Source organism: Prunus avium, chromosome 6 (assembly GCF_965620075.1).
Source record: "Prunus avium chromosome 6, drPruAviu1.hap1.1, whole genome shotgun sequence".
Classification (NCBI taxonomy): Eukaryota; Viridiplantae; Streptophyta; class Magnoliopsida; order Rosales; family Rosaceae; genus Prunus; species Prunus avium.
This window is the reverse complement of record NC_142289.1, coordinates 2357499-2496494: the sequence shown is the minus strand read 5'-3', so window position 1 is coordinate 2496494 and position 138996 is coordinate 2357499. Positions and strand designations below refer to the sequence as shown.

The following is a 138996-nucleotide window of genomic DNA, read 5'->3' as shown; positions in this document are numbered from 1 at the left end:
AATATGTGAGAACAAGAAAATGTAATTACAACCATGTAAATTCAAGTATACAGAACATCAAGTTCGAATATAAACTTATAACAATACAAAGGAAGCACCACAACCATAGAGCCTACAATCATTAAGAACACTTATATATCCAATGACACTTTCTTCACAAATGAAGAATGAATATTACAAGAGTGCCACGTGGAACCCACCTACACAAGCTATATAATCCAACTCAGAAAATTGTTCTCTTTTTCTTCTTCAGATGCGTAATGTATCATTCAGTGTACCAATATATAAGAATCATAGCAAAGACACCCCAAAAAATTTACACCACTATTATAGTAAGACTTGGAAAACTGTCCAACGTAGAATACTTATGATTTTCAAATGTTTATAGGCGTGTACATGCAAATAAGTTGCTTACATGGAGATCATTTAGGTAGCGACCATTGTGGTTTCCACCATATATGTACATCTTGTCTTGAATAACGGCTGCTCCATGCTGAAATCGTGAGAACACATTGCTCAAAAAGAAGGCAGCAGAGAAGATAAAGAAAATGAAAATACAGAAATCCAAATACCTCATATCGGGATTTCGGACGATGGCCAGATATTGGAGGTGCAATCCATTGATCATAAACACCAATTGAACCAAAGCCTTCGGAGACAACATCTTTATCCTGAGCTTCCACTATGCTCCCATTTTCAGTGGAGATTGTCTTGGTCTCAGGGAAAGAGTTCCCATTCTCGACAACTGGGTGAACATTTGAACTTTGCTATAACCAACCAAAAATCGCACATACGCACAGAGAAAATCACTAGGTAAGAACAAAAGAATGAGGAAGAGTCCCATGCTCATTGTAAGGCCAAAGAATAAAGTCTCTAAAAGATTTGCAGAATTAAGTTATCGATATCAGACTCTACACCATTACTGATCTTTTCAGATGTTAAAAAAGGAACTTATGTGGGATTCCTACCAACAGTCATAACTTATTAAATTAAGTAATGTGAGCATAGTGCAACAAACATGGAGACAGAAGTTATGGTGGTGATGTATTATAGGGCAGATATACATTGGCGTGATGTAGGAGTGGACCAAGTGGTGATAATGATTAGTAGGGTGTACTACAAGCACCTCTCTTGTGTCTAATTCCTGATCAGTTGGCAATAGACAGGGAAAGAAAATACAAAATTATAGAAACAACTTCCAGATTACTCACATTCATTTGTACATCTACCACAGGATCTGAAACAAAGTTTGATGCTCTTGAATACCAACCTGGATCTTCTTCCTACTCAAAAAATAATGCAAACCAAGATAAATTAGTGAAGGTTCTTGGTCACATGACAAAAACATGGACCTGGAAATCTTATTGCGCACACCTCTAATATTTTCACAAAAAGACGCATTGCTTCAGTGGAAGCCATGTCTGCAAGCTTCTTCCAGCTGCAAATCATATATGTAGAACGCCGTTAAATTTTTAGGAAAAAAAAAGCTCAATATAGTACGAATAAGTGCATGATGGTGCATATACACACACACCCCCAGACGCACAAACACTGGCACATGTATGCCTATCATAAAATGAGTGAACGAGAGAAAGTTGTAAATATAAGCATACCTGCTCCATTTGCTTTTCTCAACAGCATTCCAAGCACTAGGTTCAGGTGCGTTGCAAGGCCCTACTGTAGCCTGGAATTGCAATCGTAAAAACAATTAGACAAGTACAATAGCACATATTAGATTGACATGAAAATTTACATGCATCCATCATTACACATACATACAGATATGATTGCATATAAACAGACATTTCAATTTAAGTTTTAGATCAACATCCTAAATGTACAAATCTGGATTTCGATATGCCAGATCTACCTAATTCAATCTAAGTTGCATATAATTACACAACGTAAACACGAAAGAATCAACGCAAAATCGAACACACTACTGAACAAGCAAAATCAACAACCACATCACTAATCAAAACCACGTCAAACCGCAAATCAACCACACCGGTGCACCGAAATCCAATCAAAAATTACAAAACAAAACGATTGCAAATAGAAAATACGAACATCGCAAATGTTGTTCCAGAGTGAAAAAAAAAAAAGACAATTAACCGCGGAATTGACATTTGTACTGGCAATGCGAACGAGAATCGAGGATTTATGATTGAGATCGATTTCCAGAGCAGAAATGAAGTAGAAAGAAAAAAGTGAGAGGAATGGGATCGAGGAGGCAGTGGATGGAGGTACCTGCTGGTACAAAGCATAGAGTATGAGAGCGGACTCGGAGTTGAACTTGGAGCGGACGGCTTTGGAGGAGGAACGAGGAGATCCGTCGAAGCCAGCGTAGGAGGCCGCCGCGTAAAACCGCTCGGGGTATTGGAGCCCCGAGCTCGCCCGAGCCATAGCCATTTTCTTCTCTCTTTCTCTTTCTCTCTGGTACGGGTCTATTTGCGCCTGTTTTGTAAAGAGAAAGAGAAACGTATTTCTGGGGGATTTCAATTTTTTGGGGGATTTTAATTATAGTTATGTGGGTTGGGATTTGAGAAGTACAAGTGAAGGAAGTGATTGTTTATGGTGTGATTTATAGAATGTGGGCTCAAATTTTATTTTTTTTTCCTTTTTCCTTTGTTCCCTTGGTTTTCTGGTAAGTTGGGCAGGGGTGCGACTTTGGGGTATAATGGTGGTGCTCATTTTACTACTTGGTGATGTTTGGGCAGTATTAATTAGCTTGTGACCAATTACTAATGGAAAATTTTCACCTAACCTGATTAAATAATGGTATCTCATAACTAGTACTAACTTGAATTTTTATCCACAAAAAAATTTTACAATCTTATTAACTGATCATCGTACTTAGACCATGTAAATATATGTTGAACGCTAAATTATAAATTAGATACATTAGGTCAACATGTTTAACTCAGTTAAAATAGGCTTTGACTTGCAAACCATTAATCTCATCTTCGAATTCCATGACACTTTGATAGTGTGTGTGAGAAACCCCCTTTCAATTGTAGTTTAGACTATCGTTTGTATTCAACAACAAAAGAGAGATACATTAGTCATACACTCTCGTAATTAAGACAAAAGTTTACATTTCTCTATACCAATAAATTTAAGGATGATCGACTTTAACCTAACCAATCGATTTTTGAGTATCTAAATTTTGTGAAAATTTTGTATGTCAACTCTATACTTTATGTAGCTCATTTATGATTGAATCGAATATAAGTAATGCAATTGTATTTGCATCTCAAGAGACAACATAACAATAAAAGCGCCAACATATAATTACTCTCGTAACATGCAAGCTTAAACAAAAATTCCGAGTTTTGTATGGTACGGAATTTCTTCCATATAAAGTAAATCATAAGTTTCAATTTGAGAGGATGGCACTGAAAAAACCTAAAATGATGAACGTGCATACTTAGCTTAGATAGTGCAATCACACAATCACAACTTTATTTAACGGTCACCTTGGCCACCTCTAAATGATACTGTTTGAGGGTGGTGAGAATTCACCAAACCTGGGTGCCTTTTGGAAATAGAGAATTGGTTGGGCATAAAAGAATAGAAGTCGGCCGGGGTGAGAGGCTTGAGATGCGGCCTGGGGTGTGGAAAAAATGCGGCCGATATTCTACTTGGTTGGGAGAGATCGGCCGGGTCTATCGCAAAATGCGGCCGGGTCTATTGTGAAATGCGGCGGGGTATTGTTAGAATAATGCTGGAAGGAAAATGGCGGCCGGGTATATTAAAAGGAATCGCGGCCGAGACTTAGAGAGCTGAAGGTGCGGCTGGGCAGATCTGGAAGGCCTTGGAAGTGGCGGGGCAGGTTTGGAAAAATGAGGCCGGGCTCGGAATGGATTCATGCGGCCAGACTTTTTGTTGCCCAAGGAAATGTGCCAAGCTTTTCTCGAATAGATGCGGCCGGATACTTTGCTATTGATGCCCAGTTTTTGGCGGCCGAAAGACCACAAGTTTTTGGGCAGGAGTCTTGGGGGTTTTCGTGGAAGCTAGAATTTGTAGGTATTTGTGCAAAGTCGGCCGAAGGTTTTGAAGGTTTAAATCTAATATCATCCATATATATATATGAATTTAAAAAGCCCAAGTGGCTAACCTGGGCCACATATATATATAAAAGGATTCATGTTTTGTGCATGTAAAATTGCATATGCTATGCGGCCAACTTCAATAACCGGGGTCCCACATGTGTAAATTAATATGTGAATATATATATATATATAAAGTGAATGAACGTGTGGAGGTGGGATAGTTCACCCAGGCACCTTGGAAAAATGCGGTCGAGTTCTTGGACAAAGGTGGGCGGAAATTAGTAAGACATATGTCCATCATGCGGCCGACAAGGTATGGCCATATAAACAAAAAAATAGAGAATTCCTTTGCCAACAGGTTCTCAACCAATGCTAGAATTTCCAAATATTTGGATAATTCATCATGCGGCCGATATCAAATATTTGGAGTTCACATGCCACTTCATGTTGGTGGGAGTCTTAATCAAGTCCAAAGCTCAGCCTACAAGTTCCAGCAGATGTTTTCCTACAAGTGGCGGAGTTTAAAGACAGGAAGACATAAATATTGGGAAGATTTCCAAGACATCGGGTAGTTCATGCATGGAGCTCCGGAAAGCATTAATATTGGGAAGATTTCCAAGACATCGGGTAGTTCGCGCCTAGAGCTCCGGAAGACATTAACATCAGGAGGATTTTCAAGACAAATGAGTTTGATGGCCAAACTCATGAGCTGAAGGATCTCTATAAATAGGTCATCAGAAGAAGATAGAAGGACCTCCGACTCAACACACAAAATCTATCTTTTTATCCTGTACTTTTCAATTCATAGTCTAGAATTTTATCTTTCAAGTTTTTCAGATTATCCAAGTTCTTCGTTTTCCTAGTGTAAGCTTACATTCTTGCAATTTAATTTCAATTGTCTTTACATTCAAGTTTAATTCAAGTCTTTATCGCTTTAATCTATTTTATCGCATTTACATTTCTGTCATTTCGTTTATCGCACTTACATTTCTGTCATTTCTTTTATTGCATTTACATTCATTACACTTACCACAAAAATCCTAAAAATAGTCATACAAAGCTCAATCATCCTTGACCTCAAGGAAGAAAAAGAACCTAGGCCAAGAGGAGGTTCCTTGCTCGGTCGATCAATCGTTTGATCAAGAAGTCAGAAGCGCAAACACACTCACACAATCTTTCCATCCAAGCCATCAAGTGGCTTGGTGGTGGCACGCCTACGCATCTCAAGAGAAGAAGGACCAAAAACTCCTTCCGTCGGCCTACCCGGCCGAAAAGAGGGAAACATAATTTGGCACGCCCGGTGGGATTAACTATATGAGCGACCGAAAGGAATGGCAACATTCCTACCAGCCGATGAACTACAACGGCTATGATTCTTATGGCTCGAGTAGCCAATCCATCGGCCAACATGGTGACTACAACCACTATGGCCAATATAATTTTACCCATCAAGGTGGGCCTAACATCCAATATGACTCAAGTAGTCAATTTGGTAGCCAATATGACAGACACAACTACGTTGGCGGATTTGGTGGCCAATATGGTGGGCACAACTATGTTGGCGGATATGATGCTATGAACCAAAATAGTTTGAATGATCAAAATGGCTTTGGTGGCCAAACTAATCAAGTGGCATGGGGGCAATACACTTACCTAGGTGGCCAAAATAATCCGGCCAATATCTATGATCAGCCTAATTATTATTCCCACCAAGCAGATCATCCAATTGGCTTTGGTGGCCAACATAATCTCAAGGTGGGTGAGATGCCATCTAGCGACCATACCTACATGGGGGAAGAATGTATAAATGAGATGACATCTAAGATGGAAGTTGTATTAAAAGAGTTTGTACAAACTTCCAATGAACTTCTCATTCAAGGTTTGCATAGGATTTCATCTCGACTTAGCCAACTAGCCGAGGGGCAAACCCTCAACCCTAACCTTATTTCTCAATCACAAGAGGAAATTCCTGATATGGTTGCAATTAGACCACCCGTTCCACCTACCCCTCTAGGGAAAAATGAGGTTGGTAGAGAACGTGAGGGTGAGAAAGAGGTGGGCGAGATGACTTTAAAATCGAATATTCAAGGCAACCTTCCTATTGAGAATCTGACATTGGTTGAGGAAAATGAGTCCACCCAAGGGGATGAGATCCAAAAGGTGGTCACCAATGATATGTGCGATATGGTCCAACCCAAGGCAACCATCTTAGGATGTAATGGCCTGCGATCTAGTGAAGAAGAAGGTCGGAGCATGACTCAAGATGCAAAAATAATAGACATGATTGTAGGAGAAAAACCCGACATTGCGATACCACAATTGCAAGTGGTCAAGTTTATTGAGCCCCAGCCAAAGGCCAAGATTGGCCGACCAAATGGACTTGGGGGGCATGAAGAGTCGGCCAGAGTGATGGCCAGAAGTCATCCGGGTAGTTCTAGTCATCCTAGTTTTTCAACCCATTGCCAACAAAATGGCAAGATCCTAGTCAAGAACAAGAAGGGCTCCAAGTTTGGAGTAAAACATGGTTGGCCACCGCCATGGTATCCGGAGCAGTTTGATCAAGAGGAATTTCCACGAGGATTCAAAGTTTTGGATTTTGCATTATTTTCAAGAGATGGACTCCAGTCGACCGTGGAGCATATTGGTCGATTCACTGCCCAATGTACCGAAATCGGACATCGCGAGGTCTTGAAATTAAGGCTATTCCTGAGCACCCTCACGGGGGCTGCTTTTCCATGGTATGTCAAACTTCCTCAGAACTCTGTTCCAAATTGGCAGATCATGGAGCAAATCTTTCTCGAACAATTTTATCGGCCGAAGCCAGATGTGTCAACGGCCGACTTGGCCAAGGTGCGCCAAGAACCAAACGAGTCAGTCCAAGAACACTTAGGGAAATTCAGAGAAGCAAGGGCTAGATGTACGGTCAACATGCCTGACCATGAATTTGCAAAGTTGGCTCAAGGTGGGTTATTGCTCGATCTTCGGAAGAAGTTCGAGGGTATTGAATTTCGCGATATTTATGACCTTCTACTTCAGGTGGATCGATATGAAGCTCTTTTAAAGGAGGAACTACAAAAGAATCAATCGACAAATCGACCGACTTTCTATAAAGATCTGCCAAAACCTTCCACATCTAGAATCATGGCTGTCCATGCGGTGGATGTCAAAGATGTGGATTCAAAGGAGGCAGATGAGGAAATCTTCCTAGAAGAGGAAGGAGAATCGGCGGGGATAAACTTGGCTAAAATCATGGTCAGCGAACCACGCGTATGCAAGGCTTTGTCCAAAGCCTCCAAGGATCAAAGGCCGACAACGGTCCAGATTTCAAAGTTTAGCGGAACTTCTCAAAAGGGAGTCGGAACCAAGTCCTATACCTTTGACATTTCGAAAGCCAAACTAATCTTTGACCAACTTTTAAAAGAAAAGATGATAAAATTGCCAAATGGTCATGATATTCCATCGGCTAATGAACTTAGAAACAAGATTTTTTGCAAATGGCATAATGTATGGTCTCACGCGACTAACAATTGCCTTGTTTTTCGGAATGTCGTGCAGGATCTCATTGATCGAAAGATCTTGAAATTTCCAGAGAAAGCGACAATGGGTGTTGATCAGAATCCATTCCCAAATGCTCAAGCCAATATGGTGAATGCCAACTTCCCAAGGCCAGATCAACCTCGACCAAGATTAGACTTGGGTGGCTCCGGAAAAGCAGCAGCTGAGAGAAGAGCAAGGGAGAACCTGATGGACCCTAAGGCGAAGGGTAAGGCCAAAATGTACCCAGAAGTGACAAAGGCTCTAGAAGAGAAAATCACAATTATGGAAGAACTTCCCAAGGCTATTGTGCTATGCAGCCGATGTCAATGTGAGGTCTCATTGGAGGTAGTTCTACCAAAACCCAAGGAGCCAGCTAGAGAATTGACTAAGGAGACAATCAAGGATCAAGCCCAGACAGGTAGAACAAAAAATGCAGGGAAAAATATAATTAAAAGTTCGGCCGGGAATTGCGGTCCATATAGCCCAAGGGGCATGATGGAGACTAGGCCGAACAAACGGCCATTACATGAGTACCAAGATAGGTACGAGAGGCCGCGATATCAGCCTAAGAGAAGAAATCATCAGATGCCACTCAAGTATGAAGATGTTGATCCACTGAACCCAAGCCAAGATAAAAATAGAAGCATGTGGGTTTCGGTGGGAGAAGGAAAGAATCGAGATGTGGCTTATGTGTCAAGACCTCGCCCATCTGATGGTAGTGGTGTCTGATCGGTTCATAATTGTATATCATTTTGTACCCTTCTAGCTTATGATTTGGTTATGTTTTTGAGTTAAACTTGTGCTTTTAATCCTTTTTGTGTTTATCTTTCAGTTCATTGAGCTTTAGGTAATAATGATGGCTTTAGAGAGCATAATTCATGCAATTCAAGCATGTTAAGGCCTAATTTGGATGAATAGATGAAGAGCTTAAAGACAAACTCATTTTGGCTACAGCCCCCTGCCAGTCCAGTTCCGTAGGTCATATTGCAAGCTTTGTTTCAACAATCTACATAGCTCGAATGAGGCCACATTGTTCATGAAAGTTGTTCCAATTGGTGTGTACTATAACATATCCAAGATTCAGCCCCATTGGATAAATCTGGAGTCCGTTACCTAGCAAACACAGAACCATGCTCAGGATGGATCTTATCAGCGCGGAAAATGAGTTAGCAATTTGTTTCGGCCTTAACTTCTTCCTCCGACCTTGGATTGGCCCAAATAACATATGGCTGGAAAGAAGACATTCTGAACTTCAATTTCGAGTGCTTAAAGTCCTAATTTGATTAAGATAAGCCCAAGTTGTAAGCCCTTGAAGTTGCTGGTCATGCTGACCTCAGCATGTGCTGGTTGGATGCTTGGTCATGGTGAGCTAGGTATGAGCTATCATTTCTGGTTGGAAGCTTGGTCATGGTGACATGAAGATGAGCTAGGGCTACTGGTGGGATCTATTGGTGAAGTGCATCAACCAATTCAAGATTTTCTAATACAAGTGCATCACCCAATTTAGATTTTCTAATACAAGTGCATCAACCATTTCAGATTTTATAAAACAAGTGTTGTATGCATTAGCCATATTGAATTCAGATTTTCACTTCCCCTAGGCCTATAAATAGGGAAGTTCTCTAAGCTTGTAAACACACCCCAAGGGGGGGAGCTCTCAAACACTTCTCTAGAGCTCCCTTCCCTTCTCTCCCTCAAATTCTCTTAGTTTTGCTTTCTAGTTCTCAATTCTAGCTTTCTTTAATGTTTTCTTAGTTGTAATTTATTTTTCTTGTAATGTACATTCTTTCTTAAGTATTCAAGTTTAATTAGTTTCCAAGTTTCAATTATGGTTTTTGTTCTTATTCATTATGCTTATAAGTTAATATGCTAGTTTGAATGATTGATCACCATTTAGGCTTGCATGTTAGCTATCTTGGTTTGAATTAAGAGTATACACCATGCTTTAATTCGAATTGAACTATGAATAGGAAGAGTATGTATGGACATTCGACAACAGGGATTACATACATACTTGGTTGTTTAAAATGTTCTTCTATGCTTAATGGGTTCCTAATGCTTAGTTTTAGGTTAGACAACAAATGATCAAATTAGGGAATTAGGAACACAAGGTTATGACCACACACCATGGCTTAATCATACTTTAGCTAGAATCAATCCATTAATCTAAATTGAACTTGGGAACTTATTTGCTTGAGTTACTTATTTCTTTCTTCCTTGTTTTATGTTCTTTGTTTTTGTTTCTATTTTGTGTAGGGAAACTAAATTGGATCATTCAATCACCAATCCTCGTGGGATCGACCTCGCACTTACATACGCTATACTACCGAACGGCTCGTGCACTTGCGAGTATCACAAGTTGAGGATGCAACTGAATCCATTTTGGTGCAGCTGTATCTACGCAACAGTGTCCCAACTTTCAAGATGCCAAACACAAAGGCAGGTCAATGGTATAGGAGTAGAGGTTCGAAGTTGCCTCCGATACCATTGAGCAAAACTCAAACAAGAAGGGCTCAGAGACAATATGCTGCCACTTGTAAAGCGGAGTTTGAGTGGGCGGACGAGAGGCAAGCCCAACTTAACCGATTGGTCGACCTTCGAGAGAAGCTTCGACTGGAAGAGTTGGAGTTCGCCAAAGCTGATGTCGTGGCTACGTTAGAGGCAGCAGCGGCCGAGGAGATGAAGATACATCGACAATGGGTGAATGGTCAAGTTGTGGTGACAGCCTTAAATGAGCCAATGTTGGAGTTGAAGGCTCATTTGACCGGAGCTTTTGAAGCAAGCAATCTCAAGGCGGAATCTAGCAAGCCAATGAAAGTGTTGGATGACGGACCATCAAAAGTTGAGAAGTTTAAAAAGATTCAACCCAAGGCTAATCCTTTGACCTCCAGGAAGCAAATACCAATTAAGGTGATATCACCACCCGTCGAGGAGAAAAAAGAAAATAACCATGAAATGGTCGAGGATGTCAGAGGAAAACCCCAGACGACAGAAGATAAGCTGACAGCAGAGGAGGACCAAGTCATGGTCGATGTCCAAACATCCGTAGTGGGAGAAAAGGCCGAACCAACGGCCGACGTAGAAACCGAAGAGACTTCAGAAAACCTAGGAGGCGCTTTGGCCAATGATGAAGAACTTTATGTGGAGAATGAAGAGTATGATGATGACGAGTATTTTGAAGACCTCCCAGAAGAAGCTATGGAGCAACTAGCTAATGAGTGTAGGGAAGAGATTACCAAGTTGGAAAGTGAATTGAAGACAAATAAGACCAAGGTGAGGTTTGGGGACTTCGACGAGGTCGATGCTATGGTGGTCACACTTCCACTATTTTTCGAAGCTCAGCCAGGTCAACCAAACTCCATGGAGGGAGATGTTTTTGATGAAGTCGAGTCCATGGTTCAGATGGGAGAACCAAAGGAAATCGAGGTAATTCGGGAGACTCCAAAGGCAGAGGTAGCTCAACCTCAAATTGTGATGCCAAGTGCGGAGAAGGAAATGCCAGAGAAAGTGTGCTTTGAAATGCCTACCAAGAAGATGTCCTCCCATCTTAAACCTTTATACGTAAATGCTCACTTTGATGGGGTTCCAGTGAGCAGAGTTCAAGTTGATACGGGAGCCACGGTGAATATCCTCCCAGCTTCAGTGATGAGGAAATTGAAGAAAAGCTCAGAAGAACTAATTCCGACTGAGACAACGGTTAGTGGTTTTGTGGGAGACACCACGATATCGAAAGGAATCATCCCACTCCAAGTCAGAGTAGGGGAAAAGGTCAGGGTGACAGCTTTCTTCGTGGTGGAAACAACGGCTCACTTTACCGCATTGTTAGGTCGAGATTGGATTCATGGAAATATGTGTGTCCCTTCCTCGCTCCATCAAACTCTACAATTTTGGCATGAGGATGGGAGCGTGGAATTGGTTCAGGCCGACTCACGGCCTTTCATGGTTTCAGCCAACGCGGTGGAGGCCAGGTTTTACGAGGATGATCTTGGTCCTCTTTATTTTACAGGGTCAGATATGAACGGCCGACCTACGGGAGTCTCGGCCAAGAAGTTGATAGACTTGGGGGCACACGATGCCCAAGCAGATGGGGAGCGCCCCACGTTGTCTGATTTTTTCTCTCTCAATGAGTGATACAACCACAAAGGAAGAGAATAGAGCCGCGGTGGAAGACACCTTGAGACGGCTATATGGTTTTTGGACCGAGAGAGCGGCCGAGCATGGGTCCACGACTCATTTGGTGGAATTCCTCCACGAAGGCCCTGAAGATGATGTACCTGAAATTGAGGAAGTGGAGTTGGCACCAACTCAGATGGATGATTCAAAGGCGGAAGTCCAAGACCCTTTGTTGGAAATCAACTTGGGGACCGAAGACAATCGTCGGCCAATCTACATCAGTGGTCTGATGGAGCCAGAACTTCGGGCCAAGATGGAAGAGCTTTTAAAAGAGTTCAAGGATTGCTTTGCTTGGGATTACACTGAGATGCCTGGACTGAGTCGTGACTTGGTCGAGCACCGTCTGCCAACAACGGAGGATTTCAAGCCCTTTAAGCAGCCACCTCGCCGAATGTCGGCGGAAGTAGAATTACAGGTCAAGGAAGAAATTGTAAGGCTTGTTAAAGCCAAATTTATTAGGCCAGCAAGATATGTGGAGTGGCTTTCTAATATTGTACCTGTAAAGAAGAAAACTGGAGCAATAAGAATTTGTGTTGATTTTCGTAACCTTAATCTCGCAACTCCCAAATATGAATATCTCATGCCTATGGCGGACCTCTTAGTTGATGAGGCGGCCAAGCATGAAATGTTATCCTTCATGGATGGACACTCTGGCTATAACCAAATTTTCATAGCCGAAGAAGATATTCACAAGACAGCCTTTAGATGTCCTGGTTCCATTGGAACCTTTGAGTATGTCGTGATGCCTTTCGGCCTAAAGAATGCCGAAGCCACATATCAACGGGCGATGAATGCCATCTTCCATGACATGATCGGTCGAAACTTAGAAGTTTATATCGACGATGTGGTTGTGAAGTCGGAATCGAGACCAGGTCATTTGGACGACCTTCGATTAGCCTTCGAGAGAATGCGAAAGCATCAATTGAAGATGAACCCAAAGAAATGTGCCTTTGGGGTTTCCGCCGGGAATTTCCTAGGATTTTTGGTACATCAAAGGGGGATCGAAATTGATAAAAATAAGGCTAAGGCCATCATTGAGGCGCCGCCCCCGAAAAACAAGAAAGGATTACAAAGTTTGCTAGGCCAAATAAACTTCCTTAGGAGGTTTATAGCTAATTCCACCGGGAAAGTCGAGCCTTTTTCATCTTTGCTAAAACTCAAGGATGAGGAGAAATTTCGATGGGAAGAAATTCACCAAAAGGCATTTGATTCCATTAAAGAGTATTTAACCAAGCCACCGGTGCTAATCCCGCTGAAGCGAGGTCGACCTTTGAAGTTATATATTTCGGCCGCAGAAAATTCCATCGGAAGTCTTTTGGCCCAAGACAACGATGAGAAAAAGGAGCAAGCAGTGTACTACCTAAGCCGAATTCTAACAGCCACCGAGAGAAAATATTCACCGGTGGAGAAACTTTGTTTAGCCTTATACTTCACGGCGACCAAGTTAAGGCACTATATGTTGCCTTCCGTGGTGCATATAATCGCCAAGACTGATTTGATCAAGTACATGCTCACTCGGCCAATCATTAGAGGGCGGATTGGAAAATGGACGATGGCATTGGCAGAATTCACCTTCCGATACGTACCTCAGCAGGCCGTCAAGGGGCAAGCTTTGGCCGATTTCTTGGCCTCTCACCCTTGTGTTGAAATAAAAGACATGGACTTATTCAAAGTCGACATGATAAGTTTATTCCCATGGCGTCTCTATTTCGACGGATCTCGAACATCAAATATGAGGGGAGCAGGTGTCATCATTGAATCACCCCAAGGATTCCGAACTCGTTATTCATTTCAATTAGACTTTGATTGTACCAACAATCAGGCCGAATATGAGGCCTTGATCATTGGGTTGGAAATTTTGAGGGAACTTGGAATAAATAATGTGTCAATCATGGAGGATTCGATGTTGGTTCTGAAACAACTATCCGGCGACTATAAGGTAACCAGCCAAGCATTGCTTAGCTATCATGCCTTGGCCAGCCAACTAATAGAAGGTTTTGATGAAGTGAGACTCACTCACCTACCAAGGGAGCACAACTCACAGGCCAATGCAATGGCCTAATTGGCCTCTGGAGTTCAGATCTCTGAAGGGCTTTCTGAAGAGTTATTCAAAGTTGAAAAACGATCGTTGCCCTCAGTTTTCGAAAGAGGAATACCAATGGAGGTGATGGCATTGACTGTAATTCCAGATGACTGGAGACACGACATCGTGGAGTATCTGAAATGTCCAAGTGGTCCGCATTGCCGGCAGGTTCGGCAAAGGGCCATAAGCTATGTGCTCAGGGATGAAGAGCTTTTTCGTATTGGCTCTGACGACTTACTCATGAAATGTCTAGGAAAGATTGATCAGATGGTGGTTATGACTGAGGTTCATGAAGGAATATGCGGAGCTCATCAAGCAGGCATCAAGATGAGATGGTTGCTAAGGAGGCATGGGTATTATTGGCCAACAATCCTGAAGGATTGCATTGATTACGCCAAAGGATGCCAAGGATGTCAAAGGCATGGCCCAGTTCAGCATGTTCCGGCCGGGCCCATGAATCCTATTGTGAAGGCTTGGCCTTTCAAGGGTTGGGCGATGGATGTGATTGGCCAGATCCACCCGAAATCATCCAAGGGTCACAAGTTCATTTTAGTGGCCACCGACTTCTTTACAAAATGGGTAGAGGCCGTACCACTCAAGCAAGTTACCCAAGCTGAGGTGATAGAGTTTATTGATAAATCCATCATCCATCGATTCGGATTACCAGAGTCTATCATGACTGACCGAGGAACGGCTTTTGTGGGAGAGGCTATCAAGGCAGCCGCAAAAAATTGGGGAGTTAGGATGGTTCAGTCTACCCCATACAATCCTCAATCAAATGGTCAAGCTGAGGCCAGCAACAAGGTGATAAAAGGTTTCCTTTCGGAAATTGAAAGGTCTTGGGTTTCAATTTGCTTACCTCTACACCAATTTCGAGCAAACCAAATCGAGGGGGCAATGTTTGAGGGTGGTGAGAATTCACCAAACCTGGGTGCCTTTTGGAAATAGAGAATTGGTTGGGCATAAAAGAATAGAAGTCGGCCGGGGTGAGAGGCTTGAGATGCGGCCTGGGGTGTGGAAAAAATGCAGCCAATATTCTACTTGGTTGGGAGAGATCGGCCGGGTCTATCGCAAAATGCGGCCGGGTCTATTGTGAAATGCGGCCGGGTGTTGTTAGAATAATGCTGGAAGGAAAATGGCGGCCGGGTATATTAAAAGGAATCGCGGCCGAGACTTAGAGAGCTGAAGGTGCGGCTGGGCAGATCTGGAAGGCCTTGGAAGTGGCGGGGCAGGTTTGGAAAAATGAGGCCGGGCTCGGAATGGATTCATGCGGCCAGACTTTTTGTTGCCCAAGGAAATGTGCCCAGCTTTTCTCGAATAGATGCGGCCGGATACTTTGCTATTGATGCCCAGTTTTTGGCGGCCGAAAGACCACAAGTTTTTGGGCAGGAGTCTTGGGGGTTTTCGTGGAAGCTAGAATTTGTAGGTATTTGTGCAAAGTCGGCCGAAGGTTTTGAAGGTTTAAATCTAATATCATCCATATATATATATGAATTTAAAAAGCCCAAGTGGCTAACCTGGGCCACATATATATATAAAAGGATTCATGTTTTGTGCATGTAAAATTGCATATGCTATGCGGCCAACTTCAATAACCGGGGTCCCACATGTGTAAATTAATATGTGAATATATATATATATAAAGTGAATGAACGTGTGGAGGTGGGATAGTTCACCCAGGCACCTTGGAAAAATGCGGTCGAGTTCTTGGACAAAGGTGGGCGGAAATTAGTAAGACATATGTCCATCATGCGGCCGACAAGGTATGGCCATATAAACAAAAAAATAGAGAATTCCTTTGCCAACAGGTTCTCAACCAATGCTAGAATTTCCAAATATTTGGATAATTCATCATGCGGCCGATATCAAATATTTGGAGTTCACATGCCACTTCATGTTGGTGGGAGTCTTAATCAAGTCCAAAGCTCAGCCTACAAGTTCCAGCAGATGTTTTCCTACAAGTGGCGGAGTTTAAAGACAGGAAGACATAAATATTGGGAAGATTTCCAAGACATCGGGTAGTTCATGCATGGAGCTCCGGAAAGCATTAATATTGGGAAGATTTCCAAGACATCGGGTAGTTCGCGCCTAGAGCTCCGGAAGACATTAACATCAGGAGGATTTTCAAGACAAATGAGTTTGATGGCCAAACTCATGAGCTGAAGGATCTCTATAAATAGGTCATCAGAAGAAGATAGAAGGACCTCCGACTCAACACACAAAATCTATCTTTTTATCCTGTACTTTTCAATTCATAGTCTAGAATTTTATCTTTCAAGTTTTTCAGATTATCCAAGTTCTTCGTTTTCCTAGTGTAAGCTTACATTCTTGCAATTTAATTTCAATTGTCTTTACATTCAAGTTTAATTCAAGTCTTTATCGCTTTAATCTATTTATCGCATTTACATTTCTGTCATTTCGTTTATCGCACTTACATTTCTGTCATTTCTTTTATTGCATTTACATTCATTACACTTACCACAAAAATCCTAAAAATAGTCATACAAAGCTCAATCATCCTTGACCTCAAGGAAGAAAAAGAACCTAGGCCAAGAGGAGGTTCCTTGCTCGGTCGATCAATCGTTTGATCAAGAAGTCAGAAGCGCAAACACACTCACACAATCTTTCCATCCAAGCCATCAAGTGGCTTGGTGGTGGCACGCCTACGCATCTCAAGAGAAGAAGGACCAAAAACTCCTTCCGTCGGCCTACCCGGCCGAAAAGAGGGAAACAGATACCTATCCATTCGAAATAACCTCTGAACTAATCCCACCTTTGCTCGATGTAAAACCAAAGCTACCCAACCAATGGCATTATCAAATCCTTAAATAAAAACTCATTAAAAATGCATGTGGTTGACTTTTCAGTATAAAATATATTAGTATTTACTTGTTATACAATGTAATTAGGTCATATTTGAACCGACTTAGTTTGTTTGACACACTTCTATAAATGTACTGTGTTTTGTTGTTATAATTAATAAAATTATTATTTTTTCTTTTTGGAGCTCGCTTTTTCTTTACCTTATTATGTAATTCATGATTATTTTCCATTGGGTTGTATTCCTACTTCGCTTCATAGCTTTGTGTTTCCTTAATTCTATCCACAAATTTCTAGATGTGGTCAGCATTGCAATGGTGCAAAACATTTACTAATAGGGAATTTGAATGTCCTCAAGCCACTTAATTGGGATCAGTCAAAATAGGCAAAGTGAAAAGGACAAATATCAAATACAGATAAGGCTTAGCGGCATCAGATTATTAAAAGATACCAAACTACTTAGTGGGGGCATGATGTCCTTGTGGGTCGTCTTCCTTCATATGTGCCTGCATCATTGAAGCAACTCCCTCATTTCCATGGCAAGATCATCTTCTTCCTCTTCCTTCTCGGACCATGGGAGACAATAGCTCCTCTTTGTCCCCTTCCTTCAACATCAATAGCTCCTGCAACTTCTCTCTACTAATTCCAAGAGCGCGTTGCATTCTCCTTGTCCGTGTTTCAAGTATTGGAAGCAGTTGTTTCTCCAACTCAAGCACAACTCGTGCTCGTATTTGCTCATTTGTTAGTTGAACATCATTTTTGATATACATATGAAAGTCCCAACCTATGGGTGCAAAAACCTTATTTTGCACATATATGTAAGATTCGGGACCCATCCCTTGTATGCTAATAAGCAGAACTCCCACTTGAAGAAGGCTCTGCTCCTTAAAGATCAGGTAGTCTCTGTCAAGTGGCCTATTAAGCACAAATTTACAGCCCAATTGTACATTTGGGGCTAAATGAGGGGATATCCTCAAAGGGTATTGTTGGTATATCAACACCTTTGAATGAACACACAAACAATAACAATTTTATATAATTAAGTTTGATTGATATAACATTATTCTTCATGCCACAATATAATTAAGTTTCTCCAAATCAAAGATGGCTACTTGGGTAGTTGGTTCATGATGATGGGGATTTTAAGTTTCTATATATGCTTTTGATTCGGTCAGTGATATTGTATTTAATTGGTAACGTTGCTGTTTAGTTCATCTCATGTTGTTTTTTGTTACAAAATACGCAATTCATTGTGCTTTACCTTTACATATATATGGTATGTGGGCTACAGATAGTTTTAGTTGTTTGTTCAAAATGGGTTATATATGAACTCTTACATGCCCTTGCCCTTGTCAAGTAGTGGTTGAAATGCATTCCTAATAGCAACAGCTGGTTGGTGTGGCCAAATTACTTTAAGTACTCATGCAACATGCTAATGCATCCATGTTTACGGATGTATGAGACAACTAATTATCCACCAAAGCGATCAAAAGATGTAATAAATATCCACTACAACATTGTTTGCAAATATGATATCTCTACAATTCCATACACTAAAGATTCATATGTTCTTTCTACATAACAGCTCAATAGTGTGCAACTATTTCATCGCTTTGAGAAAACCACCAAGATCCACATGGACATGGACATGAACACCACGATTTTGAAGCCAGAGCTTTCCCATAAGCTTTGTCGTTCAGCAGCCTGAAGCTCCATGATCACCCGCTGTAACTTATCTCTCAGCTCTTTCAAAGCTTTTATCTTTTCGCTCACCCCTTGTCACAATGAATATATCGTTGCAGTAAAAAATTGATTGATAAAGACCTAATTGAAACCACAGTAAGTCTATTGGCGACGGCCCGGATACTCTCACTAAAGCCTTATTGATATGCTGGCAAATTTAGAATGCTTAAAACAAATGTGTTTTCCAAAATGTTTCTCCACATCCCGTGAGGGTTCTAAATGTTGTTGGTCAAATTGGTATGGATTACTAGAAACTAAATTTCAAGTCTTCCTCTAGATTGCAGTACGTGAATGACATTAAATTGGAGCCTCCTCCCATGAACTGGGTTAAAATTACTTTTGATGGTTATGTTCGCTATAACAAGGCTGCTACTGGATTTATTGTTCGAGATTTGAATGGGGATGTGTTGCTAGTAGATGCTAAAAATGTTGGTCAAGCCTCTATAACTGTTGCGGAATGTCTTGCCTTGCGAGACATCCTTGCACATGCAGTCCATAATGGTTGGCTTAAGGTTTTTGTGGAAGGAGACTCTAAACTCGTTATTGACTGCATCAACAAGCACTATTCCTTGGGGTATTATGATGTTAGTTCAAGATATTTGGCTGCTAGCTTCGTCTTGTGAAGAAGTTTCTTTTAATCATGTCTTTAGAGAGACCAATTTTACTGAGGATGCTGTCGTTAATTTAGGCCATGACCTTTCCTCGTCCCATTTGTGGGAGCATGGTCTAACGCTGAACTGTTCATTTCCTTTTCATTTTGATTTGTTTAGACCTGCGCGCCATCGTGGTTTCTAGTTGTGATTGTTTTTATTTCTCTATAAAAAAAAATATGAGGATACCCAAATTTTAACATTCAAAATTGAGGGTTAGGAGAATGTTCTACTCCTACATGATCCACTTACTAAATTCACTACTCATATTTTGAAATATGCATATTTACATTGTTGAAAATTTTAATAAGGTGGTTATTGTTGTTAATATTATGTTAACTCGCAATTGTACGGGGCAATTAGTAGTATAGCAAGACAAGTACGAGGTCGTACCCACGAAGACTGAGAAGTTAAAACTAGTTATGTACTTAGATTACCAAATTCAAGAAAGTAGGAGGTTATGTCTAAAACAGAATTTAAAGTAAGAGTGGTTGTGATTGTTGAACAAAAGATGCAAAATGAAATTGCAAACAAAAACAAGTAAACAAATGTAACAAAGAGTGGTTTTAAGAGTTGGAAAATAGATTTGGAGACTAGGGCATTCGAATCACCATAACAATTCAATTCTGGGTTATAAGGAGTCAAGTAACAAGTCTAATTCATATTCAAAGATTGATTCTAGCTAAAGTATGATTAGGCCATGATGTCTAGTTCTAACCTTGTGTTCCTAATTCCCTAATTTGATCATTTGTTGTCTAACCTAAATTAAGCATTAGGAACCCATTAAGCATAGAAGAATAGTTTAAACAACCAAGCATGTATCTAATCCCTGTTGTCGAATGTCCATACATACTCTTCCTATTCATAGTTCAATTTGAATCAAAGCATGGTGTCTACTCTTGATTCAAACCAAGATAGCTAACATACAAGTTCTAATGGTGATCAATCATTCAAACAAGTATATTAAAGCATAATGAATAAAAAAAATATGAATCATGAATCGAACTTGAAACTCCAAACTTCAAACTTATAAACCCAGAATATTCATGTTAGGTTACATCGAAGCCCTAGTTATGAAATTAGCTGCTCATAATGGAAAAGAAACTTAGATAGAAATGAGAAAACATAAGGAATGCAATAAGAGTAGAAAAACCCCTTTTCTGAAGTTCTTGTGGTGTCCAAGACTTCTTCAAGTGCTTCTCCACGTCTAATGCTTATCCAAGAGTTTCCCCACGTCTAGAATGATGTATGATAGCTAGTAGATGATTTGGAATGAGGTTGGGTGAGTGGTGATGGCTAAGAAAGAGAAAATTCGTAGGGAAATGGAAGTGATGTTTTCTGGAGCTGTTTTGGTGATTTGGGGCAGTTTAGAGTATTGGGTTGATTGCTATAGTGTATGAGGTTGATGGGAGTGTATGATGATGATTTCTGGATGTGTTGATGGAATGATGGAAGTGTGGAGGATGGCTGAAGTGAATTTTGTAGCTTGAAGACTTCTCTATTTATAAGGCTAAGAGAGAGGAACATCATGATGAAATCCAACACCACAATTCCTCCTTTAATACAATCCATAACTCCCACTTTATCTTGTCTATGTTAGTGTGGTTGGAATCAATCACATCCCATACTTCTTTTGCTGCACCTCAAGCTTTCTTCACATGGGTGTTCAAAGGTGTTCAATTGTGGCTTCCTTTTGCTGCCAACTCATGTGGGTTTTCTTTTGGTTGCTGGAAATAAAAGATTCTTCTGAACCAGGCTTGGTGTAGGAATGCCTGAGATTTCAATATGTATCCAATGTGGCTCAAATTTGGATATGTCATAATAGACACCAATTGGAACAACTTGTATGAAGAATGCATTCCCATATGAGCAGTACAAGTGTACGTTTTGGGCCTTGCAAGTTGACTGCCGAAAAATAGACTGGAATGTATGGTGTGCATTTTGATGAGCCCACGGATTGGGCTTGACTTCATCAATTGATACGTTTTAGCAGTCCATCTTGTAGTTCAGAATCTCTTCTTTCCAACCACATATAAATTGGGCCAATAAAAGTTGGGAGGAGGAAGTTAAGGCCGAAACAAATTGCTAACTCAGTCTGCTCGTTTTTGCATCATTTTGCATCTTTTCCTATCCAAAGCCACCATTGCTACCTAAGGCCCAATGAACTGAATGATAAACAGAAAAGGGATTAAAAGCACAAGTTTAACTCAATAACATAACCAAATCATAAGCTAGAGGGGTGCAAACTGATATACAATTATGAACTGATCAGTTATATGCGCTTGCACACATGCAATGCCAAGCAAATAAGCAACACGCCACAATACAAGTTTAAGTGGGCCCAAGCCACACGAATAACTCGAGCCCATTTCTTTAGCCCAAATATGTGGGTAAGCATGAAATAGAGAAAAAGGTAGCCCTTTACCTTAGAAGATTGGCCCATCACCTTGGTAAAAAATAGTTCATCACTCTAAAAGGTTGGCTCATCCCCTTAGTGAAGTAGCCCATTACCTTAGGGAATGGGCCAAGTGACTTAGAAAAATTTGAAAGTCTCCAGCACATGGCTAGAGACAAAACCACGACAGAAAACCAAGGGATAGAGACTTGCACTGGCTGCCTGGTGTTGAGGCCCAAAAATCCAAGGACTAGGCCCATGCTTATCCTTGGACTAGCACAAATAATTAATCGCAAATAAAGCCCAATCGGGACATAAGAAAAATTGTAGGACTCACCTACACGAGCCGTGGGTCACATATCACGCCAAGCAAGCATGCCAAAAATGCGACGGCTTTATAAAATCACGCTCGTCAACCTATCTGATGTTATTCGATCCAAGCACGGCTTATCATGGCACAATAAAACTCAAGCCCAAGCACGATAAATAAGCACGCAATGCCGTCAAGCCATGCTACAAGCTCAAGTGGGCCCAAGCCACGTAATTACCCGGGGCTTGCTAAGAAGGTTGTGGCATGGATGGGTACGAGCACTCACAGGGCCCATTGAGGGACCAAGGAATGGAAGTTTTAGGCCACTTGAGAGCACTAAAACTCAAGCCCATTCCCTGGGCCCAAATACATGGGTTAGCATGAGAGAGAAAATGGGTCCAATGCCTTAGGAGAACATCCCATAGGCTGCTGTAGCACTTAGGCAAATCCATGATAGTTAGAATGCCCAAAAACAAATAAGCCACTTCCAGCAGCTTGACGAAAACATGCGGGCCGCTGAAAAAGAGAGCACCAATAACCCTAATACTATACACAAAGCCCAGCCCAACGTTTTATAAAAAATTCAGCCTCGAGCTCCACCCTTATCAGAACCCCAGGGTAGTCAACGAGGGACCATAGCCAGAACCAAAGGAAATTCATGTACGTAGAGGGAATACCCACCGGATAAAGGACTTCATCCATTCTCTCCTTTCCTTTGCGAGCTTCAGTTTGAAAACCAAGGGAAAAAGCAAGTGGCGCCTCACCCCCATGAAGAGACCTAGCTGTGCAGAAAACCTTGGAACTTAAAGGGGTTTGCGCTCCGGGGGAAGAAATTTCACCAAAAAGAGTGAATGGAGAGAAGTGAAGGAAAGTTGGGAATGGAAGATCGACCAAATTAGAGCCCTGAGCGCCTATAAAAGAGAGCTCCCTCTACCCAGGAACACACACCATTCCAGAGCAAGACCAAGCTTTGTCAAGCAAACTGGAATCTACCCCATCTTCTGCTCCCCTCGTTTCTCTCTGTTCTAAGATAGAAACCATCCTAATTCTCCCCTCTCCCGCTCTAAAACCTGTTTCTCTGAAAGAAATTCATGCTTCGATCTCTCTCTCTATCAAATTGCTAAACCTGTGAAAGCTTAGCTCCCATGCCACAAGCTCCTCACGCTAAGTCATCAACAAATTTAATACGTTTTTCTGGTCATTAGTGAAAAGAACCCAAACGTATTTTTCTAAGGCTTCGGCAAGTCTTTTAAAAATTCTTTTGGGAGTCTGGTACTTGAACTCAGGCTTCAGGAGGTTCTTTTTGTTCGTTTTCCTCTTACAGCACCCCAAGCCCATTCGTCAGGCTGCTGGAACAAAAAGACCCCTACACCTGGGAATCTCCAACATATGGCCAAAGACAAATCCTAACACAAGCCATCCAAAAAACCAAATGATACTTGAGCAAAACACCCTTTAGACCAGCGCTATTACCCACTCATTTCTCCCACCAGCTCTTGCAATAAAATGAAGGAGAAAAGAAGGAGAAAGAGTAGCCCAAAATAGGAGATGGTCGCAGGGACAACTACGAGAAGGCTCTAGAGCCTCCAAAAATCTTGTCTCTGTGTGTTTGGACTGAGAAGGATTTCCCAAAATAGGGATGAATCAAAGGAAGAGAAGAGAAGTGGAGGAGGAGACTTGGCTAATTTGGGAAGAACCAGCTACGGTTTCTTGAGAAGAAGGAGCTTCCAGCGCCTATAAAAGGAGGCACCTTCTACCCAGTAAAGCAACTCATCAAAGGCAAGCAAGAGCAAGCATCACCTCTCATCCTTGGAACCCTTCAATTTCGAGCTATATTCCTCCATCTCTTCCCATTTTTTCTTCCAACAAACCATTCCAAAGCCTGACGAAGCTTTCGTCAAGCTGCAGGAAAATTGCTCAAACCACCCACTTTTCTTCCCTCATCTCTTCCTCTCTTCCCTCAACAAATCCTCCCAAAAACTCTCTCTTCCCCTTACTTTGAGCCTCTGGTTCTCATAGAAAATCCAAGTCTTCTTTCTCTCATGCTAAACTCACGAATGCTCAGCTCTCATGCCACAAGCTTCACATGTCAAGCCATAATATTTATCTGTAAGCAACTGTTGGTTTTGTTGGTGAAGGAAGCCAAGGTGTTTCCTAAGGCTCCACGAACCTTTCTAATCACTCTTGGGGCTTGATTCTTGAACTCAGACACAGGGGCAATTCCAGTTATTTACTCTTTACAACAGCCCAGGCCCATCTATAACTGTCAGAACGAAAAAGCCCCTACAATCCTTAACTCGAAAAATCAATAATATCCTCAATATTTCATCGATATTATCGATATTTTAGACTATTTGTAAACGAGAGGAATTTCATTATAAAAATTGGGAACCAAACTTTAAAAAAAAAAAAAAGCAATTTAACAGACTTTGAACTTATTAGTAAAAATAATAATAATAATAATAAAGAGCTCTGAGTTTCTGGTTAAGTTTCGCAGATGTCGGAAAATAGCCGGAGGAGCAAAAAGAGAAAAGAGAAGATACAGGTTAAAAGGAAATTAGAGCCAAACAGAGATAGAGAGAGAGAGGGGTGCCCGCCTAATTGGTTTTCGACTATTTATACAGAGAGAGCGCGAGAGTCACTGTCTCCTCCCATTGAAATTCAATTTTTTTATTAATTATACACGCTGGTTTTTTCTGCTTCACTGCGTTCGTCTACTACCGTCTCAATGAAACCCTAGTTTCAGCCTCCAGGTACTTTCTCTCTCTATAAATACACATACAAGTGTATATAAACGTTCTTTATGCTGAAAATTCTCCTGCTATGGATCTGATTTTGCTTGGAATTTGAGCTCAAAGAATTCTGTCGTTCAAGTAAGAAGAAACTAGGTTGTTTTATTGATTTGCTCTGGCTATTTGTTTGATCACAGATTCCTACTTAGTTCTTCTTTTTTTGTTGTATTTTTATTTTATTGTTTGATAGCATCCGAATGGGTTTTAGAGTATCGTTGAGAACAAACGCACAATTCAACTTGCATGTGCTAATAGCTTATGGTGCTTTTTAAAATTGATCGAAAGCAAACTTCAAGGTAGAGAGCAGTGGCGGATCCAGGATTCGAGATCCGACTGGGCGAAATTTACATTAAAAACTGAATGTTATGAGTGAATCTCATTAATAAACATAAAAATATACACCTAGTAGGAGGACATAATAAGCCTTACCCTCAAATGCATCTCTATACATAAATAAAAGTTTAGCAAAAAAAAAAACTATTCTTTTTCTTTAAAAAAAAAAATTCCAACAAATTCTTTGTTTTCTTGGGGTTCGGATTGTGATCCGACATAACAAAAGATAACTTATTTAATCCAACATCCCAACAAAAAATCAAATAAATTCTCATAATAACATCAATGCCTTTGATCAAACTTAACATACCAACAAAAAATCAAACATCTCAACAATACCAATATCAAATCAAACATCTCAACAAAATTCCAAAAATCAAATACTTAATTAATTTCAACAAAGTTAGCAAATTATAATTCATTCTTAAGTAAACACTAGAATAGATTAGAACACATAATTCTAAACTATTTAAAATATATTAGATTCAATGTTGTTATATACAACATCTTAAAATTTGGGGTTAGATAATTAAAGAAGAGAGAAATTTTAGGTTATGCATACATGTGGGTTGCTTTTTGGGTGGGCATAGGTTTGTATGTTTCACATGAGTTGGCCTATTATATATGGGTATATTTTATTTTTGAAAATTTTGGGGTAGGCAGCTGCCTACCTTGCCCTAGGCGTAGGACCGCCCCTGGTAGAGAGGGAGATAGCCTTTTCCCCCTCTAATTATACTCTGGCATCAATTTTATTGCTTAGCCCTTAACTCAAACAGATGTACTATATTTCAATAGATTGTACTAGAATTCATGGAACCTATTGTTTTGGAGTTCTTAGGCACCATGGCTTCCACTACAGCAATGCTAATATCTCTGTTAGTTGACGAACCTTGTTGCGAGCTAGTCTGCCTCAAATGTTGGTGGTTGTTCATTGTTTATGGTTTTCTAATTCTTTGGAGTCTGAGTCACTCTTTTACGGCATTACATTGTTCTGTATTATGTTTGCCATTAAGTTTTAAGGGGCTTGTTTACAGGTGGATCTTCCTAGCATAGGAAGCAGTGTCAAATAAGTGTTAAGAGTTCACTATAATGGATCAACCACGTTCCGGTAATGGTGAGGAAAATGTTGGGATTCCGGATGATTTGCGATGCAAGAGATCAGATGGAAAACAGTGGAGGTGTACCGCCATGTCTATGCCAGATAAAACCGTGTGTGAAAAACATTATATCCAGGCAAAGAAGAGAGCAGCTAATTCTGCAATGCGAGCTAATTTGAAAAAAGCCAAGAGGAAATCGTTAGGTGAAACTGAAATTTACTTGGAGAGTAAGAGTGATGATTTTGATGTACCGCTTGCAAGCATGAAATCACAGGATAAAAAGTACATGGAGAAGGTATCAAAAAATCATTTTCGCTATTCACCTGAGTCACCACCTACGAGGGGTCTATCCATGCGGAATCCTCCAAAACCAAATGATGAGAGAGACTTGGAGCAGTATGAGGAAAGTTGGAGGTCTTATAAGTCACCACCTGTTTCTGCATTGGAATCATCCAGGAACAGACCACAGAGGAGTTTTGATGCTAATGCTATGACAGTATCGGTATGTTGGTTTTGCAATGTCTGAGCTGCATCTTTTAGTATTATGATTACTATTGCTGATGCGGCTGTCATTGTTGCTTTTGTTGATAAATAGAGCTTCTTCCTGTACAGGGTAATAACACTCTGTAAGAGAATTGTGCCTAAAAAGTCAACATACATTAACATCAAATGTAGGGATTCAAGAGCCAGGACTGAAGCATACCATTCACTCTGTGTGAAAGATATATTGCAATCTTGGGTCAAAAGCTGTAGTCCGTATATCTTTAGTGTAGCTGTATATTTAGAAAATAAAAGTTTGAAATTGGATAATCTCTACTCATATGTTTTCTCATACTGAGGCAAATGTGCAGGAAGGCTCAGAATCCTCAGAAGAAACTGGTGGCCAAACTTGCCATCAGTGTCGGAGGAATGATAGAGACACAGTCATTTGGTGCCTCAGGTGTGATAGAAGAGGATACTGTGACAGCTGTATATCAACATGGTGAGGTTGAGTCTCCTTAAAAAGACACATATGTTTAAGTAATTAAGTTTCATGGCCGTATTTTGTATTCATGTTTTCACTGTTAGGTACTCGGACATCCCTTTAGAAGATATTCAGAGGTCTTGTCCTGCATGTCGTGGTACTTGTAATTGCAGAGTGTGCCTGCGTAGAGATAATTTGGTAAAGGTAATTCATATAAAGAGTCTTCTACAAGTTACATCGTTAAGTTTAAATCTTTTGAGAAACTTATGGCTAATTTTCTAGCGTACAATCAGCTTATGGTGAATGAGTAAGTCTGATGTTTCTGTTATGCAGGTAAGGATAAGAGAGATCCCTGTTCTAGACAAGTTGCAATATCTCCACCGCCTGCTGTCTTCAGTACTTCCTATAGTTAAGCAAATCCATCAAGAACAGTGCTTTGAAGTAGAGCTGGAAAAAAAGCTTCGTGGTAAGATGCTCTAATATCTTCATGGTACTTTGAATACAATATATTTGCATGTCATTTGTACATTGTTTGACCATTTTGTTTGTATCTATATATATTTTGCAGGAACCGATATAGATCTTGTCCGGACAAAATTGAATGCAGATGAGCAGATGTGCTGGTATTTTAATTAGTTTACCCCTTCATATTGTATAGTAAAGTTCTTAATATCCAGAAAGTATAATAAACAAATAAATATTTTAAATTGTCCATGTCAAAATTCAGACAGGCCTACCCACATGTTGTCCTACAGAGTTCAGCCATGTTTGTCATAATTAAACTGATCCAAAAAGATTCTCCTGAAACTGAAGGAACTTTTGATGTTTCTGTAGATTCTTAGGTTATTACTTTTTTTGGGGACTTGTCTGCAATCTGAGGTCTGTTTATTGCAGATCTGTACTGTCACAAATATTTGCTGCCTGTTCTAAAGAACATTTCGTTTGACGTGTTTTCATGCAGCAATTTCTGTAGGATTCCCATTATTGATTATCATTGGCACTGTTCCAATTGTGCGTATGATGTATGCCTTAACTGTTGTCGAGATCTTCGAGAAGCATCTATGCCTGGCGTTGAAGGAGAAGTGGAAGATAACCAGATTAGTGAGAAAAGTCAAGAAAAAGAAACCAAGTTGGAGCAACCAAAACTGTCTAAAGTTAGACTAAATTTATCTGACAAGTTTTCTGACTGGAAAGCCAACAGTGACGGAAGTATTCCTTGCCCTCCAAAGGAGTTTGGTGGCTGTGGTTATTCATCGTTGAATTTAAGCCGCATCTTTAAGATGAACTGGGTTGCAAAACTTGTCAAAAATGCAGAGGAGATGGTCAGTGGCTGTAGGGTTAATGATGCTGTCAGCGTAGAGAATTTTGGGCATGATGATCCAAGAATTTTCCAGTTTGCTCATAGAGAGGACAACAATAATTTTTTGTACTGCCCTTCATCTGAAGATCTTAAATCTGATGGAATTGACCATTTTAAAAGGCATTGGCTCAGGGGTGAGCCCATCATTGTTAAGCAGGTGTTTGATAGCTCATCAATTTCAAGCTGGGATCCGATGGTTATATGGAGAGGGATTCGGGAGACAGCAGATGAGAAATTGAAGGATGAGGACAGAATGGTGAAGGCCATAGATTGCTTTGACTGGTCTGAGGTTCGCTCCAAGTCCTTCAATTATGTATCAGCATTTTATAACCAATTCTTGTTCTAATGAATGATTTAGTTCATTTGGATTGTATTTATAATAATCCTAAAATATACCTCTGTGGTTTGACATGATGGCAGGTCGATGTTGAACTTGGTCAGTTCATCAAAGGGTACTCCGGGGGACGAATTAATGAAAATGGTTGCCCAGAAATGTTGAAATTAAAGGACTGGCCTTCTCCCAGCGCATCTGAAGAGTTCTTATTATATCAAAGACCTGAATTTATCAGCAAACTGCCTTTACTTGAGTATATTCACTCCAAGTTTGGTCTTTTAAATGTTGCTGCAAAATTGCCACACTATTCTCTGCAAAATGATGTTGGACCTAAGATTTTTATGTCTTATGGGACCTATGAGGAACTTAGTGGAGGCAACTCCGTGACCAATCTCCATTTCAATATGCGTGACATGGTTAGTTGTTCTCTGTTCTTGTTGATTTCTGGTCATTGATGTTGATAGTTGAGAATTGCTTAGTCAATTGTAGTTACCCTCTTGTTTTTGCTTAGCAATCATGACTGGTTTGTAATCATTATTTTGATGTAAGACGATTTAATATGTCCAACACATAGAGTGAAATGCATTTTTTCTCTCTTATACTATGTGTATCCATGTCAGAACTTTTACCAAAATAGTATGCAATTTGTGGATAATTTTAGGTGCAACATTATATTAAGGATTAAACTTATCAATTTTGCATCTTTGGAGTTGGAACGTTTTGTTATGGAATCGTAGATGAATATTTGGTTTCCATGTTTCATGAACTAATATTTCATCTGTATCAAATAAATAGATCTTCACCTGTTGAGCTGCTATGGTCAGGTATATCTGCTGGTGCATGCATGTGAGGTGAAGCCAAAAGGTTTGCAGAAGACAAAGATTGAGAGCACACAAAAATCCTTGGAGGAATCTGAAGTTAAAGAATCACCTGGGGATCTGAAAATGGGTTTGGGAGAAGATATGAATCCTGATCTATCACTTCTTAGTCAGAGTGTTGAGAATGATTATGGGGCAAGGTCGGATACAGATAAAGATGAGAGTGTGGCAGATCATGGGCATGAAACTACTCCAACTGTTGAAGGGGACACCAGAAGTTGTGAACTGTCAGAAAGAGAGGGTGGAGATGTCTCTGAAAAAACTCATATGGGAGTTCTTTGGGATGTTTTCCGTCGAAAGGATGTTCCAAAGTTGACTGAGTATCTGAGAATGCATTGGAAAGAATTCGGGAAGCTCAACAGTGAAACAGATAATTTTGTAAGTTTATCTCATAAATATCATTACCTACCTTTCCTCAATTGAATCAACATAGTTGGCTCACATTTCATGCTCATAGCTGATCCTACATTTTGGATTTCAGGTAACGTGGCCCCTTTATGATGGAACATTGTTCCTGAATGGGTATCATAAAAGAAAACTGAAGGAAGAATTTGGTAAGGATGACTAACATTTTCCTCTTAATTATCTTGTGTGGAGAAAATGGTCTGAGTAGCCTGACTCCAATTCACATTCCTCTTTCCCCCCACCTCCTTATTTTCTAAGAAATTATTTTTGATCTTTAGAACTCCTACTCACATTTTCCACTGAGATGATCCCTAGGAAAAATGTTAGGGTGATAGTTATGCTAGTAGCTATCCACTGTGCCAATTTCTAGTGTACCATTTTGGTTTAATTAGCAGGACTCCTAAAATGTCTATAAGCAAAGTTGTAGTTGTGTATCGGGAATCTAGCTTTTTGAATAAACGATCTAGCCTCCATCTTCTGTACTACTCAGTTGAGACTTTTCAGCATTCAGGTTAAGTCTGAGCTTTTTTTTTTCTTTTTCTTTTTAATATCAGGAATTGAGCCATGGTCCTTTGAACAGCATTTGGGGCAAGCTGTTTTTATCCCTGCTGGATGCCCTTTTCAAGTCAGGAATCTTCAGGTAGTTTGCTTTGTGGCTAAATTAATATTTTTGAAGTGAAAATTTCGGAAATTCCAATGAAAATGTGAAGGGTTCAGATTAACTTGACAGAGTAATTTATTCAAATCTTGGGTTAGTATTATTTCTTGTGTGGGGGCTACCATTGTAATCTATAAAATTCATTTAATCTTTATGCATTTATCTTTTTCAGTCAACTGTTCAGCTGGGTCTTGATTTCTTATCTCCTGAAAGCCTCAGTGAGGCTGTAAGACTAGCTGATGAAATCCGCTGTCTTCCAAATGACCATGAAGCAAAGCTGCAAGTGTTGGAGGTTGGACAAGGGAAATTTTACTTAGAAGTATTCCGTGCCTTCCTTCTTTTTCTTTATTATATTCTATTAATTCTGGAAATGTTGTGCTCCCATCTTGTCTAATGGCCTAATCTAGGACTTCTTTAATTTGTTCGTATTATTCTGAATATTTGATTGGGTTCTAACGCAGGTAGGAAAGATATCACTTTATGCGGCAAGTTCAGCTATTAAGGAGATTCAGAAATTGGTACTTGATCCAAAGTAAGCAAATCAAACATCATATTCTTCTTATTGTTTGTATTTCAGCATTCTTGTTCCTTCAATTTCTATTAGGAAAAAGATAACTATAAAAAAGAACTTTGGCCACTTGCATTGTGTTCCAGTGGCATCAAGCTCTGTACATTCACCACTCCAACCTTCCAGTCTTTGTTTTTCCTTCTGTAAATATTTAAGGCCTTTTGGTTCTTCTGGTGCAGATTCGGCGCAGAGCTTGGATTTGAAGATCCAAATTTGACTGCAGCAGTTTCTGAGAATTTGGAGAAAATGACTAAGCGAAGACAGATCACTTGTACTTGAATCTATCTAAGTATCTCAGATTTAGAGAAAGGAAATCTCATTAGAGGGTTGACTAGATGCCTTGATGAGTTTTCAATGTATAAAATGTTCTAGGTTCAATATTGTAACTTCCTGCACAGACAAGTCACAATTTTAAAGCTGTCTGATTTTATTTGCTAATGCCTCATACCGTGAACAACATTGTAGCCTTTGTTCCATTAGTTAATGAAAAAATGATAGCAAATTATGCTATTAAGGCATTTGATTGGTTCCAGACGTTTCTTTTGTGTATTTTGATATTCCAATCGTCTCTGTATCATTGTACAAAACTAAAGTACACCCAGAACCAAAACCTTCTTATAGGCCGGCTTTTGATCTCAAGAGGTGAGACTAAACGATTCCGCAATTCTATGGAAGTCGGACTTCACCTCTGGCCATGCTGATTCCGGTGCCTGAGCATTAAGAGTAAATAACCGACCACCACGAGCACAGCATACGGCGATGTTATGCCGATGAAACAAGGGGCTCTCAACTCTGAATTCAAGCTCATAGTACTTAATATTTCTTAAACTATCTTCTCTCAAATTTGTTCTTATCAAAGTTCCCTTCACATCAGGGCGCTTGCCAGATCCCGTGACAGTCCTAACCACAGCTTCCCCTACCTCTTTTGGTCCTCCGAATGCTTCAATTCTACACAAACAAAGGTACTTGTTTACTTTAACATAACGAGACTTTTATGGTTTGCCATAAACTTTATTCACTTGCTTACTTGAAATCAAGAGGAACTGGGGACACAATGACACTAACGTTGAGTTCGCCAGTAGTGGCCGGCGGGCCGAATGCCACGACAGGTTCACTAACATTTCCACGGCGTCCAGTATCAGCCCTGGATTTGGTATTAATGTTTAAAGGAGGAGGGTCAAGTGATCTTTCAAATTCCTTTTTCTCAGCTGCTCGATATAATAATGTTTGATCTCCAACCCAACTTGCTGGGTATATAAATTCTGTCACGTCCAAAATATGCAACGAATAAGAATAAGTTCAGCAAATTTATCTAACACAAAATTATATCAAACATGATATAATAATAATAATAATAATAATAATAATAATAATAATAATAATAATAATAATAAGACAACACTAACCAAATCCTTCATTTGTGTCGATGCACCTGCTGTACCCTCCTATTGGATAAAGCACATCCAGCTTAAGACTCCTACTACTTTCTGGCGACAACCCCAGAAGAAAACTTGTGGTTCCTACAAAATTGGCACCAAGGACAACCAACGAAGCTGACCCTAAACCAACAAGAAGCCGCCGCCTAAAGCCGGACTCTAGCGGTGCAAATTGGTCTGCCAGAGGCCTTTCTTTCCAGTCGCCGCCGGAGGATTGTATGGTGATGCGTCTCTGGTTGAAGCATACATGTTTGCATGCATGAAAGTAGTGTGGCAATGCCGGCATTTTTTATCTTTTGTTGAAGCACTACTAGTTCAAGCCATATATATCCAACCAAACGAGTGGTGGTGGTAGCGAGTACTAGTACGACATGTCGTAAAAATAGTGGATTTCAGCACCGACTCTTCTTTTCAGTCAAACAGCACCTCGTTTTAAACACGCGTCTTCTCATGGTGAATAACACTTTTACCCACATGTCGCACGTTAAAAACTTTTACCCACATAGATGAAATGCTTTAGAAAGAAGATCAAAACAGTTCATTTCTGTTTGATGAAACTGAAAAATTACCACTGGATCTCATAACATCTGAAATTCTAGTACAAAATTTTAAAGCTAACACTATTCTTCACGCTGGCTTCTCAATTAAACCTTTGCATTCTTAGGTGATCATCATCAATTCCTCCGAACCCCAACTGGTCTTGCTGCTGCTGCTGCTGGTCATGTTGCTGTTTTTGTTGACCATGAAAATCTTCTGGTCTATTGACATTTGTTGACCCTCCGATCCCCAAAAAGTCAACCGTCAACGTATCCCCTCCACTCACATTAGTACCCCTCAACCCAAGTTTACTTGAATTTCCATTATTGTCCTGCTCCATGTTCTTCAACAAGCCATTGTTTTGATGAGGATCGAATAAAAGCCCGCCATACATTCCCATTTGGGCATAATTATTAGCACCAAAAAAGGAGTTCTCTAATTGTGGACCAACATTGACATTATGATGATCTCTGTGCTGCATGAAGGGGTTCACATTGTACCCACCGGTAGTAGTTGTACCATATGTTGAGGGTGCCATGCTTGTGATTGTTGTACCGCTAGGGCTAGGGCTAGTGCTGCTCATGGTTGCACCCATTTGCGCAGCTTTCTGGAGCAGCTCCGTGGCGGACAAATGGCCTGATGAGCTGGGGATCAGGCCATGCCCGCGACTTAATTCGAAGAGCAGTGGTGATGGTGATGATGAAGAAGTGTTGTTGTTGTTGTTTAGGCTTCTTGGTAACATGTTTAAGGGTTTTGAGGACATTGGCAAGGGTTGTTGGGGCACCAAGGATAAAGGGATTTTGGTATCAAAATTATGGTTGAATTGATCAGATGTTGTGCTTGATCTTGTTGATGGATTGTTGGTGGTTTTGTTGCTGTTGTTGATGGAGGAAGGGCTGATGAGGTCGCTGTTGGAAACTTGACCTTGTAAGATTGGTGCTCCCATGTTAATATTGTTGGACATTAACACTCCTTGGTTTGCTGTGTTATTTTCTTCAGCTATGGCATCACAGAAAGCTCTGTGGGTGATAAAACTATCTCTTCTGCACAATATAGAGAACACCAACAATTGTCAATTTGAGTTCAGAGACCTCCTCCAACAAAATAGAAACTTACGTTGAGTATTAATTAAAAATCCGCCAAAGCAAAAAAAAAAAATCTAAATGTTCATGCATGCACAACATGCATATGAGTACAATTAAAAAAACCTATTAGAGTTGTTCAAATTGTAACAATTAAAAAGACATATAGAATAATGTGGATATTAATTTTACCTGGAGAAGATTGTTCCACAGTCACATTTGTATTCTCTAGTACCACAGGTCTTTGAATGAGCTTTCCAGTCCGATTGCACCGCATACTTCTTGGAGCATTTGTCACATTTCCACTTTTTCTCACCATGCTTCCGGCAGAAGTGCTTCTTGATGCCGGTAAGATCCCCGAGTGCCCGGGACGGGTCGTGGTGGACGCAAGAGGGTTCGGGGCAGACATAGACCCGCTTTATGATTTCAGTGCTTGTTCTTTGCTTAAGCTTCCATGGCAAGTTGTGGCCTCTTCTGTGTAATTGCAGGTTTTGGTCCCTTTGGAACCCCTTCTTGCAAATTTCGCACACAAATCGGTTGGTGGCCATCAGGGTCTTTGGTGATAAAGCAACCACTTCAGCACTTGGGTCTGCATATTTATATAGAATTTGAATTTCAAATGCACCGAAAAATGTGGGACATTTGATTAATTATAGATTGTCACGAGGGAAATTGTATCTGCTGGAAAAGATATGTTTTACTTGAAACAGTTAAACACAGAAAGAAAAGAAAAGAAAGTCGGGGGAGACCAGTCAAGGCAAAGCTAGCTAATAGTACTTTTACTACAATAATTGTAAAACAGCAAGCCAATAATTGAACCCTTTCAACTACTTAGACATCAATAATGCATAGTTCATGTTTTCTGACCCCATCATTTTCTCTTTGTCTGGAAAATAAAGAATCTACGGCTCTCCTTCATGAAAATCCAATCTGTTTGAAGAACTAATAAATAATTTCAATAAAGATATATGCAAGCATGCATATGTTGACAAAAGGGCTGGTAGAAATTAATTCAAAATAATTACAAGATAAGATTAAATTAAGCATGTGAACAGAAAAGCTCAATTATGCCTAGAGTTCTTACTAGCTTCTCCCCAACTTTCATTTAATTCAAAGAAAAAATGACATGAAACTAAAAAAAAACATTCAAAATGAAAAAAGAAAGCTTGAATTATACCTGGAGTTCCTGGTAGGTTTCTTTTCCTCTTTGGTTGGGGAGGTTGCTTTGGTTGAGTACCATTGCTATTGATATTTGGTGGTGTTGTTGAAAGGAAGGAATTTGAGCCATGAAAGTTTGCATGATTTAAAAGCTCTTGTTGTTGTTGCTGTTGAACTTCTTCTCCACCAGTATTTCCTGAAGAGAGACTCCCAGCCGCACTACCTGTGATAATTGACATTGGAGGAAGATACAGATAAAAAGGAAGCTAGATTTTTATTTCACTTGTTTGTCTTACTTCCAAAACTATATATCTCTCCTTTGTTTTCTTTCCCCACTAATCTTGTTCTTGGTGCTCTCTCTCTCTCTCTCTCTCTCTCTCTAAAGCAGCAAGACTACTAGTAAGATAACACTTGAAAATTAATTAAACTAAAGAAGAAGAGAAAAAAGGAACAGAAAAGATGGGATTTTGTTGCAAGTGGAGGAAGACAAAACCCAGAAAATTCTCCTTCAATTGTGGTGGAGAGAGTTCTTGTTGGCATAATATGAACACAAGAACCAGGTCTTCTTTGGCCTTGTATTGTAGTAATCTTTATAATAATATTATTTTTAGCTCAACTCACTCTTCTCTCTTTGATGTAGAGATGCCCCTAACTTTTTTGGGTTATGAATTATGATGATTTTGCCCTTCTTTACCCTTCCCTTTCTGCTCATTTTCAGAATTATTTCAATTTTTAAAGCTAATTACCACCCTTATTATATTTTGAAATTAAAAACAAAATAGTTAAGGCCGTTTGTTTAATAAAATTATTAATTATTAATTTAATTGTTTTCTTTAATTTATCCAGCGATTCACTAAAATCATATGCATACTGTCATTTTTCAAGAAAAAATAATATTAAAAAAGAGTTCCAAAACCTGATTTTAGGCAATTTTGTTATTATTTTATGCAATTTTTTTTTAACAATTTGGTCTATTTTTCAAATAATGCTGGCAGTGGCAGACAAGGGATTCTGGCCGAGACTTTGTCCGTTTGTGAGGAGAAATATTAATAAAGGAATTTTTGTTCCCAAAAAGTCACTTTCAAAGAGACAAAATCACAAGATTGCCACTGTACATTTAGCCGCCCTTAAGTGTGAACTGACCAAATTACCCTAACGGTCACGGGCTGGCGCAGCTGACGTGTCCTCCTTGAAAAGGACCCGACATCAACACAAAAATTCTTATATTCACGTGCACATGGTATGGTGTGGATCACAAGGCCAATTCACCCGGGGGCAATTTCATATTTCCCAAACAATTGAAGGGTCATTTTGGTCATTAAACCCGGCCTGCTTTCAAAGAGGATAGGAGAATGACGTGTCGTCAATTAATAGAAGATGGGAAAAGAAAAAAAAAAGTTTATAATTTCTCTCTTTAGTTCAGTTAGTCGACCTATGTATCCGTCCTCTTATATCCGAGTTCGATCTTCTTATCACCATACATTAAAATAGTAGTCTCTCTAATAGATATGCTTATGGATTGTTCTTCTTTTTATCTGAAAAAGAAAATATTGGCAATGACGAACCAAATCATGTGTGTAGATGAGCTCCATTTTCTGATTGAATAGTGCTTCATCTTTAAGGTTAAAAGTTACTCAAAATGTCGACCCCATAAGGAACAAATGTAAAAAAATAAAAAAAAGGCAGCCCGTGCTGCTTATGGACAAATCACAACCGTACGTTAGGAAAGTGCAATTCGGGTGCTTGCTGATGATGCGACTTTTGCATGGATATTAAGTTATATCTTCAATTGAATTATTTGTTTTTTGTTTTGTATTTGTATTTTGAAATTTGAAAGTGCATGCAGCCAAGCCAAAGCCAAGCCAACCATGCACACAAATACATACATGTGAGTCTCTCTGTTGGTCTGTGTACGTACGTACAATCTGATACATCACATGAAGACTGCCTTTGGCTTTGTCTACATCATATACTGTACATGCATCTCTGTGTTGTACGTTCCATATACTTCCAGTTACAGCTTACGTACAAATACAGTATCATTGCAGTTAACTAACAGTGATAATATTTGTACGCAAGAGCCGTCAAAAAAAGAAAATCAACTAAACAGATGTATACTACTTATATTAATCAAGGTTTGCCTAATCTTCTAATTAATTCTATTTTAATGGGTGGTTGAGATTAGATTATGACATAGCTAGGGATGAAATGGCCCTAATCAACAATTATTGTCATTAAATCTACGCTGATTAATTAGCTAGCGGTTGTATCTAGCTACCAGCAAGCTTGTCTTACATATTTGTTGGTTAGTAGTTTAATTTGTTTTTAATTATTAATTCTACCAAAACAAATTTATGTGTGTTTAAAGCTACCTAGATTAGCCAAAATAAAAATTAAAAAAAATCAACGCAAAAGTCAAAACTATATGTATCATATAATTCATATTTTATGCGCAAAGGGTCTTTGTCCCAATTGGACACAAACAAAAATAGATAATTATAAGCTACGTAGACGATCCAATCAGCCGATGAGAAACAAATTAAAAGGACAGAAGCTACGATAATCAGGCATGGCTGAGGTTTAAAATATTGGTTAAGAAATAATTAATAAGATACAGCAATTACAAAACGTCATGTAGTTTGTTGTAGTCTTCTTGCTCTCCGCTACTATACCATATGCTTTACTTCTTCTGAGAAATCAAGAAATGATTGGGGATATCGTCAACTATTCATGACGTTAATCAATAAGATAAAGCAATATAAAGTTTGTAGATAGAAAGAAAACAAAGGCAATGACCCAAGAGGAATTAATACCTATATTTGTACGACTTATAAAAACAGTCTTAGGTTAGGTCAGTTGATCAAGATAGTGTTTCCGTCCCCTTGCATTTGAGTTCGATCCCTCTTCTTTTAACATTAGAGAATATCATTTTGGCAATGACCCAAGTGGAGGCAAGGCAAGATGCATTTACCTCAGTTAAACACATCCATCGCGCCTCTGTCAAGATTGATCCGCAATCATTTAGGGAAAAGGTAGAATAGTTGAATAGTATAGGTACGTAATTTACCAAAATCCAAAAGCAAAAAGGTCAATTGTTAATCATGATTAATGTCTAGCATATAGCTAGTAAAAAGTAAAAATAATTGAGAAAAGACTACTCCTAGCTATTAGATTAACAATGATTAACATTGCTTCATCTGGTAATTAAAGTGATTAATCATACTGATTTGTGCACTCACATAAGCATTTGAAATTGTCACCGCCATTTCTAATATAATTTGAAACCCCAGTTTTTCCGGAGCCCAGCAATAATTTGAAAAGCGAAAGAGGCTTTTTCTGCTATTGCGATCGAGACAATAGTTGGAAAGCTACTTTCAAAACAGAACCCAAGATTTTGTTGTCTCACTAAGGGATGAATTAGAAAGTGGCCTGTGTCATCAAAAGACCAAAAGGTTTTCATCTATAAATATAAATATATATATATATATATACAAGAATGGTTGGTATAAATAGAGACTTGATTTGTTAAGATAATCAGCTACATAGAGAATAATGCTTATTCTTACCAAACAACACTTTCATAGTTATATATGTTATCAAACTGTACGAGAGAGACTTACGTTGTCGAAAACAAAGCGGTCGACACTGGGAGAACCAAACGGACTATATTTGAGGGAAAATCAGAATCACGCAATTTATAATTAGAGTGGTAACAAAGACAATTGCAACTTATATAAAAAATACATTTTCTTGGACAAATGAATTGGTGACCGACAACTAATGGGAAAAAACAGGTCACGAGTCTATTTGCAAGATCTGAAACAAATACTAAACATTGACATATTTTCCAACAACAAACCTATGAACATTAATGCATGGTTGGATTATTATCATTATATAGTAACATCACATGGGCCCAAAGCGTGGTTACTTGCAGGAATTACAATGGATGTCATTTGTCAATCACTTTAATTCTCAATCTCAAGCCTAGTCCTCTTCCCCTCCTCCTTGATCTTTCGAGGAAAATGTTGACATTTTGTTCTTAGCTTGAGAAACGTCCAATTTTTACATGTCCCGGAAATTTCAGATTCCAAATCTTGATTGTGATTGATTTTTATTTTTATTTTTCAATTCCCTGTTCATGAATTAAACTGTTTTATCTTGTTTACTTCTCTTGGCGCCAAAGGTGTCCATTTGGCGCCAAAAGGTATGGGCAAAGATGAAGATGCCTCCTTTCCTTTCTAACCTTTTGGACGGGAAAAAACATCACGCATGATTATGGGAAAGTTCCCAGGAAAAAAGGGCAATTATGATCGTCAACGATGGTCTATGAGTCAACTCAAGAGGGCCCATATTTGAAAGCCTATCTAAAATATGAAGCCCTAAACATTCAAGGCCCGACAAGACAAAATCCTTTTTGACGCTCTAGCCAGGCCCATTTTTAAAAGCCTATCTAAATTTGAAGCCCTAAACATTAAAGTCCCAACAAGACCAAAGCCTTTTTGAAATCAAAGTCCAAAAAGACTACTCGTCAAAAACATCCTAGTAATGAAAGCAAATGCAAAACCAACTTGCAGTCACAAATCACAAATGTTCTGCAAGATAGTAGAAACCAAGTTATAAGGAATAACATAACATCACAGAACTTTCTATCAGCCAAAAAACATAGAGTCTGGCCATGCTTAAAAACACTTCTGAAATAAGCAGAACTTTCTATCATTTGTTCGAATTCATGTTCAAGCATCGAAGCAGAATGTCCACTGAGAAGATGATGAGCTTTTTAAGAGATCACAAGAAAGTAAAGATAAATTAATCATGTTAGACTTATATTAACCATATAAACTCACTACCTAAACAGTTTGTAAGAAACTTGAATATCAAGTGACCCATTGAAACAGTCATACATAGCCATCAAAAGTGCTGTCAAATTCCCCTACTTTAATAACTTATCCTTGGATTAATTCTTCAAAAATCCAGAACTACCAGTTGACAAGAGTCTTTTAAACATTCTTAGTAGCTAGTGAGCCACTTTTCTCCAATTTGATCAAGAGGTTTGCTAACCGTCTCTTTGTTAACATTAAAAGCTTCATTCACCTCTTTTTCTTCCTTTGAAGCCACAACTCCACTAACAGTATCAGCATGACTTGAAGTTACTTTGACTCCGCTGCGGACCTTGCGGGAAGGTCTTGAGGGTGGCTTTTCCCTTATGGGGACTTCTGTCCCTTTTTTTCTCCTTTTAACACTGAAGAAACCGTCTGCAAGAGCTTCCAATGCTCTGGTGGTTGGTGGTCGGTTTCTTGTGCTTTGCCTCCTAGAATTCATGTTAGAGGCACCCAAGGTGTCATCATCGACATGCTTCATTCCACTAGATGAAAGGCATGGACTGTCTGCATTTGTTTCCTGGCTGACCACAACAAAGTTTTCACTGTTTCTACTGTCCATCGAATCCTGAGGTAGGTTCAGGTTAGATGATTCCGGGGTTTGATGTTTCTCATTTTCCCCATGAGACATGCGCACACCAGAAGAATTCCCTCTGAGAGTTCCCAAACTGCTTTCCTTCATTGGAGCCAGAGAAGTAATTGATGATTCTTTTTGTTGAGGACCCACTAGAGAAACAACAAGCTCAACTCCATCTAGTGAATTCAATGTGCCATGGGATTCTGACTCCAAATCTTCTGAGCAATTTTTAATAAGGCAACTTGTCTCTGCCTTAACACAAGCAGTTAATCTTCGCCGTTTGAGAGGACCTATAGAATTTGAATGGCTATATTTCGCTCTCCGCTTGAATTGATGCAATGCAGTCTTCTTTGGCTGCTTGTTATCAGACATCCTAGTTTCCTTATCCAGTTGGCTCTCCAGTTTTTCTGCAGTATCTGTGTTATTTATGGTTGCCAATTGGTTTGTACCACCAATAACAGTTGTATCAGTACGGCAGTTGGAGCTTAAGTTATTCACTTCATCATTCAACGAAATATCAGTAGCATCAGGCATATGCTTGCCCAGTACATCCTTAGACGAGTTTCCTTCAGCTTCTCGCAAAAGACCAGTCGACTTAGAAACACTTGTAATTACAGCTGGTGAGCATCTCAGTTCTCTCACTTTTGATGATTTTCCACCATGGACTAGACTGGTGTCAACGACTGTGAACCTCCTCTGATTCAAGTGCTTGGCCATATTGGTTTTAGGGCTCAATCGCATTTCAGCAGTATCATTCTCATACTCATTCAGTTTGTTCTCACAAGCGTCCACTTCATTTTCACTTGAGCAATTGGTTTGTGTTGAATTAATTTCGAATTCAACTGGTGAGTATCTCAGTTGCACTATACCGCATGATTTGCCTCCATGGACCAAACTGGTATCGACAACAGTAAACTTCATATGGTTTGGATTGCTAGTAGCAACCCTGGGTTTGAGGTAGCAATGCCGTCGATAATTAGATTGATCATCCTGGTCTGATGTCGCCTCTGGAACCCACCCACCTTCTTCATTCCAGCTCCCAACAGGACCTTCTTCAGCTTCAAGCCGAAGAAGTTCAGGTTCAGATGCCACTTTGCTCAGAACATCACTAACAGAATCAAAATAGTGCTCTCCCTTTATCAATTTTTTTCTTGAGAACTTCTTTATGCCAGGCATAAGAAAAACCAGAGAATGTTTGAAACTGACATAACCGTGATTCTTAGGTTGCTCAGAGTGCCATCCATTTGCTAGCAAACGGGGCCAAACAGCCTCCCAAAAAATATCGTTACATCGAGCTTTGCTCAACCGAAAGCCTCCAGTCAAGCACTTCATTATTTCACTGAATGTAAGAGAACTAAAAGCTTTGCCAGTTGGTAATTTTGGACAAATTGGAAAATCTTGATTGTTCTTTACAGGTTCCATGGCAAAGCCTGTGAGATCTTCTTTACCTTTCCCAATTCCTATAGTTTCCACAAGTACATGAATGCCAACAGTAGACTTTAAAAGGGAGACATATTCTTCAAGTGAAGTTTTTCCCTCTGCAAATGACTTATAGCCCTGCTAACGGATCACATGGGAGAGGAGAAGTGAGAATCATAACATTTACCCATCAAATAGATAAAAGTATATTTAACAACATGCATACAAGCTTCTATAAGACAATCAGACTACAAAGAAATCCCTTTCTAAATCTGAGTTAAGAATATGGTATAGGTGAATCAACCTTTTCCCAACCAAGCTATGAAATACTATGCATCTGACTTGTAACAACAGAAATTCAACATTATTTTTAAAATTCAGCAATACGTCAACAGTTGATTCTTTTGCTATAAAACAACTCTCCTATATCGCCATTTAAAGAGCAAGACAAAGTGAATAAACAGTAAGCAAGAAGGGTCCAATGGAGTGGTGAACCCGTGGGAGTATAAAATGGTATTAACATGTATTAAGTTCACTGTCAAACAACATATATTTATTCTGGCATAAATTGCATGGTAACAAGGTTTCATTTTTGACGTCATTGCAAGATGGAAAAAGATATGGTGGAATAATTTCAGTGTGATACAACGAGTATACATACACTACATTTAATTACTGATCCAATAAGTTATATTCCAGGAAAAAAAAAAATGTCAGATAAGTGCTTAAACAGCAGTGAATTATAGTACCTCTGATAAAGCCTTTTGAAATTCCTCTGGGACATGAGGAACCAAACGAGATAACAATTCTCGTTGCCTCCACCCTGTAAAAATTTTCTCTCCGGTAATACATTTCTTTCTTCTAATTTTCCGACACTCTGACCATCTGCGGTGTGATTCAGACCTATAAAACTTCCCATAATAAAATGACAGTATTTCTCCCATGTCTTTGTGCTCCATGAATCTCTGCACCTGATAAAAATTCTTCCCAAAAATGTATAAGCCCAGAAGAAAACCATCCACTTCAGCATCACTCCAAGGGCTTCTTGATGAACCAGGAACTGGATAACAGCATTTGCTTCTAATCGACTGATTCGAATCCTCTTCAACCAACCTTGGTCCTAGATTTTCTGCTCTTGATTCTTCTCCCTGAACCAACCCAAATTCCAAGGGTTCAACTTTGAGTTCTGAACTTTTCTTCTTTATTCTAGTACGATTCTTTTTGCTGTTTCTAGTTTCCTGGGACCTCTTTGCATTAACTGCATCATCAGGGTTAGTTGGAGATTCCAGCCCCTTGTCTTCAATGTTCTTAACTTCATCAGACCATATAATTGGGACAGGTAAACCGACTAGAAAGTCATGGGAAACATCAACAACTTTTGAATCAGCAGGATTAGTCAAAAGCTTAAGCTTCTCAGCTTCTACATTCATGAGAGGAATTTCCACCTGGTACTCATTACCAACTCGGGGACTCGCTTGCTGTTCTCCAAACACATTGCTTATATCAGGAGTGCCTGGATAAAATAAATGCTTAATAGATGTCTCTTTGATGCAATCACCAACATGATCCGGCTGAGCTGATTCCATCTGCCAAAGTTTGAAGAAACATAAGAACAAACACTTGGGAATGGAAAAGAATTTAAACCTTCACCATATTGCGTGGGTTTCAATTGGCATTAGCGCCAAAGCAGTATAATGACAAACGAAACCCAGATATAGATATCTAGGACAAAGAAGAAACGACCCCCCAATGAAAAAAAACATATGAGAGCATAGAATTTCAAGATCACCAAACCAAAATCAGATAACCAACCTAGATCTATATTGATATAAGATACAACACCAAATGCTATCAACCATGTCAAAACAATAAACAGAACAGAACGCTGTGTCACAAAAACAAAAGCAAAAGAAATAGCTAACGCAATTACAACAAAACCAAGACAGAGAAGCTTATGCAATTACAACAAAACCAAGAGAATATGCAATTACAAAAATAAAGCCAAAGTAATAGCCAGACCAAACCTTTCAGAGCCCAAACTCCTATTCAAATTCTCAAACTAACCCATAAAATTTAGCTCGTATCAAACTTCAGAAAAAATGCAAACAATATAAGAACAATGCATAGAGTTGCCTCATAAGCGTTAAACATGGTATGCAAAAGAGTATTGAGAGAGAGAAAATTCAGACCTGACTAACCTCCATGGAAGAGCTTCAATGTCAAGAACCCACGTGAGAGAACCAAGCCTGGGCAAATGGGTTTTCGTGTTAAGCTTTGATTCACATCTATTACCAACCTTTACTATGTATGAAACACATCGAAACCAAGTAAAGCAATAAATAACAAGAACCAAACACAAACTGAGAGAAGGAAAGAGATAGAGAGAGAGAGAGTACCTGGTTCAAAAGAGTTAAACTTTCATATGGCTGTGCAAGGGTGAATTCACGGGCTCAAAGGGAAGGACAGAGAAGTAAGAATGAGAAAAAATCAAAGTGTCTTTGCATACAGAGGAAGGCTAGGAGAGGAAGAGAATATATTGTCTCGTGTCAACAGAGTTTAGTACAAGAGAAAAATGGCATCACATAGAAACTTTTCGTGAAAATAAAAAAAATAAAACTACTACAAACACAAACCACAATACATAGAGTTGAGTTGGATAGGTTTATTGCGAATGACCATTTCGTCTAGTGGCGTCTAACCTTTACAAAGTCATGAGAGATCTAAATTTAAATTCAATGGACAACATTTGCCGAATACAAAATTTAAATAAGTTGTTTGCGGATTATTGTAAATAAGAAAAACTTTACCAATGACTCGTTACTTTAACTTGAGTATTTAATGGGATTGATTTCGACTCATATGTAATGCGACCCGACATAATCAAATTGTGACTATTTTCTTATACAAAATTAAATAATTAGGACTGTTTTTTATCTTCATAAATACTCGAATCACATTAAACATGCTTGGTAGAAGAGGAGTATAAAGTACCTTTCAACGACCCTAGGTCAATCTTATGATAATACTCATTTAGCAAGTGGAAGTGTGAAATTAAGAGGGGATGGAGGTGCATGTTAATGAATATATTTGGATACTAGTAACAAAATTTTCACTTTAAATAGATTAGGGTAAAAATGGAGCAATGTTACATGCAAATAGTCTATCATGGACTATGATGTGTTGGCATTGCACGTTACTTTTTTATTGTGAAAAGTTGACACGTTCGTGGACCACATATACCATCTTAGCAACTATCCTCCCTAATAAATCATGTTCCCTCACTTCAACACAACATGGAGAAGGTTATCGAGATAATTCTCTTTGTTCTAAACAGTCACAAAAGTTTCATAGTTGATGTGACTATGACAAAGAGCAAAGAGATAGATAATATATTTAATCGCATAGAATAAGTTTGATATAGCATGAATAGGTAATCAATTCTTATCTATACACTATTCTAGCTAATTAATAGTGTGATATACAACTTTGTAGCATAATAAGTGACATTGTTTGCAAAGAGAATATTACATTGTTTTCAATCTATTTTCAAACAATGCATTTATCAAAAATAACCAAAAGAAGTATAGACGTAGATTAGTTAATTAGTCAAGACATATGTTTGCCTCTTTATATTTGAATTCGATCAATTTGTATATTTGAATTCGATCAATTTGTCGTACATTAGAATAGTTTAAAATATCATAATGAAAAGAAGTTATTGGTATCAAACTCTCAAAGATAACCCCACCCCTAATTGATTATAGATATATTACTATATATATATTATAAATTCTCCAATATCAACCCGTTGCGCTGTAACGGTGTCGTTTAGTTCACATAACACGATAACTTCGGCACCGGTGTTACAGTTTGGTCACACGACCGCTCCAATGATGCCGGTCTCAGTAAACGGCAATTTATGCGAGCAAACGACGTCTTCTCCCTCTCTTCTCCCTCATTTCGCGGCTCTTGTCCTCCTCCATGGAAATGGAACCGATCCTAATCTCCTTTTCCAAATGGATTATCGGGTTGACCCGACCCTCTAATTTTTGGTCGAATTCCACCATCCAACTGGTCTCCGCCGTGATTTGAGTTCTACAAAGTCAACGCCTTTGAAAATATTAAACAAACACTTGTGCAAAAGATTGATTATTTAATTGCATAATATTGATTTTCCATCTGGAGATTCGTGCTTCAGAGCCTATTGAGTAAGAAATGTGCTGCTTATTGAATTAAATAATCAAAAGTGGATGGATTTTGTGAACTTTTAGTAAGTTGGTAAGCTTAAGAAATACGAATTTACAGCCCTGGAAGCTCAAGTGGGAAGTGCATGAGAGAGAGAGAGTTCGGAGTATTTTTGAAGTATTACTGCAAGATTCAATCTTTCATTTATTTATTTATCTGGGACCCTGGGTTCTTTGTGGGAGAGAGTTTGGAATATATATATGTTAAGTTTGTGCAAAGGAAGATCGATTTGGCTTCAGTTTGATGCATGTTCCTGGAGCTTCTTCTTTATCCGGGTATGTTCAAACTTGGATTATTAACATTCAGTTCTGGTTGAATTAGCTTGTTTTCAGCTTCATTTCTGTATCTTTCTTTTGTTAGATGTTGTTTGGCAGCTGGAAAAATCTGAGGAAAAGAAATGAAATTCTGAGTCTTTTAAATTGTGTTTGATGTTTTGGTTTTTGCCAATGAAATGATAGAATTATAGCTATTCAAATGGTGGTAATGGCAATTGGTTCCCTCCTGCAGTTTTAGCAAGAGCTTTTATTTTCCTTGGTTTAAGATTTTTTGAGAGAGAATGTTAGGTATGCTTTTGTTGATTGTGAGAGAAAGTTATTAATTTTGCTGAAATCTAAGTTGCAAAAGCTTGACTCTGATTCATGTTGAATGATATATCATATACCCGTTTCTGCATTATTTGAGTTTCAGCTTCACCCTGAATTTTGGGTTTTCTATGTTCTGATTTTTAAATTTGTCAAGACAGAAATGCCTGACTTACTGAATCATGTATCCCTTTTGAGTGTGAACTGTATGATAACTTGGTGCGGAGGCTTGTGGTGAATTTTAGTTATTAAGTTCAGATCATTTCATTATCACCATGATTTGGTTTTTTCTTTTTGACTAGGTTGATGAACTGAGAAAAGAAAGGATCAGATTGGTGTTTGGTTAGAAGGAAAGCTGAAGTGCTGTATTTTAATTAGGATGGGGAGGTCATGCCATCTCAAATGTAGGCTGGGTAGATTAATGAGTTGGCTTCAGATTGTATTGGGAGGCCTTGTTATAATTTTCAGCATATGTAGTCTCTTCAAGTTCTACTCTGCAGGGTTTTTCTTGCACAATGAGGACATATGCCGACAATTTTACGGCGTCAAAGAGGCATACGAAGGGTTCGACCTAAAAGCTTTGTCTGATCGAGTAGGGGAAGTGCTAAATAGACTGGAAAGCTTACAAGAAAAGCTTGAATCAGCTGTGCAGCAAATGGAGAAGAACAAAGAGGACTTGCATACAACTAATATTACAAAATTGGAGTACAAGAAGTATCTGGAGGAGGAAGTAATCAGGCCTCTTTATAGTGCTCACATTTCTCTGAGACTGATTCGGTTACCTAAGCCCGAAGGTATTAGAAACTCTACAATGAAAGAGGAGCCTTTGATTAACACTTTTGTGATTGAAGAGATAAGGAAGTATATAACACCAAAGCAGAGTAGAGTTGGGAAGATTACGATATATGGTACAGAGAGGATATTCAATACAATTGGACATGCCTGTGTGTTATACAAGAAAGAGCTGGAAGAGTACATGAGCTATGACATTGGGTCTTATTGTAATGACGATTGGAACTTAGCACAGAAGCTGATGCTTAACGGTTGTGATCCTTTGCCCCGAAGGCGGTGCTTGACAAGGGCCTCCATGGTTTACCAGAAGCCTTACCCAATCAATGAGTCTCTGTGGAGATTGCCGGATGATAGAAATGTGAGGTGGAGCAATTATCTGTGCAGGAACTTTAAGTGCTTGATGGGCAATAACTCCAGGAGGGGTTATTCTAAGTGTGTCGGGTGTTTTGAAATGGAGAAGGAAAAACTTAAATGGGTTACAAACAGCTCCCTTCCCATTGATTTTCTGATCAATGATGTGTTGGCTATTAAGCCAGGGGAGATAAGGATTGGCCTTGACTTTGGTATTGGTACAGGAACCTTTGCTGCAAGGATGAGGGAACATAATGTTACAATAGTCTCTACTGCTCTTAACCTTGGAGCTCCTTTCAATGAAATGATTGCACTGAGAGGTTTGATCCCATTGCACCTAACATTGAATCAACGGCTACCATTCTTTGATAACATAATGGACATGATTCATACCACTGGGTTTCTGGATGGCTGGATTGACCTGCAATTGCTGGATTTTATCCTGTTCGATTGGGATCGAATTCTGAGGCCGGGGGGGTTGTTATGGATTGACCGGTTCTTCTGTAAAAGAAAGGATTTAGATGACTTCATGTACATGTTTCTGCAGCTGAGATACAAGAAGCACAAATGGGCTATTTCTCCTAAATCAAAGGAGGAGGTCTACTTTTCTGCACTGTTGGAGAAACCTCCAAGAGCAATATGATCATATTGTAAGGCACTTTCTTCTTCTTGGAATGTTACTTACCTATAGTTTACTAACATACATGTTTGGAAGGCCCCAAAGGCTCCAATCAAATTTGGTGGTACTGAGAATAGCTTTTCACTTAAATGTGACTGTCTGTGTTTTCCTGATCCACTTTTGGCTAAGAACTTAAATTATGATTTGATGAGATCTCCACCTAAATGGCCATATGCCCATAAACACATTTTCATTTAATTTTCATATTCTACTAACTACTTTATAAAGTTTGTTATTTTTAGAGATTTACAGGGGTGTCCTTGCAATTAATGTGTAAATCAGCTAGCTCCCTGCTAGCTCTCAATTGTTGAACTTGAGATGTTCATGAATAATTTCACATGTTATAATATGAGGATATTTATTGATACTATTCTCTAAAATGGGAAATATCAACTCTGTTGTCCACCAATATTATAATACGTGTACAAGCTATAGCACGTAAGCATCCCACAGGGTCTATCGATATCGGTCTTTGCTTTTTTGTTTTGGGCCATTGGAGTTGGTCTGTGTTAAGTTTGAGGCTTTCAACGAATTTTGTCCAAAAAAAAAAACACAAAGGATGAGGCTCCAATATGCTTGTGGACCTGTGGTACAAACTCTGTTATTTTGGAGCTATAAAGAAGAATGAGGCCCAAATACGACAGGGCTACAAACAAACCAAATTGCAACCATTCTCAATTCGATTTCAATCATTTCAATTTGGGTTTTGCTTACAAGTTAAAACAACCGAATCTCACATTCAACTTTCAAGCACAAATATCACCATATCAACCTGTCAATGAGAATTTTATTTTATTTTTCCAAACCAAAACTTGATTATATAGAGAATCAAAGGAATCAAAGCAAAGTTGGACATGGCCTACAAAAAGTGGGAAAAGTACACAATGTGTTTTGTTCTCTTAATTAAGGTCCTCAAAAGACTTCCAAGCATATAGGATTTTGCAAGATCAATCCTGTAAAAATGTATCATGGGTTTGTACCCATGAACCCATGTGCATTTGTTTATTACCATATCTTTTTTTGATACGGCCCAAAATGTTGATAGTGCACTATAGTTTAATAATGGAAGAACATTTGTACAACTAGGTTTATATTTTATTCAAGCAAATGTACTTTATATAGGCCTAAACCATGCTCTTATTTATACAAACAAAATGTTGAAAGCAAGCGACCATATCAATAAGGCCCAAAATTGTTATCTTACTAAAGATTAGGTTTGCACTATTAAATTATTCTCTTATTAATGGCTCGTTTTGGAGTGATTCTGGATAGGTCATAATCACTTCTGAAAAGAACCACCTCTTATGTGCTTCTCCATAAAATAATTTAAAACCACTTAAAATGATTGTATGGAGAAGTGATTCTCAGTAGAAGTGCTTTTTGGCCTAAATATCTAGAATCACTCCCAAACGAGCCATAAGGGTTAATCATCATATAATTGCATAAATTAAAAGTATGTCCTTCTCTTAAATAAGTCATATATTGGCCCTCATATGCTAAAATGGGGAAAAGAAAAATGAAATGTTGTCTTTTGCCCCCCATTATAGTGAAGTACAATACAAAATGTAAAAGTAAGCATGTTTATGGATGGTTTGCTAATAAATCCGTAATTGATATTGGGTTTTGAATTCAAACTTCCATATTAGCTACTACTTTTCTTTCACATTGGCTACTCCTTCACTGTCCTCACTACTATTTATGTCTACATATTAGTGCTGTGTGGTCCTTCATATTTCTTAGTGGTTTATAAATTAGAGTTCTATTTATACTTGAATTTTCTATAGGATCCGTCGTCCGAGCAAAGATTTTTTTAGTTGGTTGGTGGAAATGGAGTCTTTTTTTAGGAAGATTTTCGAGGAGTTTCGATCTGTAAATGATTCCAATGCTTCATTTAGCTTACAAAATTATTTGATTAATTATAATAAAATGAAACCTAAAGTAGCAATATGCAACAAGACCAAATACTTATCAATACATGCATATAATAATATTTGTAAGAATATATATTAAATTAATCTTTATATATAATTAAGGATTACTCCAAAACCAAAATGTTATTGGTCTGCTGATTAGAGATTAATTTAGGGCCTAGTTAGGTCTTATTAGCATCTTATCTTATCTATAAAGCAAGCTGACCAAAACCTAACATATACATCATTCACTTCACAGGTTAAAGGAAATGCTTTGCCTGTTTGTCACCAATTTGAGTAACAAACGCATAGTAATTAAACCTAATGAATGAGCTAATAAAACACTAAAAGGTTACTAATCAGTTCTTTTTAGGTAGTTTTTGGTTGGATCCATCCTTGAACATGAAACGTGCACAAATGTCATCCACTCATCTGAATACGGTACGAACTACGAGAACACTTTAGGCTTAATTAATCCAGATTATTGTTAAGAGGTTTCGTGGGGACCATTGTACTCTTCGTATGGCTTTAGCCTTTCTACTGTTTTCATTAAGTTATTGATCAATATCATCTAATACGTATTTCTTTTGAATGTAATTAATTGCTAATTAGGTCAATTTAACTACTTGAAAAGCTTTAGGCCATGTTAAGCTCTAATTTGACTATCATAATTTGTACCAGTTGGATTCGATATTGACTATTTTAATTCATATATATTGGCTGCATCGATTTTATTAGTGAAAATCCATAACATGTCACCATTTTATAAAATCACATTTCTATTCTTCTTATTTATTTATTTATAATATTAGTTAGGGTACAATCGAGACTAAATCACTTGACACAGTTAATCTATACTAAACATCATGACTTGTGACGTCCACCCATACGTATATGTACACACATACATAAGCATCTATAAAGACGCGCAAGTGTGCGTTCTGATTCAGAGCAACGTGTCGGTGTCAGAAAAGAGCAATCTTTACTCCAAAATCAAGTTGTGTGGATCGACCAATATGGTAGATGAACAAGATGGGTTGCTGCCAATTGCAAACGTGGGTCGAATCATGAAGCAAATTCTTCCCCAAAGAGCCAAAATTTCCAAGGAAGCCAAACAAACAATGCAAGAGTGTGCAACTGAGTTTCTAAGTTTTGTGACGGCTGAGGCGTCTGACAAGTGTCACAAGGAGAATCGCAAGACCGTGAATGGAGATGACATCTGTTGGGCTCTGAGTGCTCTAGGTTTTGATAACTATGCCCAGGCTACTATAAGGTACTTGCATAAATATAGGGAAGCTGAGAGAGACAAAGCTGCCGCAAATGCTAACAACAACAACCAAAACAAAGCAGCAGATATTATAATCATGAGCAGCGGCCAAGAGATGAACGATGTCGGAGATCGACCCGCAAGTATCTACATGGCAAGTCAACAAGGCCTGCAGGTAGGGGAGCAAACCCAAACTCCAGATTTGGAGTTTCGGATGCTTGAGAAAGGTGACGGCACCAAGCCATCTGTTGATCAAGAACATAATTAGTTATCAAATAATGTTGGATATGAACTGACTTAGTTACTAGTCTGAGGTGAAGTTGTTCTTTCTCCTCAATATTTCATGCTTTCTTTGATTTCCTTTTGTATTTTCCGTTTTATGAGATGAAACGTATATATAGTTGTGTTTTAATTAGCTGGTATTATGGGTTTATAATTAATTAACAGATCAGAATGTTTTATGTGATGGTTTTTACAGATCATAATGTTAAATCATAATGACATGCACAACCAATCTGAAGGAGATAATTCGAACTCTATTTTCTCTTCAGAGAGATTTCCCCAGATATAATTTAGAGAAAAAGCTCTTAAAATTTAAAGTAGTTGAAATCTTTTTTTTTTCTTTTTCCGGTTCTTGATCCGAGCATTAATATTCATCTCCCATATCTTTCTGGAGAAATTACAGAAGTGCAACAACAGAGAATATAGCCTTAGTCAGCAACTTTCCAACAGTTTTTAGCAACCATAATGCTGCTTGGACATTAATTTAAGACTCAAATACAAATGAATTTCCTTCATATAGTCATATAGTAGATTAATAATTAATGTACTAGGTTTAGGGTTGGCTTAACCCTAGAATTAGGGACCACTATAACATGAGTTACCGGGAAAGCCCAGTAGAATCTCAGGCATGCTTATAGTTTACTATAGTCTTATGGATTAGGGTAATCTTCCCGTTAAAGGTTAGTGACTAATAAAACTCGAAGTTGTCAGAGTTAGGGTTAAACATGCAACCTACGGTTTCTGTAATTAATTCTCTTCACTAGGGGACCACTTCTCAACCATCACAAACTCTCTCTCTCTCTCTCTCTCTCTCTCTCTCTCCATTCTAATTAAAGAAGTAAAGATCTTAATTACATAAGATTTGCAAAAGAAAAAAACAATTGTTTTCCCATTAAAGCAATGATCGATAGTCTTGTATTTGGGGAGGAGGGAGGAGGGGAGGGAGAATTGAGAAACAAAAGCTAATTAAACCATTACTATATAGTGCTATGTGTGATGATTTTTATTGATAGGATAATTTCAAAAACCTTAAACTTTAGGTCACCGATGCTCTACTTTACCATTTGAGGCTCTTTAATTATGGGATTGTTTTGAAATGCTCAAATATTTGGGAACAATTTTCCCAATTCAGTACTATGTATGGTTATTTATTTATTTATATAGAATATATAACATCGAAATCTTCAAAATTATGGCACCAACAATACTATGAGGAACACTATTTCATGGTTTTCTTCTTTGTATATAATAAATATTGGTGATTACAGATTAAAAAAGCTGCTTCCATGAACTCCGACCATGGAATCACGGCATCGAGCTTCATAATTAACCTTCTCAATCAATTACATGATCAGATGGCACTTTGGCAACAGTGTATTAACCTTCCAATTTATAATAATTAATTGATTGCTAATATAATAGCAAAGCAGCCATTCTTCTTCATTTGATGCACCCATTTTCAATGACAAAGGAATAACAAGAGATCATGGGGTTGTCTATGTGAATTGTGTGAGTTGAAGCCGCTCAATTACCTAAAAAACAAGTGATGAGATGTTAATGGTCCTTGTTTGGTAATCATTTCATTTTTAATTTTTAATTTTTAATTTTAATAAGGGTGGAGAAATGACGGTCGGAATGGAAGGTTGTGGTTGAAATGCACACAAAACAAAATTTTTTAAAATTCTTTTCTAGTATTTGTTTCATTCATTCCCCTTCACAGACAATTTGCACAATTTTAAGCATTTTCATGGCTTATCTCTAGCCTAATGGCTACACATAAAAAGTGTTTCTTGAATAGATCTGTGAAATCTCTCACAAAGTCCAAGAAATAATCGGAGACTGCCCCATTCAGACAAGATAATAGGCTCATTTCCTCATTTCTTCCGCATTTGATATCCATCCAGTATGGCCAAACAACAGAAGCATAAACGGTTGCCAAAAGGAGAGAAAAAAAAAAAAAAACTAATGGAATGGAGAAAAATGCTCAAGTAATTGGATTAACAAAAGCTTCCACATATCCCCAACCATCATCAATATCAGGTCCTACCCAATAACCAGATATGATCATGTAGCTACAAGAATCTACATTGATACAACAATACATTCTTTCAAAATGAGGTTTTGAGGGGGTTAAAAGATGATCTTGACAACTCCAATTCAAAGACGATATGCCCGTATTTGTCCTGCAGGAGGCAGAAGGCTTTGCAGCTGCAAATGTAATTCATACAGTTAGCTTAAACAGAGCAAGCAGGAACAATATGGTTGAGAGTTCCATGAAAATATGACTAAAGAATAGCATCTTGATAGGCCAAGGCTTATTCTGTTTACCATGAAAAATGGAATGCCTTTAAAGTATTAAAAGAAGAGACTTTAAGTTTAAGTTTTTTTCTTTTCTTTCATGATCTGTTATATTCAATTGAGATATATTATCCAAAGAAAAGGGAGTTTACTACTAGTACCTTGAAGAGATTCTAACTTCCTCAAAAATCAGCAAACTTGGGCTGAAGTTACCCTTCACACTGGACTCGTGTTGGAACACCCCAACCTGACATACGATTTCGAACCTTGAGAGGTTCTAGTAATTCAGATACATCCTCAGCCTAATGCTATTATGCAATTGATCTCTAATGCTCAAATTTTTGGTACTTTTTTCTACGCCTAACTAACCATGTGATTTGACTAGCGAAAAGTACAATTTTAAGATAACAATGAATACAAAATGAAGATCAACATATTGCATTCTCCTCCCGAAAAGTACTCAAGAACTGCATAGATTCAATAGAATATCAAGTTTTGGACTCTCTAGATTTGAGGAACAGTTAGAGGAATATTTAGGTTTCTTGTCTTGCAAAAAATTTGGTTTGCACATTGGTAGTCCTACAAGTTAATGATAGATTTTGGGTTTATTTGTTCCTTCCATCTCTTTCTCTATTATTTTTTCTTCTATCCATTCTCTCAAGCAACATAAAGACAAAAGGCTACACATTTTGGAAAAATACTTTCTTAACATCCTTTAACTTCTTACTTGCTCATTGGCTTAAGTCTCTTCCTCTGCTATTTATAAGGCAAAATAAATTGTACACACGTCTAATGAATGGAAATTATTATCCAATAATCAAAAGACGACCAATTCAGGGTATGCACAAAATCTTTCATGAATGGTTTCAAACTTGGGTTGAGTACCACAATTAGAAGGTAGGTCTGGTTTCTTGATTGGAAAAAAAAGGGTAGTTCTGGTTTCAGCTATAAGTAGACTGCTAGACCAAAGTTCATGAGAATATGCTGTCAGCCGGAATAAAATTACACTGAAACCCAATATGTAAGTAAGCTCAAGCATGGTTCAAGTTTTGCTAATTACTAGAGAGAGAGAGCGTTTTCTTTAAAGTCAGGAAAAAAAATATTTTAAAAGGACCCGACCCGCCCAGGCCTCCTAGGCGGGCGCCTAGCGCCTAGGCGGGCTCCTAACGCCTAGGCGGGCGCCTAGCTCCTTGGCGGGCGCCTAGCTCCTTGGCGGGCGATTCTTAATATCTTATGAAAACTAATCATATCCAAGTATAACAGTAAGCAAACTGGCAATTGAGAAAAGAGATTGAAGAAGAAAACCTGTTCCTGAAGTTGGTTGGCTTGAAAGTCCAACAAAAACTGATTTTCTCGGAGGTATTTCCTGGAGTTTAATAATAACAACAAAAAGCATCAATAAAAAAGATTGGAACACAAATTTTTTTCAAATCCCCAAAGCATTTTCCCTCTCCTGCTTTCAAATCCCAAGTTTTCTAAGATTGTTTCAGCAGCAGAAGGATAAAAGCTAGGGTTTTTTTGTTGACGACAAGTTTGGTAAATGTGAACTTACCTTTGTGAACCAAAGTGAAGCTGAGAGAGGTACAGAGAGGGTCATGGACACAAGGCACGCCATTGAAGCCTTCAACTTTGAGTCTCTTTCTTCCTACTTCCTTTCTTCAGCTCAGTGTTAGTACTGGGCAGTGATAAACGACTCTCAACGGTGTCGTTTCTTTTAAAGTTTCGCCCTAACATTTCCGGACTATAATTCCCAAAGCCAACCAGACCCAAATGCGCATCAAGCTCATTTGGAGGCCCATTCACAAGTAAAAGCCGGCAGCATGAATTCCAAGTCTAAAGAAGTATGGGCCTGAAGGTTCAACAATGAAATCCTTTGATATATATATATATATATATTTTTAATACAAGCGATATTGGTGGAGGGGGATTCGTACACATGACCTCGGCTGCAGGGATGCCAATATCTCACTTCGCATTCATCTTGTGTATCCAGTGGCATCACGCGCATTTTGTGTATGCATTAAGGGAAATGTAGGGAAGTTCTTGCAACATATCTTTTATTTTATTTTCTTGAGTGCATGCCACAGTGGAGGGAAGAATATAACATTTGCACACTCCATACTTTTCTCATGATTTATTTTCTCAGCCCTTTCCATTTTTAACGGGGAAACTAACATAAAAAGTAAGGGAGTTGGAGTCTTGACAATGGGCTAGACTGAAGTTTTCTTTTTGTGAGCTTTTAGAACGCATTTTATTTCTTGATATTATTTTAAGTGTGTAAGGAATTGTTGGCTTAATTTTCCATTTATTCTCTGGGGGGTTAATTGATTTTCTAAAATAAAATTAGAAAGATAGAGACCTTATTTCACCCACAATCCCCTCATTATTGCCTTTCCGCGAATAATAAACTAGAAATGATAAGAAGAAGAAATAAATACAAGGTCAAACTAATCCCCACCTCCAAAGAAAATTTAAAAAATAAAAAGTTTTACTTCTAAATCACAAGATCATTGTCAAGGCTCAGAAAAATTCTTCATCCACTCAAACTCAAAGTCTTAAATCGACTGATTTGACAACATAACAATAAAAATAAAAATATAAAAGCGAGGAGAAAGAATATATTAGTTAAAGGACAGGTAAAATTCTCTTATTCTACAATAATCCTACAGGATGATCGCTTGGAGTATCTTTTCGAAGCAAAACAAAAAACATCCAAGGGAAACACCGATATAAATTTACCTGAAACCAGATGAAGAGTGTCAGTACAACGACAAATTAAATTTGCGTATCTCCAACTGTTTAGACACCAGTTGCAGTGTATGAAACTAAATGTCCCTGACAAACCCTATGGGACAAGAACAAGAAATTGCCAAGAAACCCAGATATGACGGCGAATTTTATACATAATGGACATACATTTCAGTATGAGAAGGTACAGGTTGCACTTCATTTGAGCTCCTCTTCGACTTGTGCTTAGATTTCTTATCCCGCCTCTTACTTCTGAAAACCAGTCAAAGTTTGGCATTAATACAAAACAAAAGGGCACCAGATTAAATGTGACTATTTCTAGATAAGGAATAGCATACTCGTCATGTGAACTAAGACCCCAACAAGATTTCAGTTTTCGGTTAATGTGCTTGAGATCCTTGTCTGAAGGAAACTTGTATTTTCTTGCCTGCATATACATTAGCCAGGAAGAAAAGCAGATTGGAAAATGAAACCAAAAATTTATCAGATTAAAATTTTCGAAATCCTGAACTTAATCATCTAGCTTTATGATATATAATTTTCACAAATGTTTGTGCTGTATCGCAGAGTCAATGCAGTTTGCATCACACTTGTATGTAGAATGCAACGAATTTATACCCAAGAATCTATTGCATTAAGGAATTCAACTAGCTCTGAAACGGTATGTTCAGAACTCTGACGAGAGAGAATGCTACTCAGGTATCTGAAAATGAGCATACATGAAAGAAGGTTTATTAGCATTGTCCAACAACAAACACCCCCTCCCCATCCCAACAATTTAATGTCAATATGTAAACAATTCTACTTGAGCAGCCAATAGGGAACTTCGGGGGGAAGGCAGAAGTAGAACTATACAGGAAAAAGAAAAAAAAAACAATAAAAATGATAGGAAACCTAAAGTTCGAATCAGAACCTCTCAAAGTCAACAACTTTGTGCACCTGATTTGCACTCCGCAAAGCAGCCAATGCCAACTGCATCAAATTAAGATGGGCAAGTTAAAGATGATGTATATATTATCCATGTGTGTATGTGTGTGAGAGAGAGAGAGAGAGATCAAAAATCCAAAATCCAAACTCTACCTAGCATGGTGAACTTCAGTAAAGGCCATATTATTTTTCTTATCTTTCTGTTGGGCTCTATCTCACTAGATACTAAATGACCAACTTCTCTTCCAACTCATAAAATTCATTAAATGCTGCTCCTATAACACTAGCACTCTCCAACCAAATCCTAATACTCAAACCTAAAATGGGTAAAGTATTTCGATTCTTTAGCGAAACTTTCCACTTAAGTTGCAAAACTTATGTTTGATATTTAAAATTAATGACCAAATTCTGAGCTTGAACTGCTAGAAGCTCGAATGGCAAATCATACCTGCCCAGGAGGGAATAGAAGTGGTGCATCCGTGAGCATGATTTTATCCACTTCCATCTTTGCAGCATGAAGCAAATTCTACAAATCATTCCATCAAAAAAATATTTAGCTGGTTAAGCAAAAGCCAGATTATCCTCATCAAAAGAACTACATTTTCCACTAAATGGGAAATTCTTAATTTGCAACCATTATATTGCACCCCAAGGAAAAACGTTACACACAAAGCTGATTAGTGATATTTGGCTCATGTACAGGGGAGTGGGACTTTCGGAGTTCTTCCTTTGACAGAAGTGAACTGACATAGTACTACCAATCTCAATAAATTCCTTGGAAATTTTATTTTTTTCTGTTATGTACATATTGACACAAGAACCAAATGAAACAGAATTATTCATTTAATTAAAAGACTTCCTTAGTGAATTACTTACAGTTTAAATTTATTAAATCATGCAGAAAGATACATTGCTTGTGACTGGCTATTGGTTATTTAAAATGATTGCAGCAACTCAACAAAGAACGACTCTTAAAGATTCAGTCAAATAGATGCCATGTAATAGAGCAGAAACTGAACACACTATTCAGCCATATACAATTAAAACAACGCCAAACAATTACCTGCAGAATTTGGAGTCGATCATCGTTTATTCCACAGAATTCCTAGAAATGAACACTAATTGTCACCAAGTACGCGCAAGGAACTTCTTAAAAAAATTGAAGTGCATACGAAAATAAAATATTAAAGATGCGCTAGAGAAAACCAAAATAAATTTTAAGAAGTATCCCAAAAGAGTGGGAAATAGTAAAGTCAAAGCATCCTCGTAGAGCATTTTGTTGGGGAGGGAAGATATGCAGAAATTTTTACCTCCATATCATCGATAAAACCTTGAATTGAGCGATATGGTGCATAAACAATAAGATCAAATTCCAAACTCTGCACAATAAAGGTATAGTGTTATATTAAACAAATAAAACAGAAACGAAGTAGAAACAACAAAGAAATGTGTGGCACATCCATGCCTGATAAACTATCATCTCATTATTGAGTATCATTTGATGATCCTGTGAGATCCCCTTACCAAGCTCCTCTGCTGATACGTGGTTTTCTTCTATTTTACAAGCCGCATATATACAGGTTAACCTGTGTCAATTAATTCAATTTAAACATCCACAAACAATTAGGTAGATGAAATGAATTGTTGCAATCATATAAGCTTAGGTAAATAAATATGAGAATAATGACCCGATTTTCTAGTGTCTCAACATCTTAGTGAATTTCTACCTAGAAGAATCAAATTTCACATAGAATCACATATGCATTGACAACTGACAGATATGTTAAATAGATATAAGCCAACCTTACATTATATTTTTTGGATGATGTTGCATCACCGACCATTGTAGATAAAACCTTTTGAAATATATAAGAGCTGTTGCCTGCAAATGAAACCAATTAGACAAGGATAGTGCTCCAACTGATCAAGTTTTTGTAGTTCTCATGCTTCCTAAACTATTACCGCTTCTTTTCTTCTGTCAAAATGGGAAGCCACATACCTGAACTTTATGAGGGAAGTGAAAGTTTTTGCACACTTCTTGAAGTTTATTTTCATAAAATACTCGCATAAACTGCTCCTCTTCAATGCTAATGGGTTTTGGACGAGAATGCTTGTCAGCTGTATTTAAAGACCAAAAAATAAAACAATTGAAAACCAGTTAAAAATTCTGAAGCAGAAAAAAATAATTAACTAACCAAGAACTTGTGAGACACGCTGAAAAAAAAAAAAAACCTTTTACGTTTGTGCCTCATGTGTGTGTGTGTATGTGGTGATAGGGAGTGGGACCTCAAAAGAGCATTACCATTATCTTTTGCAATAACTTGAGGTTCAGGGTATGATATTGTGCCATCAACATCTACTTCCATTAGTGTTGCTCCATACTTCACAAGAAATTATTTGTTAGAAGTAATTGAAAACAATCCAAGCCGAATTTCAGAAAAAATAACTCATTTCCTATGGGACAAAACGCAAACATCTTCAACAACAAATACTAGAAATACAAAAACCTAAGAAGTAGTAGAAAAGGTATACTGTTAACCTTAAATAACCAATTAGAGACATTGCCCTAATTTCAACACATCATCTGCTAGTCTGCATAGCTAGATAACATGTCCTTAAATTATCTATGAAGGTATACTCGATGCACTGGTAAATATTTCCTCATTCCAGCAAATAAGCTCAATACGCTGAAGAATAAATATGCCAGAAAAAACAAATAAATATAAACAAAGCATAATGGGTGAGATGTTCACAAAGCGGATCAAACAACAATAAAACAAATTTGCATGAAGTTACTAATGACTAGTTTTAATTAAAGAACAACTAACTTGCAGTGACTAATGAAGCAAGACTCTGTACATACCTTCTCCAATGTTTGTATTGCTCTTTGATTAGCAGCCTTGAATTTACCGACCTATATCAGAGAAAATGAAACTAATAAGCACATACGAAATTTAACTTCAAAGTATTGCAAACATTAAAGTCCCAACTCAAATAAGCCTTAAACCAAAACAAAAAAAAACGCTTTTTCCTTTAATTTCATCTAAATTGCTCCATTTTATAAGTTGGAAACCACATTCATTGTTTCCCCGAGCAATCAAATAGAGCATGAGGCAAGAACACCTAATAACGAAGATTATAAATGCAATTTAATTAAAAAAATAAAACTTTTTAGTTTAGTTAAACTAAAAACAACTATAACAATGATAAAAGAAACTCTAGTTTCCTTCATTCCCTCAGCAGCCAAACAGGCCCTAACTGAACATAAAAATCAGAAGAGCAAAGACAATATGGAGGTGAAATTACCAGTTCTTCAGGTGTGAAGATCCACTTGGCTCGGTGCGTCGAGGTCTGGAAATCGGCCATGTCGACTCGTAAACCCTAGCCCAGGTGCTTGCAGAAACAGACCACACAAGAACTAAAATCAGTGTGAGCGTCTGCGGAAGGAAGGGGGTATAGGACTGCAGACGGTCTGCAGTCGTCTTCTTTCTTTTTTTGTTTTAATTTTGTTCTCAAGGGTAAAATTGAAACCTAATGTGCTGGAAAATAATTTAATTAGTCGAAGGTTAAAAAGACACATGTCAATATATGAATGGAAGTATCACCTGCTAACATGGTGATACCGTACCATTCTATAATTTCAGGTAATACCGTACCATTTTATAATTTCTCCTGTGGAATAAGCTTCGGGTTTTGTTTTATCCAAACAAAAAAGGCTTTAGGTTTTGGACCTCTTCCTTGTTTGCGTCCTAGGTAAGGTTTATGGATATATGCATATACCAACGACATATCGTTCTATGTTTGTTTTCCGTGGAGCACTTGTACAAAACGGGGCTCCACTTTTTTTCCCGCCTATATACATTTTCTCGCCGATTTATTTTTGTTTTACAATGTGATGCGGATTTCGAACACAAAAAAAAAAAACAATGTGACGCGGAGACTTGTAAAATATAAAAGGGAACCGCCTTAGGCAAAAGCCCAAAAATTGGGTTTTTGGGTTTTTTAGCTCCAAATTTTGAGACGCTGAGCATATTGGACGGAACCAGAGCAGGACTGCTTTCAAGTGGAGCCCAATTTTCGTAGCCCACTTGCCCATGTGTAGAGCCAAATTTGTGTGGAGCCCAGCCCACTGAAGTCATGCTAAGCTAACCACCAGTTAGGCGCCCAGCTTTCTCCCTTTTAAGGGTCCAGATCATTTTGGCTGTGAGTTCAAACCAACAGATTTCAATTTTCAAATTAAGCTGCAAAGGGGGTCCTTTTTAGATTTTTACAGATTACTCACCAGAGGAATTGTCGGTCGTGAAACTCGAACTTATGCCATAATGATCCTTACCAACTCAACCAACCCTTGTTGGCTTAACACTTCTTTAATTGATGGTAAAATAACTCTTTTAGAAAAATATACTTTAAAAAAAAACCAACAACTACTTATGAGATTGGTACATTTTGCCAGAGATCCTTACAGAAGCTTGTCTTTCCAAAGCTCCACCTTTCGCCAAAGACCTGCTTTTAGAAACCCATCTTTTCAAAAGATGTATACTTGTAACAGAATGCACCAAACAGACTTTTGTACAATCCACTTCCTACTTCTCTTGAACTGGAAATTGAGAACAAATTCCCAAAAATTTTAACCTTTTCTTCCACAATTACTTCGACAACTCTATGAATTGACTGCAATTGAGCTTGAGACCATGGCCATAATTAAATTCCATTTGGACGAGACACAATTTGGTAAAGTAAGGATCTTTGCTGAGAATCTCTTATAATCAGGGTCTCTTCTTGTCCTCTACCAACCTGACCAAATTACTTGAAGAAATTGACAAGTTGGTTGGTATGAAATTGAAATGTGACAATGATTTCAGAATCTGCTTACTCACTTTGATCTCATAGCTTTTGGCTTTAAAAACCAATTAGGTGCACTTCTTATGCACTACGCAATTCACATTTTCGTGAAAGGCTCTCAAAACTGGGACCTCACACTCACTGCATTCAGCAATTCACATGCCTTGCTGCAGTTGAGCTTTTCTCTTTTTCCTCCTTTCTTTCTGTGCACAAAGACCCAAGTGCCTCTGTGCCAATTTGATTCCATGGCTTTGTCTCCCCAATTTAAGCTCGACTGAGACATTGGGAAGCACCAAGCTTTTCAAAATGCATCATGCTTGCATCTGGTCCATTCCTTTTTTTCAGTGAGTGAATAATTTTTTGTTATACTTAGTCTTTGTCTTTTGAGTAATCCATTTACATAAAGTTTGTGGCACTTTTTTTATGTTATTGTGTGTTGAGAGAATTGATCGTCTTTTCGCCTTAATTAACAATCTATTAATATAGATTAGCATGTTTATTGATTCTTCGCATTATAGTGGGATTAAGTTAATATCGTTTTAACGATTGAATTTTATTGTTTTTTTTTATAATTGCCTTTCAAATGAACCAAAAATAATCTGAAAATAAATACAATGTTGAGAGAGTAAATAAGAATCCAATTCTCATCATAATTGTACAGAATAATAAAGCACATCATATTATGAATTGTAGCCTAGTGGGAAAAAAAAAGGACTTTTTTCTGCTATATAAAGAAGAGTGTGTATATAATAGATGAAATGAAAGCGTGTGTAAAAATACCCAAGGATAAAAGCGCATGGGTTAATCAGATTACCCAGTGGTAAAACTTTCTCTCTCTTCCCATGGTGGCGGAGGCTGACTGGGCATCAGGGCCAGTTGTGGGCCAGCTTTGATGTGCTGCGATTCCATGGGGCCCACTTACACATCACTTCATCGTCGTCAAATCCAGTTAACCCCAAACGGCAAAACCCAACGCAACCCATCACATCTTTTATATTTTTGGTCTGTCCTTTCTCCTTACTTTTGCTTTTTGATTTTCGGTCAGTCTCTTTACTCCTTAATTATTTTTAAAATCAAGGAAAATAAAAAGAATAATTTACAACCAAGTATGCTTTGCTTTGGTGCCCATGCCCACAACTCTCTCTCTCTCTCTCTCTCTCTCTCTCTCTAAATTATTATATATAGATACAGTTTTATAAATATAAAAATATAGAAAAAAATCCATTAAATACAAAACCCCTTTGAATTGAAGGGAAAAAAATCTACAGTAGAAAAAAAAAATGAAAAAAAAGTTTCCATATTGCCAATAAATAGCAGAAGTGTTTGTTTTGATGACAATCAATGTCCATGCTCAAATTATCTTTGAGTAGGTAGTAAGAATCTTTTGCCCAAAAGTTTATGGCCCTAATAATGTAACTTTTCCCGCCTTCTCTGTCCTATGTAAGTAACTTGTTAATTATTATTTTGTAAGCTTTTTACATTACTCCCACATATTATTATAAATGCAAATGTTATAAAATATATTAAAGAAAAGCAGATATTAGACAATGGCAACTTTATTTCTTATAGAAAAACACTTCAAATCTAATACTTTAGAACAAATATATATATATAGTCGGCTTTTTAAGGACCCAAATTTAATAAACGACACTCGAAATATGTCACAATTCATGCCACCGCCTTTTAGATAAAAATAAAAATAAAACCAAAAGCACGCGTGCTGAACCCTAAATTTCCTAACCGATCAAAACATGATAAATTCAAGTAACATCGAAACAAATGGCCAACAAAATTCTAAGAGCTCAACTCTACTTTTTCATTGTTTATCTACGTCATATAAGCCATGGAACATGAGATTTGTGTGTTGGGTTCATTGAAAGGAGGAAAGGAACAAGTTGTTTTTGAAAGTAGTGGTAAGAAGTGAAGAACGTGAATATGCATGTTAAAATAAAGCAAATCCAATTGAGTTTTGTATGATGAGAATGAGAAACCGGTGATAGTTCGTTCTCATGTATATGGTAAGTGAGAAGTTTGGGTTTATTTATTTATACAATTTAGTTCTTGAAGTGTTACATATATGTGGTAGTTCTCATGTAATTTTTATAGCATAGTGGTGTTAGAATTTTAGTAAATTTGATAAAAGTATATTTCTTTTTAAATTTTTTGTAAAAAGTCTTATTCTTTTGTCTTTTATTTTATTTTATGAAAAGGTAAGTAGAAAATGTAACTACTACCCTTTTAATAATTTTTTTAGTTCTGGAAATTTGCCATCACTATCATTAAAAAATAATTTACTGCCACTATAATAATTGCCCTCTCTATGTTTTCTTTTCTTTTACACTTGATTTCAATTGGGGTGTGTTTGGATGCTTTCCCATCAGATTCTTCACTCAGGGGACACACACAGCTTTTGAAGATCCAAACCATCCATCAATGCCACATACCCTGCTTAGCTCTCTCTCTCTCTCTTCAAAATTAGGGTTTTTTTTCCCCTATATATCTCTATTGTCACCCCCAAATTTTGCACTAAATTACATCACAACCACTTTTATAGTCGAATTCTCCCACCTAGTTTCTGAAACACAGAGCTTTGGGATTGGGTTTGGTGGGAAAGTCTCTGACTTGGGTTAGATCACATATCATCCTGTGGGAAATTCTCCTGTTTTTGCTGGTTTTTCTGAAGGTTTTATGGGTTTTCTTCGTGCCCATTTGATTTGTTGACTTTTAGACCGAGAATTTAATCAGAAGGCGCTGATATTGAAACATATCAAATTTTATGCGTAGTGCATGGAGTGGATTGTGGAGGCAGTGCGTAATTTTCAGAGATTTTTGTGTTGAAGGGTTGTGATTTGGGATTGGTGGTTGGTTCCATACAAATTTGAGGTTTTTGGGGAGTTTGGTTTTGATTTGGTGGCCCTGCATGTGTAAGCTTTAAGGGTCCTCTGCCCAGTTGTGGAGGATCCTATTACTAAGCCAAAAAAAAAAAAAAAAACAGAGTGGGGGTTTTGAAGTGTGATTTATACAGTGTTCGTAATTTGTGTGATAAATAGTACCGAGTTTTTGCGGCAAATAATCAAGTGGGAAGGTGTTGAATTTTGCAGCTTGTGGATTGGTTTTGGGCAAAAAATTTGCATTATATATATAGATAGATATATATACATACATATCTATCTATCTATCTAATTTGGTGGGAAATGTTTGGTTCTGGTCCGGGTACTGCACATGAAAGCAGAGGACTTTCGGGACCGGTTCTATTTCCAACGCGGTTTGTTTGGCCTTATGGCGGAAGGAGGGTGTTTCTCAGTGGTTCTTTCACAAGGTGTGGCATCGAGATGACCATTTTCACTTATAGTTCTTGTTATTTGAAAGATAATCGTTTGTCCTGTCAAAGGAGCTCAATGTATCGTTGAATATGTGATATGGATTTATATTTGATTTTCTGTATGTACAGGTGGTTAGAACATATACCTATGTCTCCAATGGAGGGCTGCCCAACTGTTTTTCAAGTTGTTTGGAACTTAACGCCAGGATATCACCAGGTTTATTTTACACACTAATTATCAACGCTATTTTACTCAGTTCAGCTTTCTGAAGTCTAAACTCTTACTTATTGTCCTCATCTCTAGTACTATAATGATTGGTAGGTATTGATATGGATCACTGTCATGTGCTCTGCTCTGCTCAATTGAGTTTGGTTGCATAAGGGATAAGCAATGCACTATTATGAAACAGGATTAGTGATTTATGCTGTATCATTGTCTCCTCCTTTGCTACATTATAAGTGAAGAAATATTTCTGTAGGAAACATTGTAAAACCATTGGTTCAGAAACAAAATTGGTTCAGCATGAGCAGCTATCAGGCTTCTCTTGTTCTGTAAATATCACCTTCCTAATTGTGGTAGAGCACTGGTTTAATAAGGATAAGCAACACTTTCCATTGTCTACTGAAGGACCATTTGACAGTACTCATCAATAAGCTCTATCAGGCCCTCTACTACCAAAGACATAAAAAATGTTGGCTGGACGAGTTCAAATTGGCGGAACACAAATGTGACTATTCCTCTCCTTTGGTTTGGAATGAGCCAACAAGGGTTAACTTTTCATCATCAAAATACATGAGCTCGGAACCCCTACAAATCATTGCATTGATATTGTGTTGTGAGAACTGCCCCTATATGCTTTAATGTATATAGAGGAAAGATAATATTACCGTTCACTATATGCTTGTTGTGCTCTATCTATAATGCTCCTAATATGCTGATATATCCTTGTTGCTACCTACTTGTGGTGGCCACACCAAGGGCTAGATATGCTTGCTCACTGGCACATTATACAATATGAATAAGTCTCATGCTGATATCAGATGTGTTGTTTCCATTAATTGCAGTACAAATTTTATGTTGACGGTGAATGGCGACATAATGAGCAGCAGCCTTTTGTTACTGGGAATTGTGGAACTGTAAATACCATCTTTTTAGCTGGGGAACCAGATATGGTTCCTACTAGTTTCAGTCCTGAAACTTCTGGCAGATCCAACATGGATGTAGATAATGATGTATTTACACATGTGGTAAGTTTTTTGCTTGTATTTATATTGAGGGCCTTCAAGTTGTCTTGCAATACAGAATGGGTCATGTTGTAAGGCGGTCTATTGCAGGAAGCAGTTCCTAGGTTCTCACAGGCTGATCTTGACATCTCTCGACATCGTATATCTATGTTCTTGTCCAGACATACTGCTTATGAGTTGCTTCCTGAGTCAGGCAAGGTTTGAATGCTCTACCCTTTTGCAGGTACTGTTTATAGTTAGTAGTTTATTTTGGCTGACCTCTGTAATCTAATAATTGTGTTAACATTGCAGGTCATTGCCTTGGATGTTAATTTACCTGTGAAGCAAGCATTCCATATCCTATATGAACAGGTAAATGTCTTTTCCACAAAAACATGTGCACGCCTCCACTTAATTCCCCAGCTTTCCTAATTTGATTGTCTTTGTTCAATATACATCAGTTCCTTGGACATCTATGCTGTTTAAACAATTCATGCTTGGTAATAATTTGCATTTTGTGCTTATCTTCATCCTTGGTTGCTAATATAAGTTCTGTTCAGGGAGTACCTGTGGCGCCACTCTGGGATTTTGGCAAGGGCCAATTTGTTGGAGTTCTTAGTGCGTTGGACTTCATCCTAATTTTGAAAGAGGTGTGCCATGTGTAAAATTTGTCATTCCTTATTGCTAGTATATGGTTATGCTAGTTTTGGATGAAACACAGTAAGATGGTTGAAAGTTTAAATTCTTTGAGGTGCACATGTAACTAAGATGCTTCTAAGCTTCAACTATACATTGCAAGGTACATAGTAAGCTTGTTCTTGTGAAGTTTCCCTTATTGAACGTTCATAATTTAGACATGTATCATCTTTCCTTCCTGGCACCACCAACCTAATGTTGCATGCCTATTTTTCCTTTTCCAAACCTTGCTGGAGATACATATTTCGTTTTCCAAATAACCTTTAAGTTCTTCATTCTCCTCACTGGGACAACTGTTTTATGCGGCTCATGAGTTTTCATGGATGGCAATCTCAGATTGTGGTTCTTAATATCATTAGCCGTTTTTCCTTTTTGGTGTGTGGACTGCATGCTTGATTCTGGAAACGTATCTTGCTTTATAGATGTTGGTGACCTTGGCATTTGTTTTGTTTTTTGAAATTCACTCTCACTTATACACAGACAAGCACTTCCTAGTTCATTTTCAGTTTATTAAAATGTATGGATTTTATGAAAGCTTGGGAATCATGGGTCCAACTTAACTGAGGAAGAGCTTGAGACTCATACTATAGCAGCATGGAAAGAAGCAAAATTACGTCTAAACAGACTACTTGATGGCAATGGGAGATGCTTTCCACAACGTTTGGTCTCTGTAAGTTCCTCCTGAGGCGCTAATTTATATTTTCTCTTGAAATGAAATGTTTCCCTTTGAAATTATATAATTCATAAATTTTTATACCTTTTTTGGCCTTTTGGTTAAGATCTAGTGTATTATAGTTCATAAATTTGTGTAATGTTCTCTTTTAAACAATTTGGAAAAGTTGGTACTTCATTCTGACTGCATTTATATGTGAAGCACATATATGCTCAAGAAAATTTTCAAATGTCGAAAAATGGGATTACATATGCACTAAGGGTAGCTAAAATCTGCATGTTCTTTCTTAAGGGTTCTGGTGCTGAATTATGGCAGAACATGGATTCACTGAAGGTTCTTGATTTCACAACATGATAATGCTTATTTGTATGTGTACTGTTTTGATATGCAGGCTGGGCCTTATGATTCTCTCAAAGAAGTTGCTTTGGGAATTTTGCAAAACAAGGTGGCTACGATTCCAATTGTCCATTCTTCTTCACAGGATGGTTCATTTCCACAGCTATTGCATCTTGCTTCTCTTTCTGGAATACTAAAATGTAAGTTTTTCTCCAGTATTTTGGTTAAGGTTAGGCATTTAGTTACTAATCTGTAACAAAACTTTCAGGCATGTGCAGGCATTTTAGACATTCTTCTAGCTCCTTGCCCATTCTCCAACATCCTATATCTGAGTTCCCTATAGGTACATGGGTTCCAAATATTGGGGAGCCAAATGGACGGCCGTTGGCAATGTTGAGACCAAATTCATCTCTTGCTGATGCTCTGTCTTTGTTGGTACAAGGTTATATATCTTTTTTCTAGCTATTTGCTTCACTACCCGTAGTGGGTGATAATTCATCTCTTGCTGATGCCCCGTCTTTTTTGCAGCTGAAGTTAGTTCAATACCCATAGTGGATGAGAATGATTCGTTGATGGATATTTATTCACGAAGGTGATATTTAAATTTTTTAAATTTATATGTGCATCAAGTTTTATGTATAACTAATCCGTTGTTTGTTAACCAATTGTGGAATGTGTCTGTTATATCTTCCCTAGTGATATTACCGCTTTGGCAAGAGATAAAGCTTATACACAGATTCACCTGGATGAATTGAGCATCCATCAGGTAAAATTTCACATTTGAAATGTTTGGTAATAAAAAAGCCAGGCACAACACTAAAAGTTCCTTGGACAATAACTGAACTGCTTGTTTGACTATGATGTTGCAACTTGCAAACTTGTATTCCACCGCTTTGAGAACTGAATGTGCTTGTCTGCATTGTGTATTGTTGTAGACATTGCAACTGGGACAAGATGCAAATTCTCCTTATGGCTTCCTCAGTGGACAGAGATGTCAGATGTGTTTGCGATCAGATCCTTTGCATAAAGTGATGGAGCGCTTGGCTAATCCTGGTACATTGCTTGCTCATCTGCATTAGTATTTTAGTATAATTAAAATAGCTTTCCTTTTATGTTCTTTGCGTTATATATATATTTCCTTCAGAAGTTGCTTCCTTTATTTATATTTTTAGGGGTTAGGAGGCTGGTGATTGTGGAGGCTGGCAGCAAACGTGTAGAAGGGATTATTTCATTGAGTGATGTATTCAGGTTCTTGCTAGGCTAGCTAGCATAAAGATGTTGGCTACGATATACCATGGCGTGGCTTGTGGCAGTGGCATTGGGGGCGATTTTCCTTTGGACACTTTTTTTGTCTTACACATGCTGAATGGCTTCATTTAATCACTCAGATCTTTTACGGGCCTCATGTTTCTGAGCCCCATCTTTTGCTAGAATAGAAATTTCAAAGAGAAAATCTGTAAATTGTGAGGATTCAAATTTTCCCTTTTTCATTGATATAAACCTATTTATCAACTCCACCTTGTCCGCGGTCTTTAATGTTAAAGCTAATAGAATGACTGCAAAAAGAATTTGGTAGTGTACATGGCACCTCTTGCGGTACCTTGCATTGCAAGAAACTGGCAATTTAGATGTTGGGTTTTATTTCTCTATTTGATTTTTTTGGGATGGCTTGTCAATATCTTACTGTGGTTGGTCAAAATACTTATCAAGTTTCCATGGGACTTTTTCTTCCTCTTATGGCCCATGGGTGTCCTGTCCAGTCTCACTAGCAGTGGCAAATAAGGTCAGCCGAGGTGTTGGCGCTGGATTTTGAATGATTAAGCTTGAATTGCTTGGAAAGTAAATTTTGTTTTAGGTAAGTTAATCCTAAAATTTTCACTGAAAAATGAGCGACAAGCATTTGATTAGATTCCGTTAAAAAAAAAGCTCCGTCAGGGTATGCACAGAAACCATTTTACAAGATGAAGATGGGGCGAGAGGAAAAGTTCGAATTATTCAATAATTAACATAAAATCATCGATAGAAAAAAATTATTCAAAAAGTTACCTATATTTTACATTTATGCCCATTTTATATTTATATACTCTCTTCCTAAGGGCGCCATCTGAAAATGAGAATTGGGGGTCGTTTGCGGTTGTTGGGTTGTTATTTTCCTAATTTTATTTGCAAGGGTAAAATTGACATTTAATGTGCAATAAAATGTTCAAATATCCAATTTCAAATTTCTGAAAGAAAATAGGCTCTACTTATCTCTTTAGACGAGTGGTTTCTTCAACCACGTTGGAAGCCATCACTTATTCAAAATCAGAAAATATAGATCACAACATAGCTGAGTTGCAGCTACAGGCACCAGTATGATTGAGAATCTGTCAAGCAGAAACATGTATTGGTCTTTTCTTTTGGCCAATGCGGGAGACATTAGTTGGTTACCACCAAAAAAGAACCAAAAAAAGAGAACAAACCCTAAACAACGCCTTATCAACTATATACACGGAGCTGCTGCTTCTAATTTACAGGCTTCTTGGCAAAAGCCATGCAACTCAATCTGACCCACGTAATCGTCAGTCAGTTGAGTTTGGTATAGAATAATTTTAGAAATCAAGATGAGATGACTCTAGGGACTGAATGGAAGCACCGGACTCAAGTTGGTACCAGTGCTAATATCTGGGTCTTGATTCTGCCCATGCACATTTGAATTTCTCTGTAAATTCCAACATTCTGTGGACACCGTGGATGCAGGCTTGTGACAGCATAATCTAAAACTTGGGCAACAACAGCCGGAGGATATTGTCGTTCGGTGCATGTCTGCACACCACAAGCGAAAAATATTCAGCATAATGCAGTTACAGGTAGGAAATGATTTAGGGAAAATAAACACCACCACCCCCCTCTCTAATGGATCAAGTAGGATAGAGCATACTCAGTTTACCTGTATCATGTGCACAGCCATTACACAAGCTGAGATAACGTCTGAAAGAACCTGTGCCTCAGTTTTTTCAGTATCAGTATTCGGCTTTGGACCAGGTGAATCGCTGGTAAAGTTGGGATCTGATGTACTGGAAATCAACTGATTGCGATGGCCCAAATTACCATTCACTTGCTCTTGAGACCTGTTTAGAGATAATCTAGAGTCTGATGGCAGATGCTGGTTATCAATGGAATCTAGAGCCTCTCTTATCCTTACATAAGCATCTTCCCCTCCCTTCCTTGATGACATTGCCTGCAATGACACAGAATCATTGTGTTATCACACTAACTGCCTTCTATCTTCATGCCAAAGAATAAGGAAAAAATAAAGATAAGAGCAACTTCTGGGATTTTCTTCAACAAAAGAACAAAGAAAAACAATGCTTGGATTTTCAACCATTTGATCTGTAAATTACTAAAGGATCACCCAAAGGGTAAGTTATGGCCTGAACAGGGAAGACCAGTATCCTACAAGCCAAAATTACAACACATCGACTTTTTACCGGGGAGAGACCCTCCATACCTGAATAGCAGCATTTACCATCATATGTGCTTTCGATCTTGAGACTTCAACAATTTCAGCCACACTAGATCCTGATTCTTGAGATATGGAACTGTCGAAGGAACTTGGGAGGCCACCATAGACGGTGGAATTGGCTGGCTGTTTCAGCCAAGGAGGCAGGGAATTTGCTGGATAAGTATTACGTTGCCTCAAATTAAGCAAAGCTGAAGAAACCTGCATGCGGAAACAAAAGTATTATAAGGCCGCTACAAGGTCAGAGCAGAATGTGGAACACCAAATACAGATATAAAGCATGATATAAATTCACGGAAGCCACATGCCTGGCCACTGGCTTCCTTTAGCTGTACAAGTACCGTGGCGTAATGCTTCTTAAAAGGCTCGCTATCTTTTAAAGAGCATTCTCCACTGTTCTGGTTTTCCAAGATGTTATTATTTGTGTTCCTAAGCTCCATCAACAATGCCTCCTAAAATTCCAAAAACAAAATGAACTCTTTCTGAGCATCATTACTAATTCAAGGAAGATTATCAAAGAAGCTTGATGCTGAAAGATTCATAGGGATAGACAACACTTAAGACAATTGATCAAGGTGGAAAAGGATAAGCAAAAGTACAGTGCTGATCGTTGGTTTCACCAAGTCCACTTGTAAGGAAAGCTGGATCTTTCAGCTGTTCCATACAGTTTACTTATCACCAACAACGATATTGAGGAAATTCTAGAAGACCTAAGGAGTCTAGGAGGAAGTGGCTTAAAAGTTGAAAGCACTGAACAAAAGATTTACACATGGAAGACAGCTTTCAAGCCAACTGAAATTACGAGAAGACAACTAAATGCATGGGTAGTTCGGCATCAGAATGTTCTCAAATGAATTATATACATCTATAATCAACTTCAAGGATAAAAAAGAAGAAGTTATAACCTTCTTATCAAGAGCACGAGTCAACTCAGAAAGAGCTCGTATGTCTGCGTCCCTTGCTTGATTATGTGCCACCACCATACCAGGTTGACTATATGTTGTCTGTTGTGCTTGTGCTCTACCAATATCAGCAGAAGCTGCCTTTGGTTGTGAAGTTGTATGGTTTGAATCCCCCTGTACAAAATTGTACAGAAAATTAAGTTTATTATATACGACAACTAGTATCCATACTTTTAAGACTGATCCATGTCACTGGAACACCCTCCCCCCCGACCCGACACCTATTTTTCTCTATAAAAAAACATTAATGCAGTTCACCCATTACGAAGACTAGGTTCAACTATGTAAGTCTCTCTTCTACTCTCTTTTTTCCCTAATCTCTCTTCTACTCTCAAATGTACATATGAACTGGGTTGGCCACTAAATGCCTGTTACCAGTAGAAAAGCGTGATTACCAGTGATTGTGAACCTAGGGGCATCTGGGAGTTTGGTGCTTCCCAAGTGAAATTATAGTAAAAAGCTTAGTCATTTGCAGCTCAAGCTACCTTGTATATTTGGTTGAAAAGGCAAGTGCCCATTTCTCAATTTTTTTTAACTGATCAACCACAGACCCTCTAGATTTAGAACATCCTCATACATTCATCAATAGATCTTTTACCCTCAATCAAGTCAGGTGACAACCATAATCATAAATTGTAAAATGTTAATGAAAATGCAAAGATTAAACTAAGGTCAAATGCAACATCTACAACACGAAAAGGACTTCCAGAATATGAGATAAGCAGTGGATTCTATGAACTGAGCAGATGTTATGCACAATTTTTGCTTAGTAGAAATTCTGACCTTTCCCTGCTTTACGGAAGTATTCACGGGGCTAGTTGCTTTCTCCAAATGCGGGCCTCCAAAATTTAGATTCCCATTCTTATTGGCCTCCATAGATGTAAGAGAGAATTTGTCAAAAGCAAAATTCTGTCTTCTAAGAGCTTCTGGCATATTATCCAATGGGTTCAACGGCATACAATCCACATCCTGCAATGAAAAATTCTCATGTCATATCTCAAAGAAAGAAATAGATTGTCCTGATGTAGCACATTCACTCACTCTCGATAGAACATAAGAAATAGGAACCAAAGAACCAAAATAATGAAATAATAAAATCTTCAAGCAGAAGACCAAAGAGCAACCTCAGGTGAAATCATCTGGGTTCATCTATCTTTTCATTAGTGTATAATTAGGCTGTAACCTTTGAATGTAACCTAAAGTTTTTATGGTTTGTGTAGTATAATTTTTATTGTAATTAATAGCCTCATAATTTTATATTCAATTTCAGATCGATAAAACAGTTCAGCAAAAGCTAAACAGAATATAGAAAATAATTTAATAATCATGTAATAGCCTAAAAGTAATATCTAAAATTAATGTATCATATCTCACCTAATATTTAATTTACAAAAAAGAAAAAGAAAAAAGATCAAGTATCTCAATTCAATAACGATGCAGACAAATGAATAATCAGATAGAATGGTTAAGGGAAAATAGTTGACCTAGCATCGGCTACTATTAAAGTCACTAAAGATCAAATAAGCTCATATTTTGTGTGTGAAGATGGGTGTATGTGTCAAAAGATAGTTTGATGAAAATGAGGGGGGCAGAGAGAGAGAGAGAATCAAAAAGAGTTTTCCCCTGTGACAATACGAATACAAAATGGAAAGTACAACATACCATGACAAATTCAACTCCTATATCTGGACGGTCAAACTGAACCCTACACTTATCGTGATCAACTGTGAGCACACTTCCATCATGAACTTCTCTTGTCTTGGGATGTAGAGCAATCACTCGTTGCCCAACCGATAAAGGTCTTGCTAAATCTGTTGGGAGTCCTTCCCTATCACCAGTTCGGAGTTCAGCATAATGTTTCCTTACAGATTCCCGATATTGTTTAAGTTTCTCCCTTTCTTCATGTAGAAAGTGCTCAGAAAACCTCCGAGGTTTTCCAAGGGAACTGCAATATAAAGAAAGCAATACAATAATCTTCTGTTGGTATTTTCAAATTCACATACCATAATCTACCTAAACAACTTGAAAAAAGTACCTTCTAATGACACCCCATTCAACACGAGTTAGTCTCGGTATGTGTCCCAGTCCAACATGATTCAAGTACTCCTCAAACTCCCTTTTAGCAAACCAAGGGTAGTCAAGTGCACTATAAAACCACTCAAAAGTGCACCATCTACGTACTAAATGTGATGACAAGCAGCAAGAAGTCTTCTCCTGAAAATTACACGAGAAAATAAGACTTTGGCTCTAAACTTAACTGTTGAAAAGTGTACGGAAAAAAAGGGGGGGAAGCATGAGATTACCTTTAAATACAGTGCTCTGTCCTGCGCCGAGCTGGAGCGTATGTTAAGTTGATTTTTTAATTTTTTCTCAGAAGACTTCTCTTTGGGGTGCAATGTTCTGGGTATATACATTTTACGTCTGCTTATTCGTTTTGTTGGCAAATTAACATGGTTTGAAGTGGGAGCTTGTGCAGTCGTCACTGTCAAATCAGTCCCTGTTCGCCTATAATCGCTATTCAAAGATCCTTCCAGGGATCTGGTCGATTTCCATTGTTTTGAAGGAGTAGAGCTTTGATTGGTGCGTTTTCCTTTAGTCACTGGTTTATTTTCTTCTTCACCAAAGGCCTACAAATATGGCGCGGGAAAAGTAAAACATAACTCAATAACCAAATGGCAGGTAAACGATCAGTTACTTTCATTCAAAAAAACTGAAAACATAAGAAAGATTTATCATGTTGAAGTTGAACATGACAAACTTCTTATTTGATAATGTAAATAAAATTATATCTTTTAGGATATTCAACAAATTTACTACCAATATGATATATTTATTGAATGGTCATATCCTACTCTTTCAAGAATTGCCATATTGTTGTATCAGTGTCATATGGTTATCCACGCTTCATAAATAGGCACATAGCTACAAGACTCACAACGATAACAAGGTATAATCAACCATCAGTCCAGAAAGTAACCACAAAGCCTTGGCTCTCTTAGGAAGAAAGAAAAAAACATTTGTAAATGTGAATAAAAGAGCTGCATACCTCAGTCTTTAAAGGTTCATTTAAATTAGAATCAATAGGGGCATCAGCATTTGATATCTGCACATGGACAAGAATTGTCGTTTGTCATCAAATAACCCAAATGTTAAACAAAAATTAAGATAAGAGAGATATAAGAAAATTTTATGTTGATAATTAACCCTCATCCCTGTGTTTACCTTTGATACTGAGGACTTCCGTTTCCTTTTCCATGTTTTAGTGGTAGACTGGAGCTGTTGCTCCGATTCAGAGACAGCAGTAATATCAAATGCCGGCTCCCTCCCAAGTTTGGATTTTTTGGAATTAGTACCCTCAACTCCAGAAATTGCAAAAGGTACTCTATGTTTTGCGCTGGGGATTTTATTTTTGTTTCTAGATTGGCTTGTAGATGTAGCTTCAGGCACACTAAATTTATCTTCCACATCAAGGTTTGTTCCTTCCTCTTTCAACTGGACAGATGATCCTATATCCAACAAATAACAATCACATAATAATTAAAAGAAAATATTTAATTAGTAAACTGTGCATAATAGATGTGTGTAATTAACAAGAATTGCACCAAGATAAAAACATTGAACCCCGAGAACCAAGTGCAATGTACAAGCCTCCAATAAATTTTATTTCATGGGAGGTCATCTACTTCATTTTTCTTCTAATTTATCCATCCTCTAAAAAGTAAAGATGAGGGATGCCTGTTGATCAACATGAATGTCTCACTAAAGATGAAATTCAAAAGGATGCCTGTTGATTATTCTCTATATATAGACGAAAGGAAGGGGCAGGGAAGGAATCACACAATCCCATGTGCAAACAAATCAATCTATAGAATTTCCTAAACCACAACCTACATACCAGATTCCATTGTGGATTCTGGCATCATCAGAGACAAATCAGCCAAAGTTTGCAGAGCATCCAAGCATGAGCTTTCATCTACAAGAAAACAATTGGAATATCAATATATTGTTACAAGAGATACAAAGAAAACCTCAATCAAAATAGCAGGTTGCAAACACATAGCTGAAAAAGTAGGGATATATAGTTCATGATTCACAAAAATAAAAAGATGTTAAAAAAATGATGCCTAAGGCACAAAATGCAAGTGATGGAATTCAGAATTGAAATGGTCATTATAGGTGCATGTGTATCTAGGTGTGGCTGCCCCTAATTGTCATTTTAACAAATCGTTTATCCAAAAAAGCAAAAGTCACATATATCCAGAAAATTACCTTAGGTTGAAAATTTCATTAACTAATATTAATAACATATTTATAGAAACTGGCCCACTCAGGACAAAGTCATAATCCTTATATTTTACAGTGGAGAAGATTCAAACATACGGTCTAGTCCACCTGGAAGACAACGCTTCTCTTGATAACAAATTCATGTGATCCATAATCAACTCTGAAATTACTGAAATCTAAAAGTAAACTCCAAAGATGGATCTCTGATGAGCACCTCCCACCATCCAATATGCTGAAGAGTTGCGGAACTAACTGAAAGCTCTTCAGGAAAATTATTTCCCAGTTATATCCCACGATTTGGTTGAATTCAGAAAATTCCCTCTAGGTTCAAAAATCATATCCAAACTCAGCACCAATAAGAGTATAAACTAGAAAGCCCAGATTCTAAATGTACAAAAAATGAGACTGACTGGGTCCTTGTTAAAAAATATCTTGTCATAAATTTAAGTAAAAAACCCACTTCTGTTACCATGTTCTACCAGTTACCATATCTGACATTGGTACTGGCACCTACGCACTTAAGTTCAATACAGACTATTTGGACTTTGAAGGAAAAATCATATTCCAAAAAAATAAAAGATAACATCACTAACTATTTCAACTTTCAATTTCATGAGAAGAAAAACAGCAACAGAGAAAGAATCACATAGTCATCTCTCTGTGTCCAGGAATGCAAAAGATACATAAAAGAAAATATTACCTCCAAAATAAAGTTTCTTGCTTCTCTTCCTTTGACTTTGTGGAGAAAATCGTTCCCCTTTTGTATTTGAAACTTCAATATCATCTTTCCCCCTCGAACTGACATTAAGTCCTTCTTCAGTGCCACTGCATGCTTCACCACCATCATCAAACTGATGATTCCCAATGTCTTTAGCTTTCTCTTTCTTTCCATAGAACTTCTTACCCTTCCAATTAATTTCTACTGTACCTACACCTTCTAACGAATCTCTGGCATAATCTCCAGTTTCAGCCCCCTTGCTTCCTATACTACCTTCCAACCAGTCTTCGTCCATCGAAGGATCACGAAGATTAGCCCGAGCTTTCCCTCGTGGTGGATGCTAAATTACATAAACAAGAAAGAAGCAAATAATTGAATTTTCAAACATCTATGAACAAGGCAACAAAGGTAGTGCAAGAACAAGTGGAGCCATATTATGTACCATTCTTTCTGAGCTCTGAACAGAAGAAGATTTTACATGCACGGGTCTTCTGTATGGCGTTTGAGAAATTTGGGGAGAGCCTCCTCTTTGCGAAGCCTCAGTTAATAATGCTGCGACATGCGCAACTTCATCATCATTGTCCCCCTCTGACCTCCGACCCTTTTTAATTGGAGAGACATAAGTATCCCTATCATCTTTCTTATATGCATATGAAACTGGGAAGCGAGGTGTCCTCTTCCCAACTGCCCGAGGCTGGCCACCTGATTAAAATTTGAAGTCACAACAACAGAAATCAAGCTTCAGATGGTAATCATTTTTCTCGTAAGCATTGCACCATGAAAAAATGTATTCAAGTTACAGTTCCCATGATCATAGAATGAAACCAATTTGTACAAAGAACAGAATAAAGTTGATTAAACACCAGTATGATGGTGTTCATCATATAAGGTATCATACCATCAAGCCTTCTCCTTTTTAATAATGATAGGCATCCTTCATGTGAAGCACTTGAATGCGACTGGAAAGCATCTTTCGAGGCACTGAGCTGATCTTTCCCAAGCTTACGTTTCTGCGGTTTCCGAGAAAATCCTAAAGCATCATTGCTCTCTCGTTCACTATCACTGCCTTCCTGTTAATTAACAAGTAGAAACCACGTTACAATGAGATCCCCGATGAGTAGAAATATTCAAGTTCATAATAAGATAGCACACACAGGTTCAGAAATTAGCAAACCATCTCCAAGTATAAACCCCAAAACAAATTCCAAATAAAATCCAAAATCAGGGGAAAACTTGAAATTGTAATCTAATCTCACCATAACATTATAGTGATCTGTCATCATCGCTTTAAGGCCAACCACAGAAGCTGTACCCTCTGGCAGTGACAAGTATGCCTGAAACAGAAGCATTAACAATTCCTGTTGTCAGAGATGGTAAAAGACAACCTTATAATGAATGTTTAATGATTAAGTTAAAGTAGCATAGACCACACATACTCGGTTCATATTGTAAAGAGCCTCCACCATCTCAACGCTTCTGTTGCGCACTGCAGCAGCCACCTAGAGATCAACAGAAATTAATAATCTAACAGATAGGGGAATAAAGACAACATAAAGTGCATAAGAAATGATTCACTGAAGCATAAACTACAATTAGTAAGACATTAATGTGGGCAAAATGAAATTTCCCTACAATATGTCTCACCAAGTAATGTGCAACTTGCCTACAGCTGATATATCATAATAGCAGCTATAGTTGTCTACAAAATTTCCAAAGGCAACTGAATCAGGAGAACAAACACTAGCATACCTTCCTCCAATCTTTCCCATATTTTCGGTAGGCATCATAAAAACGCTCAAGCTCTCCCTTGCTCCACTCCGGTCCCAACTTATCAGACAACTTTCTCTTCTATGCAAAAAATTTGAACAAACACAACATCAAGTCATCTGAATAAATGGTCTTCATATATGCTAAATTGAAAGAAGAAAAAAAAATAAACCAGGAGTTACCTTTTGCTTTTTTTTGTTTGACCCTCCGCCATATTTCTCAGGAGAGGCCTCATTTACAGTTGCATACCGCTTTACACTTTTGGATTTTTTTGTTGGGGCCATGGAAAAACTTCAAGTGTCTGAAGCACATAAGGTAATAAAATTAGATAACTGCATGTGTGGCACTGATTTTAAACATATTCCTACCCAGTTGCATCAACTACAGTTTCGATAATCAGCTAATCGTGCCAATACCCTCTTCAAGAATAATTAGCCAAATGAAAACCCATTTTCTCTAAAAATATGTCATTTCTCCCTGCAACTTAATATTCCAATAAGATCTACAGCCTCAAAGACTGATCCTTAGAAAACAACACGGAAATGGAATGACTCACCCATTAATCCACAAGGTACAACCACTTCAAAAAATCCCTTTCTTCTTCTTCTTCTTCTTTTTTTTTTTTTTTTTTTTTCAAATGATGAGGAACACATATATTTTATCAAACAAGCGCCTTCCCTTTTGCTGATTATTGTTTTCTCAGAGCAAACTAATTTTCGAACGCACATAGTGTGTGGAATTCAAAATCTACCTTAGCACAGCGCAGGCACCAAATTCAGATTCGATAAAATGCTTGATTCCCAGAAATCACATCACATTATAAGATCGACTCCCAAAATTCAAAAATTCACTAATTCACTCTACATGCAATCAGTCAAAGCCACAAAAAAACCTGGTTTAGAAAAGACTTTTTTCAGAAACACTTCGAAAAGCAACAGAAACAAAGAAATCAAGAACTAATTTTCAAAACATTAGCTAATTTCAAATTATTCTCTGTCGCAACACTTTTTTAAAACCCTAAAAATCACAGATCGGAGGTACTTACTCGTTGTAGGGTTTATGCAAACCCAAATTGAACAATCAGCGAAAGGGAGAGAGAGAGAGACTTTTAGAGAGAGAAAGTGGTTCGGAGAAGGAGAGGGACTTTAAGAGAGAGAGAGTGCGTATTGTAGAGAGAGAAGGATAGAGAGGAGGCGTTGCCGCGAAACTTGAATATAAAGGTGAGAGGACAGAGCCAATGAAAATTTTTCGATTTTCTTTTTCTTTTTCATTATGGTTTTTCAGAGAGCGTGTAGAAGATGAGGGTAAAGGAGGAAAGGAGGGAGAGTACGGGGTTTGTATTTGAGGGGTGCTGATCACCGTACACGTGGACCCCGTGAAGGATCTCTACGGTTTGAGTTTGATGTTGGTGTTTGGTTTGGTACGAATGAGCATACGAGATTGGATTTGAAAATTTTCTGGATGCGGATATATCAAAAAGTTAGTGCCCCTTGCAATCAAAATTTTTTTTGAAAAATTATTAGTGGGTAGACCATGGCATTGGGGGTAGGTCAGTTCATATTTGGGCCAGGCCCAAATACTAAAACATAGAGGAATTGGTATTCAATTCAAAGGGAGCTTCTATAATGAGGGTTTATAGTGAGGAGGCTATTTGAGGAGGCCCATCTCACCATCAAAAGGGATGTGGACCCCCCAATGCACCCCCCCATGTACTTTGTTTTTAGTTGTTGATGGTGAGATTTCACCTCCTCAAATAACCTCCTCACTCAACCTCCTCATTTTAGCCTCTTCACAATTCAAATAATTTCTTATAATTTGGTTTGGGCCCCAAAAATAGTTCATATAAAAAACAAAATTGATTTATTTACATAACACTTGAGGCGGGCAAAACCACTTGTAACCCATTGAATGAGAAAGCTTTAAATTTCCTATTTCATCTGCAGAACATTGTAGAATTTGAAGCTTGAAGTTGTGCCACAAACAACATGAGCCCAATTGCTGAAGAAAATCTTGCTTCGGAAGTTTGACATGAAGTGCAAACAAACTTGTCATAATGAGATGCAGAAGTTGCCATTGAAATTTAGGGTTTAGATCAGAAGAACTTGCATCGAATCGAAGGAATGCCGATTCAATGTATGCGGCATGATGCTATTATTGTCAGAGCAGCTCTGCTAAACAAATTACAACACCATGGATCCTGCATAGCAATGAAACTGAAATTCTGATTTGATGAGAACTCCTGATGATACATGGAGAAATTGAAACGGACAACGAGATCAGGTATCATAATATCCACTTTGGATCTCTAGCACTCCTTTCCATCTGTATGAGTTGCAATTTGCAACCATTCACTTCAGGAACCAAGTATGAGCCCTCAGCATCTAAAGTGAACCAAGTACTACCATTCTCATCGTGGATGAGGGATCTATCTTTCAATTACGCGTCTACTGTTTCTATAGTCATCAAAGCCCCTGTCCTTGTCCCTACCATATTCATTAACCCCTCCACGCTGCTGCTTTCCAAATCCTTCTCTTCTAGGCCCCTTAAAATTATGTGCATCAGCCCCTCTGTTACTCCTTCTCTGCCCATCAAAATCGTTCCCCCGAAATCCTTTGTTATTACCGCGAGACCCTCCTGCCGATTTATCAAAATCATCATTGAAAGAATTCCTCCCACCACTCTTTCCAAACCCTTCTCTTCTAGGACCCCCCTTAAAACCCTGCTTATCACCACCTCTGTTACTCATTCTCTGGCTGTCAAAATCATTCCCTCGAAATCCTTTATTACTACCATGAGACCCTCGTGCTGATCTGTCAAAGTCATTGTTGAAAGAATTTCTCCTACCACCCTTCATTCCACTGGATTCAAATTGTGTGTCTCTGGTAAAGTTAAGGCTGCCCCGACCTTTGAAATTGTTTTCTTTAGGCCTTCTCAGTCTATTTTTATTGGATTGAAAATCATCATTGTCTGATTCTGAACCAGAAACTGAATCATCTTCAATATCAAAATTTCCTCTCCTATGAAAATCTCTTCTCCCAGAACTTAATTTACTCAATTTACCTTGTCTGGATCCAAAAGTTTGATCTACATCATCTACATCAGAAGACAGTCCAAGTTCATCATCAGAACCAAAGCTTAATCCCCTGGATGGACCAGTTGTATTTCTACCCCTACCTCTTGATCTAGAATCAGCAACATGACTAGATTTCCAGTTGGGATGGGCTGAAAGCTCTTCATCAGAAACAAGTTCACCATCATCTGAGACAGAGAACGCTGCCTGTTGACGTGTAGACTTATGTGGCTTATTGTAAGAAGATTTTGTTCTGCGACGACCATGCGAACTATTGTCAGAGCCTTCAATGTCTTCTGATTCGGACCCTTCAAATTCCGAAAAATCAATTGAACCGCTCTGTGCTGAATTTTTATTGTTAGTGTCTAACTCGTAATTGTCAATATCATCATCTTCATCATTAAAATCATCAAACCCTCTTCCTGGCCTAACAGTATCACCATCAGAGTATTCTTCATTGTGAACCCTTGGTACTCTGCTATTTTTAGGGCGGCCAAAATTTTGTCCTTGAGCCTGGTTACCAAGAGAACCTTCACCTATTACTGAAGAATCTGCATATTCAAAAGCAGCAACATCTGCCCCGTCTGACTCATTGTCATCAAAATCAAAATTCCAGGCATTAGAGTCCCCGTGAAGAACAGCAGTCTTCTCCATCCTTGTCCTAGGGCCACGTTGCATTTCTTGCACTTTGTTCTCCAGATATTCGTCCGGTGGGCGCTTGCAATCACAATGAAAGCATGCCATATTTCTCCTATAATTTAAAAAGTTGCACCTGACATATAGCAGAACAACATAAGAAAATCAAGAATCTCGCAAACTAAAACTAGCTACAATAAAGATATGACTGTGTATCTAAAGGGCAGATATAAAAAATTATGGGAAAAGCCAAGAGTGATATCTTACCCAGGGCATTCCCATTCTCCTGGAAGCAGTTGTCTCTTTGGACGTTTGGCATCACATTGCAGGCAGATGGTGTTCTTGGCAAAATTCATGAAGTCACACCTGATACCAGTATTCAGAATCATCAGCGAATTCTAGAAGTCAAAAATTTCATAAAAACAAAAGTGGCTGACAACATAATTAGCTTATTCAGTTCAACTATGCTTCTTAACAACAGAAAGAAAGGCTAAAAGTATCAATGAGCTAAGTCAATGGAAAGCCATTTATGGGATCTAAAGAACATAGCTATTCCTCATAGGAAGCCAAAAATACAGTCCCTTTATTCTGGGCTGAAGCCTAAAAGCATGACATGACATGCAAAATAACTTTAATACGAGTACACAAAACTAGACCTGGCAGATAGGAAGTTTGCCAAAGCAACATGCCACGTAATACTCATATGCATTTTCCAGAAAATTACCAACAAAGTATTAATTGTAGAAAACAAATAAATTGGTCATGATCCAGAAGAATAAAATAAAAAGAAATTAGAAGAAGCATACTTAGAGCATAGCCAGTCCCCTTTTTTCATCTCAATGTCATCTCGTCCAACTCGCCTTCTTGGAGGGGGGGGAGGCTGCTTTACTTTTGGGGGTGGCTTTTTGATTACTGGAGGTGGAAGATTAGGATCTATTGGAACTGAACTCAACTTGACAACCTGATGAAGTAACTTACGGACTACAGTCTTCACAGACTTTTGTTTCAGAAGTGACTTATTTACTACTGATCCATTTACAGGATCAAATCCATAAGCCAATAAAACACGCATTATATCAATAGTACGTGCCTCATCCTCTTTGTTAGTAATCAGATATGCTCTTTCGCAGGAATTTCTTAAACTGCAGGAACTGCAAACCTGGAATACGAATGAATACTCATTACAAAAAATGCTTAAGTTAAGCATTCATATCCATATGCACAAATAAATATGAGGGATGAGGAAAAGAAACTGGACCCTTCAGATACTATATTTTTCCAATATGGGACATATGTGGCATGCCACAATATCAACGAATATGAAAAGAAATACTGAAAGGATTTATACTTAAGCAATAGTCACTGCAGAATAAATGGTCATAGCATCCTAGACTCTAAAGGCTGAAAAATGGAGAACATGCAAATATTCTGGAATGTATAACAAATTATCTTGTACCTCAGAATGCCAATCATATTTATTTTGACTTGTTACTTACAAGATAAGCAAAATGACAAATGCTAATCAACAAGGAATGAGATGTCAGCGGTTAGATGCAATTTATAAGGCCAAGCAATACAAGGAATTATTCTTTAGTAACACTCACATCTCCTTCATCAAGGTGGGTATGCTTCCTCAACAGCTTTGAAGAGAAAACCACCTTCTTGTCCGTACTCGGGCATCCAAAACCCACCAAAACTTGAATATCCTGTCTCGACAAGGACCTGAAATTACTTTTTATCTCAGAACTTGTCAATCATAATAGCATTAAACACAAAATATGTTACCCGGCACATGTATAGACAATAAATTGTGCACTTACACTATTCGTCACTCATAATTCTAGGAAAGATATCAACTTATCTCCAAATGTTGTTTAGCATACAATCAAAAGTAACCATTTACACTTCATTTAGTATCAAGCCACAAACCTCATAATATCGAACCGGTCCTTCCCGAAATTAAGACATGCTGTTTGAACAGTCTTGAAATCCTTGAAATCAACACCTTGGGCATCTTCCTCTGCCGCCAAAACAGCTTCAGATGCATTAAAGCCGATATCTTGTATCATTCTATCCTCGTCGTTTCTCCTATGATCAAAGTAGTTCTGCTGCACCAGCCTCTCCATTAGTTCAATCCACTCCGGCCATGGGTGCACTACCTCTACCTCTTTCTTAGCTGCCACTGGTGTCTCAAACCTCTCCGACTCGGACGAAACTGAGTCAGAACTAATCAACTTAGCATTATTTTCGCTGTCACTGACAACTCCCAACCCTAATTCTGGGTTATTTTGGGATTTTTTGGATTCGCGCCAAGCTCGGATTTTTTGAAGGGTTTGATCCTTCTCGGAGCGTTCTTTCTCGATGGCGTCAATTTGGTCGAAGACAAAACTCAATCGTGCTGAGAGAGAGGAAGGTTTTGGCTCTAAAGAGGAGATTGGGGTTGGTGAGGTTGAGAAGGGTTTTAGGAGAGAGAGGAAAGCTGGAGGGGGATTAAGGTTCGGAGAACAGCGAGAAAGGCGTTTGAGTAGGAGCAGTGAGTGTGGAGTTTGTGCCATTTCCGGAAAAGAGTCGGAGAGGGAGAGAGAGTTTTCAACTATGGTGTTAAACCCTCCATGGATGAGAGGGGGAGAGAGGTGTTGGACGACGAAGGTGAGCTAAAACCTATAATGGGCGTACAGTGGAAGAAGAAAATGACTAATTTGGACTTCATTTCTTTCGGCCATTGATTTGGTATTTTTGTTTGGGCTTTGAGCTTTGATGATTCTGGTCACCCAGATGGTTGGGCCGAAATGTAAATTTTATGACCGTTAATGATTTTTATTTTTTGGGTCGGAATGATATTTCAACCTTTCAAAATTATTAGATCAAAAAATCGGTAATCATTTTTCTTTTTGTTTTTGGATAATCACTAGATTAATTAGATAGAACAAGTGATAGAGATTTCAAAGCTAAAAGGGTGTTAAACTTGGAATAGCTCTCCAGACATTTTTTTTTTATACAAGTAATAATATCTAAACTACTTAAATGGCATGTTTACTAATCTGTAATTGGATTAGGAGGAATTGAATTGAGGAGAATTAGATTCCGAATTCCTATTGAAGTTGTTTACTAAATTATATGGATTGAGGGGAGTTAGATTCCGGATTCCTATTGAAATTGTTTACTAAACGATATAGAATTAGGATATGAGTGGTGCTAATTACTAAAATGTTCTCATTGTTGGGTTAAAGTGGATGACAAATTTGAAATTTTACAAATTGTATGAGGATATAATGGGTATAAAAGACGAATTCTAATGGGTTAATTATCCTAGAATTAGAATACCATCTCTCACTCAAGAATTAAATTCCTCCAAAATCAGGAATTCAATTCCTAATTTTGTGTGGACCCCACTTACTTTTCAATTCCTTGATGTGAAGTAAATGCAGGAATCCTCCATAAGTGGAATTCAATTCCTGATGAGAATTCCTATTCCTGATTAGTAAACACACAAAAAATTCATCTAATTTACAAGAAAGGGGATTCGAAATTGAATGCAAGGGGATGGGCTTACTGCCCTGACCAACACGTATGTTAATCCATGTGATTATTATGTAGGATGGAGAGTGATGAGAAAAGTCTTGTAAATTTTCAGGAAAAACAAATGCTAATTACTTGTTTACCTTTTGTTACTTGCGTTTGTTATGCATTTCTTTAAGAGGGGTGAAATAGGCACATTCTAGTTCTTTTTTTATTTACAAAGGTTGACAAAACCTTAGGAAAATCCAAAATACCTCACTAAAAACATAAAATAAAAACTGATACAACTATACAACAGAGCTTTGGCCCAAAGCCGAGCAACGCAGCAAGGCAAAAGAAATATTATCAGTTTGAAGAGAAGAGAATGTTGGGCAACATGCATTGCAAACGCTTCAGATTTCAGTGTTGAAGATGGACTTCCTCTCAGTCTTCAATCAAAACCACTCAACCATGCATTTGGGATAGAAACCCGTTTCCGCAGCAACAGAAGCAAGCCCTTGTAGTTCTTTCTGAACTTTACGCCTCTCATAAAACACTGAGCATGCAAGCGAAGTGCATTTGATGCCACTTTCTACAACCCAGTCCCCCCCTCCGCAATGTCGACAAATCTGCAAGAGAAGTCATATCGTCATCGGGCCTTTGGAATCTTTTTAATAAATATTAAACAAAGTAACAGTTAATTTGAAGAACATAAAAAGCAAAGGTTCTAAGAACTGATCAGAGTACTTACACCAGCAAGCTGCTGCATCTCTCTCTCCAGTTTTGAAGTTCTTCCAGTTACAGCTACAGCAGCAAAACTTTTGTTTTCACAACATTGATTGCATAGATGGGCTGATGCCTGGACCAACTCACCGCACAAGATACAATGCCTTGAAAGATAGTAATAATCAATTCTGGTTCGGTGCGGATTGGAAGCGTAAAAGGGGCGTTTGCCAAAGGCTTCTCTAGCAGGGCGGGGCATATCTGAAAACCACTGGCTCAAGTCAGCTCCAAGAAGCCCAAACACTCGCTGCAAAGCTGGGATTATCTGTTTGTGGATGTAATAAAGATCATTTAATCTGTAGGGTGAATCAATAGCCAAGAGAAACAATGGATCCACCACCAGGTCAACCAGACGGGCCCCAGGCTCCCCATGGATTACAACATAAGGTACACGCTCTGCATAACGCGGTTCTGCCCTAGGGTCAGTTCTCATAGCTTTTGTGGCAACAATTGCAGCTGGTGGAAGTGACGAAAAAGCACTTCCACGGTAGGTGCCTAGGCGAACCTCCTTTGCAAATACAAAATCCTGAAGAGACACCCTTCCAGACAGAATCCGCTTCCATTGACGCTGTAAGTATGCTCTAACCTGTGTAAAAAACAAAGGTGATCATCTAATTGTGGAAATCAAGTCAACCACCAGTAAAAGCTATTTTAAGGAAAAAAACTCGGGGCAAATACAAGATATCCATGAAACTACAGAGGTAACATGGGAACATGGATTGACTTACAACCAATGGACGTCCTAGCATACATAATATTTCACATGCTATTGGGTATGTTTTTTCTTTTTTTCTTCACCCTTGATTTTATCAAACCAGGTCAAGTACAATCAAAAGGAATAGCACATCCTTTTGTACCTCATACATGTCCTGATGTTCAAAAAAAAGTCTCAAAGACTGCTCCATTGTCTTGGCAACAGCCCCACATGTATCCCTGCGAACTGTCTCAATACCTTTAGCGTCAAAAATAGGTTCAGTCTGTTCAGGGCTTTCATAACTGTAACCAACATAACGCTTCTTAGTAAGGAGGAAGCACGGGCTATAAACTTTTTCCATCTTCAAAGCAATTGGATTTGGATTCATAGCAGTAATTTCAGATGCAATCTCATGTCCAATCTGAAAAGAATCTTCAATGCTGCGTCCTTTTAGGAGAACAAACATGCTGCAAACACAAAAGCCAGTTAATTTGCCCCATTTACATATGAGAGAAAGAGAGAGAAAAGAAGTGATGGAACAATCTCCATTGACCCACAGGCAGTTGACATACAACAGTCTAAACTCATGATATGTCATTCTGCCTAATCAAACACACAGTGATGAAAAAGAACAAATCAAAAGAATTTACTGTAATTTTTCATCTCATTCATCATAAGAAATCGACTGATACCTGTCTGTGTCGCCATAAATAACTCTAGCCTTCCACTTCTCATGTGCATTTACATATGAAATAGCCTTTTCCAATGTACTACGGCCACATTGAACAATACTGTCTGCAATCTCGGCACAAGGCATACGGCCACTAAACCCAGCAGCCGTATAGCCATATGTTACGTTTGATATCAACTTCAGAGCAAGCTGTCTTGCATTAAATATCTGGAGAAGAATGTGATGCTTTATTCAAACCTTTGCGCATGTAAAAGAGCACAATCCATGGAAAAGAACTTGCTGAGAAATAAGAATATATGGAGGAATCACACAAATTTTTTATTCTATAGTGCAACGTACCCTGTGAAGAACTTGCTCTGAAGAAGACAACTTTTTCATAGCTTGTTTAACCATTATTCTCGTTGACAATATTTCCTCTAATAAACGAGGTAGTACACCTTTACGAACCTGTATCACATGATTCACAGCAAATGAAAGTTACTCCCTCTCCTCCCTCTTTTGCATGTATGATCAACATATAATGCAAGCTCCATATGCGTGACTTAAATATTTAAAACAGAAACAAATATGACAAGAATACCTTTTCTGGTACATACATAACACCATTGGGAGTCAGCAGGATCTGATCTTTTAAATTATGCAGATCATGGGGATCTGGTGAAAATGAACTGACTCCAAGTGTATTTGCCTCTGAAGGCACAACTTTTCCAAGGCATGTAGAATAGCAAAGGTTGTATGCAATAATCATTGATGGATAAAGAGACTGAAAATCCAATACGACAACTGGATCTGCATAAAAACCAGACTCTGGTTCCATGACAAGAGGTAGGCACTCCATTGCTGGTTGAGAAGCAACCTACATAAGATCAATCATCGTACTATTGGTCACAAGATCAAATAGTGCATGATACAAGTATTACATCATCCATGACTGCATGAGAATCCAATGGCATAAGAGCAAAGGTAACAACCAAATGCTGAGAGGACAACTAGATCAAAAGGTTTTGAATCCACCAGAGACTTCAAAGGAATTGCAGAATTAACACATGAAGGAAACTATGCATGTTCAAGTGCAAAGACCATAGACCATTCGGATAACAAAATGCAATACACCATGAGGCATCATTAGGAGGGAAAAAGACAGAGCAAAAGATAACTCTTAAAAACCTGTTTCGTCCCAGGGGAAATGGCAACATAGTTTTGAGCATGGGCCAATCTCAGAAACATGGATTCAACACGGTATTGTGAACCTCTAGACAGAACTGAAAAAAAGTCAATGCCAAATACACGAGCAAGTTCTGATGTTCGATTTATCTGCAAAAGCACAGTCATGATGAACACAATCAGAATGACAGTGAAAAATATGATAAGGGCACCTAAAAAGATAAGCAACCTCTTTATATCACTGCTCATACACAAGCAACACACATACAAGGCATAAATTTTCCCCAACCCTAAGCGCATACAGAGGAACCAAGGTAGAACTTAAAAACATACCATGTCTAATTGATTCATTATCTCAAGGCTCAGCTTTGCTCTCTCATTTAAGTATTCAATACATCGATATCTGGCTCGTCCAGGGCCACTTGAAAACCATTTCATCAGTACTTTATTAAGAATATATGGGACTTTTCGCCTCAACACAGCTTGAGCAACAGCTTCAACTGTGTACATATTGAGCTTGACTTCACCACGCATCAGCCGCCAGACATTAAGGACAATTCTACCGCCAACATGGACACCGCTGGCATGAGTTCTTCCCCATTCATCCTCAACTATTGGATCTAGTTCAACTGGATCAGCAATGACCGCCTCATGAATCATTTTTTCTTGTATTGCTTTCTCCGGAACTTCTAAATCTTCAGCCTCCATCTTGGTTTCAGATGGTACCCGAGATATCTTGTTGAGTAAGCCTATACCAAAAAGCGAAGCCCTTTCTGCTAAAAACCCAAGAGAACCACCTTGTATATCCCAACCCATCAAAACATCTGGGTCCAATGAGCATACAATTTTTATAAAATGATCAAATAAGTACTTCTCCTCATAAAAAACCAACACCTTGCAGCCAGAAATTCCATCAAGAATCCTGCAAAAGAAAAGCATAATAAGCTACTGTAAAGTGCCAGCTAATGCTACCTAGAAAACTATTAGTGCTAGTTATAGCCTTACAGTTCTTAAATATTACAAAGGTTTTATTGTTTTCCAGTTATTTGGGCATGTTTTCCTAAAAATTTAGGGCCGCAGATTCCACTAAAAAAGGCATATAAACTTTTCGCTAGCAAATGAATCAACAATTACAAATATCCCAACCAGGAAGATGCACCAAGTCATACTCAATGTAGGAGAACAAACAGACTAAAGATAAGCATGTAAAGTTTCAATACTGATTTTACCTCTGAGAACTTTCAGCTTTACTGTGCAAAAGCACAAAAACTTCAACAATAGAATCACTATCATTCTGAATAGCAAGAGAGATCAAACTGATGGCATCAAACCGAGGATCAGGTCGAAGATCTCCTCTTGATTCTGCTTGAACCTGTCGCCCAATGTTGCATTCAAGTTGTATTAGTGCAAATGCTCATAAATTATTTGAACCAGTGAAGATTACAAGGAAATTTAATTAATTTTTTTCAAACAAAAGACATATACAAAGGTTAATCGCGATATTCTTGTGAACATACATAAAGCAAGATGATAAAGAATTTTTAAAAATAGTACAATACATTAAAAAAGCACAAATCTTTTACAAAAAAAACATTTGGATTTGCTAAATCAGATGCAAAATAAACAAAAGGTAGACACTAATTTTTCCTTTTTTTTTTTTTTTTTTTCAGATAACATTGTTATATACCTCTACGCTTAACAATGTCAGCTGTTGGCCTCCGCCAATACTTGCAGGGTCTCTGAATCCAATCTGACTAAGAGGAGTGGGCTTTGATCTCCCATCTGGACCAGAAATCTGAGAACTATCTTGTGGGTATTCAGAGCAGGTTTGAACTTTTACAGCATCTCCTTCTCTTTGCACTATTTCTGTCCTTTCTGTTTCATGATTTCCATGATTCTCTTGAGATCCTTGGTGTAGAATAGGCAGAACATCATCTATAGAACCACATTTAGGTGAACTTTTGTCCCAATCATTAGGCAAATAACTCTGCAAACCAGTGAGATTCCTAGAAGATCCTGAAACATGTTTTACACACTAGATAAGATTTCTACTTTCTAAGGTCTGATACCTTTCAAGAAAACATAGAAATAGTTTATTATCTTCGGATTTACACTTTAATAATGGCATATTGCTCTCAGAAATAATACCTAGAAGTCCATAACCAAAATTTATATCTAAAAAATTCCATAATGTAATAGGATCAACCAAAAAAATTATAGGAAATACCTTTTTCATCACTTGACAACCATCTACATACATTTTTGGCAGAAGGGGGTGTAGTTGCAGGTGTTAACAGATACAAGTAAGAGCCATCAGTTTGATAGTGAATAGGTACACCCATAACAGATTCTTGATGAGAACTGGATTCACTTCTGACACACTTGTTCTGAATTTCTGTCTCATCTTGGCAGTCTCGCACAAAAAAGGGGCAAAATTCATCCGTAGCTCTCACTTGAATAGAAAAAAATATGCAGGTCAGTAATAATTTCTAGCAAGCACTACAACATGACATCAGAGCCACACCAAGTCAAAAGAATAAGTTGTAAAACCTAAGCACGTTCAACCAACTTAACGTCAGAGACAGAATCAATGATGAAAGAATATTAAAGGATGCAAAGCCCGAGATAGTTAAGCATATTTCATCAGTCAATAATCAAAAGTTTTCAACTTCCAGTCTTTGGGAAACACTTATTTAATCAAATGCTAGTAATACCGTCATATAACGATGAAGCATTTTTAGATTCCCTGTAGTTCCAGTCTGCAACAGGGGGTTTCCTGCAGAAGCTCATTTCAATTAAGCCCTTATCATCCGAAGGGATGACCCCGAATGGTGAGTTTCTAAGCCCAGATAAAACAGAGTCAACACCCAGTTTCTGACCACCACTCCCCTCATTGTTTAGAAAAGTAGCGACAGTTAAGGCATTTACACCCACAGGATTCTCAAAAGGCATTTCACACACTCCACCCTTGGAAGATAAGCCTTCAAAAGTTGTGGCATCAGCACATGACATTTGAAAATCTAAACGTTTTGCGCAGAGAAGTGCATCTTCATTCCCTTCCCTCCCCAGAAGAACCTCTTTAATCCCTTGAGAGCCACATTCAGGTGGCTCAATTCGGTAGGATCGCTTTCTCCTCATCAAGTCCCTCACAGAGCATCTTGCCAACATACTACTCTCTTTTAAGTCACAAGCACCAGTGCCTGCATGTTTTCCCACCTCATTTTCGGAAGAGGAACTTGTACCAACAGGTTTATTAGTTTCTCTGTATAACTTGACAAGTTCTCCTTCTGTCTTCATCTTTTGGGTATCAGACAAAGGTAAAGAGCCCCATAATGATTTTTTCCTTTTGTGCTTATGATTGAAGCTTGAGCTAGCATCTTGCACCTGGTGATCAGAGGTTCTAAATTGACTCTTCCCCTCTATTTCAGAAAAGCTTCCACTTGATCCATCACAAGGAGTTGAGATAGCATCATCCCCACAACCATCCACCTGGGGAATCACATACTCAGATGAGCGTTTGGAGGAATGGTTTCGATCTGAAGGGTAAGAAGCTTTTTCCTTTCCTCCCTCAAAGTCGATTAACTCACCAACTGAATCAAGGATGTCCTGACACTCCTTTTGGGATTCAGTCTCATAGTCCACATTAGCTTTCTCCAGAACCTTGTCAATGGTTGTTGCAGGCAACAAGGGACTCAGAATTGTTTCACAAACAAGTTCATCATCAGAGTTTATATCATCAGCTGCCTGAGAAGTGGCAAGCCACCTAAGAAGACCCAGTGCTTCATTATCTGCAGCCTGAGTGAAAACATATGGTCCTTATCAATGCAAGAGACAATTCCAACAACCAACTTCTTATTGAAAAACTAAGAGTATGCAAAAAATATAACAGAAGGAAAGCTCCTCTAACAACCTGCAAAAGAAATCAGAATTATGCAGGGAGAAACCATTATTAGTGAAAAGTTACATGATTACACCAGTGACACAACTAACAACTTACAATAAAAACTTCAGTAATGGGAAATACCAAAAACTAACCAAGCCCCTGCAAAGTCACATGGCCCAGAAAAGTATTGCCAAAGAGTGAAAAATCTTCATCAGCGCTAAAAGAAATGCATGATCAGGATTGTTATACCTTCATATTTATCGTCTCGATCACTTGAGATGCTGGAAGTTCCTTATTCAATGAAAGTTTGGCATTTGAAACCCTTTCTTCAGTAGAATCTTGTGTTGACGGAGATCTAATTATATCTCCATCAGTAAGATTATCAGTTTGGAGTTGAACAAAATTTCCTTCATCTTTTGGAGATGTCATCTGCTCCACAGACCTTACATCTTTCCTTAATTGAGTTCGACACAAAGAACGTTCTGCTTCACCATGCACTTTGATAAGTTTGTTATTAAATTCTAGACCACCTGCTAGAGTTTTCAAAGTATCTTCTGGAAGTGGTTTGGCAGGATCAGGAGGTATTGCTGCCTCATGTATCCCCGTCCTTTCATACTCCTAAGGACCAAAAAACAAAAAACAACAAATGTAAGACGCATAACAATACACAGAAAAATAGCAAATGAATGAGACGAAAGCAAACCTCCCAAATTGGTATAAGTGACTGAACCATTTTCACATCTGAATGAGTTTGCGAGAAGGATGTATATATCTTAAGCTTCTGATTAAGAATCTCTGTGAAACCATGAATGAGCAACGATTTGATGAGCAAAAGAACAGTAGTAAGAAAAGATAACGCAATAGCTGTGGCATAACTGAGCATCAAAACAAACCATCTACAGTAGCATCCCCCTCAAGTTCACAAATACTTTGACGTTTAATGCAGTTCATATCTGGATTTGAGGAAGCATCAAATTCACCAGGAGAATTCCACATCCAGTCAACTGGAATTGTGGAAGATATCCAAACAGGAGAACCCAAAGACAGATGGCCATGTATATCTGCCTAATGCAAAATTCCCAAAACATCATACAAGAACATTATTCAACCAAAGTTATATTCATGTGCATCAGAATCCTAGCCAAAAGCATAAATACCAATAATGCCTATCCAAAATTATCATGCGCAGAGAAGATACAAAGTTGACCTGGAAATCAGCAGGCATGCAAGTTGATTTATCTATGTCCTGACTAAGCTGTCCATTGTGAAGAGACTTCCTAGGGCAGAAGGCATCTGGTATTGGATGACGGAACTTAATCTTCGATACATGTAGATGACCCATCCCATACAAGTTGTAGTCAACCTACCAAAAAGGGAAGCTCAGATCATAACAACAAACGTTGACAAAAATCAAGCTAGAACACTACAAGAATTAGGTAATTGCGGATCCCACATATCAATGTGCACAATCATGCTTTAGAGTGGACCCTCTACACTACTCTGGGGAAATTTCCACAAGAGATAGTCTTAAATTGTATGAATCCTGCATAGCTCTTTCTAAACATTTATGAGTTAAAAATCAATGCAATAATTAATATGGAGGGAATCATTTACCAGAAACTGGAGAATGAAGGGAATGTGAGATTCATGAGGCTGTAAGCATTTATCAAGAACTGAACTACCCTGAAAAGCAAGAATTAACAATGATAAATCCTCATTCACCTAGTCAGCTTTATAACACAAGCTAAATCAAGACCGTAAAAGAATTTGATTCACAAAAATACATCCATATAATGATCAGTGATCACCAAATTCCAAGTAAGCCTACAGGAGGTCAAATTGAAAGCTAAACGAAAAAACTGATAAGAAAGCTGTGCAAAGGGTATGATCAGAAGTAAGAGGCTCATTTCCATACAAATTGTGTAATAATATAAAAAAATCTGTTTTACGACCTACCAAGAAATCTAGTTTTGGTTGACAATAAAACACATGAAACAAATAAAACAAATAAAAAGAAAGAATCAGAAGCATCTAGTCAATGACAACTACAATAAGAACTTATGACCTCCAATGAAATACTTCCACAGAAAAAATGTCCTAAATAAAAACCAGAGTGCTCACTACTTTACGAACTAAAAAAATAACATTTGGTATCATATAAAGAAAACTTCACATCAGAGAAACCAATAGCCATGGCAAAGGAGGAAAAGAGCTCCAATATGCCAGCAGTCAAAACCCAACAGTAACAATAATAAATCTCAAACAGCCACCAATTATAAGAAAGATGTTGAAGAAGAGCACCAGAAGAAGATTGGCAGCACGAGAGACATCATGTGGATAGTAGCTTAGTTTCTAGTCAAGGTGTTCAATAACATACTCCTGGCAACTAAGAAAATAAATTCATAAAAACAAGATTAGGATACAGGTATATCTTCACAAACACCTCCTCTGATGAGTGGTAACCATAAAGCTTCCTTGCCTGGACAAGGCTGCAACTGTGCACATGTTGCCGCTTTGAACCAGCATTGCCTTTGAGCTGTAAGTGTTACCAAATACATTGATCCGTGGTTTCAGTACCAGACATGTGAAGCAGAGAACCATACCAAACAAAATGCATTGCAGACTAGCACTCAATCAATTTAACAAGGCATACCTTCAAAGCTTTCTCTATAGAAAGAGATATATCATGTGTGTAAGAATCACCTATGCAATCAAAACAACGGGGAAAATAATATATAATTATATTCATGTATCAAATGTGACTATAAAAAATAAAAGCATAACTACAGAGAAAAATCAAACTTAGAAAACCCGGAACTTATTAGAAAAACGTAGGCAGAAATATATACTATGTTAAACTCTTTCTCAAAAACAAAATGCCAACAAAGCCTTCTTCATCCCTTCCAACTGGGATTGTATATCAATCAATTTTTTCGTGCTAGCCTAGTTCTAAGCATACTAAGTACCTTTTTCGTGCAGCTGAATCGGTATATCGGCGCATGGCACATATAAATATGGTAACGCCTGCACATAACAAATTAGCCCCAAAAACACAATAAGAAACCCGTAAATTAGAAAAAAGAAAAAGAAAAAAAAAGAAGGAATTAATAAGCAACAATCTAAATCTTACTCGATGAATGTGCAAGCAAGTTTTCTGGCCAGCCGGAGTAGAGCCGAATATTCGTATAACGGGCACCTCATTCACCTTCCCACCTTCAGAAAAATTTAACAAAAATAATTTATGTTAATGTCAAAACCATAGCACCGTGTTTGGTGACACAGAAAATTAACTAGAACATCCACTCACTCAGTCAAACCCTAAGCCTGTGTTTGGTTGCAGAAATTATGAATGAATTTTTTGGAAATCTAAGTTCAAATGAAACACATAGTAGCCAAGTGAAGGAAACAGTAGCTATGAATTTAAGCAAATTGACCGTACGGCATCGTTTCACGGAGGGTTGGGGGAATGGTACCTTGGAAGCTACTGTAAGAGATATCGACGCCTGGGATCGGCGGCGCCATGTAGTAATCGACGGAGACGATCCGAACGCTGAAAGCGTCCGAAGCCGCCATTGGATTTCTCCAAAATTACGGAAATGCAACTGCAGCGAACCCACGTTGGGGCAAGGGTGGTCAATTGACCACTGGAAACCCGGAAAACGCCATGGAAGGTAAGAGGTTTGAATTAAATTAAAATAAATGGGCTGAAGAGTTAACAGAGTTAAAATGCTGTTAAATGATGTGCCACAAGGAAGAAATAGAGGCACAGGGAATTTGATAACAGGAAAATTGGACTCGTTTTTGAGTGCCCAGCAACGACTGCTCGATGAAGTATATCTCCCTATCATTTTTTTAATTTTCAAGTATATCTCCCTATCATTGAAACCAAACCACGGTAGTATTTTACTTCTAGAAGTTATAATAAATTCATAAAAACTTCACACAAATAAAAATAGTTTTCTTTTTAAGTTTTCCAATTTCACTGAAATATGCATAACAATCTAATAAACATGTTCCTCATAAAAAAAATCTAATAAATTAACATGTTCTCTAAAAAAAATATCTAATAAACACGTATATATACTAAAACTACATGTATATATTCTTTTATTGCGTTTACATTCATTTCTACGGGTCTTATATCTGTAAAAAAAATTGTGAGCTTTCATATGATGATTCCGAAAAGAAAATTCATGGATCCGAACGGCCAGAAACACAAATCATTTTTTATTTGGTAGATTTTGGCGCAAGGAAAGTCAGCGTTCGTGTTTGAAAAAACTTGCTTTTGTAGGTCTGCGTCCAAATTATATTAGAAAGCATTTTGATCCGACATGGTTTTACTTTGGCAAATAAAATAAGTTATTTTAACAATAATTTTTTTTGTGGGTAAATAAGATGAGTTAAAATTCAAAATCCTTCTAACTCAAGTGATTACAAAAACATATATATATTGTATTTTAGAAGTTAATATACTTGCGGATAGCCTTGCTATATTAGACATCGGTGTCAACAACATTGTATTTGGTTTTGAAAATTTCCCTTTCATTTATATTATAAAATTATGTGTAATATATATGGTTTTAAGATCAGTATATAAAATTAATAAAAACAATTACACAAAAAAAATATATATATATATATATATATATATATATATATATCTGAAGTAATTTATGGAATTAATTAAAATATTTAAATACTCATTATTCACGAAAGAAAAATAAGTAAAAGATAATTACTAATTAAAGTGATTAAATAATGCTAAGATAATTAAAATTCATTACTATTTATTAAGTAATTTATGAAATTAATTAAAATATTTAAATACTAATTCTTCACTAAATAAATAATATTTAAAACATAATATATTTAAAGCGTATAGCCGGGCGGCTAGACTAGTTAAATATTCGATTATACTGAAAGCGTATAGCCTATATACTATTTAAATATATGAATATATTGAAAGCGTATAGCCGAGCGGCTATACTATTTAAGTATTCAAATATACTAAAAGCGTACAGCCCAGCGGCTATACTTAGCGTATAGCCGACCGGCTGTACTATTTGAATATATGAATATATTGAGAGAGTATAGCCGCCCGGCTATACCATTTAAATATTCGAATATACTGACATAGTATAGCCGGGCGGCTATACTATTTAAACATTCGAGTACACTGAAAGAGCATAGCCGCCTGGCTATACTATTTAAATATTTGAATATATTGAATGAGTATAGCCGCCGGGCTATACTGGTGAAATATTCATATAAATTTGAAGAGTATAGCCGCGCGGCTATATGCTTTAAATAATTATTTAATCAAATGCTAAGGGTATGATCAGAAGTAAGAGGCTCATTTCCATACAAATTGTGTAATCATATAAAAAATATGTTTTAAGACCTACCAAGAAATCTAGTTTTGGTTGACAAAATAATTTTAATCTTGCAAGAGCTGTGGCTGATGAAGAAACAGAGCCGAATTTTTATAAAGGAGAAGGCCCATGTGCTGACCAGAAGGTTCTTTCTGAGCTGGACAAAGACGGAGTTCTTGGACTTGGTCTAAGAGTTGCCAAGCAGATACCTTCAAGTTCTGCAATTGGAGAAACTGGGGTGCAGCCTGTTGGTTATACTCTTGTTTCATGAAAAACTATAATACTCTGGTTAATGATATATAAAGAGGTATTACTAGCTCTGTTTGATGCAGGACTGGCCAGTCTGTTTTTGTTGTTTAATTTGATACCAATGAAATCTGATTGTTGAAGGTTATGCTCATGTATCTGCTCATGTAGGACTTGCAATGATATATGTCTCTTGGTTCTTAATTATGTGTCATTATCTATTTGACTTTGGACTAACTTGAAAGCTGATAAGTTCTGGATATTAGTGATATGCTCATGCATGGCTTCTGTCTTATCTTTAATCGAGGCAGCTGGTAAGGTAGCTGAGATTAGGTGTGCAGATTTTGTCCACGAAGTAATTTCAGCATGTTTATCCCCCACGATCCATGGTCATGGATGGGCTTGCATTCACATAGTAAACACATGAACAATTTCTGAATTTATTCATACAACAAAAAAAAACATATCGAGCCAAGAGAGAAGGATGAGTAAAATTTACAAAATAGAGAAGCATTAGATGTTGACACTGTTGGGAATTCCCTTGCCAGTAAGTCCAGGCTCACTAGAAGGATAGAGCAAAGTGTATGGGATCTTGGCCGGTCCAACTCGGTTCTTCAATTTCTCATCCTTGTTCATTTTTATAATTCTTTTCTCAATTCCTTCCAGCTTCTTTCTAAAATCCTCAGAGGCTTGCAACATGTTTGCATCTGTTGTCCATTCTGGGGTGTCTCTCTGCCCCAGATAAAGCTCATCAACTGGGTGCCTTGATAAGATTTCTATGGAGGCCATGCCAAGAAGGGTCTGCAGCTGAGGTGTAAATGTTTTCAAGAATGCCTTGTCAGGGTTAGTTTTGAGCTCCTCATACTCAGGAGTGCCTTCTTCCGGCATGAAGTGCAGGCTTATGCTTGGCCGGTTCGGGACGTATCCACCTATAGAGTACTGGCCATAGTTGATTGCTGCATGATAGGCTGAAGAGAGCCATATGATAATGGTGCATGATTCTATCAGCTCTTCACTAGTCTGCATTTTAGGCCACCATGGTTCATCTTTCTTGTCACCATGACCTTCCTCTCTGAGTTCCTTCCACCAAGACTGGAGTTCTGAGTCATTTTGAACCATTTCATCATTTTTATAGTAGAAAGAGCAATACTCTTTAACCCATGTTTTAATTGCAGACCATATCTCAAGCCCATCAGCAGCATATGGATAGTCCTCTATCAGTAAGCGTACACTGTGTGACGATTTTGGATCTTCAACTGCCATTCCTCTGAACATAGCAAAGGGTAGATAATTAAAAGCCATCAAACCTTTCATCTTTCTTGTTTTTGAGACTTGAGTTTAGAACATAATGACAGCATTCATCAAATCTTTTAGACCCTTTAATTGTATTCATTTTTCCCTGTAACATTGTGTCTTATCTCTAATATTTGAGTTGCATCCATTGCCGAAAATTTTAGATGAAAAATGTTGTGGTCATAAGATTTTACCTTTTGATGAGATCCACAGGAAGCGCTTGTTCAGGAAAGACCCAGTTCTTGTACATTACAGACGACCATTCCATTGAAAACTTTGCAGGAAAGACTGTTTCCTCTATAATTCCACCTGCATTTGTAAGAACCTCTCTAGCTATTGCGTTTGCATTCATAGTTTCACGAAAATGAGGATGCAGAAGTTTATGAATCGGGTGAAGCACGCTCAACTGCCGATTTGCTGCTATCACAAACGGTTCAATCACTGCATGAGTTTTTAACCTGCAACACAACAAGAACATATTCAAGATTCATTGGGGAAAAATGTTTGGTTGCCATGCTTTCTTTGACAGTGTTATACCAGTGGCTGATGAGCTGATGATGGCCAGAGTCATTTACATTCACATAAGCTTTAGCAAGTTGCCAAATGGAACTCTCGATGCCGTGGCTAGAGGGAGTATAGACTTTGCTAATGCAGCCAAATTGATCTCCATCAGGATGTGGCAAGCTTAACTCAATAGCTAATGGCTTCAAAGTCCCATCATTTTCTAAGAAAAGGAGTGTTCTGCTTGAATAAGTTTTTGTGGAAGTTGTGTTTATACGCCTCAGGTACGGCATCAATGCATCATGGTGGTCTAATATGAATAGCTTCTTGTTCTTGATTGCCTATAATACCAAATACTTTACAGTAATTATTTTCGAATAAGAATATAACAAGAACATATGTTGAATTAAATAAGTCAATAGCATTACCTCATCTACGCTCAGTCCTTTTAAGTTATGTTCTATGTGTTCTTTGGTTATTTGACTTGTTTGATCCCCATATGCTTTTTGGTCTAGCTTGCTAGCAGGTGGAAATTCCTGCAGTTTATTCAGGAATAACAATGATTTAAGGATGAAAGTCAAAGTAACATAAATTCAAATGTAGCTTCGAGTTTTCCATTTTCTTAAAATAAAAAAAACCAAATGTACACAATAGATCACGAAAGCTTAAGATTACTTGGAGACGACGAATGGCAACAGGATTTACTCCAGCCAGCATTTCTCTTGCAAATTCTTCATCAGTTCTCCATGCCGACTTATTGTCTAGTAAAAATCATTAGAAGACCAGAGTCAGGTAAAAGAAAGCAGTATATATGAAGGCACATAGACTGGTAAACTATATACCTTGGATCACTTGAGGCACTGGGAATTTGAGGAATTTTTCACCATCAGTTCGAAAAAGTTCCTTGAACAGCTCTTCATGTATGCTATCCCTAATATATTTTAGTATACCATCAGGCAACTCTATACCTCCTTCATAGAGCATAAGTACTTCTTGCATGTTGTTGAACTCATTGTGGCTGCCAACAAGTAGAGCTGCTAGCTCAGGTTTAAGGACCTGAGGTATGGTTTTCAAACCATAAGCAAGCAAGTCTGACAATTTTAAGGGACCAAATCGTTCGTCTCTTGGAACGTATATATTTAGGCTCATGATAAGCTTCAGCTGGCTCTCAGTGTTAGGATCTATCAAGACAAAATCAGAAAATTCTTCATGATAACCATTCTTTCTGAATGAGCTAAAAGTAATAGAAATCCATATTTCCTGTTTGTCATTTCTAAAGGCTGAAAAAATACCAAGTTTATCAACTAACCTGTCTTAGTTGGTGGTCTTCCTGTTCTTCCCCTGCGAGGATAAGGGAACTCACTTGACCCTCCGAGAACTGGACGGGCATACTCCTGACCCTTATCTGGATTCCCCAAATCATTGTAATAGGCATAGTCATAGACCCTGTCCCATTCCTGAAGCTCTCTTGTTTTATCATCATCATCTCCTCTCAAGTTTACTAGCTCTTCTTCTCTGAATTTCTGTAGTGGCTTTGGTGTGTCACTTGAAAGATAAGTCTGCACAAATATACAAATCAACCTACTAGTTTACCATTTTCAGTATTTCTAGCAGTCCATAAACTACAACTAAATGAGTTTGTCTTAATGAACTTCAATCTCCCTCTCTCTCTCTCTCTCTCTCTCATGCGTGATTAATGAGTTGCATTAGAACTGCATTCTTTCATCCTACAAACTTTTACCTTGTTTGCGAAGAAAACGCGGTCTTTTTTGTACTTGTCAGCAGGGTACACCCATGAGTTGCAGACAAAGTGGATTCGACCTTCACCAGGAACATCTTCAAGCGTGAGAGTCTTCAAGTAAAACTCACTGTGATGATCATTTCTAATTATAAATGCTCCTGGGACCCCAATCTCCTCATCCCAATCAAAAGTAATATCAAATGCAGAGTCCCCTGCTGTTAAGGGGGTGATTGTGGTAATCCAATTTTCCAAATATGCTGGCTTTCCAACTTTTCCTGGGGACGCCTTTTCTACAAAAGGAGATCAAATGAAAAATGGATCAATAGATGTTCAATTATAAGACCTCCAAATGCTGGTTCTTTTTTCTCTGTTCTAAGTTGAGATGTTCTGTTTTCTCTTTTGAGGTTCTGGTACTAAAAACTACAAGTAACTTGGAACCATTAAATAAGCATGGATGCTAATAAATTAACAAGTAAACTAGAAGCCTATGTATCTATGAACTTAAAAGACAAAGTAGTATTCAGTTCTCACCAGGGTCACCATTGACAGAACTAATGAGCTGCAGAGAAACCGCTTTGCCTACCAGCTCACCTACACGATCGAGAACCGATGCTGTAAGGTCGTTCAAGTCCAGAACATTCTTCTTCATCAACACCACCCTCCCCTTGATCTTCTTGCCCTCATATTTGGGGTGCGGATCAATGGTGTTGTTCTGGGATGCCTTGGCAGCTGTTGAAGCCAAAGGCAACGGTTGAGATCGTGTAACATCATCCATGCTCAAGAAACCAGGCAATTTAGGCAACAGTAGTGGCCTGTGATTAATTGATGTGAGGTTGCTGGGTATTGCTACTGCAACTACTTTTCTCTTGTAGCTCAAAGGAGTTATGAGATGCTTGCAATGTAGCATCGTCTATCTGATTCAAGAACTAAAAGAACTTATTAGAAGATGGTTTGAAGATCTCAGCATGAAGAATATGAGAGAAGGGTGTGTGTAGTATTTATTAAGGTCAGCGAGTTCATTAATTGTTCAATAAATATATAGAATAGTAGTATGGGTGACCACTTCTTTTAAAAAGACTCGCACACTACTTGCCCAACATGTGGAGGTCTTTTAGAAGTTACCAATCTAATCCAGCTACGTTTTCCTCCATTTCTGTGTTTGACTTAAGGAACCCGTCCTTTTCTATGGATTATGTTATTCAAGAAACCTCGCAAGGGGTTGTAGTTTAAGTAATTAAGAATATTTAATAATGTATCTTAGGTCTTAGGTCCGATTCTCCCCACCCCTACTATTTCTTTGTATCAAGAAACTTCAACCCTCTTTTATTTTTGTTGAATACCTCCAACCCACTTGACCAAATAACCAAATATAGACAAATTTCAGCAATACTTGATTCTCTAACTAACACTTGTACTTGTTGAACAACCCCTGTCGTTTTCAGTTGTCATTTTTGCATGTTAGCTAGTTGGCATTCTTTTTACTCCATCTACAATATCCACCGCCCCAACAGAATTTCAACTCTTCTGTTTTGTAGTTATTAGTTGTTAAAACCCTCTTTGTTTACGCCTCTTGTGTTTCTATTATTTGCCATGTGTATGCATAATATTGGATGATTTCAATTATGTTCATACTCAGGCTTAAAATATAATTAGCCAAGACCAAAAAACACTTCCTTACCTTTCACGTCGTCGACAGAAACGCATTCTCTCTCGCTCTCTCTGCAACAAGTGCCCAAGCTACGATGAAAAACAATCAACTCTGAAATACAAGTAAAAGGGATTAGACTATTTCAAATTGTTACGGCTCTTGTGTATGAAATTCAACAATTTCATCTTTGTGTCATATTTTCTAGTTTAATTTTCCATCAAAAGTTATTCCATTCATGAGATCTGGTGCTGAAATCTGCTTTAGACGAGTATGACATTTCATGTGAATTGGATGTGGTATGTTATAATAAATGTTGTTTGTAAATGTATTGACAACTAAGGCAAAGGACCCACATGCTATTCTCAAGGCTAGATATCTTGTTCTACTTTTGTCAGCACAAGTTCCTCCGCTTCGGGTACAAATGTCAAATCTTTTGTTATTGTTTCTTACCGGTCCCCCATCAGCTATTCTTCAAGTTTATTGATTTCAAATAAGGTATTACTTCAATGTAATTCCTTTCTTTCTCAAGGCATAACGACATGCCAATCATATTTGTTGGACGGTGAATGCTAATCACTTATATTTTTTATTTTATGTTAGAATATTTACATCTCAATTATAAACCGATGTTCAATTTATCTAACTTTAATGATAAAAACCTTTTTTTTTTGGCTTGATTCCTCCAAGGATTTCCGTTCTCATCGAAGTGTTTAAAAAAAAACAGATTTTCTTCTGGTTATTAAACTTCTGATTTGAGTGTGCAACATTTTTATCCAGACAGTAAAAGTACTGAACGAAAAATGTCATGTTACCTCATCTACACTGGGTATGTTCAAGGTGGGCTCTTTAAAAAATTTGGCATCAAATCGGTAGGTATTTCTCAAGTTTTCCTTCCATTTTTGTTTTTGTACATCATTTGTGTTCTTATAAGCATTCTTCTATAGTTATGATGTAGGACCTATAAATTTCAGGAGTACTATAACATGAAATTTAGAGTTGTTGTTTGACCTTAGAAAGGTTTAGAATTGGTTAGGGTGTAGTGATACAAGAACTAATGTGAATAATATGAGGAATATGGACCTTTTGGTGTTATGCTCTCTATCCCGTGAAGATTCTGACCCAACAACTCTTTGTTATGATGGACACATGCAAAAGCTCAGTTATATATGACTTTTTAAATATCTTGTAATGTGGTTGTGCAGAAAAAGTATGATTCCAGGAAGAAATTTCTCATGAGTCTCCCAATACAGGTGCACAAAAGTATTCTAGATCATGGTTGTATTTGCAAGTGCATTTTATCTGGTATTCTCACACGCCCAAGTGTAGTGAGAAGAGAATTATGACTTTTAATGATTTTTTTTTTTGCATGTAAATGAATAGGATGACCTGGTTGCTGCTATGGGTCCAGTTCAAAGAATGAAGCTAGTCAAGAAGATTGTGAAAGACTGCATTATTCATAATATGCCTCCGACACCTCGTATCAGGAGGCTTGGAACTGATTAAGGGTGTTGAGCGTTGATCCAGCCGTGGTCCTTTAGTCCATGAGTTTACAGTAGACTACAAGATAATCAATTCTATAACTAAATTACTAGTAATGGATGAATGGATGGATTGATTCTGCATATTAGGAATATGTTATCTACTTTTTGAGATGTTAGTAAAGACAGCCTTACTGTTGGCGAGTCCTTACTTAGTTAGGATTTTGGTTCCTTACTATGTTAGGATTTTAGTTACTTACCTATTTGTCTAGTCCAATTATAATTAAGATTTATTTCCTATTGTAATTTAGATTTACTTTCTATTGTAATTTAGATTTATTTCCTATTTTATTTAGGGTTGTACTTATATAAATACCTCCATATTGGAGACGAACAAAAATATGAGCATAACCAAATATTTGCCCTACTTTGTTTGACATGGTATCAGAGCCAGGTTGCGGGCCCGTACTTGCCACGTGATGGGTGGGTCCCCGTTTGGCCCCGCGCGATGGGTGAGTCCCCATTTGGCTCCATGTAGGCCAAAGGTGCCACGTGATGGGTGGGTCCCCGTTTGGCCCCGCGCGATAGGTGAGTCCCTACATGGCTCCACGTGGTTGCCGATGTGTGGATCTCCACGTGTGACCCACAAAATGGGGTCTCACGTGCGGGCGAGTGTTGAAACCAATTGTGTCCCACATCGGAGAGAGGGAAGGAGAAAGAGTACTTTAAATAGAATTACCCCACTCCAACTAATACCGAGGCCTTTTGTGATAAAACCCCACACCTGAGGATTGTGCAGGTGGTAAAGTGGGGACAGTATTGGTGTTGTTGGAGTGGGCCCTCAGCCCGTTAACCTGGAAAATTTGACATGGTATCAGAGCCAGGTTCCGATCCTGTGATAACCTCTGCCAAATTGAGAGTCGTTGGCACTCCTCATTCCTAACCCATCATGGGTCTTCATCTTATGGTCTTTCTTGATGTCTCAGCTTCTCTATCTTTGAAACTTTATAACAAGTCTCTTTACTACGTGAGCCTCGTCACCGCGCACCGAGCCGTTGCTTTCCTCTGTGAGCCTCGTCACCGCTCACCGAGCTGTTGCTTTCCTCCGCGAGCCTCGTCACCGCTCGCCGAGCCTTTCCTTTGACTGTTCTGCCGGTCTCTGTCTTCTTCGGCTACTCTCTTGAGTTGCCTTTCCGCTTCTCAGTTTTGAGCACCTTATCTTTTTCTTTGTCTCTGTTCATGATTTGCTGGGTTTCCTCCCTTACTATTCTCATTTTCTGAAGTTTTTTCTTCATGGGACAACTGTATGCTACCACCTTCCCCTCTTGCATTTGTTTCTGCCACGAGACTGGCATGTTTGAGTCTCTTTACTATTATTCAATTTCTCTTCTTCCAAATCTCGACCCTTTACCAGTGTCGGATTTGAGGGGGAGTGCTGCAACTTTATTTGGGTGTTACTTTCTCCAAATCTCGACTCTCATACATCGTCGGATTTGAGGGGGAGTGACACCGCTGCTCATCTATTCCACTGCAATTTAACCACCTATCTTCCATGGCTGATGTGTTTCCACTATGGTCATGCCCGTTGACCTTGTCTCTGCTGTTGCTGGTGCCAATGCCTTGTATTGTTGTTGATGATGTTTGTTATGTCTCTGCCCTGTTGCTCTTGCTGGTACCAATGCCTTGTATTGCTCTTGTTAGTGCTAGTATTGTTGCTCCTGCCTGTTATGGTGCCAGTATTGTTGCTCATGCCTTTGCTGGTGTGTTTGGCTTGCCTTTGGTTTCTGCCCTATCTTCTGCCGTGCTCACAGGGCTTCTGTGTTCTGCCTTACCTTCTGCCGTGCTCACAGGGCTTCTGTGTTCTGCCTTATCTATTGTCGTGCTCACAGGGTTTCTGTGTTCTGCTATGTGCCCTATTTTTTAGGGTTTGCTCTTGTGTTTCCGCTGTGAACTTTGCTTTAGTTTGTCATTTGTTTCACTCGTAGTTGACAAAAAGACCTTCTCTACAATTGGTGCTTCTCAAGTATGGTGTTCTATGACTCGCTTGTCAAGTTGGGCATGTGAAATATCTTTGCCCAACTTGAGGGGGAGTGTTGGCGAGTCCTTACTTAGTTAGGATTTTGGTTCCTTACTATGTTAGGATTTTAGTTACTTACCTATTTGTCTAGTCCAATTATAATTAAGATTTATTTCCTATTGTAATTTAGATTTACTTTCTATTGTAATTTAGATTTATTTCCTATTTTATTTAGGGTTGTACTTATATAAATACCTCCATATTGGAGACGAATAAAAATATGAGCATAACCAAATATTTGCCCTACTTTGTTTGACACTTACTGCCTGCCAAAGCACAACTTGACAAATATAAGACAATATAGACAGTTTGAACAGAAAATTTAGTGCACAGCCACATAGTGACATAGATATGGATGTTCCAAGCACAACTATAACTTTGAAGATGACAGACCCCTTAAGACCCCCAACCTTGTGGAAGTCTACGAGCCCGTCATGTGAAAAATCAACTTATATATATATATTGAGAGGTCGTAATTGCAGGGAATTGAACTCGAGATCTCCTACTCTGGTGCTATGACCAACTTTGTTGTTTTACCGCTATTCATCTTTCTGTTTTCCAGAATATTCTGATTGCATTTTTGGTAGTTTGGTTTGTTCAATGTCTTGAAGATCTTTCAGATCTGGTCTCCCATCCAAAATTTGCATCATTCCTATTTCTTTTCTTTTTTTTTAATGTTGTTTTTAGTTTGTATTTTCTTGGATCTGAAGAAAAAATAAAAGAAATACTTAGACAAAAAGTTGGAATTGCATCTTATTATTGTTAGTCAAAATAATAAAATAAAATTTTGATATATTAAAAAAAAAAAAATTCCAGTCTAGTGTTTGGTGCAAAAATAAACATGACAAAACTCAAAGCTTAACCAGTCCAAGCCTGCCCAATTCAATGCTTCAAAGCCCGTCCTAACTAGTGCTAGCCAGCCCACCAAACAAGGTCTATATACATAACAAGCCAAGAATAAAATACAAAATAGAGAAGTATTGGATAATACTCATGCTTAAATGTAATTAGCCAAGACCAATCTAACATCCTTTTGTTCTCCTTCTCAAAGATGCTTATTAAAAGTTCCGATTTTCATAGTTTCCAATATCTTTGATGAAATGTTGATACAGAACAAACTGTGTGCGGGCGCGCACACACACACACACACACACACACACACATATATATATATATATATATATATATATATATATATATATCAGTCCCGATCTCTTAGACCACAGGAGTCCAAGAGATTGTGGTCACCCACCGTTGGATATTAATCCAATGGTTCAAAAAAGTTTCTTAAAAGGAGTGCAAGAGTGAGTGAACCGTTGAATTTACATCCAACGGTGAGTGACCACAAATCTCTTGGACCCTTGTAGTCCAAGAGATCGGGACTGATATATATATATATATATATATAGCTTCTATTGAGGGATCCCTTAAATAAGCTTATTTGAGGGACAACGTTGTAGGGTCTACTCCGTATTGTATTTCACTAATTCAAACAATCTATTTGGTAGATACTCATTCAAAGATCATCTCTATAAAAAAAAAAAAAAACCCCTTAAATCCGATGTCATTTGACCACTCAATTCAATTATTGAAATTTTAGTACTTTCTTGAAGCACCGTGTTCATTGATTTTGTAGGACACAATTGAATATCAAAACGGTTTCCGATTTGTCTAATTTTTTGCAAGAATGATCTATGAATGTGCACACACACACACACACACACACACACACACACACACATATATATATATACAGAGAGCTTCCATTGAGGGACACCCTTGTAGAGCCCACTCCGTATTGTATTTTACTAATCCAAACCGTCTATTTTGTAGATATTCATTCAAAGATCATCTCTACAAAAAATTAAGAGTAGACCCTACAAGGGTGTCCTTCAAATAAGCTTATTTGAGGAATCCCTCAATGGAAGCTCTCTGTGTATATATATAGTCCCCTTCTATTGAGGGATCCCTCAAATAAAACACCCATTAGGGTCTCCTATGAATTTTATTTCAACGATCCAAACCATCTATTTTTTAAGTATACATTCATAGAGCTTCCATTTAGCGACTGTAATGTTGTAGTTCATATTACACATAAAGAATGCATTAATTATAGTTACCTATACTAATAGCAGCTTCAAAGGCTTCCCACTTAGATTGAGACACTGTTGGGAATTCCCCTGCCAGTAAGTCCTCCTTCGCTAGTAGGAAATAGCAAAGTGTAGGGCACCTTCACGGGTCCAACTCGGTTCTTCAGTTTCTCATCATTGTTCATACTTGTAATTCTGTCCTCAATTTCAGCCAGTTTCTTTCCAAATTTATCAAAGGCTTTCAATGGTTCTGTGTCTGCTGTCCATTCAGGAGTGTCTCTCTGCCCCAAATACACTTCATCAGTAGAATGCCTTGACAGAATTTCAATAAGGGCAATGCCAAGCACTGTCTGCAGCTGAGCAGTAATTGTTTTCAAGAAAACTGTATCGGGGCTGGATTCGAGCTCTTTGTACTCAGGAGTTCCCTTCTCAGGCATGAATTTTCGGCTTATAGTAGGGCGGTTGGGGAGGTAGCCTGCATAAGGGTACTGTCCAAAGTTGACAGCTGCATGGAGAGCAGAAGCAGTCCATATGATGATAGTGCATGTTTCGACTAGGTCTTCGCGAGTCTGCATTTTAGGCCACCAGGGCTCATCTTTTTTGTCACCATGGCCTTCCTCTACAAGCTCTTTCCACCAGGATTGGAGTTCAGTGTCTTTTTGAATTATGTCATCAGTCTTGTAGTAGAAAGAGCAATAGTCTTCAACCCAAGTTTTAATTGCAAACCAGATTTCAATCCCATCAACAGCATATGGATAGTCCTCGATCAGTAGGCGAAGACCATGTGGAGAATTTGCATCCTTGACTGCAACTCCTCTGTTGATCAAAGGCAAAGCAATGTAATTAGAATAAGAAATGGCTAATAACTCACAAAGTGTAGAGTTTTGTTTACCTCTTGATGAGATCTTCAGGGAAAGCTTGCTCAGTGAAAACCCAATCCTTATAAACCACTGATGACATCTCCATGGCATACGTAGCTGGAAAAACTGTCGTCTCCAGAACTCCACCGGCATTAATCAGGATTTGCCTGGCAAATGCATTTATGTTCATGGTGTCACGGAAGTGAGGATGCAGAAGTTTGTAAATTGGATGAACCACGCTTAGCTGCCTGTTTGTAGCTATTACAACTGGCTCACACACTGCATGGGTGTTCAACCTGTGGCCAAAAGATTAAAGGATTATCAGAAACCCAATTCAAAGTAATATGATGAATTTAATTTTAAAGCTTTCTTTATTTGAAAGATTAATACCAGTGACTGATAAGTTGATGATATCCAGAGTCATTTACAGCCACATAAGCTTTAGCCAGTTGCCATATGGAGCCTTCTACACCTTCTTCAGCTGGTGTATGTACTTTACTAATGCGACCAAATCGATCTCCATCAGGATGAGGGAAGCTTAATTCAATCACCAATGGCTTCAAAGTTCCATCACTTTTCAAGAAAAGGATTGTTCTGCTAGCATAGATCTTGTTGGAAGTTGAGTTTATCCGCCTCAGGTATGGCATCAATGCATCATGATGATCTAATATGAATAACTTGTTCTGCTTGAGTGCCTATCCAACCAAATTCATTTTCATCTTTATGAAATGATATAAAATCAACATAAGCTAATTGCAATGTAAAGGAAGCAAATCCAAGATATTACCTCATCCACTGTTAGTCCATCCATGGTATTCCATATATCTTGTTCTGTTATTGTACTAGTTTGATCACCGTAAACTTTTGGGTCTAGTTTGCTTGCTGGTGGAAATTCCTGCAGTTCGTTAGAAGCAAATATGGTTAAAGATGAACGAAAATGATCCTCGAAAGTTTTGTTTTCTTTTTGTCCATTATCATTGCAAAACATATCATACAAAAATGTTGTGAAGATTACTTGGAGACGACGGATGTTGACAGGGTTCACTCCAGCCAGCATTTCTCTGGCAAATTCTTCATCAGTCCTCCAAGCAGATTTATCCTCTGCTCCAAATCATTAAAACATCACAATTTGATAAAAGCAACTAGTACTTGACCAAAAAAAAGATAAAAGCAACTAGTACATGATATGGTAGGCTATTCCTTAAAGACTCTCAATTTAGAATTTAATATTGGTGGAACCATATACCTTTGATCACTTGAGGCATGGGGAATCTGAGCAATTGTGCACCGTCAGTTCGGAAAATTTCCTTGAGCATCTCTGCAGGGATGTTGTCTCCGATATCCTTCAATAAACCTTCTGGCAACGGAATGCCTCCTTCATAAAGTTTAAGAACATCCTCAAAGCTGTCGAACTCGTTAGGAGTCTTATCAAACAGGGCTTCTAGCTCTGGTCTAATGAATTGAGCTATGGATTTCAGTGCATAAGCCAGGAAGTCTGACAACTTCAAGTGTCCAAATCGTTCATCTCTTGGCACATAAATGTTTAAGCTCATAAGAAGTGGCAACCTACTCTCGCTGTTAGAATCTATTGGAATAAGATCAGAAAAATCTTAGTGGTAATTACAACATCAGTTATTTAAAATCCAAATTAGTATATCAACTTTTACAGTAAAACAATACAAAACAATAATATGATCCCTCTTGTGACTGCTAATCAATGCTTTGAGGAACAAAATATAGAGAGAGATATTTAAATGGCTAACCTGTCTCTGTTGCTGGTCGGCCAGTTCTTCCCCTGCGAGGGTAAGGGTACTTGCTAGACCCTCCCAGCGTAGGACGGGCGTATTTGGGACCTTTATCAGGGTTCCCTAGATCATTGTAGTAAGCATAGTCATAGACCCTGTCCCATTCCTGGAGCTCTCCCTTTCCATCTCCTCTCAAGTGTACTAGTTCTTCTTCTCTGTATTTTTGCAGCGGCAATGGTGTTTCACTTGGGAGAAATGTCTGCACAAATATATTGCAGGCATGAACCGTAGTCTTTAACTTACAATACAAGTCACTAATATACTCATAACATACTAGGCTTGCACTAAGAAGTTATAACTGCCATCAGCTACAATGAATGGTGTGAATTATTCGTTACCTTGTTAACGAAGAAAACTCGGTCCTTAGTGTATTTTTCTGCAGGATACACCCATGAGTTGCAAACAAAGTGGACCCGGCCCTCACCAGGAACATCTTCAAGGGTGACAGTCTTAAGGAAGAATTCAGTGTGATGATTGTTTATTATTAAGAAGGCTCCTGGAACTCCTATTTCGTCTTCCCAGTCAAAGGTAACCTTGAATGCAGACTCTCCTGCTGTTAAAGGAGCGATTGTGGTGATCCAGTCTTCCAGATATGCTGGCTTTCCAAGTTTCCCCTGAAACCCTTTTTCTACAAAAACACGTTAGTTCAGAAAATAATTCCATATCAGATCTTAGTTGGAGCCCGCCATTTTATGCAAGTTGCTATAATTGTCAATGCATGTCAAGGTCTCATAACTCATAAACTTAGTTTGAGATATAACTGCCGCTGTTTTTTCAGAACATTCAAACACATCCCAAAAAGAATTGGTTCTGAATGAAAACCATATAATCTAAAAGTCTCAAAAGCTATGCCAACGGCCAACTACATGGAGCTTCATTTTCAGGTTAACTGGTAGCTAGACTGGTAGTTGGCGTTCACAGGTAAGGATAAGATTAGCTTTCCTGTCTACTCACTTCATGACATGGCCATGATTTAAAAATCATTTTCACAAGCTTAATTATGCCACTTGTTGAAAACTAAACTGGTTTTTTAATCATACTTTTTGTAACCCAATTTTCCAAATATGCTGGCTTTCCAACTTCTCCTTGCGACCCCTTTTCTACATGAACAGATCAAATTCAAGAAATGTTCAATTATAAGACGTCCAGATCAAATTGAGATGTACTGTTTATCTCTTTTGTGGTTATGGTGTTAAGATGTGTGAAAACAGCATATTTAAAAAGATTATATACTTACTTCAAAAACACTATAATAATTACTAGTAACTTGGCACCATTAAATCCCATGTAAAATCATTGAAGCTAATTAATCTAGAAATAAAATAAAAGGCAAATAGCATTCTCACCAGGGTCACCCTTAACGGAACTAATGAGCCGCAGAGAAACCGCTTTGCCTAACAGCTCATGAACACGATCAAGAACCGATGCTTTAAAATCGTTCAAGTCTAGAACATTCTTCTTCATCAACACCACTCTCCCTTTGATCTTCTTGCCCTCATGACCTGTGTCAAACTTAGTTTTCTCTTCCTCCATTTCTTTGGGGTGTGGATCAATGATGATGTTCTGGGATGTCTTGGCAGCTGTCGAAGCCGAAGTCAATGGTTGAGATCGTGTAACATAAGTCATGCACAACAAGAAACCAGGCATTTTCATAAAACTCATCGGCAACGGAACTAGTCTGTGATTGACTAACGTGACATGATCTGGTTTGTTGACTCTTGCTGCAACAATTGAGTTCAACTGAGCTCTACATGGAGCTTTTGTCCTGAATTTCATCAAAGGAGCGAGATACTTAAAATGCAGCATCATTTTTCTGCTTCAAGAACTATAAAAAGTTAACAGAAAAAGTTTTGAAGATCGCATTGTGAAGAGAATGGTGTGTGATATTTATGAGATGTGCGGTTCACTGTTCAATGTATATAATAATATAATACATAAAAAGATTTTTTTTTTTTTTTTTTTTTTTTTTTTTTTTTAAAAGGCTTCGGCTCTACTTTGCGTGGTCTTCAGGGTTGACTTAAATACCCAGTTCTTTTCTATTTTTTGTGATTCAAGGTAGCTTCCACCCTCTTTACCAAACCAGCAGATATAGAGGTCATATTCTGCAACTTTAACCTCTAGGAATCATGAGTATCCTTGTTAATCCCAAGTGCGTGTCTGGGGTTTGTCTTTGATTGTGCAAAACATTGACAAACACACAGCTATAGGCTAGACTTCATTGTATCCATAAGACTTATTTACATATCCCCTTTGCACACAAGTAATGAGGGAAAATAAAGTCTGAAAGATAGCTTAAATCTTACGTGCCTTGAAGCAATCTTTCATCCTCTCATTATCATTCCTCATAGACATTTCCATTAAGCCATAACCCAAAGACCTTGTATCAACAAAATTTAGCCAATCTGTCATATTTGAAAATAACTTCACTGCCATGACTAGGAGAGTGATGCATGTCGACCCCATAACTATAAATCAAATATTAAAATCCCGACCCACAAGGTAGGTTTTTCTGTACCTGAAATATTAATAATATATGCAAATTCTTGGAAGTGGTCTTAATGTCAATGGGAAATGCTAGAGAGTTTATATGCAAGAGGTATGAACACATGATAAAGAATGCAAAATCCTTGCCAGTTGTGTTTCCTATTTGTGCCACATCATCGCTCATTATAGGCCAGTCAAATTGGGTAGACTTCAAAGTCAAAATACCCTCTACACGCTATTAAAAGTCAAGTTACCCCCCAAACCCCGTTAATCTCGAGAGATTTTAGGTTCCTAACTCTATTGATCATACAGTAACCAAGCTCTGTTGGCAATGTGTATTGCAGACCTGCAAGACAAGAGCACGTCTGAGAGGGAGGGAGAGAAGTATTTGAGCATTTTAGCTAGTCGGCATTCTTTTATACTTATAGCACTAATGTCAAAGGAGAAAGATGAACTTTGTGGCTCCACTGGTGCCAACAAAAGAAGGCACATTGCTGCAACAAACTGCATTCAAGGTCTGGAGATAGACTGAAAGAAGCATGGAGAAGCCGGAAGTTGTACATAGACCGCTCCCCTGTAAAGATGAAGACAGGGCAAAGAAAAGCAGAATTGACCAACTTATAGATTAGCGAACAAGGAAATAGCATAAAACCGATGAGTACAAAGTGCAAATCCTTTGTTTATTATGTCTTTTGTGTTTATATTGGTCATGTGTAATTTGCTGATGGATGTTGCACTTTCAAGTACTTGGCAATGTAAAAAATTTCACAGTACCCATTTTTTGATTTATTCTGACAAAAAAAGAACACACACATATATATATATGCATGTATATAGCAAGCTAAGAATTAGATGAGTAAATTACAAAATGGAGAAGCATTAGATTGAGACACTGTTGGGAATCCCCTTGCCAGTAAGTCCAGCCTCACTAGAAGGATGGAGCAAAGTGTATGGCATCTTGGCCGGTCCAACCCGGTTCTTCAATTTCTCATCCTTGTTCATTCTTTTCATGTTTTCCTCAATTTCTTCCAGCTTCTTTCTAAACTTCTTAGAGGCTTGCAATATGTCATTGTCTGTTGTCCATTCTGGCGCATCTCTCTGCCCCAAATAAAGCTCATCAGCTGAGTGTCTTGACAAGATTTCTATGGAGGCCATGCCAAGAAGGGTCTGCAGCTGAGGTGTAATTGTTTTCAAAAATGCCTTTTCAGGGTTTGTCTTGAGCTCCTCATACTCAGGAGTGCCTTCTTCGGGCATGAACCGCAGGCTTATGCTTGGCCGGTTTGGGGGGTATCCACCGAAAGGGTATTGCCCAAAATTGATTGCTGCATGATGGGCTGAAGCAATCCATATGATGATGGTGCATGATTCTATCAGCTCTTCACGAGTCTGCATTTTAGGCCACCATGGCTCATCTTTTTTGTCACCATGACCTTCCTCTCTGAGTTCCTTCCACCAGGACTGGAGTTCTGAGTCCTTTTGAACCGTTTCATCAGTTTTATAGTAGAAGGAGCAATAGTCCTTAACCCATGTTTTAATTGCAGACCAGATCTCAAGCCCATCAGCAGCATATGGATAGTCCTCTATCAGTAAGCGTACACCATGTGAGGAATTTGGATCTTCAACTGCCATTCCTCTGAACAGAGCAAAGGTTAGATAAATAATGGCCATCAATCCTATCATCTTTGTTATTTTTGAGTTTAGACAACAGTGACAACATTTATCAAATCATTTAGACCAAATTTTATTCATACATATGGCATTGTGTCTTAGCTCTTATTTCCTCAAAGGGCATGCTTTTCCATTTCAATTGTGTTGAATCTGTTACCATAATTCGAAAATGATAAATGTTACTATCAGAAGATTTTACCTTTTGATCAGATCTACAGGGAGCGCTTGTTCAGGAAAAACCCAGTTTTTATACATTACAGAAGACCATTCCATTGAGAACTTTGCAGGAAAGACTGTTGCCTCTAGTATTCCTCCAGCGTTAATGAGAACCTGTCGAGCGACTGCATTTACATTCATAGTGTCACGAAAGTGAGGATGCAGAAGCTTATGAATTGGGTGCAGCACGCTCAACTGCCTATTTGTGGCTATCACAAATGGTTCCATCACCGCATGAGTTCTCAACCTGCAACAAAACAAGAACATTTCTAGATGCATTTGGGAGAAATAAAAAAGTTATGAATTTATTTGCTAGGATTTCTTTAACATTGTTATACCAGTGGCTGATGAGCTGATGATAGCCAGAGTCATTTACATTCACATAAGCTTTAGCAAGTTGCCAAATGGAACTCTCGACGCCCTGGCTAGAGGGAGTATAGACTTTGCTAATGCAGCCAAATTGATCTCCATCAGGATGTGGCAAGCTTAACTCAATAGCTAATGGCTTCAAAGTCCCATCATTCTCTAAGAAAAGGAGTGTCCTGCTTGCATAAGTTTTTGTGGAAGTTTTGTTTATACGCCTCAGGTACGGCATCAATGCATCATGGTGGTCTAATATGAATAGCTTCTTGTTCTGGATTGCCTATTACAGAAAATGCTTTTCAGTAATTATCTTCAAATAAGAATATATGATTGCAAATCCACCTGAGGACTACTTGCTTCAAACTCAATTTTGAAAGAAGCAACTCAATAGTATTACCTCATCTATGCTGAGTCCATCTAAGTTATGTCCTATGTGTTCTTTGGTTATTTGACTAGTTTGATGCCCATATGTATTTTGGTCTAGCTTGCTAGCAGGTGGAAATTCCTGCAGTTTATTCAGAAGTAATAACGATTAGGATGTAGAATCAGAGTAAATATAATTCAAATGTAACTTCTCTACTGTTCCATTTTCTTCAAAAACAACTGTAGACAACAGATAATGAAAGCTTAGGATTACTTGGAGACGATGTATGACGACAGGATTTATTCCAGCCAGCATTTCTCTTGCAAATTCTTCATCAGTTTTCCATGCTGACTTATCCACTAGTACAATACAAATCATTAGAAACCCAGTAAGCAGTATATTAAGGGACAGAGAATGAAAGATCTTTTATTTAAGCAAATAAGTTTTCCAAAAAGAATCAAAATATTCATTAAAGTCATATTATGAGTAGAAAGTGACTGCCTTATATAATATATACCTTTGATCACTTGAGGCACTGGGAATTTCAGGAATTTTTCACCATCTGTTCGGAAAAGTTCCTTGATCGTCTCTGCAGGGATGTTATCCCTTACAGATTTTAGTATACCCTCAGGCAACTCTATTCCTCCTTCATAGAGTTTAAGAACATCTTCCAAGCTGTCAAAATGTTTTTGGGGGCCAACAAGTATAGATGCTAGCTCATCAGGCCTAAGGAGCTGAGATATGGATTTCAGGGCATAAGCAATCAAGTCTGACATCTTTAAGTGACCAAACCGTTCATCTCTCGGAACATATATCAATAAGCTCAAAAGAAGCATCATTGGGGTCTCACTTTCAGGATCTGTTATGATGAAAGAAGAAAAGTCTTAACAATAAACCTTTCTTCTTGAATACTTTCACAGCAATAGAGATCCATATTCCTTGTTTGTCATTGTTAAAGATTGAAAAAAAAAATTACCAAGTTTTGAGTAGTGACTGAGAAATGAAGTTAATTGACTGACCTTCCTTAGTTGGTCGTCTTCCTGTTCTTCCCCTCCGAGGATAAGGGAACTTACTCGAGCCACCGAGAATTGGACGGGCATATTGTGGACCCTTATGCGGTTTTCCCAAATCATTATAGTAGGCATAGCCATAAACCCTGTCCCATTCCTGAAGTTCTGTTTCATCGTCATTATCTCCTCTCAAGTTTACTAGCTCTTCTTCTCTGAATTTCTTTAGTGGCCCTGGTGTTTCACTTAAAAGATACGTCTGCACAAATATATAGTTCAATTTGTAATTGAAATGACCCTTTACAATATTACCAGCACAACATAGCAGTCTATCAGCAAAATCAGTGTGTTTTTCACCTGTACTTCACTCTTTAAGAGAAAGTTACATTAATTCTTCAACTGCATTAGAAGTTAGAACTTTATGCTTTCATCCTATAAATATACCTTGTTAGCGAAGAAAACACGGTCTTTTTTGTAGTTTTTAGCAGGATACACCCATGAGTTGCAGACAAAGTGGATTCGACCTTCTCCAGGAACATCTTCGAGTGTGAGAGTCTTCAAGTAAAACTCACTGTGATGATCATTTCTTATTATGAATGCTCCTGGGACTCCAATCTCCTCATCCCAATCAAAAGTAACCTCAAATGTACACTCCTCTGCTGTTAAGGGAGTGATTGTGGTAACCCAATCTTCCAAATATGCTGGCTTTCCAACTTTTCCTCGCCCGTTTTCTACCAAAATAAAATAAAAAAGAAAAAGAAAACACATCATACTCAAAAACCAATCGACAAATGTTCAATTATGAGACCTCAAAATTTGTGGGCTTTTAAAATAAATAAATAAATTTCTAAATTGAGATGTTCTGCTTTATCTTTTGGGGTTCTGGTATTAAGATATAAAACAACATTCTTTAATAAATAATTACATACTTATTCAAAGGAAAACCATTTGAAGCTAATTAATGAAGAAGTAAACTAGAAGCCACATATCTATAAACATAAAGACAAATAGTATTCAATACTCACCAGGGTCACCATTAACAGAACTAATGAGCTGCAGAGAAACCACTTTGCCCCACAGCTCATGAACACGATCAAGAAACGATGCTTTGAGGTCATTTAACTCCAAAACATTCTTCTTCATCAACACCACTCTCCCCTTGATCTTCTTGTCTCCGTCTTTGGGGTGTGGATCAACGGTGATGTTCTGGGACGGCTTGGCAGATGAAGCCACAGTCAACGGTTGAGATCGTGCAACATCAGTCATGCGCAAGAAACCAGGGAACAATTTCATAGTCATAGGCAACAAGCCATTGGGTGACGTGGCATGATCTGGATTGTTGATTGTTGCTGCTGCAACAACCGAGTTCATCCGAGCTCCACACGGAGCTTTTGTCCTGAAGCTCAAAGGACTGAGATACTTGCAATGAAGCATCTTTCTCTGCTGCTTCAAGAAAGAACTGAGAAAAATTAATAAAAGAAGGTTTCGAGGATCTCAGTCAGTGTGAAGAATAAGTGAGAGAAGGTGTGGTATTTATGGGTAGTGTGAGATCACTGGTTCAATGTATTAGAATAATATCAGTCTTTATGAAATCCTAGTCATTTTGATTTTACAGCTTTTGGCCTCAAGTTTTGGTCTTTGAACTTTTTTGTTGAAAACCAAGGTATCCCGCGCGACTGCGGGACTAACCCTAGAGGTACTGTCGGGCGCAAAGCGGGGACCTCTCCCAACAAAATCTGCTCTATTCGCAAGCGCCTGAGATCGAACCCATTTTGGTCTTTGAACTTCACCAACTCAATCCTATGATGTTCTCATCATGACCCAACAATAAATAAATAAAAATTCTTTATGTTTGTTCTATTGCATTTGCAGGGGTTGACTTAAAGACCCAGACTTTTCCTATTGTTTACAGTTGTAGTCAATTTTGGCATTTGATGATGATGATGATGATGATGATGATGGTTCAAGGCAGCTTCAACCCTCTTTTACCAAACCGACAAATATAGAAAGATTTATGCAAGATTTCAATTACATACTTTCTGTAGATTCTGTATAAAAATGGCTTGCTGAATTTTCTAATATTATCCGTTTAGTTATTAAAAAATACACCACCAATACATTATACATACAAAAGGGTTTGCTGGCCCCATCACAAATGAAAGATTATGCCCAATCCACACAGGTAGGTTCTTCTGTACCACAAAATATTAATATATACAGATTTTTGGAAGTGGGCATAATGTGAATGGGAAAAGCTTAGAGAGTTTACATTCAAGAGGTTTGCAAAAGTCTTGCCAAGGCCAATTGTGTTTCCCAGGCGCCACATCATCATTCATGACAGGTCAATCAGTAAAGTAGGGTAGACTTGAAAATAATTTACTAGGAAAGTGCTTGGAATGACTTTTCTTGAACAAATTGCTGATTAAATTTTAATATAGTGATAAGATGAAGCCATCTTGAGCTTTCACACTAGAGATTACAGTCAAGCCACATGGTAGAAGATGACTGAACCTTTTCTTTTCTTGGACTTGTTAATGTTTCACCTACCTAAGTAGTAACCTTTTATTCAAATATCATATAAAATGTTGTTACTATGGGTATGGGTTCTTGAAGCACAAAGAGATTTTACTCGTTAGTCTCAATTAGGCGGTTTGTGGACTTTTGTTGCTCTATACAGCGCTTTTGGACTAATAAGTTTTATGTTAGGTCAATTTAGTATTTTAAAATGATCCCTGTATTTTACTCAATTGGCAAATTTAATCTCTGTATTTTCAATTTGACCAATTTAGCCCCTATGTTTTACTTTGTTAACCAATATTGTTCATTTCATTAAATTGCCGTTAAAAAATTCATTTAAATTCATTTAACATAATGGACAACATTGGCTAACGGAGTAAAACACATGGACTAAATTGGCCAAATTAAATGCACAGAGATTAAATTTGCCAAATGTACAAAATACATGGACCATTTTAACATTCAAGCCTTAATTTTATGGAAGCAGTTGACTGTTTAAAATTTTATATTTTTTCGTTTTTACTTGGTGATGATTTTCATTTAATTTTTGAACAGATGAGACAGAGGCAACTTATTCCATGCACTTGCAGGCATGCCGATATTGAGATTAGGAGCTTATGCATACTGTCATGGATGATTTCAAAGATGCTTTTGCTTCTCCCTCTCAAATATGCTTATTAAAAGTAAGGCTTAAAATTCTGATTTTCACAGTTTCCAATATCTTGGATGAAATGTTGATATTGCATATGCCTAGGCTGTTGCTGCAGAATTTTCTAACTGAAAGGCTTGCAATGAAGCTAATGAACCAAAGAATACAGAGTTATTTATATAAAGATTGTAGCCAAGCAATTTACAAGGCCTTATTGCAACTGTAATATTGTAGGCTTATTACACATAAAGAATGCATTATACTAATTAATTATATATAGTAATTGTAACTTGCATTATACTAATTAACTTTAGTCTATATAGCTTGAGAGGCTTAGATTGAGACACTGTTGGGAATTCCCCTGCCAGTAAGTCCTCCTTCGCTAGTAGGAAACAGCAAAGTGTATGGCACCTTCACCGGTCCAACTCGGTTCTTCAGTTTCTCATCATTGTTCATACTTGTAATTCTGTCCTCAATTTCAGCCAGTTTCTTTCCAAATTTATCAAAGGCTTTCAATGGTTCAGTATCTGCTGTCCATTCAGGAGTGTCTCTCTGCCCCAAATACACTTCATCAGTAGAATGCCTTGACAGAATTTCAATAAGGGCAATGCCAAGCACTGTCTGCAGCTGAGCAGTAATTGTTTTCAAGAAAACTGTATCGGGGCTGGATTCGAGCTCTTTGTACTCAGGAGTTCCCTTCTCAGGCATGAATTTTCGGCTTATAGTTGGGCGGTTGGGGAGGTATCCTGCATAAGGGTACTGTCCAAAGTTGACGGCTGCATGGAGAGCAGAAGCAGTCCATATGATGATAGTGCATGTTTCGACTAGGTCTTTGCGAGTCTGCATTTTAGGCCACCAGGGCTCATCTTTTTTGTCACCATGGCCTTCCTCTACAAGCTCCTTCCACCAGGATTGGAGTTCAGTGTCTTTTTCAATTATGTCATCAGTCTTGTAGTAGAAAGAGCAATAGTCTTCAACCCAAGTTTTAATTGCAAACCAGATTTCAATTCCATCAACGGCATATGGATAGTCCTCAATCAGTAGGCGAAGACCATGTGGAGAATTTGCATCCTTGACTGCAACTCCTCTGTATTGATCAAAGGCATAACAATGTAATTAGAATAAGAAATGGATATTTATTACTTATCATGTGCTCATTTGAGTAACTTGTGCAGAGGCTATTAACTCACAAAGTGTAGATTTTTGTTTACCTCTTGATGAGATCTGCAGGGAGAGCTTGCTCAGTGAAAACCCAATCCTTATAAACCACTGATGACATCTCCATGGCATACCTAGCTGGAAAAACTGTCGTCTCCAGAATGCCGCCAGCATTAATCAGGATTTGCCTGGCAAATGCATTTATGTTCATGGTGTCACGGAAGTGAGGATGCAAAAGTTTGTAAATTGGGTGAACCACGCTTAGCTGCCTGTTTGTAGCTATTACAACTGGCTCACACACTGCATGGGTGTTCAACCTGTGGCCAAAAGATAAAAGGATTATCAGAAACCCAATTCAAAGTATATGATGAATTCATTTTCTAAGATTTCTTTCTTTGAAAGATTAGTACCAGTGACTGATAAGTTGATGAACTCCAGAGTCATTTACAGCCACATAAGCTTTAGCCAGTTGCCATATGGAGCCTTCTACACCGTCTTCAGCTGGTGTATATACTTTACTAATGCGACCAAATTGATCTCCATCAGGATGAGGCAAGCTTAATTCAATCACCAATGGCTTCAAAGTTCCATCACTTTTCAAGAAAAGAACTGTTCTGCTAGCATAGATCTTGTTGGAAGTTGAGTTTATCCGCCTCAGGTACGGCATCAATGCATCATGATGATCTAATATGAATAACTTGTTCTGCTTGAGTGCCTATCCAACCAAATTCATTTTCATCATTATGAAATGATAAAAATCAAACATAAGCTAATACAATGTAAAGGAAGCAAATCCAAGATATTACCTCATACACTGTTAGTCCATCCAAGTTGTTCCCTATATCCTGTTCTGTTATTCTACTGCTTTGATCTCCATAAACTTTTGGGTCTAGTTTGCTTGCTGGTGGAAATTCCTGCAGTTCAGTTAGAAGTAAATGTGATTAAAGATGAACAAAATGGACCCTCGAAGGTTTTGTTTGTTTTTCATCCATTATCATTGGAAAACATCACACACACAAAATGTTGTGAAGATTATTACTTGGAGAAGACTAATGTTGACAGGGTTCACTCCAGCCAGCATTTCTCTGCCAAATTCTTCATCAGTCCTCCAAGCAGACTTATCCTCTGCTCCAATCATTAAAACATCACAATTAGATAAAAGGAGATAGTACATGATATCATAGGCTATTGCTTAAAGCCTCTAAATTCAGAATTTCTCATTGGTGGAACCATATACCTTCGATCACTTGAGGCATGGGGAATCTGAGCAATTGTGCACCGTCAGTTCGGAAAATTTCCTTGAGCATCTCTGCAGGGATGTTGTCTCCGATATCCTTCAATAAACCTTCAGGCAATGGAATGCCTCCTTTATAGAGTTTAAGCACATCTTCCAAGCTGTCAAACTCGCTAGGAGTCTTATCAAACAGGGCTTCTAGCTCTGGCCTAATGAATTGAACTATGGATTTCAGTGCATAAGCCAGAAAGTCTGACAACTTCAAGTGTCCAAATCGTTCATCTCTTGGCACATAAATGTTTAAGCTCATAAGAAGCGGAATCCTACTCTCGCTGTTAGGATCTGTTAGAATAAGATCAGAAAAATCTTAGTGATAATTACAACATCAGTTAATTAAAATCCAAATTAGTATATCAACTTTTACTGTAAAACGATACAAAATATGATCCCTCTTGTGACTGCTAATTAATGATTTGAGGAACAAAACATTACACAAAGATATTTAAATGGCTAACCTGTATTCGTTGGTGGTCTGCCAGTTCTTCCCCTGCGAGGGTAAGGGTACTCGCTAGACCCTCCCAGAGTTGGTCGGGCATATTTGGAACCCTTATCAGGGTTTCCTAGATCATTGTAGTAAGCATAGTCATAGACCCTGTCCCATTCCTGGAGCTCTCCCTTTCCATCTCCTCTCAAGTGTACTAGTTCTTCTTCTCTGTATTTTTGCAGCGGCAACGGTGTTTCACTTGGGAGAAATGTCTGCACAAACATATAGCATGCTTGAATTTTTGCAGCTACAACAAAAACTACAGCAGATTGTAATGGATTGTGTGAATCATTCGTTACCTTGTTAACGAAGAAAACACGGTCTTTCGTGTATTTTTCAGCAGGGTACACCCATGAGTTGCAAACAAAGTGGACCCGGCCCTCACGAGGAACATCTTCAAGGGTGATAGTCTTAAGGAAGAACTCACTGTGATGATTGTTTTTTATCAAGATGGCTCCTGGAACTCCTGTTTCTTCTTCCCAGTCAAAGGTAACCTTGAATGCAGAATCTCCTACTGTTAATGGAGTGATTGTGGTGATCCAGTCTTCCAGATATGCTGGCTCTCCAAGTTTCCCCTTAAACCCGTTTTCTACAAAAACACATTTCTCCAAGTTCAGAAAATAATTCCATATCTAGTACCCCCATAAACTAATCAATTAATATTTCCAATAGAATAAAGTTCATCCGAAATTTTGTTCTAAACACCTCAAATCAGGTCTTAGTTGGAGCCATTTTATGCAAGTTGTTATAATTTTCAATGCGTGTTCAAAATTTTATTAGGAACAGAACCTGCAGCTGTTTCTTCAGAATATTCAAAGGAAAACCAAAAATAATTGGATCTGAGTAAAAAACCATAATAAGAAAAAGGGTTAAAAGCTATGCCAACAGCCAACAGCCAACTGCATGGAGCTTCATTTTCAAATTTCATGTTAACTGGTAGCTACTAGCTAGACTGGTAGTTGACATAATTACAAGAAGAAGATGAATTAAAAAGTGTTTGTTTCCTCCGAATAATATAGATTTCTCATGTAGCACACCAAAAAGTACAATAAATATTGATGCTGATAGATTGACTATAAAACCCCTGCCATTAAAATAGTAATGTATCTACTGTACTTTAGCCACCAAATCACTTGCATACATACAGGGCAAAAACAATCACAATGAGAGAGTGTTGGAAGGGGTAAGCTTAAGACCAATACAATCTTAATGCCTCATGACTGGACCCAAAAATAAAATTTAAAATTTAAAAAATAGATTAATTGACCCAGGTGCCCCTTGAATTGTCAAAAAGCTGTTTCCATATGGCTAGATCAGAATTGCATTCAAAATCTGATTTATTGGACCTAAAAGGCATTCTACTAATCCACCAAGGGAAGAGATAGAGTTGTTGGTTCATCTTCTTAATCTTGTCATAATTGCTTCAAAGAAAAAGAATTACAAGGAAATGAAACAAAAGCAAAACTCAAATTGGTTTCATGTCATGCATATTCAATCAATGAAGCCACAAAAACTATACATATTTAATGAAAATTAAAGAGAGAGAAAAAAAAAGTCACCAGAGTCTCCATGATCAGCACTGATGAGCTGCAGAGAAACCCCTTGGCCTAACAGTTCATGCACACGATCAAGAACAGAAGCATTGAAGTCATTGAAATCCAACACATTCTTCTTCATCAAAACCACAGTCCCTTTGATCTTCCTACTGTTTTTCCCATGCTGCTCCTGGCCTGTGATTTTGTCAAAGAGGTTGTGCAACATTTTGTTCGGCTTTCCAAGAAGTAAGCAAAAAATCTTTTGATCTTTTTTGGAGAAAAAAGTAGCTGTTGATGATGAAATGAATTGAAAGTTGGTATGGATGAGTGCAACAGGGAGTTGTGTTGGTATTTATTGGGAGAAAGTGAGCAATATTGCAACTCCATTCTGAGAAGCTTCGTCATTTCACATATGGGCACGTTCATTTAATTGTCTTACTTTTCTTTAAAAAAATATATGATTGGTTCCAAGTCAGCAGTCTCTTCTCTGGAAAAAGTCTTCCATGACTTTTATCCAAGGAAATTATTTGCACGGCTGTATATTTCTAAGGATGGCTTGGTGACGGTGACCAAAGGGAGCATAATGCAAATTAACCCACTCATCCCTTTAAGATTGACCCTTTGTTTATAGAAATTCTATATGCATCACGTCTGTTCTTTGTTAAAATACGGATTATGTATTAAAATATATAATCGATGGTGTAGCTATAATATGTTCATACGTTTTATTATTCACATGTTCTCGGTAATAATATCAATATTTAAATAAAGAACGGACGTCATGTTCGTACGATCGAAGAACTGCCCCTATAAAATACATTGACGAAATAATTAGAAGATTAAAAGTTAAAAGATATTTTATTATTCCAGATTTAGTTTCATTGCGTCCTTGACAATTCCTGGGCTGGAAAATGATTTGCGTTTGCCGCAGTCTCTACGTAAAATAAAAATACGCGTTTATCTTTTTAACCAGAGAAGACAATGTGGCCAATTTGGAACCGCAGCTTTGGGTTTGGCTTTATCTCAGAAGCAAAACCAAAGGGCCATCGGTTCGGACCTGATTTAAGCTGCCACGTTGGACTTGTTCTTTGTAATAATATTCTTCTCCCAGCAACTGGTTGGCTTTTAAATATTACTAATAGATATATTCCCTCGCTTTTCACATGATTTGGGAATAATTTTGTTTATTCTTATGTGCAAAGATCAAATTCCAAACGATTTTGTTTGTGGGTTTAGTGGGATTAGTTTAATCACAACACAAACAGACATGCACTTTGTTTTCAATGAAAACTATTTTGTGGATCGATGCACGTGATCTGTGTGTATAGCTTAGATAACATCCCTTGCATTAAATACACACTAATCATTAGTCTATTTTAATCTATCTTAATCCCAGTTATCAAACCTTCCTTATTGTGTAAAGCATGCCTACTTTGACGAAAATGGTTTAGGGTTTTGTTAGAGAAGGAAATTTGAGACGAACAAATTTGGGATAAAAAGTTGGAAGTATTATCCTTCATTTTAACATGCAAAAGGTTAAATGGCGCATTAGTGCAATTATCAAACATGAACACCGAGAAAATTAGAGAGAAGAATTAATGTGATCTTATCTTTTGAACATTAAAATAGTTGTTATCTCACCTCATTAATTAATCTGAACTTAGCAGGTAACAAGTAGCTTTTTTCTAAGCTACTTGATTATGTTGGTACAACTATAAATTTGAAATCTAATTCATTATATGCTCAATTAATGGATGGTACTATAGTATAGTCAGGTATGAAGTGCTTCAACTTGTTCACGAGAAATGTTAATGCACATGAGAGGAAGTGGCGCAAATTAATTCAAAATTGTAGCCTCACGTTACGTATACGTTTTCTAATTTTGGGTACAGGCAGCACCAAACTGCTAGCTTTCCTTTCTCTGCGACTTTGGTTTTTGCAGAGAATTTTTCTTGCATGAGGGTTCTTCAAGTTTCATAATCTTACATGAAAATGAAGTGGTTAACAAAATTTGATCAAATTCTACAATTGTGACCAGGTCTATAGTCCATGGTAGTCGCCAATTTGGTTTAGATCTGAGCAACCCCTTGGATAAGTACTATACTAGTCTACAGATATTAGGGGTCCTTCAATTTGAAATGGGCTACGTTTTATTTATAATTTATAGTTCCCCAATTTGTACAAGGACATTTTTTTTTTTACACAACGACTATAGTGTTTTATTAATGAGGAAAATGAGTAATAAGTACAAAAAAATCAGACTATGTCCTAGAGGATTAGACAAGTACTCTACATCAAACGAAACGTAATACAAGGACAATTTGGAACAATAGAATAAAGACTGCTAAAACAAGGATGATTCTAAAATCTACATAAAAGTAAACTCTAAAATAAATAAAATATGTGTTTAGTCCAAGTAACGGGTAACGTCATTAAACATTCTTTAATTCCATTTTATATTTAAGAACGAGGAATAAATATATGCTAAAGAAGAAGCATATTTTTCATGCCACTGAATGTGACATCCACCAATCAAATGGTCAATGAGAAGGTTAGATTGATAGATAAGATAGTCATGTGACCGATAGTACTAAATTGAATTGAATGGAATGGAATTGGTATTCTTGCCCTAAAAGAAATTGAATTGAATTGAATTGGTATTTAGGCTATTAGCATACGCATGGACCCTCAAAAGGAAAAATAATAAACAAATCTCATATTTTCCCTTCGCATGGATCGTTGACTTTAATAAATTCATTTGCTTTATCCAATAATTATTTTGTACAACTTTACAACAACGCACGTGGCATCGATGTAGGTACAATTTGTTACATGTATTTTGTACATACCAAATTATACATGTAACATCGTTCATGCAAATTTGCAAGTTGAAAAAGTTGGTTAAGGTTATGTCATAAGGCTAGTGGTGGTGGAGGTGGGATTCTTTTATTTCTTATATTCCATTCTATGATTCTTTTTGCCTTGGCTTTTATTTCAAAATATAAAAATAAAAAATTCCTTGTTCTTTAATGGCCAACATAGGCTAGTGGTGGGCTCAAAAGCCCAAACTAAGCCCATTTTCAAGACACGTGAAAAGTGAAAGAACCCATATTTCAAACAAAAAGCACCTCTCTAAAGTAAAACTGAGCGATTGAAATGAAAGTACAATTGAATTCTTAAAAGTCAATAGTATCCTTACCTTTTTTTTTTGAGTAATTGTTACATGTTCTGAGCACACCACTTGACTGGTGTACCATCCAATGTACATGTAACATATGAAAATATTAGCCAATATTTTCCTCTGTGTATTTCACCAATGACGTGGTGTACCCATACAAAAATTTCTCTTTTTTGGCCCTTATTTTGGGAAGTTGGTTTTGGGCTAATGTTTAAAACTTTGATATTTGGTGACCAAAAAACAGTGGGCTGCTGGACTAGGATATTTCAGGTATTAGGGTTGGGCTTGGGAATTTGATATTGGGCTGCTAGACTTGGACATTTATAGAATATTAAAAAAAAACACACAATCTTGTCCGGTTTGGTTTTTAAATCTAAGTTGATTTTTTTCGTCAACACGATTTTTATTAACTCAGTTCGTGGATTCTGCGGTTTTTATGCCAACCTCTATTTCAAAGTGCCTCACCCGATTTTTACTTATTTTTGGTTTAAGCATTATAAATTAAACCGGATTAACAAACAAGAGAACAGTAACCCTTTTTATTGTTAATTAATCTCTGTCTGGTTTACAATTTTATTTCAATAGCTAGCCATGTCATGTCAAGTCACGTGTGTCCGAAATTAGAGTTGATGCTGATGGGTCATGGCCAGGGTAGGAGCTGGAGATATAAATTAATCATACTGCAGCATATTCAGGAGCTTGTTCTTTATCTCCAATTCGGACTCCGGTGGCTGGCTCTTGGTGTAGCATCATCAATTGGCTTCCTCCTTATTTCATATCAAGAGCTGGTAACTAAAAAACAACAAACTATCTTCTTGTACTCACTGTCTCGATACTCTGCAATCTTCGTAGTAAACAATTTCTCGGCAGGAACAGCCTGTTAGAAAAACTTCAGCTAGTCTAACTTGTCCATGCACTTGTGTTCGTACGTGCTCACATGTTCATCTTTTACTTATTTCATGGCCCTTTGTAAGTCGGGAGTATATCTGGATTCTTTAACCTGACTATGTAGTGTATGGGTGAGTGAGTTGCATATGTTGAACAACTAATTTCTCCCTGAACGAATTTCTGAATCTCTCCTAATCTATGATTATGTGCAGCTCAACCTACAAATAAATAGACTCCGAAATAGTATATTATGTAAGACAATAACTTGTCTTACGTAAATGTGGTCTTCTAATCCTATAAGGATTTGGCAATTCACACTGATCTAGGAGTGCAAACTTAAACATTATCTGCGGTTCTTTTTCTAGAGAGTGTTTTAATAAGAAAAGAACTTAGAGAATTCCTAATTCTATATGGATTGAAACACACTATCCTAATGCAATCTGGATTGCTTAAGTATTTCTTAATGGGCAGGAAACTTAAGTAAATGCATATAAATAGAGGTCCCTTCTCTATCAGTCGATACACATACTCATACAGAAATCTCACCCCATAAGAGAAAGAGCTTAAGGACTGCATAGAAGAAGAAGATCTCTATCCTACCTACTGAAGCCATGTCTGATCAAGGTTAGTATTATTGAATAAAGGCTTGAAATAACTTACATGTGGTATCAGAGCACTAGGTCTTGTTCTATAATCTAATCTTTCGAATTTTATAAAATCTGCATCACGTTTAAAGCTTCTAGTTGATCATTAGTCATAAAGCATGTATTTAAAACTAATTGCATATCTATCAAGTTTTGATTAAGAGCATCAAGTTTTCTGCTCGATCATGCTTATAAGACTTTTGATCAAAGACTGAAATTACAGCTGCAACAGTTGAACGAGCCACAGCAGTTTAATTGTTACAACAGCAGTTTCAATCAATAGATTGATCAAGAATTGCATCACAATTCGTAGCCTTCTGTGTTGATTTCATCCACAGATGGAAAAGGCACAGATTGATGACAATTGTGATGGAACAACATGGAAAAGGACTGTGTAAACTGCAAGAAATTTCTTGATCCACAGATAAGAAGTTTCTTGCACAAGGTGTTTATTCAGACCTAATAATTTCCAGTGTTTTGGAACATGTTCAGTTTATAACCTACAGGTATAAATTGATAATGTTTAAGTAAAGATTTATTGGGGACAGTTCATTTATTTTATTATTATGTTTCAGTTAATTTCTCAAGCTATCAGTCCATTGTAACCCTAACTGGATCGAATTACCAAAAGTGGAAGCAAGACCTGGAAATCTCTTTGGGATTTCTGGATTATGATTTTGTCCTCAAAGAGAACCCACCTCAAGCCCCAGCCACAGATGCCTCTACAACAGTCAAAACCAAGTTTGCTAGATGGGAAAAGGCAAACAAATTGACCATGTTAATTATGCAGAGAGCTATGGCTCCATCTGTAAAAGGAAGCATCCCTAAATCTGAGCATGCTAAGGAGTATTATGAATCTATTGCACAAAGGTTCAAGGAATCAGAGAAAGTTGTTAAGAGTACCTTGCTGAGTCAACTGACAGACATGAAATATGATGGAAAAGGCTGTGTTAGAGCTCACATTATGAATCTGATCGACATAGGGACTAAGTTGCAGGAATTGAAAATGAATGTGGATGAGGATATGATGGTGCACTTTGCTTTGAATTCACTGCCTAAGGAGTTTAAGTCTCTCAAAGATACATATATAGCTCAAAAGGAAAATTGGACACTGAATGACCTTATAACCATAAGTGTTCAGCAGGAAATCAATATCATAAAAGAAAGAGGTGCTAGGATGGTGAATCTGGTTCAAACCAAACAAAATCTGGAATTTAAGAACAAAGGAGCTGCTGCTGGAAGAGAAAAGGAAAAGGAGAATAACAGTTTAAAGGCCTTGAAACCAGTGGGACTAAAGTGCTTTTTCTGCAAGAAAAATGGACATATGAAGAAGGATTGCAGGAAATACAAGAAATGGTTGGATAAGCAACAGGCTAAAGGTAAGAAAGATCAAGTTCTAGTTTGTTTTGAATCTAATCTAGTTAATATCCCAGATAATTCATGGTGGTTAGACAGTGGTGCAAGCATTCATGTGACTAATTCTTTGCAGGGGTTAACAAGGAGGAGGCTGCCAAGCAAGGATGAAGTGAAGGTGTTCGTAGGCAATGGAGTCAGAGTCAAAGTAGACTTCATTGGAGTAGTTAGGCTTGAATTAGATTTTGGTTTTATTTTGGAATTAGAAGATGTGGTTTACATTCCTACTATAAGGAAAAACCTGATCTCAGTTACTAGGCTTGTAAAATCAAAGTTCACTTTGAACTTTGATGATTTTGGTTGTTCTATTTTCAGAAATAAAGAGTTAGTTGGAAAAGCAAGTATTGTTGATAACCTGTTTCGATTGAATTGCAAAACGGCAGAAATGGAAATCAATGTCATCCAATCCAATCCGATCAAAACAGAAAACTTTAAAACATGGCATAAAAGGCTTGGACATGTATCAAAGGAAAGAATGAAAACCTTATGCAAAGAATTAGTTCTACCACCATTGAATTTTGATATAGATGAAGTCTGCATTGAATGTGTAAAAGGGAAATTAACTAACTTGAGAAAGAAAGGAGCTGTGGGAAGTCAAAGTGTTCTAGAATTAATCCATACAGACATATGTGGTCCATTTCCAACTTCAACTCATGAAGGGTTTAACTATTTCATCACCTTTACAGATGATTACTCAAGGTATGGACATGTTTTTCTGATCAAAGAAAAATCCAGCTCTTTGGACATGTTCAAAATCTACAAGGCTGAAGTAGAAAACCAACTAGACCTAAAAATCAAAGTTGTAAGGTCTGATAGAGGAGGGGAGTTTTATGGGAGATTTGATGAAAGTGGAAGAAACCTTGGACCATTTGCCAAATTTCTGCAACAAGAAGGGATAATTGCTCAATACACAAATCCAGGAACACCACAGCAAAATGGCATCGCAGAGAGAAGAAACAGAACATTGAAGGATATGATTAGGAGTATGATGTGTTGCACAAATCTACCTATGTTCTTGTGGGGAGAAGCACTGAAAACAGCCAATTACATACTTAATCGGGTTCCAACCAAAAGTGTGAACAAAATTCCCTATGAAATCTGGAACAAAAGGAAACCAAGCCTAAACCATTTAAAGGTATGGGGATGCAAAGCCGAAGCCAAGCTTTATAACCCTATGGAAAAGAAATTGGACTCAAGAACTACAAGTGGTTATTTCATTGGATATCCGGATAAAACAAAGGGATACAGGTTCTATTGTCCCAAAAACACAACCAGGTTTGTGGAAACACAGAGAGCAGTGTTCATAGAATCTGAAGATGAAAGAATTGAAGATAAAAGTTTTGAGTTTGATGAAGTGATAACAGAAGTTGAGAATTCTGTTGAAACAAACACACAAAGTGAAATTGTGATCCTACCAAGTTTAAACCTGAGTGACAACCAAACTGATGCAGAAGAACAGACAACAGCAGATCAAGTTCAAGAACAGCAAATCATGCAACCAGAAACTGAGAATGCAGAAGTAGAAAATAATGCACAGTTAAACTTGGAACTGAGAAGATCACAGAGACCAAGGAAAAGAGCCTTACATGATGACTATCATGTCTATCTCCAAGAATCTGAAAACGATGTGAATGGTATAGAAGATCCCATTAATTTCAAGCAAGCTATGATGAGTGAGAAATGTGAAAATTGGTGGGCTGCTATGAAGTCAGAATTAAGCTCTATGGAAAAGAATAAAGTTTGGGAATTAGTGCCTTTACCAAAGGGATGCAAACCAATAGGTTGCAAGTGGGTTTTCAAAACCAAAAGAGACTCAAAGGGACAGATTGACAGATTTAAGGCAAGACTAGTTGCCAAAGGATTCACACAACAAGAAGGAATTGACTACAATGAGACCTACTCCCCAGTCTCAACCAAAGACTCATTTCGAGTCATAATGGCACTTGTAGCTCATTTTGATTTACAGTTACACCAGATGGATGTAAAGACTGCATTCTTGAATGGAAACCTAGAGGAGGAAATCTACATGCAACAACCAGAAGGTTTTATTCAAGAGAAGGGAGAAAATCTGGTTTGCAGGCTATGTAAATCGATTTATGGCCTCAAACAAGCATCAAGACAGTGGTATATAAGGTTCAATGAAGTTGTTAAGCAATATGGTTTCACAGAAAATATCTTGGATGAATGCATTTACATGAAGAGGAGTAAGAGTCATTTCATAATTCTAGTTCTCTATGTTGATGACATATTGTTAGCTTGCACTAATATGTCAATGTTGCATGACTGCAAAGCATTCCTTGCTAAGCATTTTGACATGACTGATCTGGGAGAAGCCTCTTATGTATTGGGAATTGAGATAAGTAGAGACAGAAGCAAGGGTCTGCTAGGTCTCTCACAGAAAGCTTACATAGAAAAGATATTAAATAGGTTTAATATGCAAGATTGTGCAGGCACAGATGTGCCTATTTCGAAGGGAGACAAGTTCAGTAGAGACCAAGCACCTAAAACTGATCAAGAAAAGTTGGAGATGGCTGACAAGCCTTATGCCTCTCTGGTAGGGAGTCTAATGTATGCGCAGGTCTGCACAAGACCAGATATAGCATTTCCTATAAGTGTATTGGGAAGATTCCAATCAAATCCTGGACAAGCTCACTGGATTGCAGGTAAGAGAGTTATGCGATATCTGCAGAGGACAAAGAGTTATAAGTTGGTTTTTAAAAGAAGTGACAGATTGGAATTGGAAGGTTTTGCAGATGCAGACTTTGCAGGATGCAAAGATGATCTAAAATCAACATCAGGTTTTGTTTTTCGTTTTGCAGGAGCTGCAATATCATGGAGAAGCATCAAACAACCTCTCACAGTTGCTTCAACTATGTTGGCTGAATTTCTAGCCTGTTATGAAGCAACCTCTCAAGCTATGTGGTTAAAGAACTTTATCTCTAGTCTAAATGTGGTTGAGTCAATTGACAGACCTATACAACTTTGGAATGACAACAGTGCAACAGTCCTTTTGCAAAAGGGAACAAAAGGACCAAAGCTTCAAGAATCCTAGAAGTTAAGTTCTTTACTGTCAAGGAGAAAATAAGAGATGGATACACTACATTAGATCATATCAGCACAAACGACATGATAGCTGATCCACTCACAAAAGGATTGCCTAATGGTGTGTTCCATAAACATGTGATTAGTATGGGACTAACAACTGAATTGAGTGGCTAAAACAGTGGGAGCATCAGTGGGAGTTTGGTTCTTTTTGGTTCAGCACTTGTTAATTAGTTTTGTTTCTGTTTCAGTTTGCTTAACTAGTAGAGTTACAATGGATGATTTCAGACTTGAGGTTAATAAAGTTTTATATTCAGTTTAATTACTGGAATTGTTTTATAATTGCTTGAACACATATTTATGACAGCAATACTAGCATAAAGAGAAGCTGTACAGGTTTTTGTGTTCATGACAGTTGTGTCTTTGTTTGTTCAAAGACAAGACCTTGGTAGTCATTTGCAGGGACAATAGAGTAGTCATGATATAATTAAGCACTTCCAGGTTTTTCATGATTACTCTGAAGTTTTAATCTTGATCGAAGCTTCATGTAGTGTTGGAAAATTTTAAGTGTGATTATAAAGGTTTCGATAACTGTATGTTCAATATGCCTCGATAATTCCTTATAATTTTCCAAAACTGACAGTTGCTTGGTGGGAATTTTGTTTAGTTGAAACTCCACAAGGCCTTAAAGTGATCAGTGAAATTTGCTTTGTGATTATTGACCAAGTGGGAGACTGTAAGACAATAACTTGTCTTACGTAAATGTGGTCTTCTAATCCTATAAGGATTTGGCAATTCACACTGATCTAGGAGTGCAAACTTAAACATTATCTGCGGTTCTTTTTCTAGAGAGTGTTTTAATAAGAAAAGAACTTAGAGAATTCCTAATTCTATATGGATTGAAACACACTATCCTAATGCAATCTGGATTGCTTAAGTATTTCTTAATGGGCAGGAAACTTAAGTAAATGCATATAAATAGAGGTCCCTTCTCTATCAGTCGATACACATACTCATACAGAAATCTCACCCCATAAGAGAAAGAGCTTAAGGACTGCATAGAAGAAGAAGATCTCTATCCTACCTACTGAAGCCATGTCTGATCAAGGTTAGTATTATTGAATAAAGGCTTGAAATAACTTACATATTAGTCTTGTACTTGGCCTAATTCTTTACCCCAACCTGAAAAACAATCACAAAACCATCAATAAAATGAATAGGAAACATAAAGCATTATGCTAATATGAAAACCAATTACAAAGTCATCATTGTAAACAAAAAAAGAACAAACCTACAACATAATTAACTTGAATATCATAAAGCATTTGGGGTAGAGATTTGTTCTTTTCTTTTTTCTTTTTTAACCTTTTGGATTGTATAACGATCATCAATCTTATAGGCTTTGAATATCAAACAAAAAGTGCAAAGAAAGCAGCCAAAAGTTGGGACCAACTTCAACCATTATCTCCAAGGCCAATGGTGGAACCAGGAATTTTTGTAGGGGTGGGCTAAAAATTTTTTTGGTCATGACGGCAGATCTTCCTCGCCATCACTCATCTTGGCTTGATCGTAAAACCTCAATACCCACAATCCAGACCAAGATGAAATTGACCCCAAAAGAACATATTTCCCATTATTTTTTTGTCAACACCTACGAATTCATGACAGCTTAAACAGATGGAGAAACTGAAAGAGAAGGAAATAATCAGAGAAAGGGAGGAGGAGATGAAAAAAAAACTCTAACACTTTCCTCTTTTCTTTCACCCTATATATATATATATAGGGTGAAAGAAAAGAGGAAAGTGTTAGAGTTTTTTTTTAATTATAAATATTTTATATAAGCTTGATAGGTGTTAGAGTTTTTTTAATTATAATTTGGTTTCTTTTGTGCTCGAAACATCGGCACAAATCA

At 37.8% G+C, this 138996-nt stretch overlaps 16 protein-coding genes across 28 annotated transcripts in view; 4 read left to right on the top strand and 12 right to left on the bottom strand.

The window, feature by feature from the left end:
* Positions 1 to 2596, bottom strand: part of LOC110759209 (acyl-CoA-binding domain-containing protein 4) — a 6515-nt gene extending 3919 nt beyond the window's left edge. Inside the window, exons 1-6 of the mRNA XM_021961244.2 lie at positions 2251 to 2596; positions 1614 to 1684; positions 1375 to 1438; positions 1212 to 1283; positions 573 to 767; positions 416 to 493 (exon numbers count right to left, since the gene is read on the bottom strand). Of these exons, the coding sequence (XP_021816936.1) occupies positions 416 to 493; positions 573 to 767; positions 1212 to 1283; positions 1375 to 1438; positions 1614 to 1684; positions 2251 to 2412 (642 nt within the window). The 5' untranslated portion in view covers positions 2413 to 2596. The remainder of the gene's footprint in view (positions 1 to 415; positions 494 to 572; positions 768 to 1211; positions 1284 to 1374; positions 1439 to 1613; positions 1685 to 2250) is intronic.
* Positions 2597 to 24235: 21639 nt separating this feature from the next.
* On the top strand, positions 24236 to 31673 carry LOC110745954 (JmjC domain protein JMJ24). 3 transcript variants are annotated; one of them, XM_088254481.1, is made up of 15 exons: positions 24236 to 24519; positions 25730 to 25807; positions 25926 to 26490; positions 26840 to 26970; positions 27057 to 27156; positions 27286 to 27418; positions 27521 to 27575; positions 27914 to 28601; positions 28733 to 29062; positions 29471 to 29902; positions 30006 to 30078; positions 30484 to 30569; positions 30760 to 30906; positions 31049 to 31119; positions 31335 to 31673. In XM_088254481.1, the coding sequence occupies exons 3-15, from the start codon at positions 25981 to 25983 to the stop codon at positions 31432 to 31434; spliced, it is 2856 nt and encodes a 951-aa protein (XP_088110607.1). In that variant the 5' UTR covers positions 24236 to 24519; positions 25730 to 25807; positions 25926 to 25980; the 3' UTR covers positions 31435 to 31673. The 3 variants fall into 3 exon arrangements, with proteins under 3 accessions (XP_088110607.1, XP_021801814.2, XP_021801813.2); XM_021946122.2 differs by lacking the exon at positions 25730 to 25807 and having other exon boundaries at positions 24237 to 24519; positions 30760 to 30879; XM_021946121.2 differs by lacking the exon at positions 25730 to 25807 and having other exon boundaries at positions 24237 to 24519.
* LOC110745956 (Photosystem II reaction center PsbP family protein) lies at positions 31606 to 32956 on the bottom strand. Its single transcript, XM_021946124.2, has 3 exons — positions 32562 to 32956; positions 32183 to 32417; positions 31606 to 32103 (listed from the first exon to the last, which is right to left on the bottom strand). Exons 1-3 carry the CDS (start codon positions 32875 to 32877, stop codon positions 31791 to 31793), a joined length of 864 nt encoding a protein of 287 aa, XP_021801816.2. The 5' UTR covers positions 32878 to 32956; the 3' UTR covers positions 31606 to 31790.
* A 147-nt stretch (positions 32957 to 33103) lies between these two features.
* Positions 33104 to 35981, bottom strand: LOC110745955 (protein indeterminate-domain 7). The gene is made up of 3 exons (XM_021946123.2): positions 35388 to 35981; positions 34403 to 34799; positions 33104 to 34171 (listed from the first exon to the last, which is right to left on the bottom strand). The coding sequence occupies exons 1-3, from the start codon at positions 35605 to 35607 to the stop codon at positions 33232 to 33234; spliced, it is 1557 nt and encodes a 518-aa protein (XP_021801815.1). The 5' UTR covers positions 35608 to 35981; the 3' UTR covers positions 33104 to 33231.
* Positions 35982 to 40167: 4186 nt separating this feature from the next.
* Positions 40168 to 44823, bottom strand: LOC110745964 (uncharacterized). 6 transcript variants are annotated; one of them, XM_021946138.2, is made up of 4 exons: positions 44641 to 44823; positions 44434 to 44545; positions 42994 to 43830; positions 40168 to 42382 (listed from the first exon to the last, which is right to left on the bottom strand). In XM_021946138.2, exons 2-4 carry the CDS (start codon positions 44446 to 44448, stop codon positions 40379 to 40381), a joined length of 2856 nt encoding a protein of 951 aa, XP_021801830.1. In that variant the 5' UTR covers positions 44449 to 44545; positions 44641 to 44823; the 3' UTR covers positions 40168 to 40378. The 6 variants fall into 6 exon arrangements, with proteins under 6 accessions (XP_021801830.1, XP_021801833.1, XP_021801831.1 ...); XM_021946141.2 differs by having other exon boundaries at positions 44443 to 44545; XM_021946139.2 differs by having other exon boundaries at positions 44434 to 44540.
* A 1260-nt stretch (positions 44824 to 46083) lies between these two features.
* LOC110745953 (S-adenosyl-L-methionine-dependent methyltransferase) lies at positions 46084 to 49179 on the top strand. Its single transcript, XM_021946120.2, has 2 exons — positions 46084 to 46764; positions 47373 to 49179. The coding sequence occupies exon 2, from the start codon at positions 47450 to 47452 to the stop codon at positions 48854 to 48856; it is 1407 nt and encodes a 468-aa protein (XP_021801812.1). The 5' UTR covers positions 46084 to 46764; positions 47373 to 47449; the 3' UTR covers positions 48857 to 49179.
* Positions 49180 to 51748: 2569 nt separating this feature from the next.
* On the top strand, positions 51749 to 52484 carry NF-YB4 (nuclear factor Y, subunit B4). Its single transcript, XM_021946135.2, has one exon. The coding sequence runs from the start codon at positions 51819 to 51821 to the stop codon at positions 52335 to 52337; it is 519 nt and encodes a 172-aa protein (XP_021801827.1). The 5' UTR covers positions 51749 to 51818; the 3' UTR covers positions 52338 to 52484.
* Positions 52485 to 54322: 1838 nt separating this feature from the next.
* LOC110745963 (uncharacterized) lies at positions 54323 to 56337 on the bottom strand. Its single transcript, XM_021946136.2, has 3 exons — positions 56202 to 56337; positions 55955 to 56015; positions 54323 to 54559 (listed from the first exon to the last, which is right to left on the bottom strand). Exons 1-3 carry the CDS (start codon positions 56262 to 56264, stop codon positions 54336 to 54338), a joined length of 348 nt encoding a protein of 115 aa, XP_021801828.1. The 5' UTR covers positions 56265 to 56337; the 3' UTR covers positions 54323 to 54335.
* A 782-nt stretch (positions 56338 to 57119) lies between these two features.
* Positions 57120 to 61847, bottom strand: CYCH;1 (cyclin H;1). Of its 2 annotated transcripts, XM_021946134.2 has the most exons (14): positions 61631 to 61844; positions 61188 to 61238; positions 60627 to 60705; positions 60324 to 60442; positions 60133 to 60206; positions 59790 to 59910; positions 59635 to 59703; positions 59388 to 59429; positions 58773 to 58850; positions 58311 to 58369; positions 58016 to 58100; positions 57736 to 57824; positions 57566 to 57649; positions 57120 to 57388 (listed from the first exon to the last, which is right to left on the bottom strand). In XM_021946134.2, the coding sequence occupies exons 1-14, from the start codon at positions 61688 to 61690 to the stop codon at positions 57385 to 57387; spliced, it is 1014 nt and encodes a 337-aa protein (XP_021801826.2). In that variant the 5' UTR covers positions 61691 to 61844; the 3' UTR covers positions 57120 to 57384. The 2 variants fall into 2 exon arrangements, 1 of the variants encoding a protein (XP_021801826.2); XR_015836756.1 differs by lacking the exon at positions 58016 to 58100 and having other exon boundaries at positions 61631 to 61847.
* A 3655-nt stretch (positions 61848 to 65502) lies between these two features.
* SNF4 (sucrose nonfermenting-like protein) lies at positions 65503 to 70929 on the top strand. Its single transcript, XM_021946132.2, has 13 exons — positions 65503 to 66485; positions 66618 to 66705; positions 67554 to 67736; positions 67824 to 67931; positions 68025 to 68084; positions 68273 to 68362; positions 68944 to 69078; positions 69473 to 69617; positions 69686 to 69859; positions 69946 to 70009; positions 70114 to 70183; positions 70353 to 70470; positions 70590 to 70929. Exons 1-13 carry the CDS (start codon positions 66361 to 66363, stop codon positions 70679 to 70681), a joined length of 1452 nt encoding a protein of 483 aa, XP_021801824.1. The 5' UTR covers positions 65503 to 66360; the 3' UTR covers positions 70682 to 70929.
* An 802-nt stretch (positions 70930 to 71731) lies between these two features.
* Positions 71732 to 81968, bottom strand: LOC110745957 (protein ALWAYS EARLY 2). Of its 4 annotated transcripts, none has more exons than XM_021946127.2 (20): positions 81696 to 81968; positions 80833 to 80951; positions 80633 to 80731; positions 80320 to 80382; positions 80140 to 80217; positions 79782 to 79953; positions 79326 to 79585; positions 78866 to 79223; positions 77777 to 77854; positions 77104 to 77387; positions 76928 to 76984; positions 76185 to 76508; positions 75917 to 76095; positions 75544 to 75826; positions 74665 to 74850; positions 73825 to 73995; positions 73261 to 73371; positions 72908 to 73120; positions 72347 to 72637; positions 71732 to 72222 (listed from the first exon to the last, which is right to left on the bottom strand). In XM_021946127.2, the coding sequence occupies exons 2-20, from the start codon at positions 80932 to 80934 to the stop codon at positions 72058 to 72060; spliced, it is 3474 nt and encodes a 1157-aa protein (XP_021801819.1). In that variant the 5' UTR covers positions 80935 to 80951; positions 81696 to 81968; the 3' UTR covers positions 71732 to 72057. The 4 variants fall into 4 exon arrangements, with proteins under 4 accessions (XP_021801819.1, XP_021801817.1, XP_021801818.1 ...); XM_021946125.2 differs by having other exon boundaries at positions 73228 to 73371; positions 81696 to 81967; XM_021946126.2 differs by having other exon boundaries at positions 73228 to 73371; positions 80633 to 80728; positions 81696 to 81967.
* A 283-nt stretch (positions 81969 to 82251) lies between these two features.
* Positions 82252 to 98923, bottom strand: LOC110759771 (DNA polymerase zeta catalytic subunit). The gene is made up of 29 exons (XM_088254831.1): positions 98543 to 98923; positions 98200 to 98282; positions 98036 to 98093; positions 97723 to 97772; positions 97493 to 97605; positions 97371 to 97413; positions 96684 to 96752; positions 96277 to 96432; positions 95963 to 96134; positions 95773 to 95864; positions 95319 to 95687; positions 93901 to 94981; positions 93414 to 93638; positions 92874 to 93202; positions 92416 to 92558; positions 91520 to 92108; positions 91190 to 91336; positions 90603 to 90878; positions 90362 to 90469; positions 90024 to 90229; positions 89495 to 89798; positions 88606 to 89223; positions 88317 to 88483; positions 87542 to 87551; positions 86286 to 86923; positions 85961 to 86078; positions 85163 to 85515; positions 84624 to 84722; positions 82252 to 84492 (listed from the first exon to the last, which is right to left on the bottom strand). Exons 1-29 carry the CDS (start codon positions 98640 to 98642, stop codon positions 83076 to 83078), a joined length of 8133 nt encoding a protein of 2710 aa, XP_088110957.1. The 5' UTR covers positions 98643 to 98923; the 3' UTR covers positions 82252 to 83075.
* A 2180-nt stretch (positions 98924 to 101103) lies between these two features.
* On the bottom strand, positions 101104 to 105237 carry LOC110759772 (putative linoleate 9S-lipoxygenase 5). Its single transcript, XM_021961898.2, has 9 exons — positions 104754 to 105237; positions 104223 to 104512; positions 103791 to 104040; positions 103324 to 103662; positions 103157 to 103242; positions 102910 to 103017; positions 102518 to 102822; positions 102175 to 102438; positions 101104 to 101954 (listed from the first exon to the last, which is right to left on the bottom strand). The coding sequence occupies exons 1-9, from the start codon at positions 105127 to 105129 to the stop codon at positions 101201 to 101203; spliced, it is 2772 nt and encodes a 923-aa protein (XP_021817590.2). The 5' UTR covers positions 105130 to 105237; the 3' UTR covers positions 101104 to 101200.
* A 6174-nt stretch (positions 105238 to 111411) lies between these two features.
* Positions 111412 to 116069, bottom strand: LOC110759643 (putative linoleate 9S-lipoxygenase 5). 2 transcript variants are annotated; one of them, XM_021961725.2, is made up of 9 exons: positions 115527 to 116069; positions 114519 to 114808; positions 114139 to 114379; positions 113622 to 113960; positions 113391 to 113476; positions 113163 to 113270; positions 112766 to 113070; positions 112408 to 112671; positions 111412 to 112331 (listed from the first exon to the last, which is right to left on the bottom strand). In XM_021961725.2, exons 1-9 carry the CDS (start codon positions 115987 to 115989, stop codon positions 111578 to 111580), a joined length of 2850 nt encoding a protein of 949 aa, XP_021817417.2. In that variant the 5' UTR covers positions 115990 to 116069; the 3' UTR covers positions 111412 to 111577. The 2 variants fall into 2 exon arrangements, with proteins under 2 accessions (XP_021817417.2, XP_021817418.2); XM_021961726.2 differs by having other exon boundaries at positions 114519 to 114802.
* Positions 116070 to 117420: 1351 nt separating this feature from the next.
* LOC110759644 (putative linoleate 9S-lipoxygenase 5) lies at positions 117421 to 122062 on the bottom strand. Its single transcript, XM_021961728.2, has 9 exons — positions 121308 to 122062; positions 120727 to 121013; positions 120295 to 120541; positions 119793 to 120134; positions 119549 to 119634; positions 119309 to 119416; positions 118887 to 119191; positions 118532 to 118795; positions 117421 to 118297 (listed from the first exon to the last, which is right to left on the bottom strand). The coding sequence occupies exons 1-9, from the start codon at positions 121714 to 121716 to the stop codon at positions 117544 to 117546; spliced, it is 2802 nt and encodes a 933-aa protein (XP_021817420.1). The 5' UTR covers positions 121717 to 122062; the 3' UTR covers positions 117421 to 117543.
* Positions 122063 to 123600: 1538 nt separating this feature from the next.
* LOC110759645 (putative linoleate 9S-lipoxygenase 5) lies at positions 123601 to 128294 on the bottom strand. Its single transcript, XM_088254789.1, has 9 exons — positions 127944 to 128294; positions 126684 to 126973; positions 126356 to 126596; positions 125844 to 126182; positions 125646 to 125731; positions 125413 to 125520; positions 125017 to 125321; positions 124660 to 124923; positions 123601 to 124535 (listed from the first exon to the last, which is right to left on the bottom strand). Exons 1-9 carry the CDS (start codon positions 128143 to 128145, stop codon positions 123782 to 123784), a joined length of 2589 nt encoding a protein of 862 aa, XP_088110915.1. The 5' UTR covers positions 128146 to 128294; the 3' UTR covers positions 123601 to 123781.
* Between the last annotated feature and the right edge of the window lie 10702 nt (positions 128295 to 138996).

Bases quoted from the DNA above. Each gene is read 5' to 3' on its own strand.
- LOC110745954 (XM_088254481.1), top strand. From the start codon at position 25,981: ATGGATCAACCACGTTCCGGTAATGGTGAGGAAAATGTTGGGATTCCG. The intron at 30,079-30,483 runs GTAAGGATGACT...TTTTAATATCAG, and splicing joins AAAACTGAAGGAAGAATTTG to GAATTGAGCCATGGTCCTTT. The intron at 30,907-31,048 runs GTATTCCGTGCC...GTTCTAACGCAG, and splicing joins AAGGGAAATTTTACTTAGAA to GTAGGAAAGATATCACTTTA.
- LOC110745956 (XM_021946124.2), bottom strand. From the start codon at position 32,877: ATGCCGGCATTGCCACACTACTTTCATGCATGCAAACATGTATGCTTC. The intron at 32,418-32,561 runs GTTAGTGTTGTC...TGGACGTGACAG, and splicing joins CGACACAAATGAAGGATTTG to AATTTATATACCCAGCAAGT. The intron at 32,104-32,182 runs GTAAGCAAGTGA...TTGTTTGTGTAG, and splicing joins CCAGTTCCTCTTGATTTCAA to AATTGAAGCATTCGGAGGAC.
- LOC110745955 (XM_021946123.2), bottom strand. From the start codon at position 35,607: ATGTCAATTATCACAGGTAGTGCGGCTGGGAGTCTCTCTTCAGGAAAT. The intron at 34,800-35,387 runs GTATAATTCAAG...ATAAATATGCAG, and splicing joins AAACCTACCAGGAACTCCAG to ACCCAAGTGCTGAAGTGGTT. The intron at 34,172-34,402 runs GTAAAATTAATA...TATATTGTGCAG, and splicing joins TGTGGAACAATCTTCTCCAG to AAGAGATAGTTTTATCACCC.
- LOC110745964 (XM_021946138.2), bottom strand. The intron at 42,383-42,993 runs GTACTATAATTC...ATCCGTTAGCAG, and splicing joins TTCAAAAGGCTTTATCAGAG to GGCTATAAGTCATTTGCAGA.
- LOC110745953 (XM_021946120.2), top strand. From the start codon at position 47,450: ATGGGGAGGTCATGCCATCTCAAATGTAGGCTGGGTAGATTAATGAGT.
- NF-YB4 (XM_021946135.2), top strand. From the start codon at position 51,819: ATGGTAGATGAACAAGATGGGTTGCTGCCAATTGCAAACGTGGGTCGA.
- LOC110745963 (XM_021946136.2), bottom strand. From the start codon at position 56,264: ATGGCGTGCCTTGTGTCCATGACCCTCTCTGTACCTCTCTCAGCTTCA. The intron at 56,016-56,201 runs GTAAGTTCACAT...ATTAAACTCCAG, and splicing joins CTTCACTTTGGTTCACAAAG to GAAATACCTCCGAGAAAATC. The intron at 54,560-55,954 runs GTTTTCTTCTTC...TTACATTTGCAG, and splicing joins CCAACCAACTTCAGGAACAG to CTGCAAAGCCTTCTGCCTCC.
- SNF4 (XM_021946132.2), top strand. From the start codon at position 66,361: ATGTTTGGTTCTGGTCCGGGTACTGCACATGAAAGCAGAGGACTTTCG. The intron at 68,085-68,272 runs GTAAATGTCTTT...AGTTCTGTTCAG, and splicing joins TCCATATCCTATATGAACAG to GGAGTACCTGTGGCGCCACT. The intron at 70,184-70,352 runs GTAAAATTTCAC...GTATTGTTGTAG, and splicing joins ATGAATTGAGCATCCATCAG to ACATTGCAACTGGGACAAGA.
- LOC110745957 (XM_021946125.2), bottom strand. From the start codon at position 80,934: ATGGCCCCAACAAAAAAATCCAAAAGTGTAAAGCGGTATGCAACTGTA. The intron at 79,586-79,781 runs GTATGATACCTT...AATTTTAATCAG, and splicing joins AAAAAGGAGAAGGCTTGATG to GTGGCCAGCCTCGGGCAGTT. The intron at 75,827-75,916 runs GTACTTTTTTCA...TTTATATTGCAG, and splicing joins GAATGGGGTGTCATTAGAAG to TTCCCTTGGAAAACCTCGGA.
- LOC110759771 (XM_088254831.1), bottom strand. From the start codon at position 98,642: ATGGCGGCTTCGGACGCTTTCAGCGTTCGGATCGTCTCCGTCGATTAC. The intron at 97,773-98,035 runs GTACTTAGTATG...TTGATTGCATAG, and splicing joins GATTCAGCTGCACGAAAAAG to GTGATTCTTACACACATGAT. The intron at 90,230-90,361 runs GTACGTTGCACT...ATTCTTCTCCAG, and splicing joins CAGAGCAAGTTCTTCACAGG to ATATTTAATGCAAGACAGCT.
- LOC110759772 (XM_021961898.2), bottom strand. From the start codon at position 105,129: ATGCTACATTGCAAGCATCTCATAACTCCTTTGAGCTACAAGAGAAAA. The intron at 104,513-104,753 runs GTGAGAACTGAA...CTCCTTTTGTAG, and splicing joins TTCTGTCAATGGTGACCCTG to AAAAGGCGTCCCCAGGAAAA. The intron at 103,243-103,323 runs GTATATAGTTTA...GATTTTTACTAG, and splicing joins AGTGCCTCAAGTGATCCAAG to ACAATAAGTCGGCATGGAGA.
- LOC110759643 (XM_021961725.2), bottom strand. From the start codon at position 115,989: ATGATGCTGCATTTTAAGTATCTCGCTCCTTTGATGAAATTCAGGACA. The intron at 113,961-114,138 runs GTTAGCCATTTA...TTATTCCAATAG, and splicing joins CCGACCAGCAACAGAGACAG to ATTCTAACAGCGAGAGTAGG. The intron at 113,477-113,621 runs GTATATGGTTCC...GATTTGGAGCAG, and splicing joins CATGCCTCAAGTGATCAAAG to AGGATAAATCTGCTTGGAGG.
- LOC110759644 (XM_021961728.2), bottom strand. From the start codon at position 121,716: ATGCTTCATTGCAAGTATCTCAGTCCTTTGAGCTTCAGGACAAAAGCT. The intron at 119,192-119,308 runs GTAATACTATTG...TTTCTGTAATAG, and splicing joins ATGGACTCAGCATAGATGAG to GCAATCCAGAACAAGAAGCT. The intron at 118,298-118,531 runs GTAAAATCTTCT...TGCTCTGTTCAG, and splicing joins CCTGTAGATCTGATCAAAAG to AGGAATGGCAGTTGAAGATC.
- LOC110759645 (XM_088254789.1), bottom strand. From the start codon at position 128,145: ATGTTGCACAACCTCTTTGACAAAATCACAGGCCAGGAGCAGCATGGG. The intron at 126,597-126,683 runs GTAACGAATGAT...ATGTTTGTGCAG, and splicing joins GTGTTTTCTTCGTTAACAAG to ACATTTCTCCCAAGTGAAAC. The intron at 124,536-124,659 runs GTAAACAAAAAT...TGATCAATACAG, and splicing joins CCTGCAGATCTCATCAAGAG to AGGAGTTGCAGTCAAGGATG.